This window comes from Leptosomus discolor, chromosome 6 (genome assembly GCF_034619465.1).
Source record: "Leptosomus discolor isolate bLepDis1 chromosome 6, bLepDis1.hap2, whole genome shotgun sequence".
NCBI classification, from domain to species: Eukaryota; Metazoa; Chordata; class Aves; order Leptosomiformes; family Leptosomidae; genus Leptosomus; species Leptosomus discolor.
Genome location: NC_141396.1, coordinates 66,297,740 through 66,441,475, shown reverse-complemented (window position 1 = coordinate 66,441,475; position 143,736 = coordinate 66,297,740). Strand labels below are relative to the sequence as shown.

The window sequence follows — 143,736 nt, the reverse complement described above, 5'->3', positions numbered from 1 at the left end:
AAACAGCTTGCATTTAAGAAAAAGGCTGCCAATTAAATGAGTGGTGAATGCAAGTGTGCAATGCAAGAAAGGAGCTCATTCTGAAATGAGGCTGTTTTGGGCATTAAAGATTGCTTTTAATTAGACTAAAAGCCTCCATTCTCCATCACAAAAACTTCTGTAGGTGCCTTCTTTTCTAGAGCAGATATGGCATGCTACACTTATGAATTTTCTTAGTCCACATTCACTTGCAAACATAAACAAACTAAATTAGAAAGAAGCACTCTCATTCCAAAATGATGCTACAAACGCACAAAATACGGCAATCACAATAAGGGCAGCGCTGGAAACCAGAGATTATTGTGGAAACAGCAACGTATTTTGAACAAAGTTTCCTCTCTTACTCTGAAGCCCTGGAGGAGAGAAGGCACAGGTTGCTTTTCACTTTACCTGAGATGGAGTTGCCTGAGGCTGGACACAGCACCCTCCGGGAAAGGATACAATAACTTGCCTCCACGGGATTTTTACATTAACATACGTTCCCTTTGATTTCACAGGGTACGCTTTTACCCTGAAGGTACAACTGGAATCTAATAAAATAAGGTGGTATCTTTATTTATTTATTTATTTAGTACAGCAGCAATGTTTCCAGTAGTTGCATTGCAATAGCTGAAAGCTTCTTGCACCGAGAGGCTCCATCAAATCTGAAGTGACATCACTGATGTCGTTTGTGGCAGAGTTTCTGGAGGATGAAACTCTGAAGGTCCAGGGGACTACTGACTGATAAATCTCCTGGATTACTTTGCTTGCAGGAGTTTAGCCAGGATGTCACTTGAACTTGCAGCCAAAGCATCTCAGGTCACATCAGCGTCTTTGCTTTAGCCGTCAGATGAGCTTATATTAAGGTGTTGGGCTGGAAATGAAGTGATAGGGCACAGACCCATTGAACTTTGCTTCAAAATCAGAGCAAGTGATAGCTTTTAATGTCGTTTTTCCTCTAACAAGTTGATTTCTGCACCTCCCTTTCTTCCAAGCTCCCTTGCGCTTTGTGAATGCACACTTTTTTTTTTTTTTTCCAATTTCCCTTCAAAGTCATATTTTCTAGGCTAATTCTCATGGTCCTCTGCTGGATGTGTCTCACTCCACCCCAAAAGCTGATGCTCTCCTGCTTTCTTCCTGGCAGGTTGAATAGAGTCACCTAGTCCCAAGGAACAAGAGGATTTAATGGTCATTGTCTCTTATTCTCTTGAATCTGCGTCCCTCTGATCATGGTGCTGTCTTCCATGGTGCTTTGCTCTGCTGAGAATGATCTCCACAGCCCCATCCACCACCTCTGTCTTCCTTTGTTCCATTAACAAAACCTCACTTGCTTTTTTCACCTTTCCAAGAATCAACTCGGTCTGTCCCGTTCCAGGTAATTAAATTACTCCTGTCAGGGCTAAGGAACTGGTGGGACAGCAGTATTTTTGCTAAGCAGGTATCGTGGGGCACTGTGGGGTGCCCCTTCCTCTCTCCCTGCTTCTCACCACTTCTCTTCCCACCATTCCAGCTAGTGCTCCACCTCCAAGAGCTGGAGATCCTGACAGCAAGGACTTTCACCCACAGTTGTCCTGGATGCCCTCTGCATGGCACAAAACACACATCTGGAGTTTTAACCTCTCCTGGCTCTACTGGGCAAGGTGGGACACTCGGCTTGTGGAAGCTAGTGGGAAGACTCTCCCCAAGGACAACTTACGGACTGTTCCCAGACGGGAGGGGAACCCACCAGATGAAGACCCTGGAGCTCAGCAGAGCTTCCAGCACTAGCTCTGCATGGTGTCATTTTCTAGCCATTGGTCAGGTAATGACGTGCCCTGGTACACGTGGACATGCTCCAGCACCCCGGCTTCCTCCTGAGATGATGTCAGCGAGCTTATTTTCCATACGAGCAGAACGCCTTCTCCTGAATGAATTTCAATTTGGCCGCAGCATTTTTCTTGAAATGTTAAACTTGATTTGAAATAAAGGCTGGCAATTCTCTCGAATACTCTGAGATGTGGGATACCTGTTGAAAAACAAAAAGGCTTGATTGGCTTGAGCTGGTAGGAAGCTCAGATAATGAGGGCTTTTTTAGAGACAGGGCAGCTTTTTGAAAACTGGCAGCAATTTTGGGGTGAAATATGGTGTTTCACAGTGCGTAGCAACATAACACAATAGTGTCAAACAGGAACTGAGAGCAACTGATACAACTTCTTCACCTTTGAGGTTATTTTAGGCTGTCATGAACAAAGTTAGAACAAAGACAGGACAGCAAATTTTGCAACAAAAGAAAAAACAAGTAGTAGAAGAACACGTAATAGTCAGAAACTCTGTTTTATAACTACACCAAAAGAAAGATTCATTCACCTCCATATCTTTTTTCCACCCCATGATTATTAATCCAGAGGAGATTTAAAGGAAAGGGATTATACTCACTGGATTAGTAACACTATGCCTCCCAAATTCGAACTCATAAATCCAGGTGGATGCTTACAGCATCATCAAAGCAGAGGAAATTCATCTGTGACGGTGAGATTTGCAAGTGAACGTGGCAATCTGAGTGAGGCGATGAAAGTGGGGGTGAAATTACCAGCGGCCCCCGCACAGTTCCCTCCTTCTACGTGCCCTTACACCCTTCTGTGGGTGGAGGTAGACTGCAGAATGCAACCAGCCATCCCATATTTTGGGCAACTGACTGGCTGCTCAGGGCTCTGGAGCAATGCAAGAGACTTGCCTGTACGTGTTTTCTTCTTAGATGGGGAGTTCTGGGCAGGTTACGCACCCTGCGCGGAAACAGAGCAGAATGGAGAGCTGCAGCAAATAGGCATGAAATCTTTTTTCCTTGGTATTCAGCTTTTTCCTCCATGGAAGCTCTCAGCTTGGTGCACGCTTTTGTCGCTATAATTACTCAGTGAGTACATTAGATCCCTGCTTTTCATTTTTATTCGTTCTCTTTTGTTTTGATGCTTTTTTTTTTTTCCGCTGAGAAGGAGGCATTCATTTCTGGCTGCTGGTCTTACATCTTAACGGCTCACGCTTGTCACTTTGGGGTGCTTCTTGCTGGGGGTGTAACAAATGTTTTCAGGAAGCGCCGCTGCTCTACCAGACTCTGGCGACGTGTCAAGAAGGGAGAGGCGAGTGTCAGGGAAGAAGCACATCGACCGCTGACGGGCATTATACTTGAGTTCAGGCCAAGTGTCTGAGTCCACTTAGTCTTCTGATTAAACCAGAGAACATGCCCGTGGGGCTTCATGCAATTTGTCACCATGGAAGGGGCCTGCGAACACATAATTTACTAGGAGTGGAAATGTATATATTTGCAAAGAGCCAAGAGTCTCTTTTTTTTTTTTGGGGGGGAGCTTATCAATAGGGTGGAAAACTGCAAGGCTGGAGGTTATAATACCCATGTTCCTGTTTACAGTCACTGTGTTGTCGCCAGTGTGTTAGGCTGTTGGAGCTCAGCATCTCTGGGCTAAGGGGTGTCTTTCTTCTCTGGGTTCATACAGTGTGTGGTACAGCATGTGTGGGAGAGCGTGAAGGATCCAGGCTATGCCTGGGGCTTCAGGACAAAAAGACAGAACAATTATTCAATTAAAAGATAGCACTTTAACACTAAGGAAGGTAAGACGACTTCCTCCTGTCCAGCTTTGTGTGCAGGGGAGAATTTAACCTCAGGATGAATCCCAGGATCTCAGTGGGAGACTGACCACACTTAAAACCAGACTTGTTTTCCTTCGCCTCCTGACGGATGAAGTTCTGTCAGGCAAGGTGAAGTTAGGGACACAAACCTGTGATCTCTCCTCCTGTGGAGTAATGCAAAATGCATGAGGTTTAGACGAAGGAAAGTTAATCTGCTTACATCTGTGAGAAGTAGTCCCTGGCTTCCCTTGCAAGCGCATCCCCCAGGTGCTCAGCAGGGCTTGCGAAATGATACAAACCAATTAGCCGTTAACTGGCTCTTCATTTGCTCTGAATATTTTTCTCTATGCTTTATCTGAAAACTCCCCAACTACAGAGTCATGTAATTAATCCTTCTTCTATTTTTTTTTTTTTTTTTTTGGCCAAAATGTATCTTATAATGAAAGAACATTAGAATTTCCCCCTTTGAGGAAAAAGAAGAGAAGAAGAGTCTTATTGCTGGCTGTGATAAGCTGAGATATTATTAAGCTTCCTGCATGAGTCCTTAAGCTATTCTGCTCTTCTGTGGCGCCTTCCATTAGCCGTTTGCAGAGTGCCTTGCTGTGGACATCAGACTTACTGCTTTGAAGAGCACCTGCAAGCTACACAAGGGAAGATGTAGTGAGTCCTAACCGGCTGCTTCGGTCTCCAGGGTTCAGCTCCTAAACTAAACTTGGATTGAGTTTGATTTACCTGTTTAAGCCAACCTGGTGTGTCCTCATAGGAACAAGGGTAGTTGGTGCTCATGCAAGCAGCTTGGCAGGTTGATGTACGTGAGGAGAAAGAGGACTTGGGGGAATGTCACTAGTAAAAATTTTTCCTGGGGAAATTTCAACAGTGCAAAGTAATTTCTATAGGTCTTCATATGGATTTAGATCTTTAACTGCTTCCAGGTTTTTGGAAATCTTCCCTATGGACAGGCTTTATATAAACAGAGCAAGGACAGAGAAATGTACTCATTAGCAAAAGCATAAAGAGAGGTATACAGATGGAGCTGTTTAGAAAGATATTTGGGTATACAAAGCCTCGAGAATGATGACAAAATCATGTCACTCTGCTGCAGAGAGCAATCTCTTGGCATCTGCTTAAAACTGGATGGTAGACAAGCGTCTTCTGGCCTGTGCAAGGCTAATGAGGCTGAAGATGTATGTAAATATATACTATTTACCAGGGAAGAGGAGGTTAGTTGAGGAAATGAATAATTTCAGAGGGTATAAACTAATCAGAGATGTTTGGAGAAGGAAGATGCTCATATAATTGGATTTGATCCAGTGGGTAATGCAATCAAATGATAATGAAGGCCGGTTGTTTATCACCTGTTGTAAAAGAGTTGTCTGGGCAGAGAATAAAGAAAGAAATAGTGTTATGCCTCTATAATAAGAACTTCCAAATAGCCTTTTATAGATTTGTAGGGTTTAAAGCAAGATGGGATAATGAGATCTTCAAATCTGACCTCATGTATGCCATTGTCCTTCCAGTTTCACAGTCATCTCTGCGCTGACTCTATTACATTGGGTTTGATGACAATTAATCTCATGGAAGAGTATCGATTCTTATTAAAAATGACTCAGATCTGTACCTGAAGTTCCCAGAATTGCACTGATTTAGAGTCATGGAGAGTCTGACGCCATACTTAAAGAAATAATAATGATAACAATAAAAATAATTTCTCAGGTTTTTATAGTACTCTACGAGGTTATTAAAAATGAACCTCTGTTAGGAATCATCCTGGCTTTTAACTAAGTGCACTCTCTGTAGTCAATTTAGAGACTGGAAGAAACATAATCCTTATTTTCTGATCAAATTGTTTTTGCAAACCACTGGGGCTTGCAGCTGCTTGCAGCTTTTTGCATCTTGCAAAAAAAAAAAAATACCCCTCTGTTGTGTCGCTCCTGGCCAGCAGCACACGAAAGGGCTGGCATCTTCAGCGGACTTTCATTAACCCTTGAACCCAAGCTGGATGCATTCAATAAAGCTGCTATAAATTTTTTTTTGTTGAATTCTCTCTGTTGCTTGGATCTGGCATCCATAGTAGGTGAGTGGTGTCATAAAACATGCTATTAGTCCCCAACTCTGCACACCTCGGTGGCATTCAGCATCTTCACATAGGCTTAGCTCACGGGCAGGCTGTGGAGGGAATTACTGGATTACCCATGCACGCAGTTGCCTTGGCAGTAATCCCCGTGGCTGTAGCTTTGAATCACACTAGAAACAGCTCATCCTTCTGAGGAAAATCGAGCTCGTTACTCTGTAAAGGACATTTTAAAGGAACTTGTAGAAATGGAGGTTTGCTTTGTTGCTCTCTGTGAGAGATTAAGACTGGTTTCTTTTCTGCTTCCCAGCATCCGTGAGTTGGGATTCTCCGGTGCTAAGTACCTGATAAAGAGTTTGGAGACCGTTCTTGCACCATTAGTTTTTTACCCCTCCCAAATGTGGCTGCTCAGGAGCCTCATTCATTGCCGAGGAGCTGCGGTGCAGGAGATGGGGGGGTCACCCAGAGAGGCCATGGCAGGACTAGGAAGGTCATTCAGATCCCACAGACTTGCATCTGGGCCTCTCAACACTATTTTTTTCTTGACAATCTTGCACAACGGGTGACATGCTGTTTATCACAGCCTACGTGGCTGTGTGTTGGAAGAACAGAGCTTGTAAAGCACGTTCAGATCATTCAGGCAAGTTTCCTCAGATGTAATTTTCCTTCCAATCATGTAAAAGTGCTGAGGACCGTGGGCTGCGCAATCCCAGTTCCCCAGGGTTCGCCTTCCCACCCAGCAGCATCGTATGCTCCAAAGCTGAGTAGTTCTCCTGAACTAATAGAAGAAAGACATGCGTTTCCTCATCGTGATGTTAATTCTCTCTACAGAGGCTATAAAATAAAAGCAGTTGAGGGACAAAAGAGGAAAAAGCAACCCATGGAATATTTTGGTTTATCTAAAGTATTTTAACCATCAGTATCGAAAGAGCCTTTTCTTGGGTGTTAAATGGTTTAAGAAATGCTTAAAAATGAACAAACAGGCTGTTCTGTCTCAAAGAGATGCTGAAATGTGTGAGGGCATAGAACTTCATTTTTCAGTGGCCAGACATTCCTCTTCCTAGAAGGCGATAGTGTTGGGATAGCTTTTCCATAGGGGTGCTGGGGCTTACCTAGAAGCTAAGGAAATAGGATAGGAATGTAGGAAAGGAGGAAGCTTGAAGGACAAACAGAAAGGGGAAGGAACTGATGTAGAAAGTATGAAAGTATTCAAGAACCCAAGGCATTGCAGTGTGTGCCCATACAACGTGCGCAGCTGGTGGAAGAAACCCCTCCCAAATCTTCCTGTCCTCTGCAGACAACATTTTGGAAACTTCCTAGCATTTCCCACTTACTGTGGTCTATGAACCAGCAAATCCATGTGAAATTCAGACTACCGTCTCCAGACTCTACACTGCTCACCAAAGCCTGTGAACAGCATCCAGGCAAACGAACTTTTATTAGAGTGTTCATCCATCCGGAAAAAGGTTCGTGGGCAGGGAAAAGAATAGATGTGGCTTTTATGTCTTTTTATTTTAATTTATTTTATTTTTATTCCCTCTTTGGGATTGTGCAATAATGTTGTCGCATAGGGGTAAGGGATATTAGATAACTGGAGTCGTTGGATGAAGAACAGAGGCTGTGTTGGGATCAGTCACTGTGAAGTGCAGAACTGTGTTTCAGTGTGGTTTTCTGCATCCCTGCTACCTCCTGGGCTGGGGATATTGGAGGAATGGGGCGATCAGTGTCTGTTTGTGCTGAACCCAAAGCAGGGCTGGAAGTCTGAGTCCCTGAGCTCCACATGAGACCCATGGGTTTGAGTTCCCAGTAGACAGGATCTCCACAGATCCACCAGAGGCCAGTTTCAGCACTGCTCCTAGCGGGAATGGCCTTGGTGATGCACCATGGACAACCACCTACCTGTGCACATCTGAGTGTGGTCTGTACAGGCAATGAAATGCGCCAGCTGCCACGGGCCACTTTTTGGGAGATAATCTGCATGTGTAGGAGACATGGAACATGATGCCGTGTCTCAGCTCTTCTTACAAGGTGCCAGCTGATCTCACGAGGTTTGGCACAGTCCTGGAGCGCTGTCTCAGCCCACACAAGCTCGTGCTGTAATTGCAGGTCACGAAACACCCACCCACAGGTTCATGCTATAAACATATTTCCCTGGCAGGTGGTAGGATGGCCTTACCACTGTTTCAAGCACCCTGAACAGAAAAAAACCCCTGTGCACTCGTGAATAAAAATGTCTTAGACCCATAGGGCCACCACATGGGATTGAGGACAAACTGCTGTGTAGCTTCATGGGGTTGAAGACAAACTGCTGTGTAGCTTTGACATTCAAAAATAAACCATTTCAGCTTTTGCCTTATAGAAGTGGAATGCTCCATTATAAAATGACTTTAAAATCAAAGCTGAAGCATCAACAGCAGGGCTAAATAACGCCAGGATTAAATGAAATATTGAGTTCTGTGTCAAATAAAATTTCTCAGATTGACCCAAAATGGAAAGCACAGCATTAAGTAATTGTCAAAAAGCATTTTTATCTTGTCTGGTGAATTCCAGCCTCCCTCCTCCTCCCCATTTTTCCTCAGTTTTCAACTCAGCCACTGAACAAAAACTTCCATTATTCATCCAGCTCCATGCCAGCATTTGCAGGGGGCTTGCAGCAGAAGTGTGGAGCGGGGCAGCTCGCCCCATTCATGTTAGCAATGCATTAACATAAAACTGGGGTGATAACGCATATGTCAGCATAGCAAACCTTTTCTTCAGCCTCTCAAAGGCAACGTGGAGATGAGGGGGATTATGTTTTCAAGATCTGTGCTGTATATCTGGAGCAACAACGCTCTTTGTTCCAATATCATGAGAGGCATTTTTGGAAACTCATCCCACACAGAATTGTGGGCAAAAGCATAGACAGTATGAAGAGCAAAACAATGGCATTAAGTCAAAGGGAGCTGAAAACCAGACTCAGCAGTGGCAAGGAAACCAATAACAACATAACTTAGGTAAGAGTGTGAAACTGCAGAGGCAGTACAGATACGAGCATGAGCTGTAACATCCCGTACAAGGGGATTTGGACAGCCAGGAACAACCACAAGAGAGGGTTAGTGTGGTTTGAGTCAAAAGAAGTGATGGATACTGTCTGAAAAACTTGCCTATGAAGAGAAATGGCCTCACTCAAGGGAGAACATTCAGAAAAGCTGTCTGACTTAAAATTGTTAACCCTCTGAGGCTGACTGGTTCTCATGTTGGCGTTTGCGTGAGAGGAAGCAGAGGCAGGACAGTCTATGCTGAGTGAAGCTGGCTTTTGTAACCACACTGTGCTTCAAGTGCAAAAGTAAGCAATGACTTGAGTGTCCGGGATTTTCTTCTGTCTCTGATACATTTAGTACATTGAGGTATCGGTTGTCCTGAGATCTGCCTCCCCCCATGAAGAAAAAATCCATAGAAGTCTAGCAGGATCCTGCAAGGAGCCTGGGCTCACAGAGGTAAAGATCTGGAACAGTGACAAACCCAAGGAGGGTCCCTGAAGAACTCATTTTGGGCGATATCTCTTTCTGATGGCTAAAAGTACGGAGCTTGATTGTAAAGCAGATGTACCTTCTCTTGCAGAAGTCCTCCTTGTCTCCCATCTAAAGCTTTCCCTAAATAATTCCTCCCCTGAGCTTGCTTTCCTCTCTTTCTCTGTGTCAGACTGTTCCTCTTGCATCTTCACTGTGACACAGAGGAAGGAGATGATTATACAATAGTAATTGTCATTCCACACATCAGACTTAATGGGTATTACGATAAGAGCATTTTAGGCCCTCTGTGTACGAGAGTACTCAAGACAGAGTAGACCTTTCTGCCACTGAGGCCCAGTAGGGATTTGTCAGCAGGGAAATAATTTTGTGTCCATTTCTACTTTCAGGCTGATCGCAAGAAGGATCTCAGAAGCACACGAACATTTATGAAATCACCTTTACCCCAAACCCAAAACAGGATCGGGGAAGATGTTGGTGGGGGGATTAATGAACAAGTCAGGACTGAGCTAAATCCAGGAGAACATAAAACCTCCGGCCATTGCTGCAGTTAGCTGGGGGACAGAGGGAAAAATATATATTTTCAGCATGCCTTTTGCAGCATTCCAGATGTTCGACTTTTGGTTTCTTTGCAGAAACTTAAGACCCCCGTTCCCAAAAACCCCCAGATACTTCTGTCTGGGAAATGATTCAGAGTGCAGTCAACATGTGTTTTCCTCACTGTGCAGATTAGGACTCAGTGGCATCACGCCGGCAGATAGGAGCTGACCAGAAAAATGTGCACAATAATAAACAAGAATAATTGTGTTGGATTGGATGGATCCCTCTGGATTAGACTCGTGTCTTCTTTTCTTTCAGCTTTTTCTTGCCAGACACTCCCCCAAATAACTCTCGCTCCCCTTCAAATGGCGTTGCTGGTTCTTGTGAGTTTATTGCAAGTTTCCCAAGAGCTGGCATTTTCCTGTCAGGACTCCACTCCTAAAGTCCTGTGGTTACCAGAGAAGCCAGCTTTCTTTCAAAACCAAAATTAAATTTCCAGTCCTCATGGCTGTGGGGAAAAACTAAACACGGCTCAAGTCTAACCTGAAGTCAAATACAATAGGATCTTTTTCTTCCCAAAAGCAAAATAGGAGATCATGTTTTATAGACTCAACTCTGGATTGTTGATCCAAAGCAGTTATCAAGAGCACAGGCAAGCTGGCTAAGTTTTAAGCAGTGTTTGAGGAGTTTGTGAGTGACTTTACACACCAAGGTCACCTACAGCAACCCCAAACTTCCTCTATATTCTGTGGTCCAGTGTCCTCTTTCCCTGGTTTCCCTTCTGCTCTTCCAGGTCACGATTCACAGCAGTTACTACTGTTTCTCTGTAAATAACCAGAAACAGCAGCATGCTCTATTTAGGAAAGCAAGGTTTTACAACAGAGATAGAGATCAGGGACGCCCAGACAGCACCAGTATCCGGATATGGCACTATGTAATGTTGGAAAAAGAAAAACATCATTTAATAATGAAATACCAGCTGCTGTTTTATCAGTACAAAAAAGTAAAGCGCTGCTTATTTCTTCAAACACTCCCCCATGTAGAGCAGGCAGCTGTACAACCACCTTTGCCTGGTTCATCCAGGAGAGGGAGGATAAGGTCTGGGATTTTGTTAAGGGAGGAACAAAGTGGAACATGTGGCAAAAACCATTGGCATGGAGGAGCGCATGGGAGGCCTGCACCTGGCTCTCCTAGCGCTAAAGCTGCAGGAGCTCAAGCATCATTGTGAAGGTGCAGGTTGGAAACAAAAGGTGGTGGAATTTCAGGCCGTGCCTAGTCCGGCTGCACCTCTAGGAAGCTGGTCTTGAAAAATGAGGAGGGACAAGCACAAAGGAAAACCCTTCCAAGGGCTTTGAAACTCACTGGCACCCCTGAGCTCCAGCTACCAGGCGTACCTCCTGGGAGTGCCTTTGCTTGCTTAGCCTCCAGGTATCTCTGCCTCATTGCAACCTGCCTTTGTGGGTGGCAGAAGAGCTCTGGGGCAGGGAGGCACCTCTTCCACGTTGCAGAATGGGAGAAAGATCCCCAGGGTGCGTTCAGGGGCTGATTGTGTGCTGACCATAGCAAAAGCAGGAGGGAAGTGTTTCAGCAAGACTTCCCTTTATCCTCTTTTACCATGATTACATCCACCAGCATGAACCTTGCTTCATGCCCCAGTCCTTCTCCACTTTAAATCTCCCTCTTTTCCTACACCATATCCTGGCTGATAGCTGAAGTATCTCCCTACCAACGGAGGTTGTGATATGCCTGTGTAAATTAACATCATTCCTTGGAGCTCAGTGACATTATGCTGACTTACTTGCGTGCAGGGTCTGGCCATGCCGTTGTGTGTGATTTAAACAAGATGTTCCTCAGGCTTAGACATAAGTGAATAAATGATGTTTGACATTTTGGAGAAGCTCATATTCTCTAAAAACATTTCTTGTTCCAGCAGACTCACCCTGGTCGTTTATTCACTTAGTTCTCTGCATACTTTCTCCTGCTCCCTCCATCTCACCTCGGTACTGTAATGCTTCCAGGACTCTCATGTCCAGAGATTTTACTTCACATGTGAGCTGAATCTTTCTTGATCCCATCTCAGGTTCCTTCAGCACTTTCTCTGTCTTCTAACAGAACTCTCAGTGTATCTGCAATGAACTACTGTGAGGTAGGAATCAAGCCATGAGGAAGAGTTGGGTTTGCATCTAGTCAGTGGTATCTCTCCCATTCAGGCTCCCTCCTTTCTATTTGAAAGACTGTTATCTCGTGTGTTTTCAGCATCAGGGTTTCTCTCCTGTGACCCCAGTGCCTGATGAAATTGTTGATATTCACTGCTGACCACTTAGATCTAGACTACGAGGTCATGGTATGGGGAAGAGGTCAGAGGATTGGCTTGGACTTGTCTGGAGCTTTCATGGGTAAAAAGTACTTCCCACAGTTGGGTAGGAATGATTTTCCAGCTAGAGCCTAACTCCTGGGCTTTCCCACAATGAGAGATCTCACGTGCCAGATGAGCCTTTTAGCTCATGACCCCCTAAAGGGGCAGTTCAACCCATTGGAGACTTCATTTCTTCAGAGACTGGCTTTGTATCCAGAATGACACTATGGTTCCTCCAAAATTGTTAACGAGGGCTGGTCTAACTTCTGCTGAGCTAAGATTGCTTATTCCTTCAGGAGAGAGGAAGGACTGCAGCAGTGTTGGGGGATACTTGGATAGAAACTTTGCAAAATCAAGCTTGAAATTTAAGGTTGGAAGGGACCCTCCATTTAATTCCTTCTCGAACTAGTAGGAACTGTACATCAAGTAAGAACCAGAGTTACAGGTTCCTGCTTTATAATGGTGATTTTGCTACTTTGCTATCTGCCAAGAAGGCCATAAAGCACATTCAACAAACATCACATGAGCTATTTTGATGCTGGAACTGATAACTATGCTCAAGATAGACTCATGGAGTAGCCCAGTTGGCTCACATCCTACTGCATAGGTGGCCACAATTTACCACTCCTTCCTCACCACACATGCACCAACCAGCTTGAAACGTGGTTTGCAATACACCTGCTGCTTCAGAGAAATCGTTCACCAGCGTTGCATCCACTGTTCCTCCTACAGAAAATTTATACAGCGCTGCATATAAAAACCAGCTGTCAGCGCTTTGGCAGATATCAATCCTTCTCTTCTCCAAAGGGGTGTTGCTTCCAAACAGGCATAGTTTGGATTTAATTCCTATTTCTTGCTCAAAGTTTGGCTGTTTAGATGTTGTCTGTTTTCCACAGGCAGACGAAGGTACTTCAGCAGAGCTAACATTACTTGTTAATCTTTGTGGCATTCAATGGAGCACGGAGAAATGGAAAATTCTTTGCAAAGTTTTTGTTCTTCGAGAGAGAACTGAAGAGATTTGGAGCTGCCAATTGCTCAGCCAGCAGCAAACTGAGACTTCTGTTTCTCATGGGGGAAAAATATGCATGTGTTTATGTCAATCTAGATCTGGCTTGTTTGTCTGTCTCCAATTCAGTGCCGCTAACTCCTTTTCCAGGTTCACCTAGGATGCATCTAAGGGCATTTAGCTCTCCTCTAGACCTGGGCGGGTTGAACTTTGGCTCCAAGTGCAGAAGAGAGTTGGAGAGAGACCAGCTTAACAGTGAGAATTGTGGCAGCATGGGTGGGAGCAGAATGGCTGAATATCTAGGCATGGGCTTAAGTGCTCATTGGGAGAGAGTTACATTTGTGGTTCAGCCTAACTCCAGGCACCCAGCTCATTTTTGTTCTGCCAGCTCTTTGCACCACACGTCCACTGCAGGAAAATATCATCCTGTACTGGTCATCATCCTTTCTGCTTCACAGGCAAAATGATTCTGCCTAATTAGACACCCCCCACACGATCAGCACAAGGAGCTGCCAACATCCCATGCGCTCTTGCTTCGCCTGTGCCCTTAAATGGCCCAGCATAGTGAACCTGCTACCCAAGCTACCCCAGAGTGGTGCATGAAGTCACATTTTCTCTGGTTAGTGGAGTTCGGGAAGAAAGAAACTAGGTGCTGCGGACCCAGCAATGCAGGGTGTGCACAGTTGGCATCATCCGGTTTAATCCACCGTTTGGAGAGCATAGAAGGGCCCCAGTCTCACGTAGGACTGTGTGAAGCAAGAGTTGCCAACTAATTTGGGCCTCGTGCATTACAAAAACTGAGTGCTTCGTTGTGGACCCTGAAACCATTTAGTTTCGGAATGGCTAAATGAGAGGGGAGAGGTTACGGGAGGAAAGAGCTCCAAAGAGTGCTTGAAAGTACTGGGCAGTTTAGCCGGTGGGGATGACATTCTGTAAAGGTCTCCACCAGCTGGTTTTTACTGTGATTATATTTCATATTCATGAGGAGCAGCAATGCTTGTGCCCAGTTACAGCAACCTCTCTCTGCCAGAGCAGAGCTCCAGGGAACCACCCTGCATGGTTTGTGCCAGGCTGGGGGAAGGCACCACACAGCTGTGAACGGGACGAGGCCCCCCATGACACTGATACTGTGAGTGAGCCGGGTGGCGTGAGAGCATCCTTCAAAATAGCTGCTGCAGCCACGTTAGAACAACAGAGCTGGAAGGCACTGTGCTTTGGGACTAGGGAGAGAGAAAAGGGTCATTTGTCCAGTTTGCCTTTGCCACTGCTGTACTTTTGTTCTGCAATTTTCTGCTGCAATCTCCAGCTGACATTTAGGGCCATGGCCAGAGAGGTGCTGTGCACCCTTCTACTCCGATGAAATCTCATGCACATGGTGCAGGAAACACTCAGTCTCAACGTGAGATGTGGGGAAGGCTCAGACTTACTGAACTGCATCATCCAAGCAACTGTTATCCACATGGTTGGTCATTTACCAGCTTGTATTGGGTCTGAAGTCATCCATGCTGTGCTTGGGAAGAATTGAGGCCAGGACACCTGGAGGGGGATGGGCTGCAGTGTGCTCTGTCCTGCTCCTCTCCATCCACGTGAAAGAAATCCTGGCTGAAAGCAAAGATTTGGACTGTGCTCAGCCTATTTCTGGCAAGATCCAGAACTCAGGTTAGAACCTGTGAGTGAACCTTGCTTGTGTGTAAACTATGGGAATGGGATTGGAGTCAGACCTGCTTCTGCATCACACCAAAGTGGCATTGTAGACAATCCCCCTGGGATAAGCGTGAGGAGCTCTGTAAGGGTGAACACCTTCTGCAATGTGGTTGTTCTGTCTCCTAGATGTTATCTGATGTTGATATTGAAGTTGGCAAATGGGGACAAGACACTCAATCTATACAGTAGCCCACCTCATTCTCAGCCAAGACCCATGGAGCTTCATCTGGAGCAATCATTTGTGTAACTGCCTTTGGCCAGCAGTGTTTCCACTCCTGGCTGCTGGGACCTGAGGGTTTTTTTGAAATCAGGCCAATCATTCGAAGTTTATCCATTTAAAATAGCAGAAAATTTTTGCTCCCAGTTTCCACCTGCAGTCATTGGCTGGCTTTCCTGAAAATATTGCTGGAATGTGACTGCTGCTGGAGTGGTAATACACAGCCCAGAGAGCCTATGTGATGTGCTAAATGTTGGGGCAAGGAGTGCTTTTGCCCAATTCTTCCTCCTGTGCAAAGCACACTCTTCCATCAAAAGAAATACAATGACTAAAATCTGGGAGGAAAAGCCTTGAGAGTCAGCTTCAGTAAATCAACTTTCTTATTTAGAAGCTGTTAGAGCTAAACCATGCATAAGGAGAAGGCTGTCAGCAGTTGACTAGCATGTCTCCAGAAGGTGCTGCCCAGTAGGAAGCATGGGTGGGAGCTGACCAGGCTTCTTCCTAGTGCTCCCGAAAACCACAAGCTTAAGGGGGTGTTTAATCCACTCGGTATGAGGTCTTCCCAAAGGGTTCCCAGAGCCATAGCTCTCTCCCATCTTTCTGTATGCTTAAAGAACTGGAGGAGCTCATGGAGGTCCTTCCTCATGAACCCAGAGGAATATCTAACCCCCATCCATCTAAGGGTGCCCAGAAGGATTTTTGAGGCTCTGAGTCCTATAGGCAGCAAAAGACACAGAAGAAATATTTAATGAGAACCAATAAAGGTTTCTTTTTATTTTAATTCCCTTTTACATACACCTGTGGTTTGTCATTTTCCGCTTGTTACTTTGGTCCATACAGAAAGCAGAAGTGGAGGAATGTAAACCAAATGCCTGCCTGACGACACACACACAAGACAATGTCCCCGTAACATATAGAAAGAAATCACAGTTTTGTCCTTTAGTTTTTCAGTTTTGTCCCTTGTCTGAAGTGAAACAAGGTCTTAAAAACCACTTCCGTGAAAGCACTCATGTTGGAGGGGAAAGAACACACCCCAGCTCCCATCCCTCCTGCTCAGACTAGAAAAAAGGAGACAACATCTTGAAAACAGACTCCGCGGGCAGAGCCTGGCAGACCGCTGGGAATGGCTGAGGCTTTTCTCATGCCCAGACCCCATCAGTTCTGGTGACCACCGCCGCTGGCTCACCCTGAAGTTGCTGAGACGAAGCAATGAGTTTTAGCAGCAGGTCTGTCTCTTTGTGCATGCCCCAGCTCATGCAGATATAGTGTTTCTGAACACGGGGACGGGCTGAGGGAATGGGTTTGGGTGATGGTGCTTGGCTATGCCTGTCCTTCCCCTTCTGCCGCCAACTGGCTTTCCTCTCCCGCCAGCTATACCTCACACAACCTGTCCTTTAAAACATTTCGCCTCTAACAACACATGGCTTCTTGTCCATCCTTCCCTGCAGCTCTCAAGGAAGAAGGATTAATTTAGACAGAGAGAAATAAAAAGGTAAAAGGTTGGCCTGGCAAGAAGCCCCCAGCTCTATATTTAGAAGGACTCATGCCTGTCGTAATGCTCTGGTTTAGACAGATGCTGCTTCTCTGGTGAAGTCATCGTTTTGTCTTCTGTTTTAGGTCCCTGAGGGTCTGCCTGTTTGGAGAACACCCTTCATTTAAGCTTGTTTGGGCAGCGTTTCAAGTGGATATTGTATCTCTCTTTCAGAGGATGTAGGCCCAGGCACTTTGGAAACCCAGTGTACACTAATCCCATCTATCTCAAATATTTTAATCCGATGCCTTTCCCAGCCAAATATCTACCACATCCTAAATCCCCACATGTAGACACTGACACCAATACAAAAGCCTAATGTTGTCACCGGTGAAGCATTTCAGGAGAGAAGACTGCCACTCAGACCATCTTCTTCCTCTTGATGTCTACTTTCTGGTCTTGTGCTATCAAATAAAAGACATCCTGAAACATGGGTGGTAAGTCAGGTTTGGAGAACAGGGGAGGTAGTTTATTTGAATCATTACCCTTTCCCTCTTCCGAATTTATGGGTGAAACCCACTCCATGAAAATCAACAAACGTTTTAGTGTCAATTTTTAGGGGGTCAGGATTTCATCCCGAACTCATGCCAGCACATCTGTGGTGTTGTGCACTACATTGCTAGCCCAGAATCATTAACCCTCAGTCTGTGGAAGATAATCAAGTACCATCAAATTCCTTAGTTAATGTGCCAGGAAAACAATTGATACGGTCATAGTTACTGTGTGGGAGCCAGGAGAAATGGGTCTGAATTCCAGATTCTCATGTTAAAGTTGTTCTAATGTACCCTTTTTTTTTTTCAGTTAAAAAAAGAAGGGAAAAGTGCCAGTGAGGGTGAAGAAGAGAAAGTTGTACTGACTTTGTTACACGCCCCTACTTTTGCTCTCTCAAGACATCCTCTGTTTAGGAGAGCGTAATTGTGCAATAGAGCCTACCTCTGTCAGATCTGTGCCAGAGACGGAGGTCTGCCTGAAAAGAAGCCAGACTTAGAAGACTTTCTAGTTCCTTATGATCATCTGGGTCAGCTCATCCATAAATTTTCTTTTGTTCTTGGCCCCTGCCAGACTCTGAGCTGATTTCCAGCCCTGCCCTGCCTCGCTGGAGTCTTGCAAACCCGTTCTGAATTAGGACAAAGCTTGTTGCATTCTGCTCTTGCAAACGCTGCCTTTGGCTCCCTTACAAAGCAGCCTCGCTGCCCGTCGGTGCTGAATGCCATCAAGAGACGTGGTCAGAGAGAAGGTGGCCCCAGATGGGTGCAGTAATCACCACGTGCCAAAGGCAGCTCAAGGGGCAGTTCTGCAAGCGTGCCCTGAAGCAGCACTAAGGTACCAACCTAGAGAAGGATGCAGAGACAACGTGAGCAGGTCAGAATATTAAACTTAAGTTAACCAAGAGTATTTAACAGCAGCGTACCGGCTCTAACCCCAGTACCCCTAAGGCAGTGGGAAGACATTGTGTGAGCTTCGCAGGTCACACCGAAGGGCTCGAGATCTTCTGCGAGCAAAACATGAGCGAGTTCAGTTGGAGGATGAAATGCTGTGCCAAGGTTTGCAAACCTTTCCCTGGTCCGTGGGAAAGGTTTCAGAGGAACCTCATTTAATGTTTCTTTTAATGCTCCCCTGTGACATTCTTTTCCCCATTTGCCTCCCAAGTCCTGGCAAAATGTTGATATTATCTTGAACTTTGTATACTGCGGGGCTAGCCTAAACCTGGAAGACAGCAAGAAAACTTGGAGGATCTGAGTTCACATGCAAGTAGGATAGAAAAGAAAAGAAAGAAGAGGCTAAGAAAAATCGCTACCAATTGAAACAGCTGAGCATGGCTAAGTGACCACAGTGTATGGCAGTGGGGAGAACAGGCTAATCTGGACAGGAACAGATAAAATAGGATTGGTTTATGTGACAGCTGATGCCTGGGGTGTCCTTTTATTTAATCCCAAACAGCAAGCCTGGTCTCTAATTCTCAGAAGAGGATTTTTATAGCTAGAGTTGGAAGCTTTATTTTAATTCCATTATGCAAATTGTACATGAGTCCTGAACTGTGGTCTAGATTCAGATCTGTTTTGCCTTGGCATTAGACGGAGTTAACTTGATTAACTCCCGTGGAGTAGCTCCTGCTTTCTGCCAATGCATATAAAATCAACATCAGGTCTGTTTCTAACTGTCCTGCCCTAGAGACCAGCTTTGAATGACTCTGCCTGCTCATTATAGATATTCTGTCCAGCACAGAGAATTCTGTCTGCTTGGGAGAAGCCAGAAAGGCAAACACTGCACAGACCCCATCAGAGCACTCAACAGAACCTGATGAAATAAACAAAGGATAACTTATAATGACTATTTTATTGCTTATAATCCTTCTTGAGGGTAGGGAAAAGGCAGCATGTCTTTTTCTTGCTCTCTATGCCCTTTTCTTATAAATTCACCAAGGACAAAAGACTGTTTTGAGAGAGTGACCTTCCACCTCTGCCAGGGTACCTGTGTTCTGAACCCGGTGTGATGGGTACGATGAGACTAGGGCACTGTGCAGCTGATCTGAGCAAGCCGTGTTCCCAACCCGATGCTCTGGATTGGTTTTGAAACTGAGAATTGAGATTGGCTTCTAGCCATTAAAAAAAAAAACCACCCTGAATTTGCATCCAGTTAAAATGGAAAATGAAACGCTTAACCTAGTTCTTTAAATAAGTTTTGGGGAGTTGTTTTGTAGGGCTAGTTTGGAAAAAAAGAAGTTAAGTGTAGAGAAGGACTCCAACCAGTCTGAATTTGGGATCGATATAGAGGTGTCCACCCTGCTGCTGTCCCTTTTGTGGGCTTCTGTATCTGCTAGGGACAAACAGCCTCAAAGATCTGAAGTGGTTGATGGTCCACCATCAGCCTAATGCTACAGGTGAAGCAGGTACATGGGAGTCTGCTAGCATGCCCAATCTCAGTCCCAGCTTCAACTGCTGGACAGTCAGTAGAAGATACCGGCTCTAAAATCTCCAAAACCTCCTATAGACCAAAAAGCAGCCAGTGAAGATGTCTGTTAGCACCAAGTAAAGAAGCAGGCTGATTAAGAGACCCTTTGCCTGATGTATAGACAGCAAATTAATGTGGGGTTAACCACTGAATGAAGCACATTAGCAATGTCCCTGTTTCAGCACAAGGCTTCTTGGCATCTCTGAGCTTTAAATGACGAGTAGCTGCTCAGGTAGGTTCTAGGTCACACGCCCATGTGTGTCTCTCCACCCCAATGGCCTGTGGAAGATTTCCTACAGAGACGCCAAGGGGAACATGGAAACACTAAGGAGACCAGATTTCTGGGTCAAACTTTCTGGCCAACAGAGCATTATTGGGGAAAAAAAAAAAAAAAAAGAAATGCCAACCTGCAGTTTTTGTTCTTCTTACAACTTTTGGCTTTTTTCTTGAGTGAAAGCAAATTCAATCTGCATTTCCCAGGCTATTCTTTTGTTTGTTTTTGAATCAAACTCGTGGAGTGATGTTTTATTATTGTGCAGTTAATTATGTGTTTTTACAACAACTCACCTCTGCTTTCCTTTGCTCTCCCACCTTTAGGTAAGAGCTGAGCTTGAGTTTTGGTTTTATAACAGGCCTCAAAAATAGTTTGGGTGGAACAGGATAAGCCCAATAATTTTTATACAGGTAGAGGGATTTGCTGCCTCAAAACAAAATGTTCCTTTGGGCCAACAGTATCTGCTGTTTGGTAGATTCGACCTTTCCCTTCCATGGGCAAACACTGCAGAACTGCCTTTCAACGAATGTCCGCAGAGGTGGACATGCTCTTTATCTTACTTATACAACTTATGAACTATTATGTTTTCCAGGCAAATCCAGACAGCCATGACCAATCATGATGGAAATTTATTTATAGGGTCTCTCACAAACTCATTTCCTTTACAATTTAATATTTTTCTCATTTCAAGACACCCTAGAGGAACGGGATATAAAATCTACTCTGTCTGGAGAATCACACTGAATGCTTGAAAAGCCTGTAGCTGGCCAGGGACATCACGTATGTCCTCTGTTTACTCTGCAGAACATGGCAGTCCATCAGCATTAGCAGTAAAAATAATAATAACAAAAAATCAAACAGCAAACCTGTTCCAGCGAGAAACTTTTTGAAAAAACCTGATTTTTCTAGACCTGCCTGAGGGTGCAACGTGATCTCTTCCCTTGCAGGTGCTGTCAGCAGGGAGGTGACATGCTGAAGAACCGTGTTAACCTGCCCATGGCTTTAAAACAAAGCTTCCTCACCTGCTGAGCACTTTACAAATTGCAGCCATCAGTGCAATACCTATTTGTGACATGTACAGTTGATTAGCTATTACCCCCCAAATTTGGAAAATACTGCCCTAGGTTTTTTTTCCTTTTGCTTCCTGTTACAGCTAAAATGTCATAAAATTCAGATAAGGCCAGAAAAGAGAGGATGTGAACTACATTACAGCTGCATGACTTATCATGGTGAGACACAGACTGGTTTTCAGCAAACTCATGGGCACCAACAGGTGGAAAAAAGCACATACACCAACAAGAAGCAATGTTACACATTAAAAGACTTCACAGGTTCATACAACCTCTCCCTTATAAAGGTCAACCCTTAAAGTGCTTTCTCTCATTTCATGCAGTCCTATCTCAGGTGAAAGAGCCATTGACCGTAGTGAGAGATTCAGATGAGTTAAGGGATACACTGATCACTTGCCTCATCATCAGTAATTCTGCCTAAAGCTTTCAAGGTGGAAGGTGTGCAGAAGAATCAGCCAGTGAAAAAGCAAGAGCAACCCAACATATAAATGAGGTTTCTTAACTTTTTGAAACCTCAGAACCTGAAATTTTAAAACTTTTAAGTCAACCATGGAGTTTGTCAAAACAGTGAGCAGGAGTAAAAAATTGGAGATCTCCCCTCTTAATGTATTTTCACAGTTTAAAAAATGGAAAATTCTTACCAGCGCTGTGGATGTTCTACGACCTTCAGCCAGTTGACGATAAACAGATAAAGAAAGCCAATCCCGGGCTGAAGAATTCAAGTTTGGGAGATCTTTGTGAAATGATTTGGCTCTAGTATGTACCAGACAAGAAGCAGCAGAGTTGAGGAACGGTGAGGAATAGGACAAGACATGATCTCATCTGAACCAAGACCAAGCAGTATATAGAAGGTGCAAAAACATTTGTCTGCACGTATCCAAGCAAAGTAGAATTTAAAAGGCAGCTGCCAAAAGTCATCCTTAAGAAACACAAGGCTGAGGAACATTTCACAGCTCTGTGTCCATCCACAAAAGAGGTAGATCAAGTAGGAAGGACTCATGAGGAAAAGTGGATGGGAATAGAAGAGGTGCTGGTACGATGAGATGAACTTGCCAGGGGGTGAGATTCACTGCTCGAGCCCAGCATCTCTGCGGCACTGAAGAAAAGGACGCTCATCCGAAAGATGTGAAGGAGATTCCTCCGCATGTAAGCCAGTCAGCTGGGAAATTGCAGCGCACAGCTTGGCCTGTGCCAGCCCAGCAGGCCTAGAGAAGTTAAGAGGGTCTACAAGACTCCTGAGTCTTGCCAACTGCTTTACAGCGTGGGAAGAAAAGGAGCACAAAGCTGACACCACAGAGGAGGGAAAACTAGAAAACTACAGGCAACCAGATCCTTTGGAGCTTTGCCTCCTCCTTGAAGCGAACTTGACAAAGTCTCTTTGACTCCCTGTTCGCTGCACACTGACTCCAAAACAATCTGCTCTCTCTGCTCCACCATCCCATGTTGGATCTGAACCAGGACGGGCACAAACCCTGTCCTGCCTGCAGGGTTTGCAGTGATCACTAGATGAATCACACACAAATGCATCCTCACCTCACCACGTTTCTCTTTTCTACAGCCTTTGGGGCTATGTTTGCTCTAGTAAATCAGACGGGAGAGGAACTGTCACCCCATGTTGACTCAGTCCTTTGGATGGGGGTAAACTGTCCTTGAGAAAGGACCACATCTCCTGGCGGCGGAAGAAGCGAAGGGGACCCCACTCTCAATCTAGAGACTTTGGCTAAGCAGCAGCAGGACTACTCTGCTTGCCCTTCCAGGGCAAATTGCAACCACAAATGGTGGCTTCTTCTGTGGTTTTAGACATCACAGGTCTGATCCCTTCCTCACTAAAATCACTGAAGGATGTCCTTGGATCTCTAGCTAATAGATCATGGCCTAGATACTCAATCAAGTGTTTGTGATCAGTCCAGGAAAGATGGGAACAGGCTTTGACAAACATACAGTCTGCCATGCCTAAATGGCAGAGTTATTTCTCTGTTTTGGTATCAGCATTTTCCCAATTTTTGCATGGATATTGTTCATGCACATGAACACCCAGGAAAAAAAAAAAATCTATTTTGTATGATTTGTAATTGAAAGGATTAAGAAAAGATTTCTTCCCCTGTACATCCCTTGTGCACGTAATTTTTATCTACGTTCGACAACAGTTTTTAAACATCTATTCTAAATAATCCAGTGATGAATGCATTTCAGTGAGGGCTGCATTTTATGAAGCGGTGTTGTATTTGTTTATAAATAATTTTATGGCCTTTTCTAATTCCTTAAGCTCTGCTAAGTGATTGTCAAACATGTTATTAATCTTGAGTTTGAGTAACAAACACAAGCAAATAGTGAGTCACTGGGTTTTTTTGGTCTTTTTTCTGGTTTGTTTCAGCAGTGAAATGATACTAAGAAATTTCCTTGAGTGAGAGAATCAGGAAAATCTACTTGGCAGGATTGAAGTACAACGTACTTCTGCAAGGGTGGAAAGGCAGAGCCAACATATTCAGTGTTCTTCTCTCTCACCAACAGTTCAGCCACATGGGCTGCTAAAGAACGCAGCTGTACACACTTTGACAGCTGACTGTTCACAGCTTCTGCCCCATTTGATTGCCTCCAGAAGCCATACCAGCATGTGCGAGGAAAAGGCGAGCAGTGAGGGTAGCTGGGCTGACACAGATTTCTGCAGACCCTGTTAGGTCTGCGTGCCAAACTTCTGCTAGAGTTGACTTCTCTTGCAAGATTACTTAACTTCTCTGTAATACTATTGCTAATGTTGTTGTATGAATAACAACAACAACGATGATAATAAGAGAGCAGGAAAAGAGATTATTCTTTGAAAAATCTTACATTTCAATAGCTGCCATTTGGTGGTGAATGGTTATGATGAGTTTTGACTTATTTTAACAATGCAAAACGAGAAGAGAACATCACAAATAAATACTGGCTTATAAAGACCTGCTCATGTATGCCTGCAGCTGGTGGAGAGGTGCTTCAGCGCCTGATAGAGGACTGCCTCTCAGCCACAACATTCCCTACCAGATCTGAATCCAAAACTCAGAGATGTCGAAGGAAGGAGGTTTTTTTCCCTTGACTTCACTGGGCTTTGGATGAGGCCCTGACCTGAGAGGTTGTTTAAAGAAGATGTGGGACACAGAGTCAAGATTCAAGCCGGTCTTCCTGACCTCCTTCAGAGTTTTGGGGAAGTCCTCAATTTGCCCTCAGAAGATCAGCTGGTTGCATCAACTGGATGTATCTCAGAAGTGCTTGTTGATGTGACCCAGCAGCTGTATCTAAAGGATCAGGATAGAGAGTAAATTATCCCATCAGCCCCACCTGCATGCTAAAGGACCTTTGCAAACTTGCCCAATACCTCTTTCTTACTTCATTTGAATAACAGCCAGGTGAGGCCAAAATGCTTCAGGTACCAGAAACTTGACAAGAAGGGAAAAAAAAAGAGAAGAAAGAGGAGCTAACTCAGACAGCAGCAAGGGAATAATGATGTTACGACAAGGGATGAAGAGAAGGACAAGGCTAGGCTGGCTCAACCAGAGTCCTTTTGGGGGAGGACATGCTGCAATAGGAAGTTTGGTCACTGTTCCTAATTTTCCACTTCTGGGCAATTCTGTATCGTGCTTGGAAACTGGCAGAGACCATTCACTAGGTGATCAGTGGGTGTGAAACAGCCCCAGCACAATGCACTGTTGGCCAACAAGGACTGTACCTTTCCATCGCTGCTGAAGATGATGTGTATGAGAAAACAACCTTTTGACGCACTCTGCAAAAAGCATCAGCAAGGGAAACTCTGCATGGTGACAAAATCTTCCTGGTCTCTTTTTCCTGTAGGAAGGAGGCATTTCCTTGTGCTCTTCCCTTCAGAGGCAACCACAATCCTCATCTGAGCATCTCTAGGCAAAACCAGGGACGTTGGGTTTCCCACCAGCTAAGAGCCTGACGTGGTGTACTTATGTGTATGTGTGTGTGTGTGTGACCAAAACACAAAGAATAGGAAAGTTCAGATGTTCAGAAGGTGACCATCCACGAGCAAACCCCATGCTTCTATCTAGCAAATTTTGCCTTTGGATCTCGTGAAGGTAGGTTTGTCTGGCTCGATCCAGCAATTTGTTCTTCTAGGTGATACAGGCAGACTGTTGATGGAGTCTTTCTCCTCATGAGGGTTTCGACTAGTGAGGAACAGGAAATTCAGAGAAATTCAGGCAAAATTAGAAGCAATTTTAAAAATGACTGAAGCCTCTTTCCATGAGCACCCACAAAAAAGGGATGTCTGAGTTAGCTACCTTCTGAACTGATTTTAGCCACACGCACACAGGCGCACACCCCCAAGATCTGCAAATCCCCCACTCTGCCTCAACCCGCTTAGTGGGCCCCTCTCCACCGCTGCCATCTGGAAGAACAAAAATGTCGCACATTCTGATAACCACATTTTCCGTCTTAAAATTGCACTGGTTTCTGGCTTGCTACTGGGACTCAGGTCAGGAAAAGGAGAATAGGGTTTTCTGCCTGCATCCAGCAACCACGAGCTGTTAACCCTGCCCAGCCCGGAGGAGCGTTTTGCCAAGGAGCGAGGTTGCCCAAGGGAAGAACGTGCGACCAGTTGCACCGAGCTAGCCATGTTGTGTGCTTGTCTGCAAGACTGGGCAGCTATGACCCCCCAAGCGGTCTGGATCAGTGTGGTGTGCGCTACCAGGCAGACTTTACGGAGAAACAACAAACCAAACCGAAGATGGTGATGCCCAGGGTGGCTTGTACCCTCGCCAGAAGATGGCACTGTACACTCCCCGCTTTACTGGGCGAGACTCCTGTTCTCTTTGGCTGCCCACGCTCTCCAACAGGTCCAAGGACCATGTGCTGCTTTGCAACCCTCCCTCGCGAACTCTTAGCATCTTTGTTGATCAGCAGGTGACAAGGCCCGTGGGTCTGGGTAGCCCTGCCTCCGTTAACACCAGGGAGACTTAGACCACTGAGTATATGTATGTGATCCACTGCTGGCCACATTGGAGGCTCACTTTTTTTTTTCCCATATAACTTAACTTCTCGTTCCACAGAACAGAGAAACTGTATGGAAAACTTTGGCATCCGATGGGTGGCCTGATACTCTTTTACCCACTAAATGCTCTCCAGGAACCTTTTTCATCCTTTTGTTTCTTTTTTCTCCTCCTCTCTTTACATCACTGTCTCTCTTTCTTCTTCAACAAGTACTGTGGGTCTGTCTCCATCGTAAAGCCCAGAGCCATTCAGGTACTCCTCATCTTTGTTGTACTGCTCTGGTCCAGAAGAAGGCATGGAGTTTTCAGAAATGGAGCCATTTTTTACATAACCTGGCAAATTCCGGTGTCCATTGAGGGTCCCTGGTATAAGTCTTGTATTGAGATGGAGGGCAAGTGCTCCTCTTGTGGCTACATTTGTGATGCTGGTGTGGGAAACCATTGGTCCATAACTGTAGGTTGTGCTCCCACTTCGTGCTTTCCTTTTAAAGTCAAGTGCTAATGTCCACCTGCTCCATGACTTCTTTATTTCTGCTTGGACCTGAGAGACAAGGGGAAAAAAAAAAAGCATGAGTGGGAGGAGAGAGGGGCAGAGAGTATCAGAAGGAAGTAGTATCCACAGACAGAACGGGTGAGAAACTCTCTAGAGAGTGGAATTGGAAGGAACAGCAAACTCACATTAAATCTGCCCTTTCCAAATGGAATATTTGACGTTGGGAAGCTTGAATGGCTGAAGACATCTAACTGAAACTATGGGCTAACTCTCTCCCCCAGGGTTAAGGGGTGGTGAGCAGCACATTCAGGAGAGAGTCCTCTCAATGTGCCATGAGCGTCAAGTATAAGAGCAATGAACCACCTCCAGAGGTGCCTGAGTTACTAGAAATTTCCTCTAGAAAGGAGTTACCTGACTACTTTAGTCTGAGTACCCTGCTTTTAGGTGGCTAAAGTTAGGGTGAAATCAATTCCCCTTATGGTATGGATTTCATCTTGGTTTTATGTTGCGGAACATAAGCAGCACATTTGTAGTTGTATTTCCCCTTAAAATCCACGAACTTAGGTGAAACCAGCCTTATGCTGGAACATGAAAGTAGCTCTGTTATTTTCCAATGTGCGTGCACCGACCATTTAGCTTCTTAGTTTGCAGCCATAGAGGGAATCAATGGAAACAAAGACATTAAAACATATCAATCTGGAAATAGAATTAAAGGTCAAAAAAGCCCGGACAACCAAAAGAGCTTGCTAATCAGGCAGCTACTCTATGAATCCACTGCCACAGATCTGAAATTAAACAGCACTTCTGCTGGGAAAACAAAAAAACCACATTACCCTTTTTTTTTTCCTCCGTTAGCTACTTCCAGTAGATCATTTGCTGGTGCCATATTGACCTGGGTGTCTCATGTGGGTATGAACTTTCTATGTGGACTGACAGATCTTTCACTGAGTGTAAAACAGGGTTGCAACTCTAGCATAAGTGAGGACATGCTGATGTGCATCCACCTTACCGTCTGTGTGTGGAACTAACCTAACAAGGGAGGGAAATAATTAAGAAGCTGGTGACTTACCTCTCCATTGCAAAAACAGTATATGATGGCCACAAAAAATCCCTAGAAGGAAGAAGAAACGACATATCAATGTTAATCTTGCTGCATGTGAGTATCTCTTTCCTGGTGGCGCTGCCCTGCACCCCTGTGTTCCTCTGACATCAATGACATTCATCATAATATGCGTGAGAAACCTTGCATTGTTCAGTAGTGCATGAGAGGCAGACAAGAATAGACATTTCCCTGCAGGGTGCTGACAAAGTAGATAGACTATATAAGCCTTCTGGATCATGGTTTAGCTAACAGGTCTATTTTTCACCCCCCAGATCTTTTGCAAAGGTTCTGAGATGGTGATGGGTGCCTGGGAAGGTGGTGGGGTCTACCTCACTGGAAGCCTTTATGAACTTACTGGATAAACATTTCCAGTGTTTTGCTTGTAGCTGATCCTGCTGCAGGACGGGAGGGTGGAAGATGGTCCTGATGGGGACTTTTCCAGCTCTGGCTGTGAGTGGGGAAGCCAGTGCATTGAGCAGAACTGTCTGAGGGGGATTAGCAAAGGAATTCAGATGTGAGCAAACCATCCACATCTTTTGCTGGCTAATAGTTTACCTGGGTCTTGCTGAGGTCACCCACTATTTTATCCTGTCTGCACCCAATGGGAATTGTGGAAGCACATGAATGAAGTCTTGGTTCCCATCTCTCTTACAGTTTCTCTAAGCTGTCATCTGGCCAGATCCACTGTCCACCTTTCATCATCCACGCTGGTCAACCATGACGATAGGTAGTAGCATGTGAGCCAAAAGTTAGTCTCTCAGGGAAGGGTGTGCAGTGACGATCAAACACTGCTCTGCTTGTCAAGAGCTGTGTATTCTTGCTGCTGTGTCTTATATAGGACCAGTCCTGTAACTGAACCTGCCTTTTTCCCAAACCTAGAACTGAGGAATCCATTCACAGGACTGAAAGACAACTTGGGACAGGCAAACTGGAAGCTAACTTGAAACAACATGTCTCTGTGGATCTCTACCAGCTTACGTCTAACCTGGATCTAAAGGGATTTATTTTGTGGGGCAAGTTATCTTTCAACAGGGGCATTTTTTTGTTGGACACACTGAGCCTTTATGTGTTGTGTTTTGCAAATATAAAACATACTTGATGCTAAAATACTGTCAAATGACCTTGTGAATGAAATCTGGTGTATTGTAAAAACAGCCCTGCTTCCAAAGACAACCTTGCACTCTCATTTCCCCTCCCTCCCTCCCCATTGAAACTCTCATAGTTTGCCCTCATAGTTTAACAGTTACAATACCTGGAAAGAGTTGAACAGCATTTCATAGTGCATTTGAACTTGCCAAAGAATCCCTGACACATCTGTGTATGGCATAGCCATGAAAACAATATAGTGAACGCCAAACAGAGGCATAAGGACAAGGGTAGATTTCAGCAGCTTCCTGTAGCAAGAAGGAAAGAGAAAGACACAGAGGAAATCAGTGGATGGAGCAAACCTCCCCGCCAGGCTTGTCCACTTCACTCCTTGGGCACAAGTTGCACGTAATCTTGTTCTTGCTTACGCGTCCCCTTGGCTAGGCTTGGATATCCTACATTTGCACAGGCGCCGTGTCCACCTGTAATTTCAAACTGTTGCTTCTCTTGTGGGATGTGACACCACTCAGTCCATCCTCCAGCATGTCCCGATGTGCTAGTCTAACTCCCTCCACATGCATGTCCCCATGCGATGCTGCTGTAGGTACTGGAGATGAAGACGCTGTCTTTTCCAGCCTCAAACTATCCCCAGATTGAGGTCAGGATCATGGGTAGAGGGTGGAAGCATGACCAGAAGGAAATGTGTGCTGCTGCTTCAAGCCCTCAGCCTCTGACTGGCACTAAATCCCCTTGTCCCTAAAGGATGGTTCAGCTTACAAGGACCGGACATGGTCCTACACAGCCTACAGTAGCGGACACTGCTTGAGCAGAGCGGGGTTGGACCAGAAGACCTCCAGAGGTCCCTTCCAACCTCGACCATTCTGTGATTCTGTGATTCTGCCTTCTTATTGAGGCAAGACACACAGGTCCACCCTGGGTTCGGGCCTCCTGTGCAAGGAGAGGGGCTGGTGGAGAGGGAAGTGCATCGAGGAGGAGAATTACTCCAGGTATTGAGGGGGAGAGGACAGTGCACTATGGGGTAAGCCAAAGGTGAACAGTCTCAGGAGGTGCTTTGGACTGCAGTATCACTCAGAAAGCCCCATTTTAAAGAAGAAACTCCATCTCAGCATAGGACCTACATTGGGGACTGGTGGGAGGTACAATGCAACCCTGAGCACTTGGCTGGGCTTGCTCCTGAGGGAACTGGCCTTGCCTGGAAGAGATATTAATTGAAGGATTAAACCTTCTGCCAAGAGTTACAGCAAGTCACCAAGTGCAGGCAGCTATTGAGAAGGGCAGACATCACTACCAGAAAGACCTGGTACGTCCTCTGTCCAGCAACTGGAAATCACTGAGGGAATTTAACACATTAAAAGGAGAAAGCCCCATCCAAACCATAATTAACAGCAAGCTTCAGCCAGGGAGAAATAAATAAATAGATAAATCAGAGCTCTGACACGGCAGCAAAGCAAAATGGAGAGGTGTTTTCCTGCCAAATCTCATTCCCGCTTCAAATGAAACGTCTTGTGTTTGGAGAGTGAGATGGTAGGAATGAGCTCATGGTTTGCAGCCCAAATCATTCTGCTCTCCCCGCTTTGCATGTGTCACGCTGGTCAGTCCAGCTCAGGAGGTCACGAGCAGACTTGGGAGCTCTCAAGCAGACAAAGTGTCTCAGCAATCTGCTTTTGCTGTCCAGTTTTGACCATGCTACAAATATCCTAAACTATCAACTGAGAAGAGCTGGCAGAACAAAGGGAAACAAAACAAACAAGGAAGAACCAGATTTCCAGCAAAGAGTCAAGAATCATTTTTTCATTTCAGCAAAGGCACTGAAACACCCACTGAAGGGCAGATTTAACAAACAGACCAAGTTTTACGAAGCACAGGAGGGAAATAAATAGAAATAAATAAATTGGTAGAAGATTTAGGGGCTTCAACAGCATAAGCAAAGCTTTTATTTTCTCACTCTTGATTCAAGGCCAGTACAGTCACTTCCAAACTGGCTGAAGAGACTGAATTCCTCTCTTTAACCTATGAGGCAGGTCCCCCAGGCTGGATTTGAAAGGTTTAGAAGATGTTTGAGCTGCTGTTGATTCATTCTGCATTACCAGATCTGGAAGACAGCAGCCTTATTCTCACCTTATTTTAGGTGTAGACACCATAAACTAGTCACACTGGGCTGGGACCCTCTGTAGTCAAGGGGGTGAAACAAAGACATTGACATCTCCCCAGAAGTGGAGAGGGCATGTGACTCACCTGTACTGTTGTCTTGAGTCACACCTCCCTGCATTCGTCTCTCGTAGCTTGGTTGCTAGGACTCTGATAATATTGATAAAAAGAATAAAATTTACCTGGAAGAGGTGAGGAAAAAAAAAAGGACAAAGACAGGACAACTGTTAAAAAAGATCCAGATGGTGACAGTGTTGTTTAGTCAACGCTTTCCCCAAGATGAGTCAAGGGGCTGCTGCAGTGACCTGATCATAGTGTGCATGAAACTCCTCCTGGAAAAGCTTGTCCTGTGGAAGGGGTGGGCTCCCTAAGAAAGACCCAGTGCTTGTTGGGATCCAGTCAGCTGTGTTTAACCTTAATGTCTGAGAGCGAGAAGGGAATGGCTTTCTATGACAAGGTGTGAGCATCTCACATGGAAACAGCTACATCTGAGCTAGCCAGGCTGGCAGACACCTGATAACTGGATATGCTATCAGTATATAAGGCAGTGCTTACCAGGCATTGTGAGGTATGGCCTACAGACAACTCGGTATTTTTCACATCATCCTCTTTTTAAAACTCCATACTGTGACATGGGTAATGTTCATGGCCTCATGAATCTCTTAAACTTAGTTCGGGGTCTAGGGAGCAGACTAAAATTAGGTTATATTTCTCACTTGCAGCCTACCTGAGATTAAGATCTCCTCAGGCTAAGAGCAGCATTAGTAGGATGCCTTTCCATATTTCCATGTGCAAAAGGAAAGAAGAGCAAACAAACTGCACCACGACGGAGACGTAAAGTAGACCTAACTAGAGATGGCGGTTCAAGAATGCAAAAGGGCAATATAACTGTAAAACTCCTGTTGTATGTCTACTGCTAACTCTCCCTTTGGAAGAGTGTTTAGCGTGGACGAGATAAGGACAGTAAGGAAGTAATATCTACTTCCTACGCAGGGAACCACATCCGTGAACCCGTCTTGTGGCCAGCTGCTCAACCAAGGTAATCCAGTCCTACAGAAACATGCTCGTGGTGACCCACGCAGCAAAAGGTAACGGCAACAACGCATGGCTACGCTGCCACTTAACAGAGGTGAAAAATGGGGAGATGTTTGAGGGATTCCCAGCTTTTTGGAGCCCTTCAGAGATTGGTTTCACCGAGGCTGGGATGAAACCTGCTGCTGCCCCAGATGAATCCATTCTTTGGACTACGGCAAGGCCACAAGCAGAACCATTGTGTAACTGCCTGCACTGGGCAGATCCATGTTGCTGGCTAACGCTGATGCCTACGGATTTCTCTGGAGGCCTGCAGCAGTCATATGACTTCTCAGACGCCAGTATAGCCGCATTTCAAGGAAACAAATTACCCTGCCATACACAGGCTCCTAGTTTTACACCAGAAGGCACCACTGTGAACCTCTAGTCTGATCTTCTGCAAAACACAGTCCATAAGACCTCCTTGTATCCACTTTTGTTTGAGCTATAGCAGATCCGGGTTTCAGTGTTTCCGTGACGGAGATCCTACCACAACCATTGGTAAGTTGTTCCAACAGTTAATTATCCTCACTGTTAAAACAAGTAGTTCCCTGAGCCACTGAATGAACGTGGCCTGGTTTGCTATGGCTTTGTCTTCTGTGGTTGGATTCCTTCTCCTTTAACGAGGTGCAAGTTCATTTTGAACAGCTCTCGTCTGTGTTAAAAAAGGGGTAAGGTTGTACTACACCCTTTCCTTTGAAGGGGCATTGGTAGAATTCCTCTCCCATATCTATTTGACTGTTTTCATGAGGTTTGTGGGAATTCAACATCTGCGTAACCCCATTCCCTTAGTTACATTTGGTTGGAATTTACTGACTGGCACAAAAGTTATAAGGGAGGGATGGATAAACCAACAGGCAGAGAAGCACATAGCCGGGGGGCATATAATTCATTTTCATGGGAAACCAATCTGGAAGGAAAAAAAAAGGCAGGCTTTGTTTCTCGTATGAGTTTTTCTATCTTCAAAGGCTCAAAAGTGGGATCTTGTTCTGTATTTGTAGGCTAAATTGAAGATGTCCAACCTTATCAGAGCCAGGAGGGAAAGTCCTCTGACTTCCTGAAACATGTGCTAATTTTAAAAAGAAATCCAGACAATAACATCAAAGCTAGCAGCGGAGTGGAAGGATTTTAAGCCCCTCACCCTCCAAATTATCCACAAGTATACCCAGAAAATGCATAACTTAGTCCAGCAACGTATGACCAGCCAGTGTGGGAATTGAAAAGGCAGCCAAGTGAACAATATGAACCCACAGAAATTAAACAGAAACAACCCACAGAATATTTTTGCATGATAAATAGCTGCATTTGCAAATAGCCGGGGTACAAGCACAGCAGAGGCTCATGGAGAAACAAGGACAAGCCTCAATTGAGCTCTTTCTCCTCTGCTAATTGGGCTTTAAATTAAATGCAATGGGGTTGCTGGCATTCATCTAGTTGAACTATCTGAACTTTCTTCTCCATCCTACTATTTCATTTCCAATGACCACACTGTGGGCTCGGTGATTAGTTTCTTCCAAGGTGCAGAACCAATTGCTAGAGCCAGGTGGAGAATTTCCACCACAAGGAAATTCTGATGAATTAAAAGGCCCTCCAAGTCCAAAGCAGCTCACCTAATCGCACATAGAAGCATATTCACCTCAGAAACTTTCCTCTGTTTATATGCAGATGGTCTGATTTTCTTTTCACCCACACTGATCATCTTCCAAGGCCTCCTCATTTGTGAGACTGAAGGAAGTATATAGAGCTTGATGCAAACCCCTCTGAAGACTACAGAGAGTTTCTTACTGACTCCACTCAGCTACTCATGGATGCATGTAAAGGGGGACTAGGATGTGTGGGAGTGGACAAGCTCTTTTGCATGCAGCCATCTAACCGTCAGAAGATGGAGTAATGGAGAACTATAGAGAAAGACAGAGGGAGGAAAGATGGTAACTCATGAAAACTGTGAAAGCAAGTTCTCTAGCTAATGAGGACCTTGCTCAAGCAAACACATAACTACCCCCTGAATTCCCCTTGTGCAGATAATCACATTTTATCATGACCTCTTCCGCTTGTGAGAGCTCAGTCCTGTGTCTGGATAATGTCACTTATATCCTTTCTGTCCCCTCTGGCTCCTGGGGGGTGAGGCTGAAGTAATCCTCCACCAGTGATTACCATCATGTCCAATCATAGCTGGGATGGTTTAACTTTTGTCCCCATGTTTGAGGTAGCCCGAGCTTTTATCAGTTCAGAAAGATGAGTCTGAAACAATCTGATGACACTGAAGCATGCCTGGGGAAAAGGCTTGGTCCAGCTATGGAACCCAAATTCCAGTTCTCCCTACTGGAGATGCCTGGTGAGAATATGTTATGACCTCTGAGGGTTTCCGGTAGCACATGGGTTGGAAACATTGGCTTGAATGTTTGTTTTGTCAATGGTTTTAGGGTCTTACTCCTGTGTCATTTTTCTCTCCTAAGCAAGACTTGAAGTTGTTTAAAACCCTCTGCTGTATGCAGCTGTCGAACTTACAGACAGGTCAAACACAAGGCCATGAAACTGGATGGTCACTATTAAGGCAGGACCTGTGTTAACAGGGTGATTAGAGTAGGGCAGCCTGGCTCAACTCTTCCCACTGAGCCCGCGTCGACCAAAGGCACTGCCTCCCACCCCTTGCAATCAGCCAGTACTCACCACGATAGCTGCCAGGATGGGCACCTGAATAATCCATTTTAAATTGCCAGCACTCAAGTCCCAACACCTGAGAAGAGATTGACATCCCATCAGGAAATTATTGGTTACAAGATCAATAGATGCAGTCTTGTTGGATAAATCCACCTTGGAAGGATGGGTTCCTCCAAAGCCTAGTGAGGTGGAAGGACTTAGCTTTAACCCAGCCTTCAGTCAGCATGGCTTCAAAACAGCCCTTCTGCTGTTATACTATTCAAAACTGAAACTGCTACTAGATGCATTTAAAATTATGCTCTCCAGGTGGTGGAACAGCTCTTTCCATGGTCATCAAGGCATGTCCCTTCTGGGCAGGAACCCACGCTTTTCCACTTCTTCTTCACCTCCTCACCAGAAAAAACTACACTAAGAGTAATCCAGCTTTCATGAAAACAAGAGCGGCTGAAACAGCTTAATATTACCCCTTGGAATAAAACTCTGTGTGGGGACAGGTCCTGTCTGAAGACATGGTGATGGGGGACAACACCGTGTTTCTGCATTCAGTTCCTGTGCTTCCCTCAGCCCTACTTTCGCAGTGAGACCCAGCCATGCCCCAAAAAAGTCTTTATCTCCTTTTCATCTTCAGCTCTTACCCAAGTGACGACTGGAGGGGCAAACGGTTGGTGGCATGGATGTTGGGCTATGGTCCTCCGTCTGCCAAGAAGGGGCTGAACACTATTTCCTCCCAGGCGTTTCCAGCAGCCATTGAATAAGGTCACTCAGTGTTAATTACTCTGTTTGAATTCTCTCCAACCACTGAGAGAGGAGTGCCACAGTCTTTTCTTTATCTGAGCCAGACAGCCCCTACATGACAGCTGCAGTTTTCATTTCATGGGCCAAATGCTGCCCAGGCAGCTATTCAAGCAAAGCGAGACGCAGGGGCAGAGAAACCACCGGTGCTGACTGAAGGCTCAACGAGGATGAGCCTGTGCCAATGCAGATGCGTCACGCTTCAGGAGCTGTGCTACTCCGTCCTTCCAAGCCTGGAGCTGAAATCCAGTTTGGAAAGCAGTGTCCTCCCAGGCAAAGCCATTTGAAATTTTACCTGGGGACCCTCCCACTTTTCCCGGCAGATCGTGAGCACTTGAAAGCCCTTGTGTGGCCAAGCCTGTGCCTTAGGGGGGCAAAAACATGATTGTTTGGGGGTTTGAAGATTGGATGCTATAGATCCTTCATTCAGCAGATTGCAAGAATACGAGGCCATGAGGGTGCATGTGTGGGACCAAAGAAGCAGCTGATCCATGTTTTGTTTCTGACAGTAGCCAGAAGCTGATATTTAAGGTGGAACAAGTAAGCAGGTAGTAACAATTTTCTAGAATATTCTTCCAACAATTTGCTCTTCAGGATGGCTTCCTGAGCCAGAGCATTGCTGAGTATCTAGAGGAATATCTAGAATCAATCTTCCATTGATTTGTACCGACGCTTTTTAAACCTATGGACATGCTGGCAGCCACATCTCCTGCAGGGATGAGTTACAGCTTCATCATCTCATCAGCGCCGAGCTGCCTTCTTTGACCGTGCTGAACTTGCTGTCCCTCAGCTTCATTCCCATTCATTCAGGGTTTTCAAGATCCCTGTCCTGTCCCTGCTAGCTGTGAAGCAGCCTCCTTTAACCCCAGGGATAACTGCTGCAGGTGTTCACATTTATCAAATTCCATAAAAGGAAAGGAAAACTAGGAAAGTTGCACCTTCTTCATCCTTCCCTGCCACACAACCCCCGCCAAAAGTTTGCTAACTTCATAGTGGAAATCACTTCTGGCTTTGCCTGGTTCTTTTTTTTTTCCTTTTGATTCACCCACAAAGTCACCATTGCTAAAAGCCCCACAAAAGCATCACACACGAAAGGGAGAAAAGATAATCCAATGTGACTTACTCTGTGTCGGCTAGAGTGGCTCTCACGCTGGCCCATGCTGTAACAAATACAGCAGGGAGTCCTGCAAAAAAACACAGGTCAAACAGGGTGAGTAGGGGGACTGGAGGGCTCCGTTACCACAAGCCCAGGTGGAGTGGGCTAGAGGAAGGTGGAAGAAGGAGTTTTTAAATGTTCAAGCACAATTTAGACTAGAAAAGCCTGATCTTGGTCTCGCGTCTCTTCTGTAGTCCAAAAGGTAAACCAAACAGTGGGAGGGAGCGTTTTCTGGAAGACAAATGTCATGGGCTGGACATGGCATAGAGTCATAGAATCATGTCCAGCCTACTGAACTCTCCTGGCTTTCAAAATGGAGCAGCTTGCTTTCCCAAGACGTTGGCCAGGAGCAGTCTAGGCTTAAGCTACCTCCTGATTCATGTTTGGGAGACACCCAGCAGGTCTGGGCCCTAGATGGGTCATGGACCTGATGGGATAAAATCATCCCATCCTGTGCCTTTCCTCTAGCACTACTTTATATAGATGCACAGCCTGTAGGGCTTGAACCTGGGGGACTGATACCTGCTCTAGCTAATTCATTCAGTTTGAAGCAGAGAAGGGTTTTCGTGCAGCAGACTTTTCCCAAGATATTTGTACCCTTCCCCTGACGTCAAGGAAAGGTGGATCTGGAGTCAGGCTCAGGCTCTTTCTGCCAGCACAGGGCTGGATTGATTAGAAGCTCTGTTAAGTGTGAGAGACTTGCTGCATGAGGCAGATAAATCCTAGAGTTTAGGGTAATGCTTGCAAAATACTCTAGCCAAAGGTTCACTCCCAACTGAACCACCCTTATTTCAGCACAGCTACACTGGGCATCATCTTTTCCCTATAAAAAGCAAAAGAATCGCCAATATCCAAATACAATCTTCTATTTATTTTTGTAGGGTCCAGTTCTGCTTTATTTGTACAACTGAGTCCCCTACTGGCTTCCCTTAAAAGGCAGGATCAAATCCACAGTAGCTTCCACAAATTCATGAAGAATAGCCCCTTTCAGGTGAAAAAAAAAAAAAAAAAGGTTAAAAAATAAATAAAGGCGACATTTATCACCGATGACTGTAAATATGCTGTTCACAGTCTAAGCTCATTGGGGCTCGGCGTGCATAAGCACACGCTTAACTTTCAGCATGCACTTAAGTCTCATTAGGGTGCTTAAAGGCTTTCCTGACCACGGACGCTTTCCTGAGCTGGGGTGTGGAGCAGGGACGCCTGTCTCATACACACATGGACAACGGGGCCGTTATCTTGGTTGGAACCTTTAAATGCCGTGGTAATATAAGAAAGCATAAATAATTAAACACAGAGCCTCACTCAGGACCAGCGCAGCAGCGCTGCCCACAAAGATACATTTATAAGGAATGCACCCGGCTTTACCATCCCCTGCGATGGCTGGTGTTGGAAAGAAAATACTTAACCTACTGCACTGGGAACCCGTGAGTGTGTGGAAGGTGAGGGCTTGGGGAAGGTGATGATTTATTGTAACAAGCACCATCGATTTCCTCCCCACTGTTAATCGCCTATCTATGAAAAATATGTGCATGCTCCGGACTACTGGCTGAGCTATCATATGGCTTAAATGCATATAACTTTGCTGATATCACTGGTGGTATTCCAGTTTATATCCCATGAGAAACTGGCCATGTTGAGAGGATGGCAATGTTGCAAGGCAGTGGATGGTCACCCGTTATTGTGGAGTTTGAAACACGGATTGTTTCAGAGGTTTGGATGTGTTTGACACGTACTTGTTCCCGCACTTTAGAAGAGACACTGTTCCCATTCATACTAATCCTGTGCTGCGTTCAAGGTTCCTAGCAACAATAAAATACACAGGAGAAAATAATTACACCTAAAAATTCCTTATGTGTGGATTTATTGTGCCCTGTGCACTGCTGCCTCACCCCGTTCAGGCAAGCTTAGGAAAAGTATCCTTGACACTTTCTGCAAAACACACAAAGTGAATTCCTGGCACCAGTTTTATTCCTGCATTTGTCTTTCCGCGTCTCTTACATTGTTCTTTTTTTTGCTGTGTGAAAAATAGTAAATGTTCTTAAACTTACAAAAGGTGGTATGAACCCTCTCCCTCCCTTTCCTCTGCCTCATTTTTAGATTCTCTCTACGTCAAGGTAATACGGAGCGCTTGGGCCATCAGGTAATTCCTGGAGTTCAGTCTTTTCCTCCCACTCTGGTAAGCTACTCTGTCAACATGAAGAGTCAGAAGGCTTAGCTTTGCCTCCAGCATCTTTTTTACTTTCAGAGGGTGATGATGGAGTTTTTGATATCTCCACTTGAAAGTCCTGGTCTGTGATGCCCCAAGACTGTCAGTCCCTCCTGCTGAGCACCCACAGTGCCCATTGATGGGAGAACCATTAACCCGAATATCAGGACTGAGGTCCTCAAAGCTAGACATCCAAAACCATCCACAAACAACAAGACACCCAAGAGGATGCTGGTCTGTGAGCAGTGAAGTCATACACGACTAAAGGCATCTGCCCAACCCACCAGAGAACGGAAAGTGAGTCTCCAAAAAGTCTGTCCTCTCCTGGGTGACTGTGAGCGCAGATAGATGCAGGCGTGGGTGGATTCGTGTGTGTCCTCCCTTTTGCACGTGTGTACCCCACGTGCACAACCGGTGTGACGCAGGATGAACCCCACCGGGCAGCGATGCCGTGAGTGACTTCTACAGAATCCACATTGTATGCGCTGTGCATTTCCAGTCAATACACACAGTGTGTACAATGCAGGTGCTATAAAGTCAGGTATCTCCCCATCAGCTGGAAAATGTGCCACCCTCAAGCTGGGCAAAGCCTGGTGGCCACCCCGACCCCCTGCCTTCCTCTGCCGCTTTTCTTGTGTACGTGTCTCCTAGCAGTTGGAAAAATGGCTTTCATGCACGTGTCAAAGCTGCGAGTAAGAGAGGCGGTTGCAAAGCGGCTGCTAGGAGAAAGCTTATGAATAAAGACCTTATGTAGGTCTGGAGAAATCTGCCCTCACTTCCTTGTTATTCGAAAACCTCTCTCAGGAACAATGCAAGTGTTTTTTCAGTCCCTCTGTGTCACAGTTTCCTACTATTAAATGGGGCTGATAATACCCCCTTATGCTTCTTGTTCCGTTAGGTACGAATACTTTCAGACAAAGATGATTTCTGCTGAGACAAACACGCAGGGCTCACCATCGTGGCTTTTTGGACCTGAGCACCTCTAACAGTACCACATCGATCTCTTTGTCTTTTCCAGGTTTCCCCGCAATCCTCACTCGAGCCAGTGCAGTCCAGCTGGCTGGGGGGAATTAACATGGTGTGAACGAAAAATGCCAGTGGAATCAGCTTGGGTTTTCTAGCTATTGGTCATGCTTCTTAGACTTCCTTCATAAAACAGCTGCAGGGAACTTGAAGTCTGCTGGGGAATTTATTGTTGCCCGTAATATCATCATTATTTATTTATTTTTGTTGGGTGCTGGCAGGGAACAAGTTCCTTTCTGTCCTCAGCGTCTCCCTTGCAAGAAGGGTGCTGTGGATTTTCACAGAGCTGTGCTCCCTTCTGCCAATGAGGACACGGACTGGAAAGACTCGACAGAAATCTTTGGGTCTGACATCAAAGAGTAAACTATATATTCTGGTTTCTTCAGTAATCTGGAAATAAGGTGTAGGATGATTTTTTCTCCTCATCCCCACCTTGGAAATTTCCAGGCAGGATAAACACTCTGATGTTTATCGTTATACAAGCAAAAAATAATATCCCAGCTTTTGGGGCAAACTTGCCTTTTCTGTACCTATGTGGAATGTCATAATTATTTATCACTGATTCCCTGTCATTCATTACTGTGGTATGGGCAGGATCCAGTGCCCACTGCAGGGAACTGGACTTTTTCCACTGACTCCAGTGGTTCTTGGATTGGGTTGCCCTTTCCAGTGCCCAAAAGCTATCAAAACAATACGTCTGTGCGGGTGTGTATGTGTACAATAACATGCTAATCAAAACAAAGCAAAAACAAATGCAACTGGAGGGATCCTATGTTCTCATTCCAGAGGAATTTAAATTGAGCAGCCTCAAACTTTTGGAAGCACGTAGATGATTGGTGTTGTGACAGGTGTGACTTCAGCTTTGTGGTTGCTCTGATAAAATGATTATACTCTGGCAGTGGTTGGAAGAATTAATGAGAGGAACCCATGCCTGTTAGACTGTTTTCCTTTGGCTGCATTACGAGCAGCATCAAGTTGGTTTTTCTTGTTAAACATATGGCATTATTTTTCAACTGCTTCCCTCTCTTCCAGAATTCGCTCGGGGGCATTGTTTCTTTAAGTCGGCTCTGTACAGTTTAATACCATTTTCTGAGAAGCAAATTTTACGCAGCTTGAAGGTTTGGAAGAGGATGGGTTTGGGGTTCGTTTGTTCATTTGTTTTAAAAAAGATGTGGCATCTAAAGTCCTCTCTGTCTTACAGTAGCTGAGGCAAGAAGTGCCCTGTGCCCCAAATATCTCTCTTTATTTATTTATTTTTCCCCAAACCTCCCAGCTAGACTTTGCCTGAGAGATGGACGTCCACTTTGGGACGCATATTTACTCGTTGTGTCTTTAGCGTACGGCAGCACCAGCAGTTTCTGACCTGAACATGAGGTCAGCAAGGAGCTCGTGGTCCCCTTCTCCCCCATATCACCCTTGGGAAAGGAGAAAGGCTGGATAGGGTCCTGTGGGCTAGACTGGGTTACTGAATCCCTTGCTTGCTGTCACAAAGCAAACCCCTGCAATCCTCCATCAGCTTGGTTCTGCACCATCTGGCTTGCTCAGAGCTCCCCTGTCAAAGGCACCGGTTTTCTTTCAGAAGAAATCCGGTTCTGGAATGGATGGTGTAGTGCACGCATCATCCTTGTCCTAAAATGCGGTCAGGATGTGGCCAGGTGCATTTTGGACCTGGAAACTGGGAAGTGGTCCTGGGCCATGCAGTTTAGAGGTAACCATAGACACCTCTCAACAGGTTTTTCCTGCTGTGAGCGCCTTTGTAGACCTACACCCCATTATTCTTAGTTATGTCCTCGAGCATCATCTAATACGTTTCCTGTTCCCCCTTACAGTCCACACACTTCAGACAACTGTGGGCAGTTGTTTTATTGTCCTCAGCCTACCAGCACCTCATAACTCCTTGTAAGCCAAAGCCGATGCCAGAAGTGAACAGAGAGCACATTCTCGTCTGAAACGTGTGTGCCCACAACGCCTTCCACTAATGAGCACCCTCCCTGCACCCACATCCCGCCCCTTTCTCCTTACTCCAGGAAAAGATGCCCAAGTGTAAAGAAAAGGAACCAAAAAAAGCCTTCTCCACAAATGGCAGGTTTCTACTGGTGCTCCAACGCTCCTGAAACCTCAGGAGCTTTTTAAAGCAGCCGAGATCTGAGGTAGGAAATCAGAGCTTAGGTCTGCCGTTGGGAGCAGATGCTCACGGCCTCCCCCAACTTCCCACCCTTCCAGCCCAACGCTTGTTTGTCAGCAGGAGGCAGAGATGGGGATAACTCACAGGGTGCACTAAAATCAGCTGTCACACGCACACATCTGCTGCCCTGGAAGGATGGCAAGATGCACTGTCTTTCCAAGCCTGGGCTGATCCTTCCAGAGATCCTGGAGATGCCACAGCTCAAATACTGGAATTCGGAAATGATAGAGGCTTCACAAGAGAGCTAACCTGTCCTTGCAAGAATCACTGAGTCTCTGATGCTCACCCTGCCTCTGTCTCCTCTCCTATATTTTTATATATGCACTATCTGCTTCAAAGACTACCTCCAACAGGCTTCTTACAGGTCAACTGTAAGGAGCAGCCATGACTTACCCCAGCCAAATAATGTGAATCCCCAAAGATACTTCTTCTCTGAGAAAAATGCCATGAAGATGAGGCTGTGGAGATAGAGCCCTTCCACCAGAATCCAGTAGTAATTCGTTGCCAGGAAGTAGAGGAAGAAGGTAACCGCTACTTTACAGCCCACCTGCAATGACCAGAGAAAGACCGGGTTACGCGAAGAACGTGGTGTGAAATTCTTGTTCTACATAAAGCCATAATTTACCAAGATGGGCTGGAAAACAAGATGGAGAAAGGAAAAAAAAAATAAACCAGAAAATCCTGTTACAGGGCTTTTACAAGGCGAAAAATCCAGTGCAAGAACAGAAGAGAGGAGCAGTTGTGAAGAAAGCTTCCCCTCAGCCTGACACTGTGTCTCCAATAGCAGGGGAGATGGGAGGTGTAGGAGGACAGGGTACGTGTGGAGGGATGTCAACCTGATCCTACTCTCTCCCAACCCTGGTAATGATGTCCCTGTTAGAGGACAAAGGGCTGCGGCCAAGTTGCCTTCGTCTGGGTGACCTGGTGCAAATCACATCACTTGGAAATAATCACTTCCAACCCAAACCATTCTATGATTCTATGAAAAGTCTGACTGTGACTCAATGCTCCCCTGCCCTTCTGGAGGAGTGGGGCAAAGCCACCCCTGCAACGTTTCTCAGCCCTAGTAGAGAAAGGCTGCAAAGTAACGAGGCCACATGGGGTTAATTGGTACAAAGGGACACATAAAGCCGTCTCTTGTAAATGTGGAAATGCTAGGACTCCAGGTAGTTCGATATCACGGGAGGCCTATGACTACCAAACACATCCCACGGCAGCAGCACATCTCCATGCTGCCCCTTCCTTTGAGAGGTGCCGAAAATGTCAATAATACGTACCTTGTAAATGAAAAGAGAATTCTGGCACAGCTCTTATGCCAATCCTATGCCAATCAAAATGAATATGCACATATTATGTACATATATGTGTACATATATATATAAAATAGGGACACATTTACACCCATTTTCTTTTACAGAAAAAGTGAGTTAAAATAGAAGGGAGATCAATTAAAAAATTCCCATCCAGGTTTAATAATAATTTTTATATTTACAAAAAAACCCCACCATCTACCCACACACAGGGAATATTAGGCAATAATTGCAAAGTTCCCACTTGACTTGGAAACAGAAGTAGCACATTAGTTGTCGCCTTCATCACTTGTTTGCCTTTCAATTCAGAAGAAATGGGAAAGGCCATTAAATTGCTAATATTAAAAGAATGCAATATGTTATCCCAATTATTCCTTATAATGAGTCCAGGCCAAGGAGAAACAGAAAACAATGCAGTAAAACATTCTGTGTTCTTTCCAAAAAGGGAGTGTTTTGAAGTGTGCTGAGTGCTCCAGCCAGAGACTCATCAAATTAACGAAATGAATCTCTGAAATGGGAAGGAAACGTGATAATAAATCTACATTTGGGGGACTTGGATGCATAGTAGGACACTTCACATAGGCTGGTTTTATGCAGGGGTGTTGGTGGCCAGGTCCTTGATAGTAGCACAAGCTGTGGAAGACTTGAAAAGCCGAATGAATACACAGGCAGACAGTTTGTCGTCACACTGAGAGCCGCTCCACTAGGATGTTTGAGCTAGCTCAGATTTGTTGTGCGCATTGAAGGTCACCCTTGACCTTAGATACTAAAATCTACCTCCTCTGTCTCTGCGGCATCTAAAGATTCATGGATGATGAGCTACCACACCTGGGATCTGCCATGAGAAATCTTGGATGAGACCGGTGACAAGGAGAGAAGGCAGCTTCAGCAGGTGGGGATGACTCTGAAACCTGAGGATGGGCTTCATCCCCGCCAAGCACATGGACAATCCAGGTATTGCCATCTGAGCTTTCTATACAGTGAAAAGAAACATCTACTTTTGGAGACAAGTTCAGCTGACCTCACTCCAGTTTTTATTTTAGGATGTGGTTTGTCATACACTCATCTGGCTGTGTTCACCGATGTTGAAAGTAGTAGTTGTAGATGGGCAGCAAAACATCAACCTTGACTTTACTTTTGACTGCCACGGGGAACAGCTCTTCCTTAGCTCTGGGGCTGGGCAGTCCCTCTGGGCCAGTGGATTGAGAGGGAGTGGGAATGGATGGGGAGAGGCTGTGGAGGGCGAGGAAAGCAGCGGGGGGAGCTGGTGTCCCTCAGTAGGGTGGAAAATCCCACTGAAAGAGGCAAGGCGTTGAACAGAGAGGATGGAGGCACGAAACCTGGAGAACCGGCCGCTCCAGTAATACTCACAAACTGTGATTTATCTGCTGGAGGTGCTTCAGTAATGGATTTCAAGTCTTCCTCTGAGATCCGTTCCATCTCCTCCAAAGCAGACCCGGAGTACAAGACCGCATCCTTCACGAAGATGCTCACGGCTCTCAGCATGAAGGAGACAAATAGGTGCATGTGGATGTAGTTTCTAGTGCAGTGCAAACGTCTGGAGGGGGGAGACAGAGAAGGGTTGGAGTAGTTTAGCCCATCTGTTGGAGAGACTCAGGGTCACCTCTGCTTCTGGAGAGCCCCAGCTCCTCTCATCAGCACTGTGCCACCAGGGGGAAGCCGTGCTGGTGCCACTGCTGCCCTGCGCTCGTGGGTCACCCATGGGGCGGGTAAAGGAATGAATACCTTACTCCAGGAGTTTGGTTGCAACACACTGCTGCTGACTTCGCGCTAGGGCAGTGGTGTGCCTGTCCCCTCTGCCTGGGAAATCTTGCAGAGAAACAGGGATGCATTTTGGCTGTGTCGGGCATGGGTAGCGAGCGTGCATGCAGCGGGCAGCGTGAGCAGTGTGTCCGCAGCTGGAGGAGGGTGTTTGTGCAGCGCACATGCAGCTGGAGGAGGGTATGTGAAAGCACAGTCCTCGCTCAGCGTGTGCAAACCTGGAGTGCAGCGTGAGTGCAGTGTGTGTGCAGCGTGCGTGCGGTGTGTGTGCAACGTGCGTGCGGTGTGTGTGCAGCGTGCGTGCGGTGTGTGTGCAGCGTGCGTGCGGTGTGTGTGCATTGTGCGGGCGGTGTGTGTGCATCGTGCGTGCGGTGTGCGTGCAGCGCGCGTGCGGTGTGTGTGCAGCGTGCGTGCGGTGCGCGTGCAACATGAGTGCGGTGTGTGTGCAACGTCAGTGCGGTGCGTGTGCAGCGTGCGTGCGGTGCGTGTGCAGCGTGCGTACAGTGCGTGTGCAACGCGCGTGTGGTGTGTGTGCATTGTGCCTGCGGTGTGTGTGCATCGTGCGTGCGGTCTGTGTGCATCGTGCTTGCGGTGTGTGTGCAGCACGCGTGCGGTCTGTGTGCAGCACGCGTGCGGTGTGTGTGCAACGCGAGTGCGGTGTGTGTGCAACGTGCGTGCGGTGTGTGTGCAGCGTACATGCAGTGTGTGTGCATCATGTGTGAGGTGTGTGTGCAACGTGAGTGCGGTGCATGTGCATCGTGCGTGCGGTGTGTGTGCAACGCGAGTGTGGTGCATGTGCAGTGTGCGTGCGGTGCGTGTGCAGCGCGCGTGCGGTGTGTGTGCATTGTGTGTGCGGTGTGCGTGCAGCGTGCGTGCGGTGTGTGTGCATCATGTGTGCGGTGTGTGTGCAGCGTGCGTGCGGTGTGCGTGCAGTGTGTGTGTGGTGTGTGTGCAGCGCGCGTGCGATGTGTGTGCAGCACGCGTGCGGTGTGTGTGCAACGCGTGTGCGGTGTGCGTGCAGCGTGCGTGTGGTGTGTGTGCAGCGTGCGTGCGGTGCGCGTGCAGCGCGCGTGCGGTGTGTGTGCAGCACAGGAGCGACGAGTTTGCAGGTGCAGGAGACCGTGTGAGCAGCGCGCAGGCACCTGGAGGCAGCCAGGGGTGCGCTGGGCACGAAGCACGTGTGCAGCGTCCGCGCGTCTGGTGAACATCAGGATGAGTGCAGCGGGTGCACGGCCAGCGTGCAGGGTGTGTGCAGTGGGCGTGCATCCAGGGTGCAGTGCACCTCCAGGGGACGTACATCTGGCGCGCAGCGAGCCAACGGCCGCCGTGCAGCGTGTGCAGGGCGAGTGCATCGCTGTGTGCAGGGCGTGCACGATGAGCACGACCCCGGTGTTCGGTGCACGCGGGGCGAGCGTGCATCAGACGTGCAGTCATTTTCCAGGATGTACACACAGAAGGCAGGATGCACACACGTGCTCACTCCTACTAAAGGGTGTATCCCGTGTGCATCCCTTTCGTTGTTAAATCCACCCCTCCAACAAATCTACCCTCCTCAGAGTCAAATACTGCATTTTAAAGACTTCACATTTATCTGCACTTCACGCAGAGGAAATGGACTACAAAGGCTACAGAACTTGTGGCCACCGAGAACCTTGCAGAGGTTCTTGTAAACTTCTAATCTTTGTGCCTACTCCAAATTTAATAGCAACTATAGTGGTAACTACAGTCTGCTGGGCTGTTTTCTCTGTTTGCCATTGGAGACGCTATCCTTTGCTTGGTCATGTTGGGCAGTTTCTGGGCTCCACCCCAGCAATGGCAGCAATGACCCCACAAATGCTGATTGTAAAGCGCTTTAAGATCCTTTTGGGGGAAAAGCTGGATGGTAAGAAGCGAATGGGTTAGACCTGTATCTAAATGGTGATCATGCCTTTGGGGAGAAGAAGGACATAACTGACCTGTTGAGGTCCCCTTCTGTCCTCTATAGCTCTGTTGCCTGGATATCCACGCATGAATTTGTGGATGGTTTTATACCCCCTTTATACCCTAGCTCCAATAATGGAAACAGAAAATAAAAGCCGTGTTCTTTTTCTACCTTGGAGGAGATTATGATAGTAATAACAGTTGTTTCCCGTGCTGTTATAATACAAATTGCACCATGTGGAACTGCTGAGGTATAAATGAGGATGGGCTTTGTTCCCTGCATTTGGAATGTAGCCAGCGAATCTCTGGATTATGTGTTATCTGGAATGAAATCTGGCTTGTTCTCTGCGGCTGCTTTGGGGCAAAGATGCTCTAGCCAGTCACTGGTGTAGTCTGGGCTGTAAGTGAAGGGCTCTGACTACATGAATAGAGAGCGTGTCTCTCGAAACTAGGAGTACTCTTGCATACATGGATATTAAATATTTTAACAACCTTGCCCGTAGCCAGCGGGAAATGAAACAGGAGGGAAAGGGTTGAGAGGACAGGAGAGCGGTGGCAGGGATGGGTTCTGGGACTACACCATGTGAAGTGCCTCCCGGAGGGGTCTGCAGTCCCCTTTGCCTTGTGTGTGTCACAGGTTCGGGTGCTGGGTTGCTCTGCTATCCAAGCAAATCCCCCTGACCTCCTCCTGCTCGCTGCAGAGGGGTCCGAGCACTTTTAAAGCCAAAGGCCACACATTTTCTTCCCACTGGCATGTGTCTGGGGCTTATCTCAAGCTTGCACAATGGGAGCTGCTGAGTCCATCTGCCGACACCATGTGGCTGCTTGCTGCTTGAAGAATTTCCCTCTACAGCTGCTGTCTGGGTCCTGCTGTCTGCCAGGAGAAGATACTGCCAGCCACTGAAGGGGAGAAAATCTGGGGCTCAGGGGACTGGGGCTCAGCACCCTGCTCTATCTGCAATTAGCCAGGCGTGGTTTCCCAAAGGATAAACTTCTAGCTGGGAGCGGCACCTTTCATCCCTCCCGTGGTCTCTGTGGCAGCCAGGTCTGAGGAATGGACGGCGTGGGTTCAAAATGGTATTTAGGGGTGTGCATCCCTTGGCAGGAGTGGTGGAAAGGGAGGGCAGCCAATCAGAGTTAGGTGGGTGAGCGGTCGCTTTTGGATCCCTAGGTACAGCAGCAGCGTGGGGAGGTCGGAGGAGTCAGTCTGGCACTTTTATATGTCTGGGGTCCCCTTCAACTGGTCTATCCTCCATCAATATTTGGGTTTAGAGTGGAATTTCCCTCATGAAACCTTAGCTGTCTAAAAGTTAGCCATCTCAATCTAAGCCAAGTGAGTGACGGGGACAGAAAACCCTAGACAAACCTCCAAGGGAGACAAACCTCTTCCTGGAGATGCCTCTCCCTGTTTGCTACAAAGAGGGTCTAGAAAACTCCGTTGCAGGCAAGCAGAAGAAGTTCAAACATCCCACCCACCATCCCCCAAGAAGTTTGACCTAAGTGACACTAACACAGCCCAAAGCACAGATGCAACCTCTTGTGGCTTGCTGAAGAAGCACATGCCACCCCAGTTTTATCCTTCGGGAAAGCCCGAGGCTTTTCCGGTCTAGTGACAACTCGCTTAGGTAGAAACAGAGCCGCCTACCTGAAGTATCCCAGGATAAGGACAGCAACTGTGAGGGATCCCAGAGAGATGGAGTATCCAACAGTATAAATCAAATAGAGGCGATCAAAGACCTCCTGCAGTACAAATGATGGAAAAAATAGCGTCACATTAGAACGCGTCCTACTGCATCGTAACACAACCGTGGTAGCAGCACAGAGATTCAGGCTATCATACCTGCTGGGGTGTACAGCTCTGGGTCTGGGAAATCTTTGGCAGTCATGCTTGCTCTTGCTCTTTTGACGTAAGAGCAGCTGGGAAAGTGGTGTTCATCTTCCCTAATGACCAGGGGCAGGGGGGAGCCAGCATTTTTGCAAGGGACTAGTGATGGAGTTGGGTTAATCCCATGCCTGGGAATCTTGCAGCATTTTCGTCCCAAAGGAACCCAAAGCGCTTTACAAACTCTCAGCCGAATCCGGAGATCTCTTGGCAACTTTTGCTCGAACAAAATGCCCACTGACCTGCGATTTTTGCTGGAACTGTAAAATTTAGCCACAAGGCTATGCCATACCATTGCTGAATGACTGATGTCTAGGCTGGTGGAGTGTCAGCCCACCACAGAAAGCATGGGTAGGATATACTTTGGCTGCAGGATACGAGAAGAAATCATCTGCATTTTTTTTTTCTTTTTTTAAAATCAAAAGCAGCCTATGAATGTTGTTACCCAATCCAGATATGACTTCAGCTTGCCAAAGTCCCATTGGAAAAGGTCCTGTCACAGGAGAACTCGTAGTAACTAGTCCTGTAGTAGGTTTTTGTTCCCTTGGCCCTCTTTATTTTAGAGTTGAGTTTAGAAACCCTGAGTTTTCCGTTAAATATTGAGGTGTTTTTCTTCACCCTGTGCTGGGACGTGCAGCTTAACTCAGGGATTACTGAATATCTGCCTGAAAAGGGTTAAAACGCCTGCCACCATCCTAGCTTGTACTGCCTTCCCTCGTCTGAAATTAGAAATAAACCCTGAAGAAACCAACCAATTCAGCATCTTTCTCCTCGCTCCCTCCTCCTCTGCCTCCCGCCTTTCCCTCACCCCACCCGCTGGGTTGCAATAACATTACTAACGCTGGGCTCTGAATGACAGCTCTGATTTTGATTTGAGGCTAGAAATGCTGTCCTGGAATGCAAAACCTCAGCCCTATTACATCAGAATCCCCAGATATGTGACTGTTTCTTTGTGGTTTCCACTGGTAGAGTGGTGCACTCGCCAATGTTAATCTACGTGTGTGTATGTGCGTATTTTTTTTATAGAGAGATATATATATATCTGTGGAGGCAGCAGGCACTAAAAAGCCAGTGTGAGCAGCTTTGAGAGCTTTAAGGGGGGAAAAAAAAAACTCCTTCCCTTCAAAACCTGGTACACTTTTCCCACTGCCAAGCTGGAATCCTCTTTGAACTGCAAAACATTTGCCTCTATAGTGAAAATTAAAAAAAAAAAACCCAACCAAAATCCTACTCCAAATTTAGGATTCTTGGTAATTCAGCAGTTGTGAGGCATCACTATGCCCAGCTGAACAAAAGCGTCCCTGAGCCCCATTCAGAAATTTAACCGGAAAGATCCACGTTCCTATCGGACAACGACACCGTTGTAGCAGCAATGGCCTTGGGAAGGACCTGCTGATTGGCTGGCAGGACGTTTTCGGAGGCTGTGGTTAATTCCTCTGATTAACCACAGGGCCTCTTTTTGAAAGGACGTTGAGTCAGGACTGCCAAGACATACACACGCATGCATGCATGCATGCACGCTGGTGTGCTCGCTTGCAGACGTAGGTGCCACAAACCTTACCCGGTGTCACGATGGGGAGCCTTCAGGGAAGGTTATTTTTTGGATGGGGTCCTTAGGTCCTTGGGGAAAGCCTCAGGAGCAAAAGGTTGAGGTTCTCCAAAAGGCTGCACAGGGCAGCCCTTGGAGGGCACCTCATGCTTGTTAGTTCCCAGGAGTGTTTGTCCTCAGGAATGGTGAGACCTGGATTTACCCAGGAGGGGAAAAAAAAAAAAAAGAAAAGCTCTAAAGGCAATTCCAGGTGTCACTCAACTCCCAGCACAAGGGAGGTCCCAGCTTGGTGGAAACCACATTGCTGAATCAGGAAAGGTCCTCCAGGTAAAAAAATATTGAGTCATCTGCCAGCTGAAACAACCACCTCCGTGGTCTCGAGAACCCTCTTTTTGGAGCACAGATGGATGGGAGGCCAAATAATTCACAGAAGACCACAAGGGTCATGAATGGCCAAGCCATGGACATAGTCTGGATCTCCATAGTTTCAAGACAGCGCACTGCTTACTAGACCATCCTCCTGCAGCTGGAGCTCTACCTAATGTCTCTTGTAAATCCACCCTGAAGACAGACTGACCGTCGCTGGTCATCCACTGACCTGTTGGAAGAGGCAACCCACCCTGCAAAAGTCTGGCCTTGCCACAGCAGGAGACCCTGGTTTAAAAGGTGTGATACTTCAAAACCAGTGTCATTTAATTTGACTGACTCCTGCAGTAATCCTTCACCGTTTCAACTGCTGACACATGTGCACTGAAAAACAGTTGAAAAAAAAAAAGCTAAAGGAAAACCAAAAGGACAAAACCTCAGTATCTGTGATTCCAGGGGCTGGGATTCTCAGCAAAATATTGCAAAACTCCCCAGGCAGTACCAAGATTAGGGAACATCAGTTTCAAAACTGGCGTCCTTGAATGTTGCCCTCTGCCCGCTCCATCCCATGCCCTACTGGGATGAGATAATGATGGGGAAGGTGTGGGATGGATCTGATCCCCCCTTTCTTCTCATCTCTTACAGCTTTCCTGTGCCTCTTATATCTGCCATCTCCCTAAGGAGTACCCAATTTGTCCCCTTCCTCTGCCAGAAGAATGCTCTGGAGGCCTTCCCTTCACACGGCTGAGCCAGTCGTGGTTGCTCCTGAAGGGCGCTGGACAGGTTGAGGCTCCCCTGATGTGGTTGAACTGGTTTTGGGGTTGGTGAAATGACTTCCCATCAAGTCACCGCACCGTGAACCCTCTCTAGGTCATACTCCGTGGCGCTTCCAGCCACTGCCCGGCCTCAGGGCCTTTCCTTTCCCTCATCCTCTCTGGTCACGCGTTGCAAAGCTCCACCAAACCACAGCCATCTCTCTTGTACAGGCAGGTGAAATGATCTCTCCGCAGGGAGCTAGCCCACCCGCTCCTGCCTTCCCAACCTCACTCCAGCCATAACTCACAGAAATGACAATACACTGAACCGCAAAATACCTAAGTACTATTTCAGACGTACTGAGTGCTGGACCCGTAACAAGATCTCCCTTTCTCCCTCCCTCTTGGTTCGGTGGGAGACTTCCTCTCCGCTCCCCTTTGCATCTCAGCTTTCCACCAGCCTGACCTCAGGGCAGCAACTTCGCAGCAGCCTGGTGGCTTTGGGAGAATAGAAAACCAAAACGGAGCTGGAGATGGGTTCTGCATGGACTCAGAGAGTGCATGGGAAAAACAAAACAAACAAAACCCAGCCACCATGGGCATCAACAGTCTGGAGGTGCCCCCCTCCCACAAGTGTCCCTGCATTCCCTGTTCCCTGTGGTTTAGACCTCCTCCAGGTGTGTGACCCTCAGAGCAGCTGGCTGTTACGTTTTCATACTGTGCTCAGGGATGATCCTGGCTCCTAATATGTCCACTTCCACCAATGGGGAGATAATTTTCACTGATCTGAATCCAGAGGAAAACTGCTTTCCTCTGCAGGACAGCTCAGAGCTCCATTGGAGCACCAGGCGTGGGGTTTCGAGGCCCCATCCATTGCAAAACCATGGCTGTGCTCGAGCTCTTGCACTGCAGCCAGCTGTAGGACAGTCTGTGTGAAGAGTATTTCTGCTCCCTCAAACCCCAACTTCTAGTAGGGGTACCTGGAGTTTGTCATAGTGGATGTGGTCCTCTAATTTCGATGTCTATGGTGCGGATAACTTCATCAGAGCTGACCACCTGAGGTCCTAGCAGCAGTAACAAAGGGGTGCTTTAGGCTGCAATTCATCTATTTGAGTCACAGGATGGTGCCCTTAGCCGTCAGCTGTGTTGTTTGGGTTGTCACAAGAGGAGTCCAGGGTGACTAGCTCAGGTAGAGGTGTTTACATGTATATAGCAAATCCCATCCATTTAAGTCTCAGGTAAGAGGTCTTGTGACCCTTAGGACTCAATTTGGTTGTCCTTCCATGTGTCTCATGTCATTTTAGACACCCAAGCGTCCTGCCCGGCTTCAAGCTGCTTTTACAGAAGTCAACGAGTTGCCTGTAGGTCCCGTGTTGTATCTGCAATTCCCACGCAGTCGTCTCGCATGCCCTAGGACATCGCTTTTAATTCTGGGGCATAAACACAACCTCTGTTTCAGCATCTGGATGAAACCTTCAGGGCTTTGGTGTCCTGTTTCCTTCCAGTGTCACAGGGAGCGACATGGGTGATCGAGACACGTTATTTTCTAGATGACTGGTGTCAAACTCCATTCTGAGGATCATTGCACTGTGCCCTGTCTCCAACTTTCTCCTTTCATCCTTTTTCTTTAGCCCTTTGTGAGGCAAGACTCTGCAAGAGTTAGGTTGTGAAGCTGAAATGGATCCAGTGATCTTTTGAGGGGCTGGCAGGCTGTGCTGAAGGGTGGGATTAGCAATATACGAGGATAGAAGCGTATGTGAGGGCTTTCCAGATCACGTATCTGCAAAGTTTCTCAAAGTTGCTGATTCAGATGTTGCTAATGACATGTTTGAAATTAGCAGAGGGAGCGTTTTACTGCTTTGAACGATAAGCAATGCCAGAAAGCCTCTGTCACTAGCTCTAGTCTTTGCTTTTCTGGTCCTTTTTTTTTTTTTTTTTTTTTTTTTACAATAGAAGATGGGACTAAAAAAAAGCTTAATGGCAGGGAGAAGGGATGTGTGCAAAAGGCACAAAACAGTCACTGATTTCCAAAGCCTAATGCAAAACGATGGATGTTGAACACAACTTTTTGTTACAGAATTCTGTTCCCCTCATCTACAGAGGTGCTGGGCACTTCAGCTCCTCACAATCTGGAGAGCAACTGGGGTCAGCTCTCAAAGACACACCAGTTTAGATGTGTAAATGCGCATCTCCGTGGGTGTGGAGTGCCTATGTTCACATGACAGTCAACAAGGAGAGATCTTCACATTCAGTTGCCTACACGTAACCACTAAGTGTTGTGTGAGATGCCTGAAGGTACCCACGTGGACCCCAGATGCTGTTCCAGAAGACCAAGTCTCACAGATATCTGCCAGCCTTGTGCTAATGCTGTAGGTGGTGTAATGCACCTCCCGTGGTGCCAAGTGTCTAAGTGTATGCAAAGAAATTGGACCCTTAACTGCAGTCAGCAGAGCCGGAGAGTTGTTCAGCTCTATAGAACAGTTTATGAAAGAAAAAAAAAAAAGGAAAAAAGGAAAAGGGTGGGAGTAGACCCATGTCTCAGAAGGCAGCTGGGCTTTTTGGGTGCCCCAGGGCTGTATTCGTGAAAGGTAGTGTTTTTCCGTGTCATGCCCGGTTTATCTCCAGTGTTCACAGCCACAGGACACCCAGGAGGCCACAGAAATAAAAGTGCTTCAAATCTGCTGTCCACATTAACAGAAAAAAAGTTCTTCAAATCCTATGCAAATACCACATGCTGAGAATGCCCCACGGCTGCAGGCTCTTGGAAGGCTGTAAGAAGGGACAAGAACACTCTTGGCTTGCCAGCCTTCATAGATTGTCCTTCAGCATCTACTGTGGGCCAGAAATGGTAAATATGGGGTACAAGGGGTCTGTATCTGACCCTGTGTGTCAAGTTGTGAGAACCCTTGTGTTTTCAGGTGAAGCGCTATTATGAGGCAGTTATAAACCACTAGATATTCCCAGCAGACTTTAGGCATAAACTATTATTAGCAGCACCCTGCTGAAAGGTACTACAGCGTTTACAGGAACCCACTAGACCTACAGGCGTGAAATGAGGACTGCCTGACAGGGATCCTTGTGAGAATGAAGAACACATCTCGATAATCCTTTTTTTTTTTTTCAATCCTTGCACGTACTTTAAAACATCTGCCCGTCTTTCATGGTGCAACTGTATGACACTTTGACGGCATTTCATCTGTATAACTCAGTATAGACTATGTCAACATGTTTTATGCCATCAGTTTGAGGCTACACAAAGTTGTTTGCTATTAAAAGGACCCCAGAGAGCTCCAAGAACAAAGGCCAGGCATAGAAGATTTTTGGTTTGAACAATGGGGATTAGATAAAGCAGCCCTGCGCCATGCTGTGCCTTTCCCATTGTGCTTGGTATGTGATGGATTCTCGAGGCCTCTCTGATTTCCCTAGAAGCAGTAAAACCACCACGATATAAACAAGCAGTAGCAGATGAAGACAGAATGAGTGGACTGAGGTTAGATCCTAGGATGGTCCATCTTGCTAAGCTGGTGGTTTCCAAGCTGAGCTAACCTCCCAAGTTGCTGGCTCATACTTCCCTTCCCCATGATTTCAGTAGATGTAGGCCACATTTATCCTTAAGCTCATCCTTGAAAACAGGATGGGTTTGACCTGCTTTAAAAAAAGATGTGTTTGGCGTTAGTGTTGTTTTTGGGGAGATGGGAATGAAGGAAATTTCTGCTTATTGAGCAAAATACACCGTTACTCCTGCCAATGTCTGAAAAGGTGACCAGAAAAATGACCATCCTGAATGTGCTGCTATTGGCTGGCTGTGTGGAAGGGAAGGGGTCCACAGTCAAAGCGCTACTATGATTTTTGGAGAGAAATTGCCTAAAAAGCTGCCTACTAATGCTGGAGGCACATCAAAACCTTGTTTTATCCAAAGATTGAGTTGCTCCAGGAAGACAGGGGCTCTCACTCCTGTTTTTAAGGGAACTCAATCAGGCTGTGAGAAGAACGGCCAATCTGGGCCAGACCAAAGGTCTTTTTAGCCCTGCTCCCTGTCTCCTACGTGCCCAGGGACAGATGCTTCGGGAGGAGTATAAGAAGAGAACAAATGTAGAATAAATGCATACATACACACACCTATGTGTCTATCATCTAGCAGTTATGTAGCAGTGCTGTATACTCTCTCCCAAATTTGGCAGCTTGTGGGTTCAGAGATGTGGAACAGGCAGCAGAGGGATAAACAGCTGGTGTTTAACCACGCTGCCTTCCTCAAAGAGTGAACACCGGCCAATCCATTCCCCCTCCTTCCCTTGTCCTACTGTCTCTCTATAAACATCGGATGGAGAATAAACACAGTAGAGCTGTCTGGTCAGGGTGCTGGGGCGGGAAGCCACAGCTCTCTCGGCTTATCTGTTCAGAGGCAGGGAGACTTTCTGAAGATCCAGGGTGCAACTGTGATGGGGGATGCCCATGCACATCTCCTGGGGAAGGAGTGGGAGAACAAGATTTTCCACTATCTCTGCTGCACTGGTGAAGGGTGAGCTTGAAAGCGGAATATGAGAGAACATATACAGGCTGCGGTGTAGCGGTGGCTTTCAGCACTGCCCAAAGGCACAAAGAAAACTGTTGTAGCTTCTCATGATGTGCTGCTGAGACACCTTTCCACAAAACTTCTTCCTACCCCTTGCTAAACAGTAGTCTTCTACAGACCGTGTCCGAGACGCGGTTGTTCACAGGAAGATTAATGCTATCTGCCAGGTATTTGGGGAAACACACTTCAACAGTGAGCTGCAGCCTACCTGCTCTCCTGGCTCAAGAGAGGACATCAATCTTCAGGGCTGTCAGTCCAGCATCCTTCAGCAGTGCTAATTTTCCCTCAGAAAACAGCCCGAGAGCAATCGCTCACTGGGCAGTTACGAGCTGTTAATTCTTCTGGCTCTGATGGCGTTAGCATACTTTGCTAATTTCAAAAAGCGGTTTCTGTGCTGTGAAATAATCCTATTTATACGGTTCAGGAAAAGTTAGTGAAAGACACAAACCTTCTCTGGGGCCCTCTGCTGATTTGGTCAATCTTATAATTATCCCACAGTGGCTAAAATGAGAAAACTGCACACCTAAACAAACATACATGGACACACATATATATCTCTCTATATATCTGTGTGTGTGCCCATGGATGTGGGTGTTTATTTAGGTGTGTGTATCTGTATATATAGCTACCTATAGATATAGGACTATTTCTAGTAGGTAGAAATGCAGATATATATAAATATATATATATAGTCAGACAGACTTTTTTTCCTAATGCTTTCTAATGCATAGTTTCTTAAAAGTTCCTCTGGTTACATCTGCTTGGATGCTGCCGTACTCAGAGTCAGCCCACGATATCCTTTCAAAACGTTGGTTAAATGCAGCTGTTACTGGTGACGCAAAGATGCTGCTCCCCAGGGGGAAAATAATAATAGAAAACAATCTCTCTCTAAAGACGACTAGTCTATCTTGCCAAATTCCCTGATTCTTACATCTCTTGACATATTTACTTCAAGAAAAAAAAAAAAAAATCAAAGGAAGGTTTATTAATACCAGTGCTCCAGAGCCACGCTTGGGTGTGAAAGACAAGAGGTCTTCCTTGCTCTCTGAAAGTCATCACTCAACTGAGAAAACGAAGAAGGTCGTTCCTTTCCCCTTTTATTTCCAGAGTGCTTTGCATACCAGAAGGCCCGAGAGACCCGCAGTGGATGTATATGCATTGCTCCACTTGTCCCTAAAATGCAGCCACCTCTCCAGTAAAACAAGGCAACTACGTGACAGCCCGCAGCCTGGCTGCGAGGTGAGCGCAGGGCTGGGCTCAGGAAAGCAACCTCTTGCGAATGCAAGGTTAATAATAATAATCATAAAAATGATGATAATAAACAAACAAATAAATAGATGCTGTTGAAAAGCATTTGTTAATCAAGATACAATTCCGCATCGTGACACCTCATCTAACGTCTCTCCGTTAGAAAGCACAGGCCAAGTCCCCTGTGTGCGCAGTGATCACCTCTATCTACAGAAAAAAGACAAGATACCTGAAACCCAGGAAGACAGACTTTGCTTTCGGCCTTTTTTACCAGCCTGGGGGTGGAAGTTCACTATTTCTTCCTTCTGCAGCCAACAAATGGACAACTCTCTTCTTCTTTGTACGCTGATTTACCTTGACCGAGCCCCAGCTGCCAGCATGGGAGGTTTACAAGAAAGGACCTCCTTTCCCTAGGGGAAATCTAGGAGACTTGCTCAGATGCATAGTTCTGAAGCAGACGACTCCCACCTCAGGACATGGCTGAGAGAGGTGGGACAGAGGAGACAATGGCTTCAGAGAGGTCAAGAGACTGTGCAACTTAGCAAAGGTCTCAGTGTAAGCAAGACGCTCAATGACTCCAAAATCTACTCCAGAATCTTTCCAGAAACCTCTGGGGCTAAACCCCTTCTTTCCACTACAGGATCTGGGAAAAGGTGAGTCTCACCTTGCTCTAAAAGTGAACGTCACCCAGCGCTGAGACACCATGGTTTATTGTTAAGTAGCTGGAGCAGTAGCTGGTCTATACAACCTTGTCTGTTCCTTGGCTGCGTGACGTAATGCATGCAGATGCTCAAATAACATCTTTCCTCACTGAACAACTTCATTCATATGTTGCTTCACCGTTAAGAAAAAAAAATAAATACAAAAAACTATGCTGTGGTTGGATTTAAAATTAAGAACATTCTCCCAAAGGGACTGCGTATCATCTTCAAGCCTGCTCCCCACCGTGAAGCTTGTGGTTAGATCTTTATCTCCAACTGTCTGAAAATAACCTTTGCTGCAAATGTTTGGTCCCTAATGCCATACCCCGTAACCAAGGAGGACATCTTCCAAGTACCACCGAGAAACCAGAGGTTTCTCCTAAATTCTTTGCAAATTACAGAAATAGTGCAGCAACCGCGTGTGGGTGGAGATGTCTTTCTCTGCAAAACAAGAAGGTCACATCCTCTCAGGTGACTCCACTGACAGCTTTGCTGTCACGTTAGTTAGCACAGAACTGCTTCTGTGGTGCAGTCAGCTTGGGAGACGTTCAGAAGCACTACAGAGACCCAGCTGGGCTCAGACCCAGACAGAGAGGTAGGAAATTTCTGCCGGCTACTAATTTGTGTAAAATAAGGCCCATAGATCTGATGTATAGATAGACATCAGATTTTATTCCTTTTTTTCCCCCCCAGAAGCATACCAAACCCTCTCTACATGCTATGAATCCCTTTTCTAACTTTGGACTGATGTCCCTGTTCTAAAACTGTAACTACACCAGACTTAGTTCAACATCTTACATGTTAATTTGCATTAACAGAAGACTTTGTCCCCACCCATCTCCAATGGACAGACCATGTAGAACTTCTGATTCTTAATTTACAGCTCTCCACCAAGAGGTTCTCTGTTAATCACCTACAGAAGCAGGGTTGCTACTGGTTTGATTGACACATCTTTTAGCTCTGTGTTCCTACATCCCCTAGCACAGACAAGCACATAGACATTGGAACTATTGGTAACAACCTGGTAGCAAAATTTTTGCCTGCTGGGGAAGAGGGAGTCTCAATGGCATGGGACAACCTCCAACCACTTCTTAGTGTCCCTGAGCCTGCTTCAAGTTTCCCCAAGATCTCTTTACAAATGGGATCATGGCAGCTGGAGGAACCCTTTCTGGCTTTGAGGACAATCTCAAATTCCAATAATTCCCCATCAAAACAAAGATGTGGCTTTGGCAAGCTTGGACATAATTTCCAAGAAGAGGCAGCAAACTAGAGCTCATTAAGGGTTTTAAATGAGACAGTGCTCCTTAGGTTAGCCCTGGACGAGGCCAACACTTCATGCTCCATGCACAAATGCAATTGCCTACCCTTTCCCTCGTCTCGTTGGTGAGGAACTTGGCACATTCACTGTAGTTTGCCCAGGTGCGGTTGTTGCCTGGAACCAACTCCCAGCTCCCATTCAGGTCACACCGACGATAAGCATGGCCTGTGGGAGAGAAACGAGAGACAGAGTAAATGGGGCTAGACCTGGTAGAACTGGAGAAACTTCTTCCAGGCATGGATCCCATCAACCCTGGTGCTTCTTGCCTGCTTTGATGCTCATCTGCAAGAACACAATTTCCATCTCCTTAGCAACGTTACCAGTTTTCTAGCTGAGAAACACCAGCGAGCTGATAAAAAACGGCGCTTAGTTTAGGTTAAGATATTGGGTCTACAAACCAAGGAAAGAAGCTTTGAAAAGTCCCAAAGCACTGAATCATCTTCAGAGCTGCAGCCCTTCCTATGAAAATGAACAGTATTATGCTACTCTTTGTTTACAGGTTCAGTGCACCTCAAGACAGATTTTCCTGTGGTTATCTTCCTCGTGATGCTGGAGAAAGAAGAGAAGGCAAGGTTTCATCTCCGGGTTCGGTTGACAGGTGAAAACATTCATGTTCAGATGCCTGTGTGGGGGTATCATTGCATGAGCTGTGTGTGAGAAAAGGGATGGATTGCCCGTTTTTCCTGGCCACTAATGTGAAGCGCACGTGCAGGTGTATCTGCGAGAAGTCATCAGCCAGGGCTTAAGCTGGCTCAGTTCCCAATCCCTTACAGAAAAGTCAGGACAGGCTGTATGCAACCAGGTGCACTGGAATATCAGTACTTGTTTTCTGAAAACAGCATCAGTGCTCTGCTGGGAAAATACAGTCCTAACTCCCTAATTTTTCTGTCTTTGGGTGCATGGCTTTGCCTGAGAAAAGAGAATACGTTTGCTTCGAAAATACACTGAGGAGCGAGTGTACTTCAATTGCTTCTAAAAACATGCACAGACTTTGTGGCACCACAAGCAAGCCAAGAAATGTGCTGCCTGAGGGGAAGTGAGATAGGGAGGAATTCACATGTTCTGGTTACCCTCGCTGTTCTCAGATACCCACCGTAGGGGTCTGGGTAGAGATCAGGGGCCAGAATTAACAAACCCGTGAAGTGAAGAATATAAATCGGAAGAATACTTGCAGGTTCCTATTGCTACACCAAGTTTGTGGTGTCAAACAAATACAGGTTTGTAATGCTGCAAGATTACCCAGTTGTAAGCACGTAATCGGTGCTTATAATGCCCCATTACAGCCTAGGTGGGGCAGGCGGGAAATTTGTCGTTGTTTAGGTTACAACAGAGTTTTTCCTTCAGCATCAAAAAATAACGACTATTTCTTTACTTCCTTTCCCCTGGCTTTACTCCTGCTTGGAAGGGAGTCACCACGTGATAAGGAAAGGGACGCTAGATAGGATTTCTAATTTTCTGACTCCCAGCCCTCCCCTTGCTGTGGCTTACCAGACTCGGCTGACACTGAGGACAAGACCTACCTTTGTGATTGAAGTCATAGATGTACTCGGGACACGGCATAGCCACCACTTTGCCTGGCACACCTTCAGGCCAGCAGACAATACCATCCCACTCAGGAAGACAAAAGCCATCTGTGGAAGAGACACAGAGATGAAGAGAGTCACTGCGCCTGCAGAGGGGACCCTAACGCCCCACCGTTTGCAGAGGGCTCTCCATGAAGAAGCCAACAACGCTGCCACTCAACTCGAGAAAGCCACTCTTAGGCATCATTGCAATTTTCTTCTCAATGTTTTGCTCCAGAAGGTGCAGCTTCTCCCAAGATTTATTTCAGAAGGACACGCTCAGACGTGGGTTAATAGCTGAGCGCTCTCTGAGAGGGGTCAATGACTCTGGAAAGTTGCTTTCCCTCGTGGGCTGGGAGAAACGAAAATAGGGCAAGAGAGCAGAGTGAAGAACAGGAGGACTTGAGAATTCAGGAGTCTAGGCTGACAGGCAAGCTGGAGATGCCCAAGGGAACTTAGCTGGGTATTGTCTTGATAGGGCAGCGCAGATTTGAGCCTAGGCTACCCAGGAGCTAGCTTATGCTTGGCTACACTATTGTGAGGCACAGAGCTGCTAGTTCAGCCTTCCCTGAAAGGTGCTTATGCCCACAGAGTAGACTGGCTGTGATTTAATGCCTACAGACCATTAATCCAAATTCAGCTGTAATTTTAACTCATTATTTGCATCAGCCAGTGCCATACCACAATGCTTTGCTGCTTTCTCAGATGTGCTTGTGTGCCTGAATTTGGGTGTGCTTTCAATTAACACTAATTAGCAAGAATCTATAGGGAGGTGTCCACAGCAATATTTATGGCTGTAAACAGAGAATATTTCATTACCCTGCTTCATAAGGAGTAAAATTAGGGAATTTCTGCTTCCTGAAATTTGCATCCTTTCCCATCTGACATCCTTTTCGCCTATGATTTCGCTAGTCCCAGCTTCCCTTTCCTCACATTTCCCTGCGATGTCATCACAGGGCAAGATGCAGGTCATGCACTGACTGATTTGGAGCCGTGCCCGTGCTAATTGGCCGGCAGCGCACACACGCTGATTGACCAGTCGCCTGCTGCCAAGCGCAGCGTACAATGGTCGAGTTTTCCCAGCTTTCCCCCCCGCTTAACTCACTATTTTGGATTTCTGCCCTTCACTTAGTCACTGGTTTTCAGAAAAGAAGCGGGAAGAGAATGGGCAGGTGGAGGAATCGCATGAGCTCCGTCGCTTCAGGAATGCAAATATCCTGGGCATTGTTTCTCTCTCTGCTGTACCACTTTGCTCACTGCTACTTCCTAACCTTTTGAGAAGGGAGTGTGTGGTGGTAGTTGCAGGATTTTTCTTTAAATCGTCCTTGTTCTCCCTTTTTGTTCATTGAAGAAAGCTCCTGAAGGAGAAAACCTGCCTCCTCCCATACACAGGTCTCCCTCTTCCCTCTGTGTACGTTAGTTTATTTGCAGATGTCTGTGATCTGTGTGCTTAGCGCAAGGGAAAGCAGAGACACAAACCGAGGAAAAAAGTCCTTTCCCACATTTTATGCCTGCCTTTTTCCCCAAACATTTATTTTTTTTGAAAATTGCCAGCAAGTATATATGTTTAAAGTTCTTTAACTGTCATTTCACAATTCTCCAGAACTTGAAAATTAATTAAGCAGGTCTTGTATCGACCCGTAATGATGAGAAGCTTCGCTTCTCTCTTTGCAAACAGAGGTACCAGCCAGCCATTCAAGGGCTCCAGCATCACGTCCTACAGGACCATGTAGGCTAAAAGGGTCGTGAAAGAGCTCTGCAGCCCATGGGGTTTGCCACCAGCCTCTGAAGCAGCTGAGATACCAGCGATGGAGGCAGATTCCCTGGGAGACGGGCTGCCCACCCTCCCGGCAGCCTTATCTTCCTCATCGCTTGTTCATTCAGCTTGCAAGGGGACAAAGCCAGAACTTGCCCATATTTAGAAGGGCTGAGAAATCCTCCAGGTTTCTTGAAAGTTGTGGGAATTGACCTCATTTTCAACACTGCTTTGAAAAAAAAAGAAGTCAAAGCCCGTTCTCCACCTCTTACATTCTTCCAGCTTGTCAACCACCCTTTTCTTCAGCTTTTGATCCATGAGTCCCACAAGGAGTTCCCATTCAGATGTGGATTTTCAACGTGGGCTGCTTTTCCAGTCCTTGAGGAAGGACCATGCACCCAAATCTAACCTGGTGCTTACATACGCCCTCGCATTGGACTGTATGAGCTGCACCCATCGGTTAAAATCCAGCTGCAGCCGAGTATTTGAAGTGAAAAGCAAAACCCAGTGAATCGGCCCCAGCTCTGCTTTCCGAGCAGCGTCTGCCCTCCGTACTGATGGCAGCCTGTGAAGGAGTTTATCAACAGCCTATGAAGTGTCTGGCGGCGAGGAGTTACAGGCGAATCAAAATAAAACACATCAGCCTGCTCTTATCCGCCAGAGCTCCGTTAGTAAAGAAGTGATAAGCACAGCCAAGATCTCAGCGTGTTTCATTAATAGCAAAGCTAGTGCCTCAGCAATCTTTCAACCGAACAGTAATTTATCCTTTATAATGAACATGCTTCCACAATATTAACTAAGACTGCTTTAAAGGCCTTTGGCTGTTATGGTGCCTTCCAGGGTCAGAGCTGACAGTGATCAGTTCAGTTTGATGGTGTTTTAGGACATGGAAAACAACAGAAAAAAATCATCGCTTAACAGCTGATTTCTTATCTTTAATTTCGTGCTGATGAAAAGGACCAGACTAATCACTGCCTCTCTTCTAAAGCATTAACTGGGAGTGAGGGCAGAGGAGCAAAACTTCCTCAGCACCGGTGTGATAAAAAGGAGAAAGAAATTTATTGCATTTTATCTCCTTCCAGTCACGTTAGAAGAATAGTACTAGATTTCCTATTCATGAAAACTGGGAAAGCCCTTCCCTTCAGCTCATTATGTTGCAGGATTACTTACACTGTGAAAAACAGTTTATTTATTTTTCAGTTCTCTGGAAGGATCAAAAGACAAAGGAAAAGAGAGTGCCCCACAAAATTTGGAACAGGACAAAATGTTATTGTCTCTGAGGTTTTTCTGCAGACAAGAAAGTAAATAAAGGTCTAATTTAGCCCTCAGAGAGGTCTTACTTAAAATAAAACCGATTATTTTTACAAAATAAATAAATCTGGGTAAACTTTAAAATGAATACTGTGGAGAAACAACATTGAGGATAAGAAAAAATTCGTCCAAACACCATGCTCTGAAATGCTGAGAGAAAAACCTTCCACTTTTCTAAGCTTTTCAGAACAACTTGCAAAGGTCAGCCTTCACTTGCAAGTCTTTTGATTTAGTATCATACTGCAGTATTTGTCCAGAAAATATAAAAGTGGAAAAGTATTTGCTGGGTACAACCTCCTCATGCTGTAAATACACATTTGCAATGGACTCATTCAAAAGAAAACTGGTGCTTTCTGGGTAACAGAGTATGCAATTATTTCTTTTTGGGTACTTTGATCCCCACAAACCTCCCAAAAAGCAGAGGGTTGAGAGCTCTGTGCAGGAAACACAGTGCAAACCAGTCCTGGGATGCCTCTGGTCTGCTCCTTTATCATGTGGACAATTCAGGGAGCTGTCAGCTGCCCCAAAAATTTGAAAAAAAATATCATCTTTGCTGTCTCTTACTGCATCTGACATCTTTCCATGCCTACCTGTATTGACTCATGGAATTGATTCATTAACGCGGAGGAGGATCTGGTGGGACTCAATATTCAGAAAGCACCTGAGTCTCCCAAGAAAAGACACAAATGGCTCCATCATCGTTATGATGAACTGTCACAACACAGAGAAACCTCTTTAATCTCCTCTCCATCACGCCCTGCCTCACTCTCCCTGCTCCATGCTTGGAAAACCCATTTCAGCCAAATTTGAAGGAGGGCTAAAACATCTCAGTCATTGTTTCCTTCCTGCAGATTTCACGGTGATTGATGATTAGTAGAGGGAAGAGCAGGTGAACATTCGGCAGCTGCCACCTGGCCAACCAGCCTTTTCGGACTGATCAGCCAACTGGCACGTGCATAGCTCAAAACCAGGCACAGTATGGCCGTTCCTTGCCAACCCCAGGGTGCCACGGGGGCAAGGGGAGAGGAATCAGGTTGGGAAGAGGGATTACAGTTATTAGTTTGTGGTAGGAGGATGCTGGGAGAGACATCCACAGGTCAAACCAGGTGCCTCTGGACCTCCTGGTTGCAGAACGAATCAAGATGTTCCTGCATTGAAACTCTCGGAAAACATTTCTCAAATGGAAATATTGACTGACGTCAGGACCAGCCACACTTTGTGACTGTTGGATCCACATTCCTGGGTTTTAATGTAGCCAAAAGCTGTTTCTCCCCTCTACAACGCCTGTTGTCCCAGACAGGAGCCCCACCATTCTTCTCTCGCTCCTGTCTCTAGTACCTTCATTCCTCCCATCTAAGGAGACACACCATCGACCTTCTGATAGGACAAGGAAGAATGGTTTTGAACTAAAAGAGAGGAGATTTACACTAGATATAAGGAAGGAATGTTTTACAACGAGGGTGGTGAAACACTGAAGAGGCTGCCCAGAGAGGTGTTTCCATCCCTGGAAACATTCAAGGTCAGGTTGGATGGGGCTCTGAGCAACCTGATGTAGTGGAAGATGTCCCTGCTCGCTGCAGGGGGGGCTGGACTAGATGACCTTTAAGGGTCCCTTCCAACCCAAAGCATTCTATGAATCTATGGTTCCCCACATCCCTTCCTTCTTCCCTCACTCCACCCCCTGTCTTCTCTGGTCCACACAGTCATGTGGCACCTTTGCCATTAATTTCACCAACTTGAGGCCACTGATATGATAACTGGGACCAGATTCTACACCTTCTGCCACTAACTTTCTCTTATTTTACTCACTCTAGAGGTCACTTAACAACTGAGCTGATGATAAAATGGAGGTGGGGGGGAAATGCCATATATTCCTTTGGCATTGTGCTGGAAGCCAAACAGGACTTTTCTTTTTGTTTGTTTTCCCAAATATTTCCTCCAAACAGTTTTTTCTTGGTTTACAAAAATATGAACAGTACTAACAACTTGGCTTCTCTCTTTTGTTTTTGTTTTCTCCTGGTCATTTCTCAAAAGAGATCCACACTGAATTACAAGAAGAAATCTGAAAAATGGTGTGGAGTTTCAGGAAAACCATGAAAAAATCTACAAGCGGACAATTTTTCCTGATGGTAATTCTTTAAAATAAGAAATAAATCCTTTTTTATAACCTTTTTTATAAGCTGTCACTAGGAAAAAAAATCCAACGCCTGCAAGTAGTGTGCTTTCGACATGCTAAAAATAAGTCAGTCTCTCCTGAGACACTGTTGACAATATTTAGGAGCAGAGATAATCAGAAGGGATCCAGTTCATTCTAAATGCTGATTGAAAAGCTCTAGTAAAATTTCTTTCTTCTGGTGGAAAATAGTTGGATGGTTCAAATATGCAGTTTGGATACATACAGGTGGGTAGGTTTGGGACACGAAGTCGCATGTTCCAAGCGAACTGGGAAAGTAAAACATTTCTTCCCTTGGAAGAAATTGTAGGATTCACTGAAGATGTAAGTCGAAAGGAATTCATAAACTTTTAAGAAAACAATTCTCATACGTATCCCACATCCTAAGTGTCTTGGATGTGTGTCAGTCATTCAGGCAATGCTGAATGGAGGATACTGCTTCTCTCCCAGACATGTATGCATGTGGGTGAAACTCCTCCAAACTCAGAGCCGTAACTCTCATGGATGGAGACAGGGAAAGTGGGAATTGCACTGGAGTTTCTCATGTTTAGAGGATATCACCCACAACTTCAGTGCTGAAGAAATCAGTCTAGCAGGACAACATGGGTAGCTGGAAGTGAGGCAAGACCTTTTCCTTCTCCAGAGTCTTCGCAGATGCCTCATCTCGGTGTCTCCCTTTCTGTCTCCGTATTTTGACATGAGTTCAGGGAGACAGGGCGGTTGTACTTGTGGAGAAAGTGAGGATCAGTGACCACCACACTCCCTGATTACAACCCTAACACAGGCAGGTAAATGAGGTTGGCAGGAATTGAAGCCTTGGCTTCTAAGACATATTTCACTTCTTCATCTCATTGTAGTTTGCTAGAAGAGGCTTCACAGATCCCGAGATGTCCTTGCTACTGGTCAAACCAAATGACCCCTCTGTGGAAAAGCTCATAAGTTCCTCTGTTGAAAAGGAACAGAAAGAAAAAGTCTTCCAGCAATAGGGAAGGACTGGTAGGGTGGGAAGATTTTGTTGATGGCCCTGGAGGAGAATAAAAGGCTTGGTGTGCTTAATCCAACAAGAGAGAACGAGAAAGAAGGTTTTTCTCATCCTACTGGTAAACAGTACGAATGGAGATGAGCTACAAAAGTGGAAAATGATGCAAAAAAACCCCCAGATGTAAACTGCCAGTGAACAAAGCTTATGCTAGAAATTAAGAGAGAGCTTCTGTCCTTCAGATGAGTCATGTTTGGGATGAGGTCAGTAAGTTTCATACCATGAGTTGTTTTAAGATGCTATCATTAGAGCAAAAGGAGGCTGACGCATTAATGGGGCTAAGAGGAGAGCACCATGTCACTCACAGCTTCCTCTGCCTGTAGCACTCGAGCTCTGCTGCCACCCTTGCGCTGAGCCAGGTCAGCGCATCTTCGTCTTATTTTGCTCTCCTGTACGCTGCTGTCTCGTGATCAACAGAGTCATTTTTGCTTCCCAAGGACACTTCAGCTTTCCAGCTGGCTACCTACCTCCACTCCAGATCTCAGAAATCATCTTACTGAAGCTGGAGGCAATCACTTCCGAGGACAAGAGAAATGCCAAGACAGTCCAGATGATCGCTTCCTTCCTTCCCAGGTACAAAGACTCCAACACAGCTGCTGTACGTAGTTGTGCTCTCATTTCTTGGTCTTGAGGCACCCTGCTCATCAGTTCCTTAAGACAAGCTAAGCCACAGCACAGCTCATGCCTCTCCACGACTACATCCCTGCACCTGTAAGGGTCACCTCCTCTAGTTTCCTGATGCATTTCCTATAAGATATAAGGTGTAAGACAGCTCCTCCTTGTCCAGCTCTGCAGAGGACATACCACCACCACGAAATAAGCACTTTGAGAAGACAAGGCAGGTGGAAAAGTGTCAGCTCACCATCTAACTTGAAGTTACCAGCACCTCATCGGAATGCACCGAATAACACGTTCCTCTAGCATCGACGGCAACAGGGCAGATATATACCTGCCAGGTTTAAGTCAGGAAATCTGATTTACTTCTCTGTGTCTGCATGCTATTTTATCACAGACCATCTTTGCCCATCTTCTAAGGCGAGGCTGTAAAATCCTGCAGGCAAGACGTGTGTCTCAGTGCCTGAGGTGTCTGAAGGTTACCATTATAGTGTACTCATTCATCTCACTGTTGCTTGGACTGTCATGAATACTCCCTTACAGCAGTACCGTACTACAGAGTAGTTACAGCAGCACAGACTACCGTAGTTTTAGAACAGATGTGCCTCGCAGCTCTCCTTAGCTCTTGAGGGTTGAAATCTCAAGGCATGAAAATCGTAGTCATGATCACAAGCCAATGTGGTATTCAGGATGGAGCAAGCAAGCACTCTGTTTGATGTCGTTGCTGTGGGACTTGCCTTTTGAAGGCAGAAAGGCCAGTCACAGAGTGCTCTGTGAAAGGGCTGCACCCTGTGCATCTCTCATTTTGCTTTTTCCTTGTTTCTGTTTCCCTGTTTCCTTATTCCACCTGAGCCTAGTCAGAAATCCCAGCGTCCTACGGGTTGCTTTGGTGGAAGAGGAAAGGAGAGGTGTATTTGGGCCATGCCTGCTCACTGCTCAGACTGTCCCCTGGGGGTGCAATGAGGGCTATTCCCTCCTGCCTCCTACTTTTCCCTTGCCTCCTCCCTCCTTTCCTTCCCCCCCGCCCCCCAGTCTCAATTCCAGTTTCTGTGCAAGTGGTACATGCATGTGGAGAACACATTAAAACCATCTGCGAGGCTGCTTGGCAGCTGGATAAATGCAAACATGGTCTCGAGGTGTTTATCTAGGGGTATGGAATATAAATCAGCCCGACGTATTCTGGCACTGTGCAAGGCACCAGGGAGACCACATTTGGAAGACGGTGTGCAATTGTGGTCACTCTATTACGGGAAGGACATTTGGTGGATTGGAAACAGGCAGGGAGGAGCAACCAAGTAAACGACCCAGCATTTTGGGACAGGAGGGAGAGAAAGGAAGTCTTGGAGGGCCAGTGCCTCTGTACGTGGGTGCTTGATGTTACAGATACATTTCAAACCTGCCTGTCAGACCATGTGTGTATGAGTGTCTGCGTGTGTGTATGCATAGATCTATAGGTGGGTATGTCTGCAGGAAGGGGTGTGGATTGTTGTTGACCTGTGTTGTGCAATGCAGGGGGAGCATGCTTCTTTTTTGGGGAGAGATCCTCTGCGTGCATTCAAGGGCACTTGCGTGGGTGGCTGGGGATGCAGCGCTGTGGTGTCTCTCAGTGGAGTCGTGCAGTGTGTCCTGTGCCAGCGCATGCATCTCTGAACATCTCTGTGTGTGTGTGTATACTGTCTGCTGGCCAGCATGAGAAGAGGGTGAGGAGAGGGGATGGATGGGTGGAGGTTCTGCTTACTCAGACACCTTTGTTGGTCTGCACACCAGCGTTTAGTGGGCAAAACGCTCCTTGCATGCTCAGTCCTGGAGGAACTGGACTTTGGAGGGGGAGGATGCATGGGCCAGGGGCTGCTCCAAGTCACAATGTGTCTTTACTCACCCCAAGGCAGCCTGGGAAAGTCATAAGGTTATGGGTACTACCAGACAATTGCTAGCATGACACAGCTCCAGAGAGCTGGCTACCCTGACATCACTAGCCCATTTCACATGCTGCCTGTCCACTCGCTGTGCTCACAACCCGAAAGAAGAGCTGTCACCTTCAACGTCCCATCTGATAACGCCTGATCTGCCACCACCGGCCTGGCTCAGCCCAGGCATCCTTCTCTCCTCAATTCCAGTATGTCCAGTCATTTCACAACCCTCCAGGTCTCCCTCGGAGAGGGCATAGTGTTGGTCATATCAATCATTTAAATAAGGTTGATTGTTATATTGCAGTTTAGCCATCCTACGAACTGTTCTTCATCCTTTCTCCATGTTACATGTCTAAGACATGGACCATTTACGCCTATCATAACTCCTGAGACCTTTTCCTCCTGTATACAGCAAGACCTGTACAGCTGCTCAGCAGGTATCTCTCAATGGGATTGGAACCCCTTGGCCCATAAACCATTGCAGGCAGAGGCCAGTGGTTGGTATTTCTTCTCCCTTGCCAGCTCTCATTCAGGCATGACTAGCAAGTAGCCATCTATGAAGACCTGCAAGCCCTTGTTAGTCATCACAGCCTCCTGGCTTGAATGGTAGCTGTGGTGGATGGGTTGGGTGGGAGATGACATCTCTCTGCAGGGTTTCAGTGCTCTTTTGACCCACCCCAGAAGCACAGATGCAATGAGAAAACCCAGGCTTGACCACGACTCATTGATTGCATCTATACTAGTCAATACAACAGACCATAGCTCACTTTCAGGCCCTTGAAGTCGAGCACGGTGCATATCCATGAACCTGAACTCTCCCTCATGCGCACCCCAGAAGAACCATCTCATCTGGGTTGCCGTCTTGAAAGGTCCCCTGGTCCATGCTGACCCCTAGATGGTGTCTGCTGGGGTGGTGACAGCTGTTCCAGGCCAAAACTGTCCTAGGTGCATGCTAACAAGGGACAGTTTGGTTGTTTGCAGGACAGTGTTTGGGCCAATGTTCTGGCTCTGCATCATTGAGCCACAAGGACTGAGAACAACCACGGGGAAGATAGAAAAAGCAGAAGAAGACATGGGTTTATAGAGGTCTGGAGTGTTTAGGGCAAATCCTGAGTGTCCTGGATGCCTCGGTCTCCCTTAACTTCTAAGGCATCTGAAGCTACTCACAACGTCTGAGGAAACCCTGGCAGGCTGGATGATCAGGGGATGGTGCTTGAGCCTCTGGAGAGAAAACCAGGAGCAGATCCTGGGCTTCTGCAAGCCCAGAGAGAGCTTGGGCTTGGGTATAGGTCCTTTAGGGACAATGGAGCCATAAATTCAGCTGTGCAACCCACACACCTTAGGTAAATATACATGGCTTCTCAACTAAAAATAACCCCTTTCCCTAGCAAATAAGTTTATTTATTAAAAAAACAAGTCATTTTGAAGCAAGCTGCAACACCTAGGACTCTGAGAAAGGATTGCCGATGGCCTTTGCTAATAACAGGTTTGTGTAAAAATCTCTCTTCCCCCACAAAATGTCCCATCTCCTTTTCCAAACCAGGGAAAGACAGGCTTTTAATTCATGGGTGAAAAAAATAAAATAAAATTCAGGTCTGATGGCTTATGGCTGAGAATTTCACTTCATCCCCTTCCAGGTTTAACTTTGGGGTGGCATCAGGCTGCCCACCATGGCTGAAATGTAATATTTGTGTACGTAGAAGAGAAATTTTAGGGTTTCCTGTTCTTTTCAAAAGGCTTTCATCTGGAGACTAAATTTAAAGAAAAAGGTGGAGAAAAAAAAGAGAGAAAAGACGAAAGGAAGCCAAACGCTTGTTGGGACAGGTTTTTGGGTTGTTTTTTTTTGTTTGTTTTAATATTTTGGGTCTCTGTCCCTTGGTGCCTTAGCCAAAAGTGGCAGATGATGCACATATCCAGAGACAGGGCTTTGTGGGAGCACACCGGACTGGTTCAGCCCTGTCTCCCTATGACCCAGGTCCATGTGGGGCTGTGCCCACGTCACCCCATGGATCAGAGTCCATGGCAGGTTCTCAGGCTCGGAGCTATGCCTGGGAGGTGGCCAGGGGACAGATGACACGGTCTACGTGATCTGTTCTAGGAGGACAGGAGGAGGCTCACTCTCCACTAGCTAGCATAAAAATAACAGTTAACATTTTTAGAAGGGAAAAAAGGGGAATTTGGAGTTTTTACACATAAACAGCGCTTCATTATTGCTAAAGATGTTTTAGGATGTTATCAATTTTTTACTTTTTTGTTTGCTAGGACTTCCCTTTGGACTATCAACCTTGCTAGCAATCACACAGGTAACAGCCTGTTCCTCTCTCCAGCAGCTCTTAGCACGTCTGTTGCGCACCCTGATGCTCCTTAGTCCCTAAATTAACTGTTGAAAAGCGGTTTAGACACGTATCTAATTAAATTGCGTCTGATTTATTTCAACTGAACAAGAGATTGCTGAACGATGGTAGCAGGCAACGTATTTGAATACTCCACTTTAAAGCTAATTACCTGATCTTTCAGGGCATGGGCCAGGAATCAGATGAAAGTTAAAACCAAGAAAGACAGTGAGCATCCCTTCCAGCCTCTGGAAGTCACCTTCCAATGAACATCTCCTTCTGGTCTCTACAAGGTGGGTGGACACCACTACTCTCCACGCTCCCATCAACTCTTTCCTTTTTTCACAACATGCAGTTCACATTTTAGGCTTACTATACTGGTTTTTGTGGCCATTTTTAGTAGCTGGAGCTACGTTAAGATCCTTTGGCACAAAGACAAAGCTAGTGCTGGCCAGGCTTGTGAGGGTGCAGGCTGGTTGGGAGAGCAATGTAACCAGCTCACCAGCCACTTTGATAGGAGCTGTTCTGGAAACGGCTGCCTTTCGGCACGACACCCTGAGGGACATGGCACTTGCTAATAATTGTGCAGGCTGGAGAAAAGAAAACTGTGGCTTAATAAAAGTGAGACAGTAAGAACCAGCGAAGGGAAAAGGACAATGCTAAGTGGAACAGATGGGAGACCAAGGTCTTTCTGTTTCCAGAGGATGGTGGAGTGTGATTCAAGGTACTTCTCTCATCTGGGCTGGCTGCTTGCTGGGGGAGAACTCATGAAATCCGTGAACAGGCAGGATCACATTTTCCACTCAAAGAGCCAGTTCTGGTGCGTGTCTCCATGCTAAACCCAAGTCTGTGCTGGAAGAATGATGCACAGCAACCGGCTCCTCAAAAATCTCATTTCCCCTCTTGGGGGCAAGCAGTGGTGCTGAACTCACAGGTCCCTCCCATAGTGTGTCTTCTTCACTTGTGTTAATCCACGTAGCCATTTCTAGCCTGTGATTGCCAAGAAAATACATTAGGAGGGGGTAGTTGCAAGGTGAGAGAGGGAATAGCAGATATCAGGCCAAAATCAAGGTTTGGTGCTGATCCAGGCTACCTCTCATCTCTTAAGACCCACAGATATCTCTGAAATTCAGAATATTCCCTTTTTAAACTGTTGGTTGAATGAATATTAGAGGGGAAAAAAAGTAAGCTGCAGTGCTGAGTTGTGGGAGAAGTCAATGAATCTGCGATAAATCAATGCCCTCACTAAACTGAATGGGAATCTGCCACTTTGTACCAGGGAAATAACTGGCCCATTAAATGCACTCAGTCAAGAGATGGGCAAAAGAGGAGGAGAACCCAGGTACTCATTGAACGGCAGGAAATTTCAAATGTGTTTTCCTCATTTCAAAACAAAACCGGACGCTTTAAAGCGAGAATGATGACGAGAATTTTGAGTTTCAGTCAAGTGGGATTTGTCCAAAGATTTTCGTCAGTTTCTGTCCACCTGGATTTGAATCTTCGTAGCCTCACCTTGAATTCCAGGACAAAAGGAAATGTGGTTTGTGGCTTGTGCCCTGGCTGAAGAGTAAGGAGATGAGAATCCAAATCTTGGCTCTGCCACAGACTCTCCTTTGAGATCGGAGGCGAGGTGTTGAATATCCCTGTGCGTCAGCTCCCAAGAATGAGGGCAGCAGCCCTACCAGGCTTTCATGCCAGCTTACGTGACATTTCTTTCTATCTATATAATAATAATAAAAAAATAATCAGAGTGTCCCAAATTCCCTCACTGCTTCTGAAAACACAGATCACTGGCTATTATGGAGTAAATCACAACACTGGGCTGCAATCACACCCAGGCAGAGGCAGGATCCAAGTAGCCCTCTGCCAGGTGGTGTCTGGCAACTTCTGATGGACAGGGGTAGGCTTGGGTCAAGGGTGATGGCAGGACAGGATCAGAGAGCCCTAAGTGGATGCATACACTCCTTGATGTGAAGTGGGGCTGCATGGGAGCAAGGAGAGAAGGCAATGGAGGAAAAGTCAGCTTGGGATTCCAAAACCTCAGCTATTCAACAGGTCACGCTCAATGCAGTACTGCTTACACCAACATCTCTCTTTCCTGGCACTGCTCCTCTCCCTGTGATGGCTCTCCTGTTTATGCGGCTGCACGATGAACCAGATCAGGAAGATGATCCAACTGAAAAACAAACCTCCTCCAAAAAAGGCTCTTTCTCGGGTCAATCGGTTGTGCCGTTGGACCTGCCCGTACTCACATGCTAAAGGGAATCTCAAACAGTAACTGAAATCATGCTTTCTTGTAATAAGAAAACTGGCCTCTGTGTACACACGCAGAGGTCCTCAGCACCCCCGTCACCACCCTTGTTAGCCAAGGTGTCTGGTCAAGGATATAGGCTTATCCTTCCCATTGCCATAGAGATGCCCTGTAGGGCCAGTTCAAGACATGGCATGCAGTTAGGAGTCCATGGGGCTCCATCTTCTCCTTGTCTGAGAGAAGAGACATTACTGCTGCCTCCTCGCACCTTCCATCTGGCTGCCTCTTGAGCTGGCAGAAAAACATCACTTCATTCAGTCTGCTTCAAATCCACTGTGAACTCAAAGCCCTGATGAGAGCAGGTTTGCAGGAAGAGGTCCTCAGAAGGCTTCCTGAGAAGCAGAGGGTGTCTGCAGAAGTGCACCTCCCTATTTCTCATGTTTTAGAAAGCCATGAGAGGGAAGAAGCATCCCTGCTTGCCCATAGCAACGGACACGTCTCTCAAAGTCCTCTTCTGACTCCATCCACAAGCTAAAACATTGAATGTTGAGGGGTACAGGACAAAACCCCAGAGCAGAGATGTGAAAGCCAGACCTCAGGCTGCACAGCAGTCTTCAATTATTGCAGAGCTTGTGCAAAGCAGCTCTAAAACAACCATGGGGTCAAAGGCCTCTTCTCCTATGACCTCTGTGGTTACGAGTTTCCCTGGAGAGATGGGACTCTCAAGTCCAAAGACACCCCTTGTTGACTTGGGCTGGGGATTTTAAGCAGGAACTCTTTCCTTTCCCAAACATCTGACACCACTGGGCTGTCTGCGGGGTTGTCCCACAGAGAGTTGCTCCATGCTGGGGGCTGGTGCAATGGTCCCAGAAGGATACTGGCTCTACGAGCAGATCCTGAGGTTGGGCAACTAAGATCCAGCTCTCGCACCTGTGCTTTTTGGTACTTTTAGACATAGTGAAGCAGAACTAATGGATGAGGTTTCAATCTCCTTTTTCACCTTTGACACACTAGGCAGTAAAGCATTGTTTCTGGGAAATAATAACAGATTTAGATTCCTTCAAGCAGAGCTGAATGTGGATCTTTTCCCTCACTACAAGCGGCTATGTAAGAAAAGCTGAAGAAATCTCATGCTTTGATGACTGTATGAAGTGCTTTCCTTCTGAACTCCCCAAAACTGCTGCCTCATTGTGGGCTTGTCCATTTTTCTTCTTTGGAGTGACAAACCAAGCACAGATTTGAACATGCAAGATAAGTGGAAACAGCATTAAAAAAAAAAAAAGGACGAAAAAGAGAGAGACATGATGCAAAGTTCCTCTTCTGTTTCAGTGCAAAAACCAGACGAATTACCCAGATCTCTCCTTCTCTCCTTGTCCAGCCCTGTACCTGCTGCATTGTAGTTAGGCCCTCACCAGTATTTGATAACTGAGCCTTGAAGTCTACAGGGAGGAAACAATTCCCACCAATGCTGTTGGCTTATGATCCCAAATCTCCTGGGCAGGATTAATCATAGAAATGTTTGTTGGAAGGGACCTCTGAACATCTCTGTTCCAGACTTCAGCCTTCAAAAGCAGCATGAGGTCAGGTCAGTCATAACTTTGTCTAGCCAACTCTTCAAAACCTCCGAAGATGGAGAACCCACCACATGTTCAGGTGAGTTATCTTGGTGTTAGGCTGCGCTCCTAGGGATCGCGCCATCATCGTCAGTAACCATATCATACTGCAGCATAAGTGTTAAGTGGTCCATCTAAATCATCATTCCTAGGTTTAATCTGTGATCAACATCTGGACTCTGGTGGGAGGCAAATGCCACCCCAAAAGATTCTCTTCTCTGTCCACCAACTCCAGAAGGAACTCAGATGATCAAGGTCATCAGTAATCCACCTCTGCTACACACAGCCGTCACTGACAATATGACAGCCTTGGCTCGAATTCATAATGGCCCCAATGACCGCGACTTTTGCTTTATGGGTTATTCCTTCAGCTGAAGTTCACTCTGCTTTGTCACTTACGCAGGTGAAACTGTACTCCCTTACCCCCTTTTGCGAGGCAAATCCTTTGACCTTGAAGTCCTCCAGGATGCCATGGAGTAGCTCTGCTTTATCATGGACAAGAGAGGGCAGACTGTGCCAGCTTCCCAGGGCCTCATGTATGATTCTGATGGCCATTTATTGACCACATGGGGACAGTTTCTCCCATTTAGACTTCCAGAAACTAAACGTAACACGGGTAAGATTGAACCAGGAGTGTACCCTGCTTTCTGCATTGCATACCTTGAGCCTGGGCTGATTAAATTTCTTTTTGTGGTCACTTCCGTTGTTGTTTTGTTATGTTTTCTTGTTTGGTTGTGTTTTTTTTGGTATTTTAAAGGAGCTAGACTGTGCCTGTTCTCTTTTGCCCTTTGAATACCAGCCAGATCAATAAATCGTTTCTGACCAAGGGGTACACTGCTCCCTCTGATCTGCAAACACACTTCTCAGTTGGGCTTGCCCCACCTCTAACGTAAGTTAAGTCTGTTCTACACTGGCAGAAGCAGCCTTCAGAGTGGGACCTACTCATCACACTGCTGAAAAGAAGAATGAAATCCAGGGGCAGGAGTTGAGTCACCAGCCTTGCTTTCAGGAGGCATGGGGAGCTGTCAAGACAGGAATGGGCACAACTGGCTGCTGTGGGGGAGATCTTGCAAAGAGATAAGGTCCTTTGCGCATCTGATACGGGGACCACTGGTCTGCGTTGCCAGCAGATAGACTCGGTATAGGTACAGTGGTACACCAGTGCTATGGGCTGCCGTTATTATCAGAGGGTCAAAAGGATGCAGGCACAGCTCTCTGCCTGCCTGCAGAGTCACTTGTTTTCCCTTCCAGGAAAGGCTAGGTCTTGCAGAGCCAAAATACAAATGCTTCGTGAGGGACAACTCTGCCCTACACCACTGAAAATCCAAAGACAGAGAGTGAACCTGGTGGGTGGTAACACAGCCCAAGACCTCCACGGCAGTTAGAAGAGTCCTCCTGCCACCCACCTTGCAGTGATCTAACAGCAGACTGCCTGCAGGCTTGGGGTGGCCATCCAAGGTTTATACTGCTCCAAGACACACTTTTCCCCCATAAATATCACCTGCAAATGCGAACTGGTGCATCTTAATTGTGAAGACCATGTTGCCCTTCTCAGTTTTTTTCTTTCGGGTCCGTAGCGAGGGTAGAGGCAATGGGATTAGGTCTTCCATCTGGCTGAGAAGGGCACAGATCCATAAGTCCTTCGGTGATTTAGCACAAATAGAAGCCAGGCCCCAGTTTCCATATCATCAAAGGAGGAAAGGGCTGGACTTAACCAATTTTCACCATGGGCTCTGAAGCCTTTGTGCAAAAAATGAAGCTTCTGAGCCTCAGCCAAGCAATTAATTGCATTAAAGCTAACACAGTGCAGATTACAGCCTTTTGTTCTGTCACCCCTGATCCCACAAGAGGATCTAAAGCTATCCATCTCCTTCGACTCCTGCAGTATGAGGGAGCAGACACACTGCAAAATGGAGATTGAGTTAGTCTGTTCACAAATACCCCGTAACTTTGTAATTTTGTGTGCCCAAGGGCGTCTGTAGTCTAAAAACCTGTGGATGGCAGCTCCTCTGCAAAGTGGGAAGATCTTTTCCAAATTGCAAAATCCTCTGTCTGCAACCATCTACTCTTTAGACCATCCCATAGATGGTCTGGCCACTCGCTGCCTTGTTTGGGAAGTGCTGGAGTGAATTTCTGGGGTGTTATGGAGGTGCTGCCACGGGAGGTTGTTTCACAGCATCTTACAAAAATGTTTTCTTGGGAAAGGTTAAATCAGAATTCATTCTGCCTTTGGATTAGTGGACCTCTTGCAGATTAATTTGATCTAACTACCTGTTGCTAAAGATTGCCTTGGGTCATTGAAGTCTTTCATATACTGCTGTGAGTACTGACATCAAGATGATTCCTCCTCTTGGCTGTATTGTTTAGGATTGGATAGAGATTTGCTATAGAGAATGGAGCAGAAAGCCTGAGTTTTACTTTCTGAATAGTTCAGAATAGTTTTTTCCAAAGCCAGGACCTGGGTCCACGAGATATCTATACGACAGTGTATTAGATTACTTTTTGTTCCAGTCGATGGCAGAGCTAATGCTGGCCTCAGCTGCAGAATCAGGTCTCTAAACAGGACCAAGGGCATGTTTGCAAAGCCCTGTGATTTGATCGCTTTGCTCTGCCAAACGGACCGAGGCAGTCTAAAGTCTGCTTGCCATTCATACACCTCTCCCCAGCCCTACCAGCACTGCTGCTGACCATTAAGGAGGGAGATCAATTCTAAATGCTGACAGTCTCCTAGAGAAGAGTTAGAAAATAGGGTGTGAGAGCAAGACCAGCTGGTTGATACCACCGGATCTCAAGGTAGGCAGGTGGTCTGTAATACAACAGAAGGAAATGCCTTTGCACATATGTTTTTAAATGAGGTGTTAATTGGGCACTGGGTGAACTGGACAAAGAAGCAACAGAGGATGTGGTTTGAGGTTTTGGTTGATGTAAAGCCGGAGGCCTGGAATAAAATGAAAGCTGGACTTCTGTGGCCCCTTGCTGTCATTTCCAACAGGAGTATGACACCAGGTGGGCAGGCAACTCGGCTGTAAAAAAAATCACAGCCGGCTTTGGGGACCTTTCCCTCTGCTGGTGATGTCTCCAGGTACCCCCGCAGTGCTGGCTGTGGGAAGAAAGATCTCTGAGATGCAAGGGTGAAGGTGGGAAGCATTCTGGCTTTCCCTCTTCTCTCAGGCAATAGAGGGAGATGGGAGAGGATGCCCACCCAGGACTAGCTGGGCGGGTGCAGAGCGCCTCGGCATACAGCCCCAGTGCCAATAATTAACACATGTGAAACTGATGAAAGAAACCAATGGGGGATGATTACTTTGCTACCCACATGAGAGCTTTCTCCCTTCCTTCTCCCTCCAACCCTACATCTGGTAGCGATTTTGCAGCCCAAAATAGAAAGGAAGTGGAAGAAAGAGGCGTAGCTGAGCTTGGGTTGGTTTGAGGAGAATATAGGGAGAGTAAATCAGAGGGAAACAGAGAAGGGGTGTTGGAAGGATGCTTTGTTTCCCGGATCAGTGGTGTCTTGCTGCAAAGGATCTTTGGAGAGCTGATGGTTGAGGTTATCTCCCATGCACTGCCTGGGCTTTGGCTATAGTGATAAGGGCTGTAAGTCCATGACCATGATTCCCACGTCCTCCTGACCCCTTGGCATCTGGAGCTCTGGAGCAGGGAGAAACAGGCTGCGACGCCTTTGCTTTCCAACACCTTGTGTTGAAAGATCTTTCCCATGGCTTAACCTGAAAACCCAATATGTTGGGCCTTCTTCAGCTGTCTCGCTCATGTGCTCTGAGCTTTGTGTGCGGGGCTGAGGGGAAGGGCTGAGGCTGAGCGGAGATTGGCCCAGCCCCAGCCATACAGTCTGGGTTACTGTGGGAACACTCACCATGCACCTTGGCTTTCAGGTGTCGTTCGCACTTAGCCTTGGCTTTTAGCAGTAGGAAGATCTGCTCCTCTTTGGTGATGACATCGTCAGCATCGACCTGCAGCAATGGGGAGAAATGAGGTTAAAGCTCAGTGTGCAAAGAGCAGCAGGACACAAACTTCCTACATAATGAGGGTGATCTGAATGCAAGGTCTCCAGTTTCCTCCACCAGCCTTGCTCTGCGTAGCTCAGTTTGCTCAGCAATCACCGTCCCAAGCAACACTTCTTACAAGATGCCACGTGGAATCACCTGCTTACGTGGCAAAGGACGCTCACGCTGCAGTTGCCCATGTCTCACACATGCACGCACGGGAAGGCGGCAGTTTCTGGGCTGGCATGGCCCAGCTCACAGGGATGAGGCTACTACCCAAGAGGAAAAAAAAAATCTTAGTAAATTATATTGTACCAAGGACTCCTCTCCTCTTAAGAGCTGCAAGCTGCCATCATCAGTGCAGTGGTATTTCCACCTCTGCATGAAGGCCTTTGGCCACACGGCATCAGGCTCTGTAGACATCCTACCCAAAGCCAAGAACATATGTGGAGGGGGCTGCCTTAGGCAGGGCTGTGAGCTGACAGCCTCTGTCCCCCCAAAGACTCAAGGCTCAGGGAGAAGAATCTGTGAGCATCCTCCTGGGAAGATTAGACTTCTCCTGTGAGGTCTCCAGAGGTCAAGGGACAAGAGGAGGGGAGACAGGGAGGGTGCTTTACCCACAGCCTGTTTTACCCTCCTCTGTTTGCTGATACGTGGTGATACTTGGACCCCAAAGGCACTTGCTGGTCATAAAAAAAAAAAACCCTTGCTTCATGAAGGTGGCACATTCCCACCAGGCATGGCTGGCCTCAGGAAGCTGCAGGTACAACCACGGGGAAGGCTTGTTCTACAAATGCTTTGGCTGTGACAGCATACAGAGCTTTGTTCTAATGCAATACAGCTGCTTTAACTTTCTGCTGTGCCCCTCGGGTACTTAGCTTATGTGTCCTGCTCAGACACCCACAACCAGTCGCACTCTGCCAGATATAGTCTGAGATTAGGAAGAACTTTCTCCCAGGTCGTTTTGGCAGGAATGGATGGCAATTTCACTGTACCCATCCCAGCGTAGCTGGCATGATACTGCCTTTGTTCTTTCCTGCTGTTTTACCCTAAAAGAACAGTATACTTAACCTTCTCCTAGATTCATTTTCTGCCCTAGGTTTGAACAGGTGATGCAGACCGTACCCTGTAGGTGTTTCGTGATTTGCAGCCTAGAAGGAGGTGAGGAAAATTGTGGACTGTGTCCATCTACTGCAGGCTCTGACCTACAGGATCTGACCACCCTTGTGAAACCTTTGAGGTTTGGGTCCATCCTTGGTACTCTGCCAGTCACGGCAGAAGAGTCTCTGGGAAGTCAGGGCTGGGAGGGATCCACAAGGTCACCCCCAAGGTGATTCAAAGCACAGAGGAGTCACATGTAACACCTTACAGAGGTTTCCTGAATTAAGGATGTTGGCAAGGCACTAGCCTGAGAGAATTAAGTGTTGTAGTGAGTTGGGCTAGATCACTGCTCTCATTGCCTCTGTTTCCCTAATATTTTTCTGTCTTGATTAATCGGGCTATAAATGCAACGAGAGCAGATGTTGCCTCTCTCTGGATTTGTACAGAACTTCGCACTCACTCACTTGTAAAAGCTTAATGTAAGCAAGAAGGGCTGCACTACTCTTTATACAAAGCAACACCGCTTTCCTCCTTCCCCCCTCCGGCCCCCCACCCTTTTTTTTTTTTCCCCCTTTTTTTTCTTTACTTATGTTGACTGTGCTGGGGAGACTGGCCACTGTAAATCTGTAATGCAAAACCTACGGTAGTGCTCCACATCCTGATGGATGGAGCAGACCTAAACCTCAACGCATAGTGCAGGCAAAGGAAAGAACAAAAAACCTTGTGAAGCCAGAAGTGATCTGCAGGCGAGAAGGAAACCTGTCGATAGGCTGTAGACCCTCCCCATGGAGGTGGCTGCTCATTTCAATCCCTCTGAAGCACAGACTGAAGGGGAGTTGTGACATTTCATTGTACTTTCCAAAACCACTGCTGTTCAGAATTAAGGTTCTTTCACTCCTTTTAAATGAATTGATTTCGGAAAGCAAGTAAGGTAAACCAGCTGAAAGCCAATCAGTTCCCAGGCAAGACTTACTACAAATGACATAATGAGGGTTAATGAAACCCAGCTTAGAAGTAAACTCAGATGCAATTTCCCAGTGTGCTCCTATGGAGAGGAACGGTGGATGTTTGAGCAGCTGGTGTGGTAAAGGACACGCAGATGGATAGCTACATCTGATAAGGGGATTCTGAATAAAACAGAAGTTAGTTTTTCATGTCCTTGGAAAAAATCCATGCTAAAAATCCTTCAGAAGTGGGACTCTGTTTCAAAACCATGTTAACGTTAATGCAAAACAAAGCCATCCCTTCCCAGATGTTTGGCCTGTCCACATTTAAGGCAACATCCCGCGTTTCAGCTCTTTCATTGGAAACACAAAACCTCTGGGTCAAATCCTGCTGTCATTTATATCTTCACAAACCTTGAGTGATTCCACCAAAGCTGGCAGAATTACTCTGGATTTACAGTGGCCAAAGTAGCATCCGACCTCAGGCATTTCAAATGATTCATCCCTTGCACGCTTGGTCCTCAGGCTCCTTTGGCTGTGCTCTGAAAATAGGGCAGCTCCCAGCCGGAGGGGCGTATGGTCTCCAGGCCAGGCACAGAAAACAACTTTTACTTCCCAGAAGGGGAAATAAGTCACTGAGTGCTGTGCCCAGAGCTGGGCAGAATGGCTGGGGCAAAGCTCTAAACTCAATCCAGGTTTTCAGCTTTCCCGAGACCTGGCTACTGGTCTTAAATTTACAAAACCTGCCAGACCCTTAAAAAAAAATCCAACTCCTCGTTCTCTCCCCTCCCCAAAAACTAGTTTAAGTGCTGAGATACATTTAGGACATGCCTTTCTATGTTTCTCCTTGGTCAAGGAGGCTGAAATACGTATGTAGACACGTACATGAATAAGAATATAGATTTTCATTAAATCCTGTGACTTGAAGGAGACTTTTTCTTTTCAAGAGACTTGTAGGAAAACCGTGCAGTCTGGCAATGCTGCTGCTTTGCTGCTGAATAACTCAAGATCCAAGTAGAACTGCCTGATAGCTGGTGGTTCTGAACTGGTCGTCCCCTCCTGTCCCAGTCCTGCTTTCCATCCCTTGTCAAACCCCTCGCTGAGACATTTCAATGCATCAGCCAGGCTGAAAGCTCTGCCGGGTCAGAAGATTGAGCAGTATGCTGCTGGACCAGGCACTGGAATGGCTCAGCCTTGGGTTCAAGAGACACTAAGTAGAACAGGGCAGATCCCCACTGTAAAGCAGCTTTGGACCTTCCAGCTGCTGGAGCACTTTCAACTGTTCAATACTGCTTTTTCCTGTGCATCTGATTTTCTTGCTCTGATCTAAAGACAATACTGCCCTACTCCTCTTTCCATCCTGGCTGTCGAAGGTTAAAAGAAATCCACAGGAACATTTTCTTTGCAAGACAGATGCACACATGATGTCAGACAATTTTGGATCTGGCTTGGCAAAACTTTCTCTTTAACAAACAATCTCAACACCTCATCTAAAAATACCATGGGAAGGCCTTGCTAAAGTCATTAGCAGTTGCAAATGCCAACTTTTTGGAATCTGAATATCTCCAGGGAGCAAAATGAGTGGCTTCATTTTCAGAAGTGCTGAGGTACGGGCTGCAGGAGTTCATAGCAGGTGGGAGCTACTGCTGGTGAAGCAGCCACTGCTTTGGAGCGGATTTGGATCCCTTGGGTTGGAAGAAAGATGGGGCTGGAGAGACTGGTATGAGAGGTAACTGTAAGATACTGGGTGGTGCAGAGGAAGGGGGCTCATTAGTCACAATTTTGCAGAATTTGAGACCTGGGAGGCACAAGGAACAAGGTCTAAGAGAAACAGGGCAATGCATGTAAGCGAATCTCATCAGTGCATTCAAAATAGGACAAGACAAATTAATAAAAGACAAAGACAAATCCATCAGCAGCTGTTAAACATTGTACCCTGGATGCAAAGTTCTGAAGGTCTTAAACCGCAGATCACCAGAAACTGGAACATGACCACCGTAAGACCTGCCTCTTTCTCTAAACATCCTGAACTGGCAGCTCCTAGGGATGGTCCGTTAGGACCGAAGATTGACAGAATAAGGCAATTTTCATATATATCTGTAGACCCTTTATTTTTCTAAGGCCATAGAAACCTTGTGCCCTGCTGAACATCCAGGAACACACACGTACATTGAGGGTATGGTCCAGTTTGACATGCACAACACATTCTACTCTCTGCATTCTCTGCACCTGCTGCTTAAGACCACAAAAAAGTAGATAAGAGGTGCTAGAAGTGCTTCACCCAAGCAAGCACTGCAGGCACAACTCACCAAAACTTGGATATTCAACATTTTACTCTTCTCATTCTACAGGTGTCCATCAGCCAACAGAAAGGAACACACATCATATACACTTGCCAACATCATACTTGCCTTACTAGTCAACTGGAAACATCTAGGAAGAGATTTACCAATCTGAGATGTTCCCCCAGAGCTCCCTTTATAGTCACTGAGTACTTAAGTATTTAGAAACATGGATCAGCTGAAATTCATTCCATCTTCAAATCAACACCTAAACAAATCAGATCAGCTGTGGGGATTTTCTCCCCTCCCCCCTTTTTTTTTTTTTTTCCCCTTTGGGCAGCTGGTGGCTGCAGCAATTGTTTACGTTAGCAGCACTGAGAAGATCTGTGGAGTTCAGGAGCAGAGCTTTTGCTGGTATGAGCTCTAGGGGCAAGAGAAGCACCTAAGCGAAGTCAGAAATAGCGTCGTAGGCAGGTGCATCTCCCAAATCTAACTGTTTGGAAGGATGGGGTCGTTATGCCCCTGCAGAGGTTAATCACTCTGAAAGAGCTGACAGCAAATCCCTTTCCATAAGCCCTCTCTAACTTGCTTCAGCATAAGTTCCTGCACTGAGCTTACTTGGCTTTGAATTTACGCAAGCTCAAGGGATGCTGGCAGGCTGGGCGCTACACAGGTAGGTGCAGAAGGACAGCTTTGCCCTTCACTGCTTCCATGACAGACTAGGTGCAGCTGGAAGGGATGGGGGCCCCTCCCTGGCCTCCCCCGTTTTGCAATCAAAACCTGTCTGCTACTCTTTCTCAATGTTTATCACCTCTCAGCTTCCCAGCACTGCTTTTTTTTTGGCCAGGAAAAAGGAAAAAAAAAAAAAAAAGTTCCTTGTGGGGAAAAGATCTAGGAATGTGTTTTATTTCTCCCCCTTGTTTCGGAGAAAGCAGAAGTGCGGAGCAGGAGGCAGGCCAAGCAGGGAAGGGTGAAATGACAATGCTATCCAGAGGCTGTTAAATCAGCTTTGGTTCAGCTTTTTTTTTTTTCCCCTTTCCCTTGCCCCCAGAGGAGGCCATGGGGTAATTATGATAATGTTTTCTGGTATTTCCATTTCATTGGCTGATCTCCCAGCCACTAAAGTAAACCCCAAATCTCAACGGGGAGGTCATATTCATCCTTGTTTATGGGACTCATTTTCAGAAATAACACTATCCTTTTTGTGAAACTTCCCTGGCAGCAGCTCAAAAAATAGCTAAAGGCAAACAGATTCCTCGGTCGGGGTTGAGAGCATCACAGCCGCTCGACAGGCCCAAGGCAAGGGACTGCTGGTGATCACCATCTTGGACAGCAGTAGACTGGGTAGTCACTGGCGTGAAGCAGAAAGAGGGTGCAGGCAGGAGGGGGGTTCAGAAGAAAGAAGGGAAGGGGGAAATGTGAAAATGAAGGCGTCGGTGCTGGTGATATGGAGGGGAAAGGGAGGTGGGTTGCGGGAACAGGGTGGGATATAGGTGGAGCCGGTGATGCAGGTCACACCCCAAACCAGCCCTGCTGATTGTGGTGATCACCTCTGGAAGTGTCTTTTTGTGAGTGAACCTGATGGACCGGGGCGGAGACACAGAGACCAACAGTCAGTTTGTGGGGACAAAACTTTTCTGAGGTTTTCCTTTAACAGTGCCTTAGGCGAGCTGGGTGAAGGGTCTAACCGAAACACCAAACCAAGCAATATAAGGTCCTAAACCAAGCCCTTTTTCTGCAACAGAGTTTGCAATTGAGCTGAGGGCATGAGCGGGAAGGAAATAAAATTAGAACTTCATTCCAGCCTTGCTGATGGAGCAACCGCTCTTGTAAACTCTGTGAGGGTCAAGATAGCTGTTAGAATTAGGCGGTTAATCTAACCAAATTTAATCTAACATCAGGTGAACACACCTCTACTGATACCAGAGCATCAGGCTGGGGTGAAGACCATGCGGTACTGATGCCAGACGTGCTGGCAAGGGTGACACAACTGAGCAACGCCACAGAGTAAGGATTCAGCTGCCTTGGGCAGGAGCTTGTGTAGTCTTCCCCACAGGCTGAGCCTAACCTGGGTCAGTCAGGAGTTCGTGGTGATGGGGGATTGCTCAGAAGCAGGGAAAGGCGTCAGGGTGGAGGTGGCCGGGAACCAAGGCCTTGCACGAGGTCGGTCAGTAGTGGGGGAGCAACATGTGACGGCGCAGAATTGAGACCCCTGATTTTTATAAATGAAATTGCCTTTCTTTTGTTGAGAGAGGATGGATTCTCTCGATTATTTGGTGATTGGGTTTCTATATCTAGTTTGTCTTATCTGTTTTCCTACACTTCTGCGAGCAAGTGTTTGTATAAGCCTTGCATCTCCTGGCAACTGGTCTCTGTTGATTTACTTGGGTCCAGATGAACCCTGGCAAATATGGAAGGACCAGGGATTTGTATGTGCTCTCTTGGACAAAATGTACCCTGTGCAATCTCTGTTACTGGGTCTGCTGCCAGTCCTATAGCAAAGTAGGATCTGCCAGGGTGCAATTCAGCTGGTGATTAACCGTGCCCCGTGCCTGGCTGTATTTCACAGAAGGACTACAGGTATGCTTGCGATTTGCTGGATTTGCACACTGGCTTTTGCAGTCACTCAGGGCACGTGGTCCCTGGCAAGCAAAACTCCTTGTTGGGTTCAGAAGGAAGTTGTGACCCCACCGCTTGACTGTGGAAGATGGCACTTCAGGCAAAAAAACATCCCTCACCCGCTAAAAGCTGCTCTGGACTTGTGCTTGGACTGTGGGGGTCCGGCACTTCATATTTCAGTGACGACTTACAGCATCTCCCTCGTGGAGAGACAGAGCAGAGTAAATACAGATAAACGGTGTTTATTCTCTTCTAATTTGGGCAATGCAGGATTTGCCCACTGCCCAAATAATCTGTTTCCCTTTCTTAATTTCCTGCCACCTCCGTGTTTTTTACCCTCTGAATGTCTGCACTTTATCAGTGCCTTGGCATGAAAACCATACAAAACCACCACCACCACCAAAATCCATTTGGGGCAATTTGTTGCAAACAGGAGCTAACTTGGGGGGGAGAGCAGGGAGTGGAATTTGTTCAGCCCTGAGGAATTTAATTTAACTGAATAGGCATTATTTCCAACATTAGGGGGAAAAAAAAATGTGGTTTGGAACCTATTTCTTTTCAGGTTAACGCTGGAAAGATTTAAAAATAAATAAAGCCAAAGTGCCAGTTGGCCCAGCCAGAGATGCAGTAGCAAAAGCAGCAGAGGCACGATCCTCTGCCAACAACTACTCGCAAAAGCTGTGGAGCTGTGGTTTGCTCAGGACACTGGAGTTGGAAAGGGGATGGGGGGAGGAAGGTCGTTTGATAGCAAGACACCCTGGACCGATGGATAGGCCAGGTCCAGGCACGAGAAAGAATATTTGAAGCCTCCTCTGCTGTTGGGTCTGCGGCTCACGTGGGCTGCTGCAGTGGGACTGATGCCTCTTCCCCTTGACCGGCTGCAGATGCTTTGCTCAGTGCATGCGAATGGAGGGGGGATCACAACAGCAGCAAAACGTGAGTCTCAGGGGGGCTGAGCATCAGATTTACCCACCTGCTGTGGGACCAGACGCGAGCCTAGCAAGAGCTCCTGTTCTTATCCCTGAGCTCGGCTGTGCCCCGTGATGGACCAGCACCCATCTCTCTCTTCCCCTGCCAAGTATCGCCCATAGTGATCTTGCAACGATGGCAGGAATTCAGATTTGAGGGCTCAGGCAGGCGGGTGATGAGCTGAGCTCTCTGCGTGGCTGTCCTGCCATGCGAAGCAGTGCGTGTGTCTGTCCCTCACCCCATCCCAGTTACAGAGGACGGGAATCAACATCACGAGATGTCCTGCTCCTTTTAAAGACTGAGCTTATGAACACCAGAGTGGCACAACCAAATCAAGAGGGTGTGAAGACAGAAGGGTGAAAGGAGGAGGAGACCCAAGAGGCACCCAGGTGAAGAGGGTGGGGGGAAAAGGAGTTGATGTGAAGGGGACAGAAGAGCTGGTTGGATTCTGATGAAACAGGACTCTGGCCACAAGCTGGGGAAGCTCTGAGAGGTTAGTGCACAAGCTGCTCTACCCTCTACCTGCTTTTCCCAGCCTCCCAGAGGGTGAATAAAGTTGGTGGTTTTGCCTTAATCCCTTGACCACATCACCCAAACCACTGCCTGCTCCAGAACAGCAGGACACCTCTGCTCCAGCTACCCGGGCTCGGGGACCCTGCACTGCAGCCACAGAAAGCTGAATAACCTCACGTTGTGTTCAGGGCTGTCTCAGCCCTTTCCAAGGCTGCCCTCACCAGGCTGCCTCGTCCCTGCTCTTCATCCTACCCTCAGAGCCAGGTCTCCCATGTCTAGGAGGTGCCTACACACTTTTGAGGAGCTCGCCTTCCTGTTTCTCAGTGCCTCACTGCCCTGTAAGGAGAAGGACACACTCCCATCCTCAGTCATAAATCTGTCCTCTCTGCCCATGTATAATAGAGTCCAGGTCTCAGCACGGCTCTCCCACGACTGCTGCAATAAGAAAGATGCCAGTGAATGGGAAAGAGGAATGTCAGCATGGAAGGATGCGGGGCAGAGATGGGACTGTCACATCCTGTCACTGTTTCTTGGGGAACAGTACAGGCTAAGCTGGTCTCCTTGATGCCCTTCCAATCCCATTTGCTCTCCCTTTGCCCTGGGGAAACCTCATCCTTCAAGCAGCACAAGAAGAGTGGGAAGAAAATCTGCCCGGACAAGGCACAACTTGCAGACTCATCGTAACTCCTGCTAAAGAAATTTAATGGATTGAACATGGATGTCCACTGCATATAGCACAAAATTTCTTTGGGATGGAGTGATACCATGAAGGCAATAGAAGAGGAACTTTATCATCCTTGTCACTTCTAAACTCTTCAAATTCATTACCTGTATGGATCTCCTGCCTTAGCCGTCCTGGCATGCTGATGCCACTATTACTAAGTGATCTCATGATTTACAGTCAACACATATCATTTGCCAAGGACAACTGACATTTACGGTGCATTTCCAGGACCTGGAGTTTTAGAAGAACATCTGTTTCACCAAAATGATCGTCTGTTTTACACCCCTGGAGCAAACGAAGTGTTGCCCAAGAGGGTGAGCTATGAAAAAAGATCCTTTCAAGCAAGGAGAAAATTCACCACAGTGCTTACTGGTGCTGCTCAAGCAGGGGTGGTCTTCACAGTGAGTAGAAGATGGAGCTGGCTTAGAGAGGTCAGCAGTGATCTGTACTGATTTGGGTTATATTCTTGGATCATAAACAATACACATCACGCTCCGCACTTGTGCAACAGGCTTACTGTAGTCAGGAATGATTAATCCCAACCTAAAGCTAATGCTTAAGTTATTCAGATGAATCACACCCTGAAATTGCCAGTTCTCTCCTCTGATGATAGTGGGTCCAGAGAAAGACTCACCTAGTTGGAGGCATCCACATGTCTCCAGATCTCTCATGTGAGATGAGACAAACCCTACCCTGAACTTCTCAGCTGGATGTCCAAGCTTGAGATCAAGCGAACCCAAGGGCTGCCTCCTCTGCCTTGACCAAGGCAGGGACTTCAGGCTTAAACCCAAGCTAGAAAAGCAGGTCTGGGCTCTCTGAGCTGCCAGAGAGATGCAAGATCGCTCCTTAGAGTGTACTTGGCAGCTGAACATCATGCCTGACCCTCCTGTGACTTGGAGGTGCCCTTGTTTGTCATTGATGGAACCCTGTATCTGTGCCCCACTGGCTGAAATACTGGGAGGGCCGTAAAAGAAAGCAGAGGTCACTGACATCGTGCTTTGCTTTGTCTTGGCTCACACCCGTAACTTTCTCTCATCTTCAAGGGATGACACAGAGAAGTGTGCTGTAAGACCTCACATTTCCCAGTGTGTGAGCCTAGCTAGAGTGCTGGCTTCTCTCTTTCACTTCTCCCTTCATTCTTTGAAAGCAGATGGTTTTATTTCATACCTGCCATCCACAGTGATTGTTTCTCAGCTATCAAGGCTGTGAGACTTGATTTCTGCTGTTTCTTTTTCCTTTTACAATTCATTTTGTCTTGCAAAACACGAGTGCGAAATGGATGCCTCTTTCTTCCTTCCCATGCCTCTACCACAGTTGCAAGGAGGATCATCTGAGTACAGACCCTGTGGTCCTGAAATTGTTTAAGGAAGGTGTGTTTCAGCTGTGACAGATAATGTCACTTGGACAGAGCAACAGAAGGGATGTATTTTTCTTGATTCTTCATGTGAAAGTCCAACTCCTTCCCCTTTGTCTCCCCAGTTCTCTTGCACCTCTCAAAAACAACTCCCTCTTTCAGCTTTGCTTCCTGCTTCTCAAAGCTTTTTGAAAGCCTTTCTAGGGACAGCCTCCCTGGATGAGGAGTTGGAGTTCCGTCTTTTACCCAAGTACTCAGAATTGTCCTCAGACAAGACAGATGGTTCTAAGTCAGCTGGGCCAAGGATGCAAACAGAGTTGTCTTAATGCACTCTGACATGCATTCCCTTGTTATCCTCCCATGGTGGAAAGCACCGATAAGAAGTGCAGGAGAAAGTGCGTATAGCGAATCAAGAGATTAGAGCTCTAGAAAAAGAATACTTTTTACTTTTAACTTTTATTTCTCAAACCAGCAGCAAAAGGGTTGGGGGTTATAAAGCACAATATGCCCTGTGGGAGAGTGGTTGAGAGGAGGATGCCAACAGCCTTCACTCAGCTCTCCAAACTGCACAGAAATGGGTTTCTCTCCATTTCACAACTAACTACTGTGGCTTGTCTGAAACCAGGTCACTACCATTAATACTGAAGAATGAAAGAGTCCCAGTAGAGTGTCTAATTAAAAGCCATTTAAGACGGCAATTAAAAGAAAGGTCTACGGGTAAGCTGCTATTAAGTAGTAAAAATTAAATTACCTATTATTAAGTAATAATAATAACAAAAACCATTCAAGTACTAGTAATCAGTGTGCCACTGTCACACCTCAGCAGTCTTATGGTTGAAACAACCCCAAACTGCTACGCTTTTTCCTGAGCTATGAAGAGAGTCCAAGGGAATACTTGTGAAGAACTGGGGAGAGATTGGAGGCTGCAATCACCCCCAACCCCCTGGCCACAGTGCCAAGCCTGACTCGCAGCAATCCTGCTCACAACACCCGCTGAATCCCCGCGGCCAGCTGAGCAGTCGGGCTCCAAACAGAGCATCCTCTTTGGCATGCATGATCCGAGCCACGGAGCTATTTTAGCAGTGAGGAAGGGTCCTGCATGAAAGGTGGCCCTGACAACACAAAGTCCTCTCTTTTTCAATACATTCATCGGACAAACTCATGGTCAGGCTCAGCTGTTGCTGGCTGCTGGGCTTGCCTTTCAGGTGGTGGCCAGAGAGTGGTGTATCAGCTGCCTCCATCTTTTGTGGACTCCCAGAGATGGGAAGCAACCCTGCTGGGATGCCACTTTGGCATCTCCCGAGCTATAAGTACAAGATCAGATTGCCTTGCTTGGTGCAACCACGTGCGTGTAAAGCAGTTAGGAAGCACCCTCTGCCAGCAACGGACCTGAAACTCTGGATGTGGGGTGAATGGCCCTGTATGTGTTATAGGTTTACCAGTCCCTGGGTTGTCAGTCAATCCCAGCTGGAAAGGACTTTTCCAGCTCTGCTGTACAGGATCCTGACTCCCAGGCTTTGGACTTGCCGTTGTTTTTTACCCTCTGAGATTTCAATTTGCTGATGAGATTAAATAGTTATTCCAGAGACCTATGAGGATTTCTCAAGAGGCAATTCTGTGTAGGCTGCTGCTTAGCTAAAGGGAAGGGAAAGTCCCAACTGGAGATGCTTTTGTGTAGTATAATCCTTGGCATACCTCGATTGGAACATCACCCTTGGACCACTGAAAAACCCAAAGCAGAGCTAAGGAAAATCCAGAAAAGAAGGAGGCTGATCTGGACAAAAGAAGTAGAGTGATGGAGAGAGCAATGCAAGGCTCTGAAACGAGCTACATAATCCTCTAGGGTCCACTGACTTTGTGGACTAGATCTCCATATAAAGGTACTACGCTGAGGATGTCCCCACTTCATCTGAATCCCCTTATATCCCAACTACCCTTACAGTCACGGCATGTTCCTCACACTTCTCAAGCCTAGAATGACCCGACACTGCCAGCCAAAAGGGAGGTGAGATGTCGACGTGACTCCCAGTTCAGGCAGCCCATGAGGGCACTTAAAGGAGTCAGGCCAGGACTTGGGAGCACCCGTGGTGTCAGGCAGCTCCGGGCACTGATGGGCACGCACGATCCTGCAGCAGCAGCTTCAGCTCCCTGGTTCAGCTCACGAGTCACAACTCGGTATCCACAGGTCAGAGCACTTGCCAAGAGGCGAAACAGCCTCCGCTGGGGGTTCAGAGTCATCTTCGGTTATTCATTTGGTGCTGAACTCTGAAAGTGTTCAGGTACCTACACACTGTTGCAAATCTAAGCTTTCTAGGTGACAGCATCTGTATCGCTGGGAGTTTGAAACGTGGGTGCAGGTGACAGGCTTTCTGCCTCAGTTTCCCCCAGGCACAGCAAAGTTTCTCACCTTTCCTTCCCTTACCTGTTTTGACTGCCTCTAACTTTTTTTGTCTCACCGGGAGAGGGAGTCGCCACTTCCCGGAGAGGAAAAAACAGATTTCAGAGCAGACAGCTACGATGAGCTGTAACAAAGTGCAGAAGCATTAAGCTCTCTTCTGTTGCTGTCAGGGGGAGCTCTGCTTGCAGCAGGAATGAGAAAACAGCTCCTGCAGCCCGAATTGCTGCTCCTCAGCCTTCACATTGGCAAATCATCAGCCTTTTTGCTTGAAGGCTTGAAGCTGCATTTCCAATGCAGCTGCTCCAGGCCATACTGTGATTGACTTTTTGTTTCTTCATTTTTTTAAATTTTCTTTTTTTTTTTTTTCTCCTTCTGAATCATCAGCGCTTCATCTTACAGCAGGCTGCCGAGCCCTGATCAGTGACCAAACACAAGATCACACCGTGGCCCCACGAAGCCCAAGAATTTTGCGAGGGAGGCAAAGTCTTGGCACACCTCCCCTCCTGCACCTTGGAGACCCGGCGCAGCACGAAGCCTTTAGGTCAGGCTAACCTGCTCCTTTCCAGAGCCCTGTGTGCATTTTGCTCTCTCAGTGCCAGACATCCAGATGCATCCAACCTCCAGTTCCAGCAATTCCCTAGCCAGAGACACAAACAGATGTAACAGAGGCAACGCCGAGCTGGCTTGGTGTGGCCCTCTGTTCTTTTCTCCTATCTGGGGAAGAAGTCTGCTGGGAGCTCAATTCATTCTTCCCATCTTTGACATCTATAAAGGGGCTTGGTGGATGCTCCTGAGATGCTTCTGCTGCAAATGGTCAACCCCACATCCCTCAGCCTGCTGCCCCAGCACTAGGGTTTGGGATTTACTCATACCAGATCGCGTCTGCTGGTGGGATGCTACCGCACACGGGCCGCAGGGGGACGAGGAATTTGTGTCCTGTGCACACAGTGCCAAGGCTGTGGGCCAGGCAGGTACGGGCCGAATGCCATCTCCCCCTCTGCACTACGTGTGCCAGCAGCCACAGCCGAAAGCAGAGAAACCTCAGTGGCTCAGATAGCTCACAGCAAAGTGGCAATATCTGTTCTCTTTGGGGTGCACCTCCACGTACCCTCCCCTGTGGGACATGCTGAGCAGCATGTCCGGTAGCTGAGGTCAGGCACTAGCGACCGATGGCAATACAGGATTCAGGCACAGCAAGGACAGATGCCAACATGGGTTTGGTCAGGAAAATAGTCCCTTGGTGGGGGTAGCTGCCATGGTGGGGGTCAGGCTGCTGTGACTATGTGGTGCCTGTAAATATATGTTAATGGGCTTTATCATTTCCAGGGTGCAAGGGATCACCTCCTGAATTAGATATCACCCAAATAATGCCTGTTTGTCTGCACTGGCTGTTGGCTCTCCAACTGTATCTGAGCATCTCTGCGATCACAGGAAGGACATTGGTTACAGACGTTGTCCAGGGCAGGTGTTCTTCCAGACAAGCAGCAGAGAATCACCCTTAGCGAAGATGCTATGGGTCTGTGTGGGTGAGTCAAACTGTCTGGCACTGTTCTCTGCCCCTCAGGTGCACGGGGAAATCCTCATCCTTGCTGTCAAACTCTTGCACCCTCTAAAAGAGGATGGTGGCACACAAACAGTCACGTAGGAATGGTGCCTGATGCACAGTGACCCTGAGCAAGGGAGAGGGCTCTTTCACCCAGGTGAAAAGCATCCAAGGAGCCATGCTTGGCATTGAATGTCTGAGATAGTTATGAACCCAGGGCCAGGAACATTTCCAGTTAATATATAATTTATAGTGGTAGTCACTGGGTCTCAGTCACTGCTTTTCCAGGGCTGAAATCAGACTGGAGGATCCAAAAGCAGGAGGCTGTGAAAAAGAGAGTCTGGGCTAGGCTGGCTTGGTCTCTGCTGAAAATATCTTTGGTACATGGAGACCTACTCTTTGCTTTGAATTCTTACAGCAAGATACAAGTTCAGAGCCACAGTGGAACCGACATCTGCAGGTACCTAGATGAGTGCTGAGAGTTTAAATAGTATTGTGCATACAGGACCAGTATCTAAACGGCTTTGGGGAGAGTCAGTACAAGCTACAGACTCCTGGCAGCAGAGGATACGCAAATTACTGTGGCTTGTGCAGGGTATTTGGGGTGGCCAGCCCTCCGAGCCAGGCTGCACGCAATCCCACTGCTTCGACGCTGGTCTGAACTTCTCCTCGGCTGCACACAGGCGAGCGCAAACAAACCTTCAGAGCAGGAAAGGGAGGTCAATGAGGAGGAGGAGGGGGGGCCGTAAGAATTGGGGAGAACTTGAATTTTTGGCCTGCCAGAACCCCTCCCAACCCCAGGACTGAAGCCTAGAGCCCTGCCCCGGTGCGGTGGAGCTCTGCGGCGGGTGGCGTAGAAGAGAGCGGCCTGGTGGGATCTCCAGGGCGGCTGCAACACAGTGCACGTATTCTCTGCAGCCCTGGAGCACGCAGCCCCGCTAATAGCTCTGGAGGAGCCGGCGTGCCAGCATTCCTCGGCCGGTGCCAGGAAAGCCGCGCCGAGTACACAAGGAGTTGGCTCCCCCTCCACGGTCGCGTTAGAGGCACTCTCAGGTCTTCCCAGCGCTGGCGGCAGTTGGTACGTCATCCGCTTCGCGGCCCACGGGAGGCTTTGCGGACAGCGCGGGCCGTGGGAGGAGGCTCTCGGGGTGGTGGGGGGGAGTCGAGCCCCGCGCCGTCGCAGTGTGGTGACCCCTTTCCCCTGCACGGCTGCTCCGGAGAGCATCAGAGCCGGCACGCACAGGGGTGGATTAAGCCCATTGATTGAGGACCATCCTATACTAGACCACCAGAAACGTGGTCTGTATTCCTTGCTATGCTGGGTGAGCTTCCCCTCTTCTCCCCACTTGTACAGCAGGGATGAAAATCCTCCTCTGACGCTGTCTTCTTTTATGGCAAATCGTTTACTGCCTGTGCACTTCAAACATTTTATCTTAGTGGATTCCTAAAGGCCTTATGATAATTAACAGGTCCATATCTCGCCTTCTGCCTAAGATGGGCCACAAGATCATCTGCTGTAATGGAAAGGGAGGTCTCATGCTGAAATTACCATGTGTGCCAGAGTTTTACCCGGATGACTAACAGACTGCTTATCACAATACATGACAAAATACTCCCTGCAAAGAAAGTAATCTCAGCGTGTCTCTCAAATGTCTGGGACCTAAAAACAGAGAGCTGGAGCCAGCCCTGAGACTACAGGAGTATAGATTTCCTTAGGATGCAAGGAGGTCCTGGGATCATGGATCCATTCTGGGTCCTAGTCCTGGAATGGTGGCAGAAAGGCCCTGCAGGAAGAGAGGAAACATTCCAGCCCACATTCAGGATTCTGCAGATCTGATTTTGCCTTTTTTTTTTTCCTGAAGGAAATTTCCCCCCATTTTTCTAGGAACCTAGATGCTTGCCCAGGACTTCTTGAATATTTGGCCAACCCGTTAGACTAGGCTGATGCCTTTTGCATGTGAACAACCACGTGCTGGAGAAGACAGTGACGGGCTGATCCTGCTTGCTCAGAGTCGGTGAGATAAGCACAGGCAGCAAAACACAGCCGCTCAGGTAGTCAGAGCCCTACGGGTCACATAGCTGTTGTGCCAAAGGATGCTGACACCGACAAGCTGCTGCTCCTGGAAAGCAACTGCAGAGCACTCTCACGGTACTTAATTTCCAGGAAAACCAGGTTTCTCTTGACTATGATGTCTGTGTCCACTATGTTAACTGAGACCACTGTGACAGCAAAACCCCTGCAAATATGTTTTATATCAAGGTAGTTTCTAGTAGCAACGAAAAAACCAAACCCACCCAAACACGTGGGTTTATTTTGAAGGCGTGTTTTCTCTGCAGAAGATTGGAAGTAATACGTCAACAAAAGCTTGTCACATTGACAGCAATCCTTTGACCAGCAATCAGACCAGGAACGCAGCAATCCTCTGCAGCAGCATCCAGGACGGCAGCTGCGCTCAGTGTGTAGGTCTGGGCTCAGGTTAGTGAATATGGCCCCGCTTAAATCCAAACACATCTGATAGACGGGTACAAAACAAGGGCACTCAACCAACCCTGTGCTCTGAAGGCCACAGGGTCTTGTTCAAAGCAAAGAATCACTCCATAACGATGGATTATCAGGAAAGAAAACACATCTTGTTGAGCAACTTCTTGTGAGCCCATGTTCAGACCCAAAATAAAGTGGGTGGGATGGAAATCCTTATGGCGCCTTCTGTGGCTCGTTCTACATCATGGAGTGGAGACCAAGCCCATAAGTGGTAAGTGGTCTTTCGACCCCAGGCATTGTCTGGCTGTCAGCCCCATTGCAGCTCCAGCTCCAAATGTCCACGTTATGCCTATGTGGAGACAACTTGGAGCACCTCCCAGCAGAGCAGCCTATAGCGTAACGGGTCCAACCGGTGCCCCAGATGCTGCAGGAAAGAGCTACTGGCTTGTGCCATGATCCCTTCCCTTGTAAAGGGCTTGGGGTAAATGAAAGACACCCCTCCATTTCTAAGTACACTGGTAAATTGTCAGGTGATGACTGGGTGCAGGCTCAACTTTCCTTCTAAGTGTGGTTCAGGCTGCTGCTTCCTACAGACATTGATTATTTTCCTTCAAGGGAGGATGTTTCTTCCTCTGCCTCTAGACTCTCCCTCACCTGGGTAAGACCCACAGAATTTTCTCACTCCAGGGTAGAGTGGATAAATATGTAGTGACTCAAGCTGCACCCCTGTCCTGCAGGCAGGTTGGCAGGGTGACAGAAAATAGAGTTAAAATAGATCATAGAGGAAAAAACATATTACTACTATTACGGCCTTGACGTGTCTTGCCCTCCTGGATTTTCCTCCTACCTTATTCCCCAGCCCCACTGCAGCTCCAACATATCGGTCCTCCTCTGAGATGTTGCCATGCTCCCACAACCTTCCGGTGGATGCAGGCACCGAGCCATCAGGCCTATTTTCGTTGAACGGCATCCTAAATCCGGGGCTTGGTAATGCCTGGGCTTGTGTACCCTTCTTTATTGGACTAAAATGCGACGCTGTTTATTTGGCAGTAATGATTCGTGACAGTCAGACAGTTGCCTGGCTCACTGCCCTCTGGGGAAGAGAGAGAGCCTCTCCTCTCCCTGTTCTGGGGCCAAAAAGCTCTTATTTTTGCAATTTGCCTGATGCCTCACAGAAGTCTGCCCAGATGGGCTGGATCAGGGGAGCAGGCTGGATGTGATGGGCCCTTTGCTAACCCAGGTGCCTTTCAGCCTTGCACTACGGCACGGCCAACAAAGACTTCAAAGAGTGTAGGAATCACTGAAGAACAGATAAGACTGGAAGTCTCCTGCAGATGCTTTGGGAAAGCTGAGAGGTAACTCGAGGGTTACATGCTGGGATAGCTGTTTTCAAGAGGTCGTTCCCAACCCCTCATCATTATAAACTTGCAGGCCGAGGCTGCGGATTCCCTCCAGCTCTAATTCCGTTCCCTCCCCTCCCCTCCAACTCAATTTTTTCTAGTTGTAGTCCTGGAAATACTTGCGGTCTCTTCAAATGTCCAGTCCCCTGGATCTGACTGCAGCTCTTGGTTTCCATACGTCTCTTGTCACAAGAAATTCCTTAGTCTGGTAAATCTCTGAAGGTTTCTTGATGCCTTATTTTATCTCCCTGTTGAATTTGCTCAGAAAATCCCCTTGACCTTTTGCTATGAGACACAAGACGGATGTCTCTGGGGACCTTTTCTTCATAGGTGTGTCTGTCCTCAGCCCTGGCTGCAGAGTTTGTGATGCCTTTGCTCCATGAGTCAATGCTCATTTGACCCATCTATGACCCAGGTGACTGATTTCAGTGGACAGTGCTGTTCCAGACTAACCATAAACAAAGGCAAAATCAGGCTTAGGCAGATTTCCACGAAAAGCAGAAGTGGGGTAAGGTAGATTAGCAGAAGAAATGGTACACCCTGCTGTTTAAGGCCCAATGGGGCAAATGTGATGGATCTCCAAAGTCCCATATCAAGTAAGCAATGGTGTAAACTATACAGTAGACATAAGTTGGAGCAAAGCAAGTAGGCAAAGATAAGGGGTGGGTGTAAGGTTTCCAAAAAGGGTGTAAGGGACTTGGGAAACAAGCCAGTGACAGGAGCCTGGATCTGAGCAAAACTCTCTTCCTCCTCATACCAGAAAACACGTTTGCATCAAGCAGTATGAAGAAATCTAAGCTGCTGTAACAAGGTCACACAGCAGCACCTCGTGGGATACAACGTGAAAAGGAAGGCTGCCCAGAGAAGCTGTGGGTGCTCCCTCCCTGGAAGTGTTCAAGGCCAGGTTGGATGGGGCTGGGAGCAACCTGGTCTGGTGGGAGGTGTCCCTGCCCAGGGCGGGGGGGTTGGAACTGAATGAGCTTCAAGGTCCCTTCCAACCCAAACCATTCTGTGATTCTATGATATTCTCAGTAATATGTCTTTCTAGGGTATTACCAGGATCCATATGATGTAACTTTGAGCACCTACAGCTCAGGTACCTACATCCAAGCTCTGCACTCTGCACTCAAGCCAATGAGGAGAAACAAACACTTTACACCCATACTTGGTCAACTCTATTTGAAATATCTACTTTTAGGTGAACCAAAATAGTGCCTCACATACATCAACAGCATGAACAAGATCTCCATTACCTGTAAGGACACAGAAAGATTCCTACACTGTGGGTGTCTACAACGAATCCTGTGTGGAGTGTTTCTCATATGCTTTGCATCCTCAGTCTCTTTTCTGCGCAAAAATGTCAATAACAATATTAACATTGGCATGTTCTTCCACATTCAGCAGCACTTCTGAGCACTACAAGACGGCAACTTTAGAAATGGATTCCCAAGAGAAAACCCAATCAAAAGGATGCCAAAGTGTTATGTCATTCCTAGGAGCTGCAAGGCCAGTTCCCAGGGAATCACTGGTTTGGATCTAGGTAAAGTGCTCTAACACACACAGGACTTGTTGCCAGGACTCTGGGGTCTTCCTTTCTTTTCCCTTGCTGGTGGGACTGTTGTTTTTGGCTGTAAGGACAAAGGCACAGAGCTAGTTGAAGAACAATTAGTTCTGCAAGAAATTGGCACCGCTAGGAATGTTGTTGTTTCTTTGTATTCTTGTAGGTTTTCATTACAAAAAATAAATATATGCATAGAAAAAGATTAGACAAATCTTTTTCCCCTGAATAGCTGATTTTTTTTTTTTTTCCCCTAGGCTTAAATTTTTGCTCTCTGTGAAGGAAGAAGACATATTTTATGCTTTTTCAGAGAAAAAAAAAAGAGGTTTTTCTTTTCCTATGAAAAAAGCTTTTCAATGAACATTCCCATTTCATCAAGAAGTCATTTTCCATTGGGAAAAAAAAAATGCTGAGGGCGACATTCTGACCAGCTGCTACAATGCATCTGGCCACTTCAGCAGGGTGCTTGCAGTTGTAATTAGCAGTTAGGATAGTAATGTGCTGCGTGATTCTCTGGTGTGAAATGCTGGTAAGTGATTATCCCAACCACCTGTCAGATCCTAGTTTCTTCTGTTGCTTCTGTGTCTCACTGGGGTTTAGCAGTCTCTTGAGATCTGCAAACCCTTTTAATCACGGTGACCAAATGGTCTTTTGATCAGCAGCACAGCAGTGCTGAGTATGAAGAAGAAATCCATTAGTGAGGAAACAGGTTGCCTTCTCCTCTCCTCTTCCACCTGGTAGAGCTTCTGAAATGGAGGCAGGGTGGTGTTTCTGTGACACGATATGGTAAGGAGAAGAACCACCACTGCTGTAACTTCACCGCTGGACTTGGCCGTTCCCAAGCATCAAGGCCACCCTGGCTGACAGTTGGCCAACTGGTTGCATCTCACAGCCCAGAGCAGAAAGATATCTGAACTGAGTTTGGTATGATTAAATTTGAACATACTTTAACTACTTTAGAAGGGGAAATGACTTATTACGAAGATAAGCAACACTTGGGCAAAAGGGCCTGAACAACATTAGAGGGAAAAATTCAAATTAATAGAGAAATCAGCATGAGAAGCTATACATAATTGCCCCAGGATGAGAATCTAAACGCAGCTAAAAGACTCCCTCCCCGCCTCAGCCTGGCTGCATCACGTTTCCCAAGACACTGGGATTTTCAAGAGGTGCTTGCTCAAATACGGCAGAGAATCACAGTATCCCTCATGGCCTTAAAGAAATGACTGGTGTTGGGTTTTTTTTCTGCAGTGGTAGGTCAATGGTCCAATGAGACAAGGTGATGAGCGGTCCAATCCTGCTCCTGAAATCAAGATTAAGCCTTAAACTATTCTGTGTCAATCTAGGTGCATACAAATACTCAGGTTTTCCTGAAAGTAGCATGAGGAAGCATTTCTAGCCTTCCCTTCATCAGCACCAGAACTATTTAAAAATAAATTTCGTCCACGCCTGTGTTGGTGCTTAGCAGAAAGAAGCTCAGTGAAATCCTGGATTTTATCAGAAATCAAACAAGAGTTCAAAAGGGGTTTAGTTTCCAGCTTCAGCCATAATAAAATAAAAATAGCAAGGTAAAATTCTCAACAAAAAATAAATCAATCTCTTCTGGTCCAAAATGTTAATGGGGGAGATGGAGTCTATAATTTCCTGAGCAGAAAATTAGGGAAGTGCTCCAGCTTTAGCTGGCTGTCAGATCAGCTCAGTTCGAGCTGGAGTCCCCTCCTCTCGCTCGCTGCTCTCGTTCTGCAAGGTAGCAATACTCCTTGCAGGGACTCGCCATACCCAGAGCCTCCTCCAGCTCCTCAATCATTTCTCTCAAAAAAGGAGGTGTGTTAAGAGTTTTTTTTACTGACACGCCTGAAAGAGCAGCTAGAGCCTCAGCGATATCCAGGTTGTGGGATCACAGCGCCGGCCGCATCCTGGCTCCCATCCCCAGCTCAATGTGCACCCTGAGAGCTGGTCCTCCTGCCTCCGAGGTGCCCGATGTCTGTGTGTATGTTGGTGCATGTGTGTGTGCATCTGCATGTGCAAAAACTAGTGTTCGTCTGCATAGGAGCAGGTGGGATGGGAATACCTTCTGGGTTCTATCTCTTCACAGGTTCCCCTAAACCCCCCCCCTGGTGAATTCAGAGGAAGGGTGATGTTTGTACAGACTGTCCGACCAAAACCTCTCCTCCCTGTGCAGCTGAGGTAAGAAAAGACCACAACCTCTTCAGAATGCCTAAAGAAAGAGGACGGGGTTGGACTAGATGACCTTGAAAGGTCCCTTCCAACCTAAACCATTGGTTGAATTCTATGATGGGATAGACACCAGTCCTGAAATCAGAGCAAATTTGGTGCAGAAAGAGCTCCAGGTTTTTGTGTCTGGCCACCGGCTATCCAAGCACTTCACCTATTAGAGAGTCACACTCTATTTCAGGCTTCTCTTTTAGCCTATTTTAGGCTTTTTCATCTCCATGACTCTTGACTGGAAGGCTGTTCAGGAACTTTATACGTTTCTTAGGAGCCCTCCTTCTAATTTCTAGCCTAAACTTATTTCTGCTCATAATGCTTATTTGTTCTGGTATCAACAACGTGTAGCATAATGTCCATGGATCAACAGGCCAGACATTTGGGGGCACTGTCTGTGCCCCTCTTGCTTGGGAAAAGCGTTGCTGGCCTCAGAAGGGTGTGTGGAGGGGGTCTTGGCTCTCCTGGGCTTGTCTACGACGCAGAACGAGAAGGGATGCCAGTGCCCCCGGTGTGGCACAGCTGGGGTCGAGCTAACCCGATGGTGGGCTTAGCATCCTGGGCTGTGGAATAGCGTAGTTGTGCAGTGCTGGGACAAGCTGCTCAGCCTCTTCGCACCAAGCTAGCTTGAGCATCTGCAACTTTAAACAAGCTTAGCACGCTGAATGCCATGCTGTCGGGAAAATCTAGCCAGGGGTCCTGCGTCGGAGCCTATTGTATGTTAAAGGCTTTTTCAACTCTTACTGAGGTGCTGAGACAAGGGCAAGGCTCTTCAGAAAGAAAGTCTTAAAGGTCCCTTGAAAAAAAGTCAGAATAAATTTCTCTGGAAAATCTGTCCTGATGCTTTTAAAAGTAATCTATCTAAAAGTGCCACACAGACCATAGGTGTATGTGTGGACCTCTGTGTGTGTGTGCACGTATTATTTTCCTCTGTTTGCTTTCATGGTTGCCTTCACAGTTATTACTGTGCTTTGGAAAAAAAAAAAAAAAGAAAAAAGAAAAAAAAGAAAAAAATCAGACAAGTATAAATTGCCAGCAGCCTTTTAAAATAACATTTAGAAAGGATTCAGCTGACTAAATGCAGATGTCTCCACTGGAACTAGTCACCTTGGGCTCTCTTCACTGCCAGGGAAGATCTGCTTAAAATAGATGGTATTTCTGTTCGTTAGCGAATGAGTTATTGCTGGGGAACCCCTCTGGCCCTGGAGCAGGCACCAGAGCGATGGTCTGCCTGGTCCCTGGCACACCTTCAGCTCAGGCTTTCTCAGAGTATTCCCTGGCATGGGTCAGCAGGAGGATAAGCACCTGATATGCTGCTGGGATGGGGCCACCCTTTGCCGGAGGTGAGGAGAGTTTAGTCCTAAGCAAAAATCCCAATCGGTGTCTGGGCACCGGCAGTGTTTAGTTTACGAGAGGCATCATTGTGTTGACTGGAGTGCTAGGCATGATTTATCTCCTCCTAAAGTAGACACGTAAACAGGGCACATGAATCATGCCTTAAAAGTGCCTGTTTTTCCTCCGTGGCTATAAAGGGAGCCTGGGATATGAGCTCAGAGGGAGTGGTTCCCACCCTTGTCACTGAAAGTGAGGTGGGTGAATTGCTCTCCTTACCCCTGCACCTCTGCATCCCCTCCATCCATCTGTCTCAGAATAGCTGCTTAAAATACCAATCCCTTTTTTCTTTTTTTTTTTGTTTTTTTTTTTTTTTGCTAACCACCCGCTCTCAGAGTTTATAAAGTCAACAGACACAGCTTACGCAGGACAGATGTTCCAGATAAGCCATAGCCTCCTTAACAAGTGTTCCAACAAAGTTTTCCTTCCAGCACTCTATCTGCTGGAGCCAGAGCTCTGCGGTGGGGTACAGCAGATCACCTGGCTGGATCTGAGCTTTTCTTTCTTTTTTTTTTTTTTTTTTTTGTCCTGCGCAAAATCCACTGTGCTAATCACCAGGCTGTCCTGCAAAGGGTGGGGACCCCTGCACCTGGCACCCCCGGTGCTCACCCTAGGACAAATGACTTTCTGATCTCCATCACAGCCAAGCCTCCTTTCTACACTTGATCCTTTTTCAGCGTGCACAGAGGCAGATCACCGTTTTTTATGAGAAAAAAAAAACCAAAACAAAACGAAAAATATCTCACTGTATTGAACCGCCCCAGTTCTCTCCAGTTGAAAGCTTTTCCAGAAATTCACTTTGGATTCAGAAACAAGTCAGCCCTCAGTGTGCATCAACGAACCCGTGAAACAGCTAATGAGTTTTTGTCTGTTTGAAAACAGATTCTTTGTGGGGTGAGGTTGGTGGAGGGATTACGACAAACAGTGCCTGCTCACATCCTGATTTGGAGGCTAAACTTGTGTGTCAACAAGAAGCAGAGGGGAAAGAATGTCACTGGAATCAGGAGGATGCTGAGGAGCTATGAGATGGAGCAAGAAGGTGAGACCGAAGCAGGACTCTGGGGTCATGATTATGTGCAAATGGCAAACAAAACTCTGAAAGGAAACCTGAAGTCAGGCAGGTTCAGCCTGCACTTGTACTCTGCAGGTGAACTGGCATTATTATTATTGCTGGGAAGGTGAGGGAAGGGAAACGTAGCTATTAGAGTCAAAAGGAATAAGTTTTTCTGGCTCTGGATATCCTTCACGTCTGCCATCAGGGAATATTCTTGATCGTGACTTTTGGACATTACTTTAAAGATGCTGCCAGGAGCTCTGGGTTCAGTATCGCACTGAAAAAGGCCATTTTTTTTTTTTGGAAACAGGGTGCGTGCGACTTGTCATCACTAGCCTAAGACCTTATTATCTCCATTTCTAGCTTTACTGACTAAATGCCCTGCATTTCACTGTTTTCCCAGCAATCACTAGGTGACCCACTCAACCTATATTTGAGTTGATCTTGTTTGCTAGAAATCCTGCTCTGCAGTGGCCATACGCAAACTTCTGTCCCGACCTTCAACTTCTGTCTGTGTTGTTTGGCACTTTAGACCTGACTGTGCCAGCACTGACACCAAAGCTGTGTCCCCATGGGCTTGCTGAGCTCTTGTGGTTGATGCTCATCTTGGGTTCGTCACACCTATCTCCATAAGACACACAAGAGACATCGTGACAATCAGCTTGTCTCCCCAGGCTGATTCCGTCGCCGGCAGGAGAGTCCTTCCAGCCAGCTACCACTCCACTCAAGATCTGAAGGTGTCCCTCAATCCATCGGTCATACACAGAGCAAGCTGAACCCCTGATACAGTCATCTCAGGCACACCTGAAGTCGGACTGCCTGTCACACATCAAGAGAAAAAGGCTATTTATGCACCACGTTTCCAGGGCTGATCTAAAGCCACCCAAACCCAAGCAAGTCCAGGGCTCATGTAAAAGCAAGACATCACCCATTTACATCTTTTCTTTGCTGCTTCTCATCCCAAAGCCAGGAAAACCAGTGCTGCATTTCTTTTGAGTCCTTCAGGCTATTTTTCAATGCCTGCCACAGCTGAATGACGCAAGTTGTCCCATCACCGGCAGCCCCAGTGAACCGACCGAGACACAGCAAATGGACCCAGAATTTCGGCCGATGTAAATCGAGCCACCCCGCTGACGTCAGCTGGACTATGTTGGGGTAGGATCTCTTACTGAGAGACTGGTTCAGAATATCAGTGCTCTCACAACCACAATACGTGATTTGTATCCACTAACATCTAGACAGACATGGCTATCAGCACGTGCAAATCTCAAATTACTGTTTCCCCAGTTAGAAATATTCAGAGGAGCACTGGGCATTTTGGTGCACACCCAGTCCTGTGACTTTTTGTTGATGCATATACATGTGTCTGCACCTTAAATTTAGCACAGGGCGCAGGCTGCTCTCCATCTGGAAAAGCAGATTGGGTGCCTCCCGAAAAAGAGACGCCCCATCCCGACTGCGAGAAATGGGCTTTGTCCTCGAGTGAAATTCGGTTCAGTGAAACTCAATTCCTTGAGTTATACAGAAAAGCCTTCTGGCTTTTGTGCCCAGGAATAGCTCGTGCTAGCAGATCATTGACTAAATAGTGGATGTAGCAAAGGCTCCTTTTCTCTAACCTGGCATTTTGGGGACTCTGGGTGCTCTGTTGGTTAATAAAGCTGAATGCAAGTTTCATCTGTAAGTTTGCAAGGTCACTAACTGGTTCAGTTGCTTTCCTCTACCTGATGGCTCATTTTCACCGAGCTCGCAGGCACTGGCTGGCTTTAAAACCTCAACGAAAAGACAGATTTGTTTAAAGTTTTCCGAAAGATTCCAAACTCCTTGAAAGTTATAGTTGCAGAGGAAAGTACATGCGTGCGTACACACATGTAGACATAAACCCGAATAAATCGTACTGCTTTAGAGGACTAAATTAAAAAAAAATAAGACTTTTGTACAGCTTTCACACCTCTCATGATTTAGGCTTTTATTCAGGAGTCAGAGATTAGAAAATAAACCTGGATGGAGAAGCGGGGGGGAATATTCCTCCACATATATTTACGACGGTGTTTCTTCCACTTCTTCTGAAATGCTGGTTTTTTTGCCAATTTGGAGACAGGAACTGAGGTAAAAAGACCCCAGCTGGGTTCAGCTGAGCTCTCTCTCTGTTCTCCTTGTGAGAACTGCACAGCAAGAGCAATGACACCCCACGAGTACTGCCACAAGACGCTCAGCCCCGCAGTCACGGTCTCCTAACCCCCAAAGCAGCTCTCCCCAGTGGGTAATGAGTCCTAATTGGCAGGTAACGAGAAGGGAAACAGGCCTCGGAAGGAGAGAAGGGGAAATGCGGCCCCTGCCATCTGGAAAGCTGGTCAGTGGAAAACAAAGACCTGCAACAGGAAACCACTTCTATCAACACGGTCGACAGCCCGAGACAGAAGCCAAATGTCTTTAGTTATAAGCGGGGCCAAACGTAGTGAAGCAGATGGAGGAGGGATGAAATCGAAACGGAACGGCTTTCACTCCTCGTGCGGGAGAAGATGCGTCTCAGGTTTCCCAGAGACACAGGAGGTGCCTGGGGAGCGTTTGCTCGGGATCTCATTACATTTGCACGGTACCTGAGCGGAGGATGGACATGTTTCCTGTCCCACTTATCTCCCCCTGCCCCTTCACCCACCCTCTGGGGCTACCTTGTCCTTTTCAGTGGGAACTGAGGAGGAAAATTGATAGCAACACCGCTCGCTTTAGGCATCGGCCCAAGAGCACTTTGCTTCCCCACACCAAATGTGATGGTGATTCAATACACGCTGAAGGATTTGGGCTTCTCTTGAAGCCCCAGAAGAGGATCATGGCCAGGAGATCACGGCTGCTGATGGTCTCAGCCCATCTGGTCGTTATGCACCATGCTAATGAGCAGGTCCCTGAGAGAGCTGCTTTCAGCCGAGACACTTTGTAAGGCTTTCTGCACAATCTGAAACGACAGAAGACTGAGGTCATGTGGATGTGTGGGAGAACTCTGGGACCATGCTGTGCAGCACATAGCTCAGGAGGTGAGAAAGAGTGATCCGACGTCTTGAGGAATCAGGAAGGATTTACTGATGGGGAACATAATTCTCCTGAGTAAATTGGGTCTTTTGGCTTGCATATAATTTTAATGACAAGCCATCGAGATGCAGGGTTTATGTGGCCTTCTAAGAACACCATTGCCACAACTCAGTCTCTCATCTAACTTTACCTACTACGGCACCTAAATTAGTAGCAGAGTTTTGTGGCAGCCCCCATCCACCACAAAAGGCAACAGATGGGCACTGGAGGATGAATCAGCCCACCCTAAATCGTGACTCCTGTTGGAGGAGCCCAGACTGATCACTGGGAAAAGCTCAGCTGACTAGATCTTGACTTGGGTCTCTTCGTACCTCTCCACATTGCAGGGCAGAATGTCTTCATGCCCACAAATAGCCTTCAAGCTCTTGGCTTAGATGGAAAAGCCTTCCTTAGTAAAACACCACCGGCATTCTTTAGTGTATCCCAATGTCTCCCGGTTTAGAAGCTGGAACACAAAATGCTGCAGTCCCTTGTCAAGAAAGACAGCAATGCAACAGCCAAGGGTGACATCTGGTCATAAACTGCCCTCGAGAAAGCATATTCTTAAGCATGTCTCCCACTAATGGGTGTCCTTGCTAAGCAGCAACTTGTTCATCCTTTTTGCAGTGAAGAAAGTGCTCTGAGGACGGCAATGCCTGAGTGTGGGTTTGTATGTATGCAATAATATATGCTAGCAAAACCCAGAACCCATGCAATTTTCGTTCCAGAGATTTTCAGCTGAAAATAAACCAATGATCCCTTATCCTCCTCTCTGTCTCCAGAATGGACAGCAGTTATCTACAGATCATTATTTATGTGTTCCTGACTAGTGCTGTGGCAAAATGATCCCAGCAATTCCTGGCAACGGGAAAGGACCATTCAAATCTTGATGATTTTCTCCCAAAAGGCAGGTATGAGCTTTCGTCTTCATCTTTGGGCTTTCTCCTGGTATTTGGGTTCAAAGTCAATAGCTTCTAGCAAAACACAGACAAAAGCATCCCCAGCCAGACCTTCTGGGCACGCAGTTCAGTCCGTCACTACTTGAGTGAGGGGAACCAGCCTGGAGACCATGAGCTCATGTCTTGCCTGGATTAGGGAGGAATCCTCAAGGAGACATCGAATGGCATCCACCCATTTTGGTTTTTGCTTTTCCCGTGACAGAAATAACACGAAGCAACTGCACAGACTCATCTGGGTCTAAATAGACTTGCCTGCTCCCCTTGCACAAACCTGCCAGGCCCAGACATGCACACTGCTTTTCCACACCATTCTCCAGGGGCTTCTAAAAGAGAGGATGGCAAGTGCCATAGCTATGAGCTATTTAAAAAGATGCTACCCATTCCCTCTCCTCCCACACGTTGTCTCCTGGTGAGTACAAAAGGTTAAGTGAACTTGGCACGTGTAAACTTGGACCTGGCAGGAGTTTGGAGTTTGCAACAAAACCTAAAGACGAGTGAGCTGCCTGGGTGGGATTTTGTTCCAAAAGGCTGCGTATGGTTGCCCGGTGCCGGGACAGGACACAGAGTGTCTCGCCTGATTCTGGGAAGAAGTCCTGCTGAGCTGGAGGCGTTTCAGTGCAAAGTTGATTCCTGTGCTTTAAAGGGCAACATCTTACTTGAACTACACAACCTCAGAGTCTTGCCTTTGGTCCTGACATGCGTAAGCCTTAGTCAGCACAAGGGTCGGAGGTCTACCCAGAAGCAAAAATCAAGGCTGAGACAATCATAGTGGTGTTTTCCAGGGAAAGGGGGGTAAATCTAATTTTGGGATGCATAATTTTCAGCCCTACTCCATCCCAAGCCATGCACTAGTCGCAGAGAGAGCCACCCTTATCCCATCGCAGGACGTGAACAGAGAAGCACCCCCAGGCAGTGTAAGAGGCTGTCTGGCCCCTGATGTAGCTGGGGACGGAAAAAGGGTGGAAAGGAAACGCTTGGTGGGAGAGGAGAGAGGAGAGCAATGATGAGGAGCACTGGGAAAAGGGAGAAAAGCCATAAAGCTGGGAAAGAGATGAATTCAAAGAAGACAGATCAATGGATCAGGGGAAGACAAAGACCTGCAGCTCGGGAGAACAGCTGAGAACCAGAATCTCTTCTCTCCTCTGACACAGACTCATGGGGTGACCATGGGCACCTTCCTTCACTGTTCAGACTGTAAACTCTCTGGAGTAAAAACAGCACGCAAAATTGGCCAGCAGGGGAGAGCTCAAGCTCCTTTGGAAATGTTTATCAAGAGGAGATGTGGAGCAGGAAAACAAGTCAATAATCAATCAGCGCAGCCAAATAAACAAAGGGTGAGGCAAAGAAAGTTTTGATTTGGGTTTTGACGCTATGCCCTGAGTCCTCAGTGTCTCTGTGTCCCGAGAAGGCAAAAAGATTCTGTTACATCTGTATATTCGCTGCTCCCTTCTGGTTTCATTTAGCCACGTGTGAGCGCGTGCGTGTGTGCAAGAGGTGGAGCTGCGGACCAGCCTTCACCCTGCACTTTTCTCAATTGGAAACAAATGGACGCTCTCCGTTTTCCGTTCACTGGTTTTATAACAGTTCGAAATTAGACCGATGAGGTGTTTCCTTGCCAGCACCATCTATCTTGGTCTAATTACACGGGCTGTGCTAATTGCAGGAGCCAACCTATAGAACCGCAGCATTCCTCTTCTGCGCTTCTAGGGGGAAAGGTATGGGGAAACGCACGCTCCCGCTCACTCCATCTCTCCCTCCTGCTCTCTCTCTCTCTCCCCTGGGTGATTACGCTTCTGAAATGATAATTGAGGATTGCAAAGAGAAGAGGACCTGGCAGAGGAACAGGTTTCCAAGCTCTGGAGAAGAGCCACGGGTCTGGAGCCTGGCTAACAAAACGCAGAACAAAGCGCTGGAGGGAGAGAATCCAGTAATCCAGCAAATTCGAGGCAAAGTGAGAAACAGAAGGTCTCACAATGCCTTCTCCTTGGTGGCGAAGTGACTGGGAAGGTGTTCACATCTCTACTTAGATAATATAGCTTGAAACATGAGGGGCAGTGAGATGCATGGATACATCTAACCCCTGGTGCTGGAGGTAAAGTAGCATTAGGACCCTCCCTCTCCTACAGTGAAGGAACCAAGATGCAGAGAGAGGCTAAGTGACACCACCAAGGCTGTCCAACGAGCCTGGCCAAGGTAGGAGCCTTAACCCATATACAAATGTGAAGTTAGTACTGTGACAGGAGACCCAGCCTGAGACTGCAGAGGAGAACAGGGGTCTTCACCAGGCTGGGATGTGTGGGACTTACTGGAAAAGGACGGCTCCGTTCTGAAAACAGGACACACGAAACTCCTGCTAAGACAAATGACAACTGAACGGAGGAATGGCTGTGAAACACCATGAGCCTTCATGAAACTTCCAGAGCTGGGGGCCTTAAAATGGCAGCTGGGGCAGGAGAAGGGGAAGGATCACTCCCAACAACTCTGTCTTTTATTCCTTTTCCTGAGCACCTCTGACTATCTTCTATGGGAAACTGCCTGGGGCTGGATAGACTTTTGGCCTGATCCTGTCTGGCTTTTCTTAAGTACCTGTAAGAGCAGGAATGACTGTGGTCTTGCTGGAAAATCGGGTTGATAAAGTGAAAGTTGCCTTGACACAGAGGTGGCTAGGTAGACCTACAGGTGGAAAGCCTTCAGTTTTGTCTTCTTTTTCTATACCTGGACACAATGGCTGCATTTACACTGGCAAAACGAACCAAACCAAGGCCCTTTCTCCGCTGCTGCCCCCCCCTGCCCTATTGCAGGACCTTCTCCATCCTGGGGCTGTAATTGTCCACATCCCTGCCATGGGCAGGGGCATGTTTCACTAGGTCAGGTTGCTCAAAGCGCCATCCAACCTGGCTTTGAATACTTCTAATGATGGGGCACCTGCAATCTCTCTAGGCAACCTGTTCTGGTGTCCCACCAGCCTCATCATGAAAAATTTCTTCTTTATGTCTGATCTAAATCTACGCTGTCCATTTAAAATCATTGCCCCTTGTCCTGTCACTGCAGGTCCTGGTCGTCTCCAGGACCGTTCCTGGTGAGCAATACTGACGGTCTCACCAGGTCTGTCTCTTTCCACAGTCCCCCAGTTCATGCCAGCACCCTGGAGCATGGGGGCCTGGAGGAGATCCAGGGCTGGCTTGCTGTGCTGGAAATCCCTGAGTGAGAGCCAACTGGTGACCTGCACCTCTGCTCCTCTCTGCCTTTGGAGGAGGGACGACCATGCCCGTACAGGAAAGGGATGGAGGAATTTCCCTGGCTTGTACCTCTGTTCCTGCAGCTCCGGGCTGCAGCCAGGGAACACAGCGGGATGCTTCGAGATGTTTGCTGCCATCTATGGCCGGTAATAAATAATGCAAAAGCAGGTAGAGAGCTAGGGCCTGGCTGCAGACTGGGCTTTCCTCAGCACTGCATCTCCACACGGGTGCTACTCTCCCGTGGGGGGCCAGGGCTGGCCGTGGGGATGGGGAAGGGGACGCAGGGAGGTCTTGCCTGAAAGAGATGTCATAGCCATCCTTTCCCAGCCCAGCTGTGCCATGAAGAGCTTCTGTCCCGGGATCCACAGGAGACCAACGTTCTGCCAGCCATCTGACTCAGAGCCCATCAATAATAGCTATTAAGTGCAGAGAGACAGGAACTATCTGGGATAGTCCGGGGGCTGCGAATGATGCTACACAGCCGCCCTGCAGCCCTGCATATCCTTCAGCTTATAAGAGCAACACCCCCCCTCCACAGACACTCTTGTCCTTTCCAGTGCAGGAGGCCTTTGGTGGACATTTCTGCCCCTTCTTCTTGGTGCCGTTTCTCTCGCTTTTCCCTTTTACACCCCGGTGTCTCCAGAGCAGGTGCCTGGAGAACAGCCAAGTGATTTTGGGACTGCCGTTGCATCAGCATCCCCCAAACCTCAGAGCGCTATTTCAAATGTACAGGAAAGGTTTGAAGGTGGTGATTTTGTCCTGGCAGGCTTGGCACCAGCTCACATATCATCTCTACACCCTCTTCGGTTTCCTACCAGATCAGCTGCAGCCACTGCTGCAGCACAATCCCGTTTTCTGTGTTCTGGCTACAGCTGCAGAAATGCAGGTGCTTGATCTGTCCTGGCTTTTTTGGGATCTCACAGGTCACAGCTTTAGTGATTCTGGGATAACTGGGAGAGGGCTGGTTGTTCAGAACAGCTTGCAGCAGCATTTTAGCAAGTTCTTCCTTCTCCATTGACATGTGCAACAAAAAGGGGGACAACCAGTAGGTCCTCGAGGGTTTTCTCTGCCAGCGTGGTGGACACAGCCAGGCACTGGGTATTGAGGTGTGCACCTGGGTCATAGACTGGGACCATTTGGGATCTGGATCTTCTAGCAAGGCCCCTCTGAACACTAGACTGTGTAGCTCAAATCAAAGCACAGTGTCGAAACTCCTCTTCCTCCTGCTGACCCCCCACTCCAGATGTAGCTTGCTGAAGGTTTGGTGTCTGCTGAAACTCGAAGCAAGTGATCCTGATAATGCTGTGGATCTGCCCAAGATCCCACAGGCAGTTTGTAACAAAGCAATAACGCTAAGGAATAAAAGCCTCATGATCACCCCAGTGATCAGGGAGACCCCACTTTCTGAACTGCAAGATGAAGCAGGGGTCCTGTTGTATTGTAGCCCACCATCCACATCCTATCACCCTGGGAAGGCCTTTGTGTAGGCCGTGTTTCTCAGTACAGGAGATATAAAACCTATCAGGTCTCACGTGCATTTCTCACCAGCTCTTGGCCCATGTCTCTCCTGACTGCATGGGGTCTAGGAGTTACATTTCAGCCAGCTCTGGGGCTTGATGGCCGGTAGGACCTTGCTCCCTGGACAACGCTTTCCCTAAAGAACCCTATTGTACGAATTCCTCCCCACCACGACAACATGATCTCATGTGCCAGAGACCTGCTGCCTGCTCTGTGATTGTTTCCTGCTCTGTGACTGGGCATGAGGAGTCACCTGCAGGCAGAGAAGCTTAGGGGTGTGTGAACACATCTGTTCCAAGAACTGAGAGCCCCAGGGGGGATCACTGCTGGTGGCTGAGGCATCACGAAGCCATGTCCTTTCACCGTTGCACAAAGTGTGGAAACAGTAACCCACCCTGCTGAATGCAAAACCCATAAAGGAACAAAGTCGGTGTTGCATCGCATGTCTGATACAAAAGGTATTTTAGCGAGCACACACCGTGCAGGGAGCCCTTCACCCTCCGGGCTGGTCTAGGGGAGCTGCAGGAAGGACACATGGCAGCACAGGAGAGACCTTCACTGGGTGGGATCTTCACCAGACTAACTGGAAACTTTCAAGTGGGGAAAACAGACACTTTTAGGACAGGATCTTCTTTACACATCTCCATTACACAATGAGACAGATAGTGCATAGATAACGTGTCCATATACACGCATGTGGGTGTGAACAGCGCGTTTGAGCATACGATGTGGGCTTGTTTATGGGGTTGCTAGCCATGCAATTGAGCTGCTCTGTCAGCAAATGCACTTTGGGTGCAGCACAACCGGATTCACTGTGGGCTTTGTGGCTTCCTCCTGAGCTACCATCACGGTGTGCACTTGGGCTCAGTGCGCGCAAGGTTAGCTGGGAGCCAATGGGGTGACCAAGAGACACAGATTGCCCACGCTGTGAGTGAGGGCTCTTCTCCTGTCCCTGTGAGAGCCTAGGCAACGCATCTGACTTTCCAACGACACGGGTCTTCTTCTATACCCCTCCAACAACAACACAACTGTGATTTGCATCAGCGTACCCTACAGACAGCAGAAACCCAACTGATAGGCGACATTTTAGCACCGTACAACTATCACCGTCACTCAATATATCAAATTTGTTTTCCTCTCCTCTTTCATTAAGCCATTTCATCCCTATGCAGTTTTCTTCTTGCTCTTTGCCTCTCCAGGCCACTGCTACCCTCCTGTCCTTTGCAGAGGACATGCCACCCATCCTCAGCTCCTCTCGGGCTGGGCCATGCTTGATGTGTGAATGTTCCCTCCCATTCACCCCAAGGCAGAAACCTGAAGCACTGGGTTCGTTATGCTCTTGGCCTCCATTCTCTTTCGCCTCTTCCTAAGAGCCATCAGATGAAGCTAATAACACAGCCTAACCTAACAGGAGGGTATTTATGCTCTCAGGGCTGTTTTCCCACCCTCTCTCTCAGAGCTGTCACCTCTCAGTATTTCATCCTGTTCCCAAATACTTAGTGCAGCTAAGTCAGAGGATCCCTGGGATGGACTGGGTTCAACTCATGGGCTCATGGATTGGAGCACAGGGACTTAGGCACGGTTGGAGGTCCTTCCAGAAGACACCCCCCACCCCCCATTGCAACCATGTTGTACAACTCTTCCCAACAGGTGGAAAAATGCTCCATCACGCACCTACTTTTCACATACTCAGGACTTTGCAGAGCTGTGTGCCCGGACCGCTGAGTGCGGGTGCTCGTCCGAGAGGGTTTCGATGTCCTGCTCAGCCTGTGCCTTAGTATTCGGACACGTTAACCTGCCTGCATCCATGCATCTCTCAGGGTGTTTGCATCCCCCCCCCCGCTCCCGTGCCTCAAACGCATTCCTGGTGCAAGTGCCGCTGTGCACCCACATGCCATGCAAGCGCCGGGGCTGCCTGTGAGGATCTGGGAGCTGCACAAGCGTGCGCGTGGTGCCTCCCTCCCTCCTTGCTGGCTAGGCAGGAGAATGCATTCCCAGTGTGGATGGCCACTGCTAATGGCCCAGGAATCCTCAATGCAGCTGTTTGTTCTGGCAGCGGCACAGCAGCGAGGTCCTGAAGTCAGTTGAACCGCATCGACTTCCCTGCCAGGGTCAGATTGCAGAGGTATGCGATTGGGGATGCCCCCACTGACTGTTTCCAGCACCTGGCCTCCACCCCCTTCCCAGAGCTTGCCATCACTTCTGCTGGAGGGAAACCTAAGCCTTTTCAACACGGGCAGGAGAACGCGGCCGCCAGGAAAGTGATTTACAGCCCTGCGAAATCCCATCACCCAGCCAGCCCACGAGGCAACAGTGCTGCTATTGTGACAGCCGGGTTGGCGATAGCCTGGGCCAGCCCCTCTTCCTCTGTTCCCTTCCTCCCCTTCCCCCTCCCCAAACCCAGGTCCCATGGCCCGGTGACCCTCTGAACATCTGGGGGACTTGTGTGGCAAAGCACGTGAATGAGCTCCATGATCCATGGTCTGGCTGGGTCTCTCGGAGCCAGCGTGTCTGGTATGGGCACCGTACTGTTTAACCTCGGAAATCAGAGAAACTAAAACCAGGATGCGGGTGGCAGGGTCACCTCCACAGCTCCACAGCCCCGAGGAAACACCATGTTCCAACGCGGTTCAGCCCACCCCACGAGGAAGTCTTTCAAGAACATCCACAGGACCACTAAACCCTCTCCAGAGCATCCCGTGGCAAGGAGACCCTCACACCATCACCTGCTGTGTGAACTTCTGCATGCCCAGCTTCAAACCATAGCTGTGGGACGGGATAGTAGTGTCTACCCATGCTGCAGATCTGCTGAAAGATGGTTTGCTGATGCCCTCTCTCTGCCCTGACTTCTGAGGCATCCAGGTGTACCCCGATTGCTGACTCAGCTCAGTCACGTTCTTTCCTCCAAGTGAAATGAGTTTGGGCTGTTTAGTTCAGAAAGTCAAATGATGCTCAGTGACAGATCTGGGCATGGGGAGGGAATGTGGTGAGAAAAGGCACGGCTCTGAAGGACCGTCTACATGGTTGGCAGCCAGGATGTTTTCAGAGCCCACACGTGACTTTAAACACAGAGATGCCCTGGCTGCCTAGGGAAAAGAAGTGTGTGCCCAAGAGCCCCCAGTAGATCTGTGGTAAAGCCAGGTGTAGAAATCGGCTTTCTCCATCTTATCCCACCAGCCTGACCAGCAAAGCTCTGGACTAGTTCTGGTAAAGCGGGGAAATTTCTGGATGCGAAACGCTGTGGATGCTAAAAGTTTAAGGGAAGGCTGGACGGATTCAAAAACAAACAAACAAACAAAAAAGCCACTCAGGTCTGGTATGTCCATGGGAAAAAAGTCTTGCTCAGGAAGTCCCTGAACTTTGTATGGTTTGGCTATTGAGAGGAAACAACGCATTATGCTTGACCTGTTATGTGTTTCCAAAGCCATCTGCTCTTGGCCACCTACAGAGAGGAGACTCTGTAGGGCTGCTCTTCATAAAAAAGCTGGGCAGATTAGTTTTTCTGCATGCTGCTCTCTCGGGTATGAGTTTTCCCTCTTCAGAGACCTGGAGCAAATGTATCTGGAGTATCGCACCGAGCAGGGCAGGCAATTGTTGCATTTTCCGTGTGTTTTGGGAGGTCCCCGGGAAGGTTTGGGTGCTGTTATCCTGAATGCTGTGTGGACACAGTGAGGACCCAATTAGGGTTTCAGTAAAAGTAAAAAAACCAGGGTTTCAGAAAGTATCTGAAAGTTAGATGTTTCATCTCAGCGTGTCTATGCAGGCTGCTTTAATCCAGCTGAGAGAAATCAGGGCTGGATGAGGACAGCTCACTCTAGGAAAGGTTTAGACAGCTGAATATTCCCTATGGCCTATGGATGTGTGGGCTGGGGTGACCAGCTCAGAAAGAGGTGCTCATCTTTTTGACATCTAGAGAAAGGAGAAGTGCCTCAGCTTGGAAGACAGAACAGCCCTTTCCACCTCCTCTCCCTTCTGGAGGAAAGCCCCCCAGGACTGAACCACAGATTTATGGGAAGACCCCAGCGCAGTGCCTGTCCCAGCCAGGGCCTCGTGCAGACAGAAGGACCTGCTGCCGTTTCACAGGAGAGTGGTGGTGGTGTGGAGAGACCCAAGGAGCCTCTGGTACTGCAAGGGGTTGTACAGTAGATTGCAGAATGAGAAAAAAGGAGGGTGGGGGGAAAGGACCGCAATATTTTGTGCTGAAAAGAGAGACAGGACTCCCACTGAACACGAGCCAGGGGTGGTACTCATGCTCTTGCATCTTCCCTACCACTTGCCCTGCTCTGGTGGACCGGTCCCCTGGGGTGATTACTGCTGTGTACCTCTTGTTTAACGACATGTACAGATAATACAGCGAATCTGTCCTCTGAGCCAGGTTTGAACCGTTAACTTTGTTCTGCTGTCTGGACCGCCCACATGTGTGGGAGTGTTCCTGTTTAAAGAAAGCATTTTATAGAGGGTTTGAAGATGTATTTCAGCAGGAAACTGTGGCAGCCTCTGCAACTGTAGTGCTCCTTCCACTTCCTTCTCTTCCCCTGCCCTCCCTGCCCTTGGAGGGCCTGCAGAGCAGATCAATCCGGCCTCATAAATATTTTACCAACTACCTAAATATGCACCAAAGAGACTCTTTGCCTCAGATCAGAATCCTGTCGCCAGAAAATGATGCTCTGCCATCAGAGTGGTACCCGGACAAAACCCCTGGGATGCCCCCAGGAGAGCAAGACACAGCATCTCCGTGGGGGTGGCTCCATGTCTATTTGTTATGGTGTGGAGAGGGGGAATCGTTGCCAAGTGGACCAGAGAATCCCCTTCTAATGTGATCCCTTGGCCCTTCCTCAGGAGATTTAGCCCAGCTCCTTTCTGTTGATAGGGGAAAACCTTTCTATTGATAGAGCCTACGGGGAAGGATGCAGGGGGGTAGGTCCATCCAGCTGATGCTGGGTGTCCTCAACTCCTCATCACTTGAGAGGGGTTCAGAACATCTCTCTGTCCTTTCTCCAGCTGCTGCCTCCAGGGGATCCTGGACCTCCCCCATGTGGCAGGTGTAAATGGAGAAGGAAGGACTGGGCAGAGGCACAGCTTCAGGCTGGGGGGTTCTCATTCATCCTGGGGCATCCTGTTCATGGGTTCAGCCTTCCAACCACATCCATGCCCTAAACATGCCCTGTCCTTGCTCTGTTCCTGTCCCTGTTCTTGCTGTGTTTATGTTCCCTCATGTGTCAGAGGGAGGGAACCTGCATGAGCTGCATCTCCCAAGTTGGAATCCCATCAACACTGACCAAATTTCTTCCACTTCCAGTCCACCGGGGGCCAGATCTGATCTCCCACTAAAAGCAGTTGTGTTTTTTCCATCAGTTCACAACCACAGGACAAAGAGCCCTCTCTTAGCCTTTACTCCAGCCTTCTCAATGACACAAGAGGGTCATTGCCCTTGTCTTTGGAGCAAGCTCTAGGATGAGGAGGAAAAGATATAGCACAAAGCCTGTCAAAATAAGCCTTTTCTATTGACTCCATCATGGAACATTTTGAGTCCTGGGACTCCTGAAGCTCTGCATGAGCTTGAGACTGAAATATTCTGTGTTTACTGAGCAAGCTTATTTCCCTGATCCTTCCTGAATGCCAGTTATGCCACGTGAGCTGGTGATGGGCTGTGTACATGCATGCAGACCTTTTGTATGATGCTAAATTGCTCCACAAATTCTCTGTGAAAGAGTAGGAAAACCCAAGGGTGCTTGGGTGGCCATCAGTTTTTGAAGGCTGCAGAGTAGCTGGGACAGCATTTGCCCTACTTCTTCTTGCAGCCACCAGAGGCATGTGCAGAGCTGGTGCGGATCTGAATTTTAAAGAGCATAGCACAAAAATATCACCACTGCAAGGCCAATTCCATTTACCAACCTGATGACTTTTACAAGATAATAATACCCTCTTTTCCTGCAAGACAGACAGAAATATATGGTATCAGGCCTGCCTTTACGTCCCACCCTTCTGAGTATTAGCAAATGTATCTCTTTCCAGTCTTCTGCCTCTTTTAGGTGCTTTACACTGTTAGATAAACCCACGGCAGAAGAAAAGGAAATTGAATTAAAAATCGATCTGCTCTACCTCCTGGGAGCTCTAGGAAAGGCAGCATCCCAACATTTCCTGGAAGAACAGGAGAAATAATAACCCTTAAAAAGGAGGAAAAGAGGAGCGGGAGCATTAATTAGACTGAAAAGGTACATAGATTCCACTGCCTATGTGCTGATTTAATAGACAACCAGCTGGTGCACAGGACTACCCAGATGCATGACGGGTGGTATTTCCAAAAAGCACTGGTGCCCAAGGGAGCAGAACTGGCACCAGTTCAGAGGGGGCTGGTTCTCCAGTCATATGGATTCATACATATGGAGTTTTTAGAAAATACCTAATATTTTGGGGGTCTGAACTTGCAGCACTTTCAGAGGGCTTGAGCCTGCAGATCCATGTGTATGTCTGGAGAACACGGATCAGCAAGACCTGGAAACCAGGTCCAGATTCAGAGAATACAGATTTCCTCGTGGATCACCTGCCTGGAGCACAAACAGAGCCTGATCCAGGTCTTTGCTGTGTTGATGCACCCCACGCCCACGCGCCTGTGCTCTGCAGTGACTTTATGTGCCTACCCAGAAAGTCAGGACACGAAGCACATATAAACACGCCGTAAAACACCACCGATACAGTAAACACAGCGAGGATTACAGGGAGCGATTCGGCTGGCCTGCATTAGCTGTTTTGCAGGGCTCTGGTGATGCAAAGCAGCTGTCAGCTTGGTCATTCCTGTGAACAACCACCTCTTAGGAGCCCAGCTTTGCACTTGGGTCTGGGTATACTTGGGAATCTGCTCCACGGCTTGCACCTTCAGTGCCCATGGGCATACTTGGGACACCGAAAGGTATCTTCAAGATATTGGCGTGCTGTGCAAGAGCTGTGAATAAGAAATGCGTTGAAGCGAAGCCAGCTGCAGAGAATGTAATTACACAGTTAAACTCGGAGACCACTGACAGTTACACAACAAGGAAACCCAGCCTCGCTGGAGGCAAATTGCTTTTGTTCTGCTTGAGAAAGGAAGGTTTTGTTGACTGTCCAGATATCTGCTTTCAGACAGGACCACTTAGAAAGAGTCACACAACAATGTCTTGTTCCATTAGATAGGCTCTACCCAGGATGATGGGTTTCCCTGTCCTAGAGGGCTGCCATTCTGGGCTGGGGCCATTAAAATAACAAGTCAGCTCGTCTCATCCTCCAGTCGTCACCGTAGTCTGCAAAAACACTTCCAGGAGCACATTAAAAATGTAGTGATTCATTTAGGACATGGTGTTTGCTTCCTCCTCTCCTACCCTGGAAGACAATTGTGTGCAGAGGGGATGGTCTCAGGGTTTCTGAAGGTCCTGATCAGGTTAGTTTAATCTATCCTCTCCTGGGAAGTTGCCTTAGAGAAGGAAGGTAAAACTAAACAGGTCTTGGGTACAGAGAGAAGGTGGAGGTGGTAGGCTGGGTGGTCTTTGTCACTGATGAACTGTTAGAAAGATGGGTCTGGTGGGAAGGTTTGTGTCCACTTTCTCAACCAAACGCAGAACAAGCGCTGTTGTAATTGCTTTGGCGAGGTCCTGGAGCCGTTTTAGAAACCCTTGGTGACAGACAGTGTCTCCGTTCACAAGGCAGTCTGCTCCCCTGCCGTACTATCCTCAGTTAGAAAGCTTCTCCTGACATTTAATGCGATTTCCTTTGCTGTAATCTAAGGTCATTACCTCCTACCCCTGAGGGACACAAGGAACATTTTTTTTTCTCTTCTTCTGTGCAAAAGCCTTTTATGTGTTGGAAAGCTGTAACCATGTGTCCCCTTGATCTTCTCTAGACTAGGCGTCTTCTGTCCTCAGCCTTGCAGATCATGAGTTCTGTGTTGCTCTTGCACAGAGTCGGGTGTCTGCACAGATGACCTTTGCACTTGCCATAAGGAGTTTTATGGCAACCAAAGAATGCTGTTATTATTAGTGTCTGCAGCCAAAGTTAAAGATTTCTCTGATATTCTGGATGTAGGACATGAAGGCTCTAGATGGAAGGAATCGAGGTTTCCAACTCGAATCCAGGCAGGCAGTCTAAAAAAGCAGAGGACCTGTAATGTGCCAGCTTTTGATGCTAGGGACATACCTTGCCATGCTCTTGCCACGTTTTGAGTGAGACTGTGGGGTCTCACGCAGGTGCTGGAGGGGCTTCTCCAACATACAGACATGCTGTATACAGGCTGCCAGCTACGGGATGTGAACAAGAAATCCATTGACACGAGAGTTGCTGTAGTAACTTCTTGGGCCCGTGGAAACCCAAACAAGAGGTGGCAATGAGTCATTGCCTGCCAGCGTGGGTCAAAGGCACCTCCTCCACTGGATGTATGAGAAACCATTATTCCTGGACTCCGTTGTCTAAGAATGACAAGACTGCTCAGCAAGAGTGAACCAAAAGGGGACTTATGGCAGATGCGTAACTTTTGAGCCAAAAATCTTCTAATGTGTCCTCAACGACTTGATGAAGGCTGCGCTGACAGGTCCTTGCTAGGTGGATAGAGGCTAAGCATATCCCTGTGGTCTGAGGAGCCCTCTCAAGCCCACTGGGTCTTTCCAGGGAGAGAGAAGGATAGTTCTTAATCTCATTGGCAGTGTTTGGCTGCAAGAACCATGGAGTGACAGTGCGGTTGTGGGACATCAGCTGAAGACAGAGGTGGCAGGTTTGAGACACTCATGCAGCATATAGTTATATTTATTGCTGCAGGATGTTGTGGCACAGAGAACTTGCAGTGATCAAAGGTATGACTGAACCAGACTTTCTTTTGGAAGAGCGATCCCCTGAGTGTTGTTCGAAGCAGAGACCCCAGTGCTAGCTCATGAGTTTGGTGTGCCAGTGGAATGGACTAATCTCTGATTTTCTCCTGTGGGCAAAGAGTTTTTCTCCTTTGAAGAGTTCTGGGATTCGCTGGAGTCTTTGAACTCGCATGACTAGATCACATTAAATGCTCTGCTTTGTTGCCTGGGAGTTGGCAGGTCTCTGACCTCTGCCTGAAGGAGCTGCAAAAGCTTACTTGGCTGTGATACCCTTGATCTTGAATTGTAACATCCTGCCTTTGATTCTGACCAGCACCACCTGCTTCGGATGAAGGTGAAAGAAATTTTGTGATGCACAGCTATTAAATAGTCTTCCATAGGAAGAAACTTATTGGCCTGTATTTAGAGCAGACTGGCTTACGTCCCGAAGCATTGTAACACATCCCAAAAATGTTACCAATGTCATATTAATGGCACTTCTACCCATTTTTGTGTCCATACTTGAATCCTTCTCTACCTCTGCTCATAATGTAGCCTTAATGGCAAAGAGTTCCACAGATGAAATACGCATTTGCATATTAAAAAGCAGCACGAGGGAGGGATATTTTACCCAAAGGCTACCGGAGGCCACCCCTCCTAAACATTCAAAAGTTTCGTAGACCTTTGCATGAGAAACGAGAAGAGACGGGAGAGAGTTTTGGAGAAAACGAACTGATAGGCTGCACAAATTCAGCTTATTCTGCTCAGCTGACCAGGACTCTGAAACAATATCCATGAGCACTCAGATGCAGGGGGAGAGGGAAGACAGTTATTTCAGAGTGGCTGCTGAAACCACAACGCTGTCGTACACAGTTCCTGCTGTAATGATCTCTCAAATCCATTAACTGTGATTCTTTTACACCCTCCCCTCCCTCGCCTCCTGGGTTGATTTGCAGCAGAGGCAACGAGAAAGCAGAAAGCTTCTCTGGCCAGGCTCCATCCTCTACAGGGGCAAGCAGGCACAGGGGAACACCAGCCCCCATCCTCATTTTCCCCTCAGATTGTCCACTATTGCTCTGCTGGCGTCAAACACCTTTGAAAGGAGTTGGCATAGCCAGAGTATCCACGAGATGCACATCTCTATATACGTGCTCCCCTCTACGCTGATGGTCCTTTGCAACTGCAAATAAAGAAGCGTCATCTGAAATAAGAAGCTCGATTCACACAGTAGATTTTGGAGGGGGAGAACAGGAAGATGTTATTTTTGGCTGCTTGCCTATAGCAAAACCAGCCACCACTCTAAAGCTGATAGATCTGTATTAGTGACTCCTGTGGGAGGCACAGACGAGAGATTCACATCAGTATTTGTAGGACAAACACATTTTGAGGCCACAGATAAGAGTCTGTTGCTGTTATGCTTATCTTTATGCAGGCTTGCAGCAAAACACATCTCTCCTCTGAGAAGCTTATGGCTCAGGGCCCAGAAATTAGGGTGTATAATTGTTTTGGTGATAACTCCCTCAGATTTCAGTTAGTACCTAGATGCTTGGAAAGCCAAGCCTGAAGAAACAAGTTGGACAAAGGATAGAAGAAACAAAAAAGGAAGGGGTTTCTCAAAGTCACCCCCGTCTGATTGGCAGAGCCAGAAATAACACACAGGTTATTTTGGTGCAGAGCCATCTCCATCCTCAGCCATATAAAGGTTAAGCATCTAACCTAGCGTGCTGTTCAAGGCTCTTTCTATAGACCACAAAGAAAAGCAGGAACAACCAGCAGGCGCTGCAAACCACCTTATATGGGGTGAGAGGAGAGGTCTGACTGACACACTGACTATAGAAGAAACATCAAGAAATAATTTTTAAAAGGCTAGATAAGGTGAGATTAATCCCGCCCGCTGGTCTGCGGTGCAACAGAGGCCAGCAGGACACTCAGCCTCCATCTAGGCCAGCGCTCCCATGCCACAGTCCACACCAGCCAGTGGCTAACAAGGTCTTGACAAGGGCTCCCCAGTTTCTCTCCAGAACAAGAGTAAACACCAGCATTTTTAACTGAAGGTCAGAGGACTGAAATCATGGTGGTCTGAAGGAAATACTGGTAGCTAACCGTTCCCTTGGCCACAGAAATGTGGAAACTATCAACTGAGCGGTGGCTTTCAACCTTTCTCTGTCATTTGTGAGCCCATCACCATTTCTTGGTGGAGGTGTGGACCTTGTACCAAAATTGCAATTCTATTGATGACAGTCTTCAGGATTTTTTATCCACCTTCCACAAATCTCTCAGCATTCATCACTGCCAATGAAGATGAGGACTGCAGGCTCAAAACCAGGGAGGCACAGCCTGAAACAGCAGGTACTGTTTGTGGTTCTAGATGTTCCTGATGAGGATGGGAGTCCGTGATGTAACTGTACCATCCACTCTGCAGCATTAGGTGAAAATGCAATGAGGTGGCAGGGACAGAGGCTTGCCATGATTTTCTCAGAAGCCCCTGCTCAAGTGGAAGCTTTCCTTCTGGCCTTTGAAATCAGTAGGTTTCTTTACAGCCAGATAAATGGCTGTTTTCTGGCTTTTTTTTTCCCCCCAAAAACATTTTTTAACTATTATTTAAAACACACCATTAGATCTGAAGCCCAATATTCTGGACAGAAAGGAAGGATAAAATTCTCAGCCTTGCTTCAATCTTGGATAGATTTTTATTGCTAAAAACTGCTTGCATTACTACAGCATTACTACAGCAGCTGCAAGTTTTGACCAGGAATTGGAACTGTCCAGAAATTACTACAGCATAGTCACTTAGGCCAAAATCCACCACATGTACCTGAGCTGTCCTAGGCTAAGTCCCTCCAGCTTAGTCAACAGAGAAAGACAGACTCTGCTTGTGAAGGGTGATGCACCCTTTCCAGGTCTCTGTCTTTCTCCGCTGACCACAGAGAGGAAAATCCCAAATGTTGCTTTGCCAGAGGCTGTTCAGTGGCAAGAAAAAAGGTGTTGAGTGCAACTTGATGCCCTGCAGTAGCTCACTTGGCCTCCAGCTCCTGCTCCATGGCTTCCTGCTGGTCCTGTGCCACGTCTACCTGCCTTTGGCAGATATCTCAGACTCCCTGGGTGCCTCTAGGTGACTACATGAAGACAAATGAATTGAGCCTTCATTGCCTATGTAGAGTGAACTGAATCCCTCCTTAGGCTCATCGCTGTGCTGGTTGGAGCTCCAAGAACAAGCTCAGACCACAAAGCCCAGGTAGGCACCTAGACATCTTAGGGCAGGCAAGAGGAGTCTCCTGCTCAGGATGCCCAGGGGAAGTGGGGATGAACCTGGACCAGAGCACGAGGCAGTCTCTGCCTCTGAAAGCTTCCAGCTCCAACACAGCCAAGAGGAAACAGGAGCACTCAGAGGAGAAAGCGGCTTCCTAATTATCCCCCTGTGAGATGCTCACACAGCTACTTGCAAGACTTGTGCTTACTTCAAGAGAGTCTCTGCATTTCCCAGACATCACTTTTAGCTCTGGGGCTCTAACTGTGACTGTCTTCTTTTAGTCACATTCAGGACTCTTTAAAAAAAAAAAAAAAAATTAAAAAAAATATAATTCATGCACAGAATCCAGGGTTTTGCTCTTTCCAAAGATGTATTTCCCACACCTGAACATGAAAACTTCAGTGTCAAGATCTCCTAACTCTGAACATCACAAATGCAACAAAAGACCAAATCATTCCCAAAACAGTGAACAAATGAAACCAATTTTTTTTTTTGAGGCATTTGCAGAAGAACACCTATTCATACACAAACAAAACGAACAGCAGTAATCCCCAGAGGAGTGAAAACGCAGGAGATGATTATTTTCTTTTGCTTTGCCCTGACACTTTCCTCTACCACACAGTGACTGGCTAGATGATGAATGTGAAAACCAGCAAACTTTCAGACATGTACTTTGTCAGCTCCTTCCAGAGGATGACTTGCTGAAGCACATGCAGGAAGAAGACAACAGTATTTTCTTACTTGTTTCCCTCTGTCCTTTAAGGTCATGGGTAGCCAGCCATGCATCAGGACTGGGAGTTCTCACTCCTTTATCTAGCGTTCGTTAAGTCTGGTTTTCTTTGAGCCTTAGCTTCTGGAGTCATGTGTTGGGGGGACACACAACTCACACTTAAAAGAAAAGCAAGCATTTACCTGCCATGGCAGCAGAAAGAAGCTGGAGATGATTAAATCTGGAGTGCCAGAATAAGGGGAACAAAAAGAAGAGAAAGAAAAACTTCCTCTTTTTGAAAAGCTCATGATATTTTATGTAACTGTCGTAATTTGGGGAATATTTTCCACCTGTAATCATGCAAATGGTTGCTACGACAGGGTGTCCTTCACTGCAGCACTGGGTACTACCTTCAACCCTCTTTCATTAGGAGGAGAAAGAGATGTCCATTGGAATGCAGAGTCTGAAGAGGATTTTTTTTTTTTACATGGCAGATGGGAAAAGACTTACAAGGTCAATCGTTGGCATCAACTGGCAAAATGAATTCAGGGCAGACGGGACCTCTGCTGCCTATGGATGAAAAAACAGAGTTACCTCCCTCCCTTGGAGATGGAGAGGTTGTGGCCTCCAAAAGCAGGTGAGATCCATCTCATCTGACTTCCAAGCAAGCCTGACAGCATCATGGTCAGCCCCATGTTTGCTATGGGGACTCCTGCCTCCCTCCAGGCAGCAGAGATGGAAGGAAAAACACAACTTTGCGTAGCCAAGGTATCCCTCACAGCATGCTCAGGTCTCGATTGCAAATGCAGACCCCTCTCTCTCCTTACACTACCCACTCCCCCAGCCTTCTGTGTTTGCACCGTGGTGTTACGGTCCCTTTCCCACCCTGGGGTGCCCTGTGCTGGGCACGGCTGGGTCAGCTCTCCTGCTTGTCTTGTCAGGGACTGGGAGGACAGAGGGGTGGATGGGAGCTCTGAGGCTGGGGACCACAGCGTGCTTCTCTGAGGGCAGTGCCCAGATGTGGTTTCACCCCGGCTGGTACCCCTCTGTCTTCATATGACTTGCCACAGCATATCGCCCGATCTTCTCCCATCCTGTGACCTCACCCATGGTGTCCTGTCATGGATGGGGAGAAATCGGCGTGGAAAGCTCTGCAAACTGCCTGGGTGGATCCAAACCTGAACTCCTGACAGCTTTCCTTAGACTGAGAGCCAGACGCAGCTGAGAGCCTGTTTCATGCTGCCTCGGAAAGCAAAGCAGCCTCAAACACAGCGACAATGAAGAGGCTCTCTCTCCTCTGGTCCCCTCCTTCCCAGGAACAGGAATCCCATTTATTTCTCTCCCAAGCTCCTGGCCCAGCCTTTAGGGCCCTGCCTTCCCACCCTCCTCTGCCACTTCTCCTTCCTGGTTGGTGTAATTAATTTTCATGCTCTCATACCCTCACTTTCTTGCCAGCGCTTGTGGGAAGGGATGTGCAGCAAACTCCCTGCGCAGAGGATGCAAGAGGCAAGGCAAAAGCACAGCAGGCAGCCCTCTCCTCTTGTACTCCTGTAGGCAGAGCAGCCAGGAAACCCGTGGAGAGCGTTTCCTTCTTTCTTTCTTTCTATTTTTTCCCCCTCTTCCCTTCGCCTTTCCTTTCCCGCCCCCATCAGCAGCCACTTCCCCAGCCCGTCCCCCCGTCCCTCCCGGCACCATGCCTCCTGGAACGTCGCAGCTCTTCTCTTTCATGAGCAGTGTGTGGTATTATGACTCCGGCGATGCTGGGCCCTGCCAGCACGCCTCAAACCACAGGTATCTGACCCCGTCCCAAGCCCCATAACACTGATTAATGTCCTGATTCACAACCCGACAGGGTCGACACCATCGGTGGCTGAGATGGGACCCCACCCCACTCCCCCTGCTCTCTCCCCTCCTCTTTGCAGCCCCCTCTGCCTTTGCTTGAGGAAAGTGGGGGGATCCATTCCAAAAAATCCGCCCGGCAGCAAGCGTGGGGAGGGAGCTCGGGAGCTGCCAGCGGCGGCTGGGAGCTGTGCACGGTCAGGGTGCCGTTACAACAAGGCCAGCTCTGTGATTACGGCACATTAAGCCCTCAGTGCAGTGCAGGCAGCTCTGGGGCATGACGTCCTCCCAGCTCCCAGCCAGTCAGCTCCAGCATCCCCCTCGTCTCCTCCTTTTGCTGGGCATGGAAGGGAGACAACTGGAGGGCTTGGCGCGCTGCTCACCTGGAGCTGAGGGCAGCCACGGCCTCAGAGCCACGGGGGAACGCACGGCGGGGAGAAAAACTGTGGTGGCCGTGCATGCCTTGGAGGAAGGTGGAGGGGATGGAGGAGGAAGGTCCTCAGAGCAAAAAGCACAGGCTACTACTCGTTGCAAGTGGCCAAACAGGGCAACTGTGCATCCTCCTGTGGAGACAGAAGCATCCACACACTCCAGGGGTACTGGGTAGTGGATGGTGGTGGGAGTCCCAGGAAAGCCCTGTTTTGGAGCTGTTGATGCCTCAGATGCGACTGTAGTAGGGTTCCAGCCAGGTATCTGTGGAGTGGGACATGCTGAAGAGTGGGGTCAGTCCCATGGGACCACAAGCATCAGCTAATCCTGCGTGAAAAATTAAATCAACTGGGTCCTGTTCTCTGACCCCTTTGACCATGCCCACGTCCATATGTCTACAATACCTTTTTCCCAAAGCAGTATGGCCTCATCCAAACCACCTCCTACAGCCCACAGTACACCTGAAATGTGCCTCAGCACTCTTTGGGGTGGTGCAGGCTGCTAAGAGCTAAATCCTTCTCCTTGGATTGGAGGAACAGCCCTGGTCCTCAATGTTTCCTCTCCCCCGGCCTGTTCAAAATGTCCCCTCCCTGTATGCCTGTACATACCCCTGCCGTGTTCCAGGGTTCAAATACCAACCCAAGGCTTTAAGCTAAGGCCTTGGTGGACCCTCCCCAAACCAGTCTTATCTCCTGCCATCTCATGACCTGTCTTCACTAGAAATACACTCTTTGTATCCCAACACGGCAGAGATATCAGCGTTGCCTTTGTGAGCACCGTGTTTCCAGGCGCGAACAGGTGACTTATAGGAGGTGTGGGACCTGTTCCAGTCTCTATCACGCTCCTTTTCCCCAACCTTCCAGCAATAAGGCTGGAAGAGGAAGCCCAAAATGGTGGAATGTGGGTCAAACACCTTTCTCTTCCCATTTCATTCTGCTTCGTATTGCCCTGAAAACTTTCCTGGAAACACGAGCTTCCCAACCTGATGCTTTTTGGAGGCAGGAGCTACAGATCTTTGCCTGGTCCAACTTCTACAGGGTTTTACCTCTGAACCCTAAGAAGGTACTTCCTGATGGAGTATTCTTCCCTTCCATTTCATTTTAGATGTCTGTTTTAAAAGCTGGGGATTTAGGGCCAGCAGTAGGGTAAGGAACAATGGTGCTACCAAGAGGCAAAGGGGAGGGTGATGAATAAGGAAATCCAGAAGGGAAGCAAAAGCTACTGCCACAGCAGTGAGACAAGGCATAATCGGTTCTTCTGGAGGACTGACAGTGCCGATAATACAGGCTGGCACTCTCAGCAGAGAGAAGGGAGTTGTTAGGCACCAGACTGGGAAAGGAGTTGCATGCCCACATCTCCTGGGTCTCTGTGCACACCCTATGGACCCTCGCCCCTGTGTGCTCCCAGTGACAATGCTGACCACTATTACGCAGCAGACGTGACTGTATGGCGATTACAGGAGAGATGGGCGATTCGCCTCCGTGTCAGCAGCAACAGGAAAACTGGCAAATGGAAGGACACAGGGATCCGCCTGGGCTTTCTGCTCCTGCTTCACCTCATGCCTCTCCTCCACCCAGCTCTGTTCATGGGATGGCAGTCAGTTCACCCTTTGGCTTGGCCATTGTTCCACTTCTCTGGGTAACTCAGAGTCCTCATAACCCTAGGAAGTGCTGAGTCAGGTCAGCCAAGCGCATGCCCGCATTGACCCCTATGGAGATCCTCTTTGTGTTCAGACTTGTTGGCACAGAACCAGGGAGGGATCCTTACCTATGTGCAAAACAAGGGCTGACTCTGTTCCATTTTCCCCAGCTGAAGCACTATCCCCTCCCCCTGCTCCTCCATAAACCTGAGTCATCTTTTGCTGATGACAGAGTAAATTAGGAGTACACAGTAGCTGTAACTTTGAATGGCCTAATTTCCCACTTCCAGTCCTACAAAATATGTGCAAAAGGCACTTAAAGTTGCATTCGTTGATCACATCATCATTGTCAATGACACCGAGGGATGCAAGGGCAAAATCGGTGTAAAAATGTGGGTAGGAGAGAAGAAAAAGCAATCACCTATTGCACAGTCTGCTTTAAATACCAAAGATAAACTTGCTCAAATCTCGGAGATTCAGACATCATGATTTGGCATCCTTTAAGAACGGACCCAAATCCACAACTGAATTCCACAAATGAAATCCACAGCCTTCTCCTGTGGTTTGAAAAATCCAGCCTGCCAGAATGCTTATCATCCTTCCCCACGCCACCCTAGCCAGAAACAAGAGCGACACTCTCCCCTTTCAGATCCCCCTCCAAATTGCTCTTGTTTAAATGCTTTCAAGAAGGCATTCATTGCACAAGGCAGCCAGCCACAAAAGAAGCTACTGAAGCATGGCTGAACATGGTTTGGAGAAGCATCTGGAAAGTGGGGGCTTGTCATCTGACCTAAACCTCTCAATTTGCAGAATCTTCTCCCTTCCATTCAGACGCAACCCAAGACCAGGACCAGCATGTGCCAGTTGGGCTTCTCCAATTTACCCTCCAGCTCTCTCCTTATTTCCCTGCAGTGACACTGATTGACATCAGCTGAGATTCTCTTGGCCCTTCTGCGCTCCACGGGAACACCACTGATTTACGGCAGCAGAAGGCTCTGGCCCCTTGAGCTTTGTGGTTTCTGTGATGAGGTTAAGGCAAATCACAAAGAAAATCTGATCCCAGGAATGAAACGGAAAAAAAAAAAAAAACCCAACACAACAAACATGCTTCATTGTGGTGGTGAAAGGCTGACGGAGAAACACTAGTCATGGTGGGAAATGAATTGGAGATGAAGCTGGTACTCTGCAGTGGAATCATATGGTGGGGTGCTCCGAGACTGTTTAACAATGTTATGGCATGAGTCAGCCGTAGAGTTGCACCCGCACGCTCACTTGTCTCTACACACACACGTGACAGTCTCGTACCAAACCCTGGGTCTTTGTCAGCTGAGGAAACAAGACCTCGAGGCCCACCCAGGTTCTGTGGGGTGCAGTCACAGATGATCTGCGGCGGGATGCTCTGCAGCCGAGCGGGTCCCCTGAGAACATGGGGAAGCTCCGAGACACACAAGCACCCACTGCTGACACTTGAAGTCAAGCAAGGGAAATCTGCCCCATCCTGCTTTGTCTCCACCCAGTGGCCAGCCTGGGCAAACAGTCCTGGTAATTTAATGTCAGTGAAAATAAGCCACGTCTCTGTTAGGTACAGTCCATCGGACCCTCTGACCACCTACTGGTGTGTGTTTTAGTAACCACGGCTATTTGGACTGGGAAAACATTTCCACCTCAGAGCCATCTGTCTCTCTCTCTCTTTTATCCTTTTCTGGGTAGAATATCAGAAATAAACCACGTTTCCAAATGCAGAGTCCACCTTCACTCCCCCCCCAAGTCCTCTGTGCCTTTGCTGCACGTACAGAGCCAGAAATGCTTGAAAGCACTCAGAAAGTCAATGGGAGAGCTAAAACTCAGCTCTTGGTCTCCTCTCCTTTCTGAAGAGGTCATTTTAGAGAAAGCACTTCAGTGAATGCAACCTTGAGGTCACTGGAAGAAAACACAAGCTCAGAGGAAACTTTGGGGATATCAGCTCTGAGAGGTTAAAAGATTCGTAACCTGGTGGCTCTTGATAAGCCAGCAATTTTAGCTTTTGAAGCTCTAGATGTTTGTCATCTTTAGCAGTCCCACCTATTATCAGCTCCTTTCCACTTCTATTTTTTTTTTCTGTATTTTTACTGAGCTGAGTGAAATAGCTAACCACAAAATAGATACGCTACGTAATGTTGCTTTATTGATCTTACTGTTCACATGCAGCCAGGAGAAACAAGTGATTTCCTTGCAATCGCTTGCCATAGCCGGTGTCTCGCAGCTACTTTAGCTCTGATTGCTCAATGTCTGAAAGGAGAAGAGGTTTGGGATGTAGGAGTCGAGAAGAAAGTCAAGGTCACATTGAGGTGAGGCAGCAGTTTAGGCAGTAAAAGCGGGATAGATGGAAATGGCATGTGAAGTTCAGGGAAATCAGTCCAGTTGTTTCACTGCATTTTGGAATTTGATTTGTATCTTTGCAAAACCAAAGAGGCTACTGGCTAGTTGCTCCTGGAGGAGATCAGGCATTGCTTAACTTGTTTTAATTCACAAGATCAATGAATTAATTACTCTGCAGGTCAGTCTGTGGTTTCCTATGGCTGAGCAGCCTCGGGAGCCCCTAGCCCTATTGTGTCATTAAATAAAGTCAGTTAGAGACCATTCTTAGGCCTTGTGGGTAAGAGAAATGGCAGTAACATGGTCTGTGAGTGGGCCTGTGCATGAGCCAGAGTCAGCCTCCTCTTTTGGTGGGCTTCTACAGGCCTACAAGGGGTGGTCTGAATTCACCCCACTGTGTCTTCTGAAATGGTGGGTCAAAAATGTTAATTTCTTTCTCCCTAGCCTTGTGAAAGAAAGGCCAAAGTCAGCAACAGAAACGACAGAGCAGGCTATCATGGCGATGGGGAGATGGAGCAGGGGAATGGCACAGTGCAGGAAAGCATGAACATAATCATGTTCAAACGATGCACCAGGAGTCCCAGCCTTCCCGAACAGAGCAGGACCAGCTTCTGAAACCGTTCTTTTCCTCCTGAGCTAAGAAATGTCCCATTCTGTGTCTGCTACCAGCACCATTCCATGGTTAGTGTATAGGATGGGCCTGGCGCTCTCCTGGGATGCTGCAGTCCCTTGGGTGCTCAAGGTGTATAAACCAGGTGAATAAATCAAGGCAATAAGATGATGATTAAATGACTTACTAGCAGTACCGAATAGTGGCAAAGTCCCCCAAAGCCCCACTGAATCTCAGTTAATTGATCATTTGTCCTCTGCTACGTGCCAAAGAGGTGGTAGTTCCCTACCGTCTGCTGCTCCTTACAAAGTGCCTTGTCCCTTCACCCCCTGCAAGCAAGAGCTAGGTTTTGTGTAGCACTCACTTTTCTGTTAAAACATACACACACACAAAAACTAGAACAAAACAACACAACATTGAGGTCCCAAGCCAAAGTTCAGTGAAGGGAAGAGAGGGTTTTCTAAGGACACCCAGTGACTTTCAAACCTGTCTTTACAGATGTGGTTGAGGCTGCTCTTTGTTCTCAGAGTGGCAAGCCCAAGCAGATAAATACACTGAAATGCTTGGAGAGAGGGGAAGGGAGACTGAAGCACAGATAACATCGAGGAACCCTGACTAACAACAGCTCAGCCGTGTGAAAAACGAGATAACCAGCCTGCCTTGTGTGCTGAGACAGCAACTACTGTCTCCAGCCCTTGCGCCCCAGACACAGATCTAGGAGGTCTTCTTTGAAAGCCAAGTCTTCTTTTGATGAGCTAGTTATCTCACAGACCACTGATACTAGAGGTCGTTACGGTGGAACGACTCAGAGACACCAAACACCTTTGGACTTTGAAGGTCCATTTGTTCTGCACTTTGATAGGGTCAGAGAGGTGGTCTAGGGGTGTGTTGCCTAGTCCTGCCTGGCTGAACACCTTCCTTGATTTGGACACAGGGCGAATGGTTTGGCTTGACCATTTCACCGTCCCTGCAAGCAACAGACCAGAAAGCAGGTAAGTAGGTACCAAAAGTGTTATACCTCTTGGAATCACGGAATCACAGAATGTGAGGGGTTGGAAGGGACCTCGAAAGATCATCCAGTCCAACCCCGCTGCCAGAGCAGGACCACCTAGAGCAGGTCACGCAGGAACGTGTCCAGGTGGGTTCTGAATGTCTCCAGAGAAGGAGACTCCACCACCTCTCTGGGCAGCCTCTTCCAGTGCTCTGCCACCCTCACAGGGAAAAAGTTTTTCCTTATGTTAATGTGGAACCTCCTGTGCTCCAGGTTGCACCCGTTGCCCCTTGTCCTGTCATTGGCCATCACCGAGAAGAGCCCAGCTCCATCCTCCTGACACTCGTCCTTTACATATTTATAGACATTAATGAAGTCCCTGTTTATGTCTGCACTGCTAAATACAAAGGGTGGGTCCTGTCTTCTGGCCCTGAAGGCAAGTGGTGCACAGCACACCTCAAGCCTATGAGCCTAAACTCGTGTTTGCCCCAAAAATCCACGAGTGTAGTCATATCCAATACCCCTGACCTATGTTATCCTGTCACTCTCTGCAGAACTCCTCTGCTCAGAAGAAAACTCTGCCAAGAAGCATGCTAACGATCAGATGGTGTGGCTGATGGAAGTGGGGTTCAGAGGTAGTGTGGAGCCTACACTGAGCTCACGATGAGCCCTGTGGGTCACATTGCTGTGTGTGCATTTATTGCCAAGGAGAGGGAGGTACAACAGGGATGGAGTGTGGGTCTGTCAAACGGAGGATTTGGGGGGGTTTATGCCAGCGTCACGTGACTGTACAGCCATGGTGTCAGGGCAAACAGGCACACATTGCTGGCCACCCATCCCTTCTTGTCCCCACTTCTGGGACTCAAACTCTCCCTTGCGTGTCTTGGGGATTCATTCAAGCCTTTCCTGTGCAGATGCCATCCACTGACCCAGCTAGAAACCTTCTACATTTATTTTCTTTTTTCCATCTTGGGTTAGTTTCATGCAAGCTCAGCGAGTCGAATCAGCTCATGGAAGGGTGCACACAGTCGGGAGGGAAGAAAGGAGACAGGAGCACAAACCCTCTGCTGCTGAAATGCCTTGAACCAGGGATGCTGGAGGGGGGAGAGGGAAAAGGGGCAGAAAAGTTCACTTTCTGCTTTGCTGCGTAAAGGGAAAAACGCTTGGCCAGAACGACGCGCCATCCTTGCAGATTTCAACAACTGAACCATCACCTGAATGCTGTCAGAGGGATTTGTGTCGCAGGAGGATCAAAGTACCATCTGTTAAGAGGATGAGGTCAGTCCAAATCTTTCCTTTCTTAAAAATCAGGTTTCTGGATGTCAGTCCAAGCTGAGCCTCTGACGGGAAAGGAAAACCCTAAAAGGCAGAGCCCCTCTAATCACTGGCAAGGGTCAGCCTGGCCTTAGTGAAAATAAAGGGATTAATGACAAGCCAGGTACATCAAGCACAAATTTGGGTGTTTTCTTCCCATGACACAAGACAGTAAAGCTCAGTCTGACCCAGCAGGTATTCTGCTGGCTGAGTTTCAGCTCCAAGGGTAATTTGTTTATTGCCACGTTGCAAAAGGTGCGACACAAAGATCGTCTTTAGTACAGCAGCTCTTGGAAGGCTGGCCGAAGTTTGAGGTGTTATGGGTCAAGATAGCCAAGTGATATTATAACAACCAAGTGGATGCAGAGGGAGAAAGCAAATTCTCCGTGTCAGGGCAAAATATCTTTGATACAGTCTGGTCTTTAACACAGGGTGATCCTGTTGAATTCTTCCTTTTGGTCAGGGCTTGCCCTAAGGAATGAATTTTCTTTGTTGTTTATTTTTTTGGTAGTAATAGTCACAAATTGAGAGAGGCTAAAATTTCACTTACAGCAGGAGCTGAGCAGACAGAGAAGCCCCTCTACACTTGCCCTTTTGCAGAGAAACAGCCCATCCAAAAGGGTGGGGGATCCCTGCTGGCTTCTCCCTTTGATCTGGACAGTGTCAGAGGGCGAGGGGGTCTGGAAGGATCAGAGCTCAAAAGGCTGAGACAAGCCCAGGGACGGCCGTGAAGTCGGAGAGCTGCACAGCCTAGTGAGGACCTAAACACACGCCAGGCTTCGTCGCCCTCTCCCAGCGGCGCGGGATGAAGATGGAGCCGCTCGGCAGCAACGAGGACCAGTTTAAGTTGGAGGCAGCTGCATCTTGGCTCTGCTATTCCCTCCTCTTGGTCTTTAGGCACAAAGAAAATCCAACAACTGCAGAGTTTAGCCGCAGCCCCCGACTCCAGGGAGCAGGATGTCCTCAGCCGTGTACCTCAGTGCCCGGAGAGGTGCTTTACCACCTCACCCCACGCTGCTGGGCTGGAGGCTGCCTGGTAAGAGCTGCTACTTAGGGGTTTCAGTGTGGTGAGTGTGCTGCCTGCGCCCCAAATAACTTTGCAAACCAGGGACTGATTCCAGCTGAATTTGAGCGAGGGGCTGAGCAGCGCGTTTCCCAAGCAGAGGGAAATCCTCCAGCCGGCATCTTTACGCCCTGGGAGAGTAGGAGAGTCCCTTCTCAGTACACTCAGCCCAGAAAAAGACACGACAGGAGACACGCAGCTGTGGGACGGCCCTCAGCATCATTTTTCAAAGGGACACGGGAGTGCAGGGTGGCGGTGGCAGGGGCAGCAGCTGTCTCTGCTTGAGCTGTCTGGGCTGGGGAGGACCCCTCGCAGGGACTGCAGACACACTGCCCTAGCCAGAATAATCCCACTGATCTCAAAGCACCGCTCCGGGGCTATTTCTAGGAGGCCAGAAACCAAACAACAACTGCCTGGACCTGAAAGGCATTTCATTTCCTCCAGCCTTGACACCCCCTCCGTGTGCACAGTTGCCCCGTTGCTTTTCCTCTTCCCCGTGCAAGGAGCTCACACCAAACCCAGCCTGCTCAGGTCAGGCTTGCCACTGGGCAGCTGAACTTTTTTTGGCTTGCATGGGATGAAATCACAGCCCATGCATTACCCTGATGTGGAGGCTTGTTTGCTTTCTATTTTGCGGTTGAGTATTTTATAGTCCAGGGATATCTGCTAATCCCGAAGTACAGTAACAAAAATCCTATCTTTCATAAATACATGGGGCAGGGATGGGCACAGTCCCAAGCCTGTGCGGAGAAAAGAACATTTCAGACATTGTTTCCCTGCAGCTGGAGCCTGTCTTTATTTAATGAAGTTAGACAGCTAGTTAGGATTTGCAGCATCTCTATATAGGCTTATTTATTATTATTATTCTTTTTATTAAGGGCCCTATTCCGAGGCAGAACATGATTATCTTTCCCTTCCAACTTCAAATTATTCAATTTCAATTCCTTCCCTGATCTATGAAGATGTGGGTCTGATCAGAGGAATGACAAAAAACAAGTCAAAGAGCAAAACACCCACCAGTACCTCCTTAATCCAGCTGGTTTTCTGTCTGAGAACGGGGATCTTGACTAGTTGGTGACCTGACCGTCACTCTGGTGTGAGCTTTCTGATTTATACTGGACCTTCCTATCAGAGATTAACACCAATGCTGGTGTGGATGCAGCTCCCTCGGGAACAGGGGCTGGGACCTTTCTGCAGGTGACCTGGCTGAGCTTGTCCCTGTTTTGGGTTCTGTTTGCAAGGAAGGGTTCCCAGTCCCCTAATGGTACCCCTTGAATTTCCGGAGGAGTGCTACAGCTTCTCTGCAAAACCAGAGGGAAGCTTCAGCGTCGCCCAAGCAGCCTGAGTGGGATCAGGGCTGGGGAACCGCGGGCTGCAGCAAACAGAAAGGGGTCGAGATGGTTCTGCTGCCAAAATGCACCCCCCGAATGTGCAGCACCTCCTGCAAGGTACCGAGCGCTGCTGAAAGGCAAGACCCCCACAGTACAGCGGGGGGTCCCTTTTGCTGCCCATTTCGTACCCCACATGGACCTGCTTCCCTGTGTCAGGTTGAGCTCAGCCGATTGCAGCCGACTTAGGCTGACGCCCGCTTCCCAAAATGCAGCTATTCTGGTCCAAAGCCCTGCAGAAGGCTGGTGGGTTATTCTTATTATCCTTATTATCCTTATTATTCTTATTACTCTTATTATTCTTATTATTCTTATTATTGTTATTACTCTTATTATGACGCAGAATATCTCCTCCAGTGATAACCGGGTTGGGGGCTGCCAGTCTGAGACTGGCAGAAGAAGGCAACAAAGTGAAAACCAAAGGGGTCAGCAGAGCAAACCATGGAGCTTTTGGGGCATGGAGAGGTTGTTCGGCAAGAAGCACAGGCAGTGCCTTTCAGATAAAATCATAGTGCCTACATCTCAACCTCTCCCATGCTCTGCTGATGTTGGACCCCGCTTTTAAAGCTCCTTTTGTGCACATTTTCTTTTCAAGCCCGTGTTTGCAGGGCTATCTGACTCAGCCCAATCTTGCTTCCCCGGCCCTTGGAGCAAATAGCAGAATGAACCCAAATTTGTCCCCTCACCCTGGCAGATTTTGGGCACAAAGCGCTCAACCTACAAGTGAAATTCCCTTCGCTGTTTAAGCAGGTGTTAATCAGGGCTATTCCCAGGGAAATGCTGGGGGAGGACTTCTCTGGATTGCCAGGGGAGTTGGAGGAGAGCAGAGCTTCACCCAGTACTTTACCCCACATCAAAGACAGCCGTCTGTCCCTCTCAGCTGCCCCTCGAAAGCTCAGGGCAGGGATGCTGGTCATGCTACAGATTTTGCGTGGTCGCAGGCTCACGGGGGGACCGCGATTCCTGCACAGTCATTTTCAACTCTGAGAGGACTCACTCCTGCAGCACTTTTCCACGGGCTGCGTTTCCCACCCTGGTTTACAGCTAAGGCAGAGACACGCAGCCTGCGTGCTGCGAAGAAGTGATTCATCTGCCAGCATCCTGCCCCATGATGTACCAGTGCCACAGGCAATCAAGGAAACCATTTCCCATCCCTACTTAAGGACTCTCGCTTCCAAAAAATGCCTTTACTATCATCTTTGCTGGCTGACAAAAGGGATAACAGGAGTGACAGTGATTTAGGATCCATCATACTCTGCCCGATCTCGGCATCGCCAGCTCTCAGATGCAAAGTGACCGGGCTGCAAAGAGCCCAGCAATTAGGGCCACGGCTCTCAAGATTCAATTCTTCCAGCTTCAGACAGATGAATTGCCCCCTGAAGCTCTGCGTGGTCGGCTGCCCCAGTCTGCGGGAATCCTCCTGACTCAAACCGCACAACGGAGCTTTGCTCAGCTGGGGGAGTGGAAGAGCGGGTACCACTTTTAGCTTAGCCCAAAGCTGCCACAGAGCTCGTCTTTCAGTTAAGTACTTGCATCCCCATCCTTCTGCAGCTGCTCTCGTTGATTTTGGCTTGTAACTTCTAGGAGCGAGGCACTTGGTGACTTCTCTTGGTGGCAGCACTCAAAACACGCTCAGACCCGCTAGACAAATATCTAGTATATATATAACCCCTCTTATAGTGTAGCTATTAAGACATCTCCTTGCTGAAACATGCAGTCAATATCACTCTGTGTTTTCAAAGTTCATTTAAAAATCAAGCTAGTTTGGGAAAGAAACAACAAATGCAAAAATATCAGGCTTTTGGCACCCTGCGAGTCGTTCCCTGCCTCACCAGTAGTTGTACGGTGGGATGACTCGGGGCTCACCTTCCTACTTTGCCTAAGGGGATGCCAGAAGGGACACAAAACATCTCTCCAGCCCCCCGAATTTGTCAGGACAACTTTTCAAACCTTTTGGCAACCCCTTCAGCTGTCAATAGTGGGTTTGAAAAGCAAAGAAACTGTCTGAAACACACTTCAGCCTGGGCCCAATCACATCGAATGGGGTTTCTAGTGGCAGGACCCTAAATTAGTGCAGGAGGGGATCAGGCTTTTGGAAATGCAACAGAGTAAATGCTCTTGTGCACCTCACCTAATCCTTCCCAGCAAATTTCCCTGCTTTCTTGCTCCTCTGTGATTCTGGCAGAGCTGTTCCTGACTTATGCTCGGAACCAGCTCGTCCCGAGATGGTGCACGGGGCAAGCTCAGCTGCTCCAGCCGTGAGCCCCTATCGCCCACCAGCACTGCCGAGCGAATCACTTCGCCACCTGAAAGTGTCTGTTGCGATGGGGGTATCAAAAAGGGAACACGAGACAGCTGACACTTAGTTTGCTGGCTGGTTCTCTGCACCTTCTGGAGACACTGGATGTACTGGGAGAGGGGACTCAACTGGGAATGGGGTCTGAGATGCCCTTGTAGCCTTGCCTGTCTTTTCTGGGTCCTGAGGTTTGCTGAGCTCCAAGCTGGCTGTTGCCCGAACCTGATTTTCACTGGAACCAGCAGAGACACCAGAGCTAGCAGGAATTTTGGTGCGGGCTTTGGTGGCAGCAGGGCGGTGGAGGTGGGGGGTAGCAGGTGCTACAGGACCTACCCTGTCATGACACGGTCCCGAAGTCAGATGTGGTCACAGAGATGCTAATCCACCTCCAGAACAGGGCAGAAACCTTAACCATCACTAAAACCTCAACAAATCGACAAGTGGTCCTCCCAGTTTCCCCAGTTTTCTTTGGGTTTTAAAAGGTTTATTTGTACTTAGAGAAAGGGCAAGACAGGGATGGACTGCAATGATGATTGTTTTCTGAGGGGCTGTTTCTTCTCATTTATTGAGATGTTTCCCTCTGGCACGATGCTGGATATATGGGGAAAAATACCCCCCTGCTACCAGCCCTGAACAAGGTCCCAAGCAGTTCTTACCAAACCCAGAGGACAGGGCCCAGGGTGATGGTTTCTGGATGAACAGGGAGGACCCGGCTGGAGCCAGGGTCAGGGTGAGCCCCTATCCTTTCAAACACGTCTCCAACCCTTTTGAAAAGCAGATACCGCTTTAGGTGGTGGTCGTGCCCCTTCCTACGCCAGAAATGGTAGCAGGAGGGGTGATTCCAGGGATGGAGAAAGCCAGGAAAGCACGTGTCAAACCAACATGCCCATCAGTGGGTTAATATCTGGTGGCCGATTCTGCATGACATCTCCCTTCGCTTCTGCAGAAGGGCTTTGGAGACCACTTGGGGCTGCAAGTGGGGTCTGCAGAGCTTAGCCCATTCCCCATCACCACCCTCAAGGCAGTTTTGACAGACTTTAGCCCTTTTTGCTACCTCTGGAAAGATATTCTGCCTCGGTGTGTGCAGGAACAGGTGAAAACCGTGCCAGGAAGCAAAGGGTTAATACTACTTTCACGCTCCTGAGTGTAAACTGTCTGCAAGCCCTGTGCTCTAAGGTCCTCTCCAAATTTAATCCCAAAGAGGAAGGCACTGTTTCACTGAGATTAAGCAGATTTACAGATGAAGAAGATTAAATTAAGATTAAATTTGTCCTTTTGGGGAGGGGGGGTGTGTATAAAAAAAGGCAAAATCAAAAGAAAAATAAAAGTTGCCCTTTACCCATAGGTGTCTTTTAAGTTATCCCCCAAATGCTTTCCCCAGACCTCTGTCAAACTGCACGCGTTCCTCTCCGGAGGGGTTTAAAAGTGATTCAAACTCTTTGGGAAGCACAGACATTTTAATTTCATCTGGTGCAGCAGCCCCGAGACCAACTGCACGCACTATCTGCCAGCGAAATAAGCCACTGGGCTGCAAAATAAAAAAGAAACCCAACAACCAACCAAACCAAACATAAAAAGAAAAAAAAAACCCCAACAAACCCGGGCTCTGCCTTCTAAATCCTTGATACGGTAAATTACTCATCAGGGAAACATCGTTCAAGAACGCGAAGGGAAAAGATCGAGGGACTCACCAGAGCGTAGACTGAACTCAACACGGAGCAGCAGAGGATCAAACCCAGACTGTGATAAACCAGATATGATCCCATATCCAAGAGGCTGCTTCCAGCATCCAAGCTCGCTCAGGGAAGTAGGAGGACGAGAGGTCTTCCAGCTCTCCGCTTGCAGATGATTTCTCCTTCTCCTTCCCTCCCGCCCCCCCCCCACCCCCCCCCCCTTTCCAGAGTTTGTGTTTGTTTGATTGTTTGTTTGTTTCCACAGTTTTAGCCAGAAAGGCACATGACAAGAAACCCCGGTCCTTTGCTTCGTTTTCTCATGGCTGGAGATCTGGGCAGCTCCCGAAATGCAGCCGAGGAGCCCATGTGAAGCAAAGCGACTTCGCTCCCTTCAGAGCTGCAGCCCCCGGTGCTGGTTGTTTTCCGTGGGCATCTGTCTCCGAGCAGAAAAAATCACATCCATATGTCAAAACTGCTCTTCTGTTTCCTTTTTATGAGGCAGTGGGAAGTTCAAATAATTTCTTTGTCAAACGCAAACACACAGAAAGAGGGAGAGAGGGAGGGAGAGAGGGAGGGAGAAGGCGAGAGAGGGGTGGAAGGGGTGGGAGATTGGAGAGGGTGGGGGAGGCTTTTAACCACTGCTTTATTTTTAGATCCAGTAATTTTATCTTTTAGGTTTCAGAGGGGTTTGGGAAAGGGGGGAAGAAAAAAAAAAAGCAGCTTTTTTTTTTTTTTTTTCATTTTCGTCTTCTCTTTTCGGCATGCAAACAGATCGCAAAGTCGAAAGTTAGAGAAAGCGAAAACGTGGAAATATTTTCCCTCAGCAATTACCTTTTCGCAAACAGTGGTGCTCTGGGGGATTTCTGCTTGTGTATCCCGGCGCGTTTCAGCTCCACAATAGGTTTATTCTGCCAGCTTTCCAGGTTGCCGTGTGTTTTAGCTACAAATAGGGATTTTTTTTAAATTTTTTTTTTTTTTTTTTTTTGCTTGTCTCTCCCTCTCTGTCTCAAAGGAGCTGCAGTTTGAAAAAGCCGATTGAGTACGGCACGAAAACGTGGGGCTGAAAGATCGCTCCCCCCACCCCCTTTAGATTTTTTCTCTTTTTTTTCTTTTTTTTTTTTTTTTTTTTTTTTTTTTTTTTCCCTCCCTGCAGCAAACTCGCTTTTCACTCACTCCGCAAAACGTTCTGCAATCCTCCGGGTTTGGGTTTTTTAATTTTATTTATTTTATTTTTTTTTTTCCACTCTCGCACCCGCATGGGCAGAGAATCTCCCGTCCCGCACCCAGGAGGAGCCTCCCGAAAGCCGGGCAGGGGAGCCCGCAGCCTCCCGGGGCTCGGAGGGGGGTGGGGGGGGGGGGTGGGGGGGGTGCCCGGTGCCCCCCGCCCCGCCGGGGCTGCGCCCCCGCCGAGCGCCCCGGGAGGAGCCGCTGCCGCCCGCAGCCCATCGCGTCCATCCCCTTCCCCCCCCCCCCAACCCCCGCCTTAACCTCCCCTCCTGGATTTCACCCCTTTTTTGGAGTTCCAAGGGATGTTACTCCCAGCTCAACCGGGTGGTTTCATTCATAAAACCACGAAGTAAAAAAAAAAAAAATAAAAAATTAAAAAAAAATTAAAATCCCCCCCGACTCCCCCCAAAAGCCAAGCTGCCGGGGGTTTTACCTACGAGCCGAAAGGAGGCTCCACCGACCATCCCCTTATCAGGTTTTCGACGTGGGAGGAGAACCGAGGAGGGGAGGGGGCTGGAAATCATGGCAGGGATGCAACAGGCGGGCAGACACACACCCGGCTCCACGCTCAGGGCTGACTCATTGGGGGAACTCTGGAAACCCAGTCGTGGTGGGGCTTTTTTTTTTTTTTTTTCCTTTCTTTTCCCTCTTTTTTTCCTTTTTTGTTTTTTTTTTTTTTCTTTTTTTCCTCCTTCCTTGCAGAAGCAGTAGATATTTAGAATGAGGAGAAAAGAAAAAAAAAAAAAAAAGCCAACCTCCTCTCTAGATCTGTCACAGAGCAGACGGTAAAAGCATCAAGTTTTCGCGGAGTGGAGCTGTGTGCATTGGTGTTTTATTTTTCGGAGCGAAGGAAAAAAAAAAAAAAAAGAAGAAGAGAGAGAGAGAGAAAAAAAAAACCCCACAACCAAACTCTACAGTCGGTTTGTTGCTTGGGTTGTTTTTTTTTTTTTTTTTTTCACAGCCCCATGGCTGTGAATAGGTGCCTTCAGCTAATTTTATGAAAAGGGGCTCTTTCCAAGGCTAAGGTAGAGTAGGGCTT

General features: G+C 47.5%; 1 protein-coding gene across 1 annotated transcript; it reads right to left on the bottom strand.

Moving 5' to 3' along the window:
• Window positions 1–26,029: 26,029 nt before the first annotated feature.
• On the bottom strand, window positions 26,030–141,563 carry PTH1R (parathyroid hormone 1 receptor). The gene is made up of 13 exons (XM_086466941.1): window positions 141,489–141,563; window positions 79,637–79,733; window positions 60,723–60,833; window positions 59,249–59,367; window positions 48,456–48,550; window positions 44,480–44,666; window positions 42,192–42,345; window positions 36,349–36,409; window positions 34,443–34,509; window positions 30,789–30,883; window positions 28,699–28,840; window positions 27,414–27,455; window positions 26,030–26,392 (listed from the first exon to the last, which is right to left on the bottom strand). Exons 1-13 carry the CDS (start codon window positions 141,561–141,563, stop codon window positions 26,030–26,032), a joined length of 1,608 nt encoding a protein of 535 aa, XP_086323067.1.
• Between the last annotated feature and the right edge of the window lie 2,173 nt (window positions 141,564–143,736).

Bases quoted from the DNA above. Each gene is read 5' to 3' on its own strand.
- PTH1R (XM_086466941.1), bottom strand. From the start codon at position 141,563: ATGGGATCATATCTGGTTTATCACAGTCTGGGTTTGATCCTCTGCTGC. The intron at 79,734-141,488 runs GTGAGTCCCTCG...CCATTGCTGCAG, and splicing joins TGAGTTCAGTCTACGCTCTG to GTCGATGCTGACGATGTCAT. The intron at 36,410-42,191 runs GTAAGTCATGGC...GTTTTTTTGCAG, and splicing joins ATTCACATTATTTGGCTGGG to GACTCCCTGCTGTATTTGTT.